The sequence below is a fragment of the Chiroxiphia lanceolata genome, chromosome 4, assembly GCF_009829145.1.
Source record: "Chiroxiphia lanceolata isolate bChiLan1 chromosome 4, bChiLan1.pri, whole genome shotgun sequence".
NCBI classification, from domain to species: domain Eukaryota; kingdom Metazoa; phylum Chordata; class Aves; order Passeriformes; family Pipridae; genus Chiroxiphia; species Chiroxiphia lanceolata.
In genome coordinates, this window is record NC_045640.1 from 28967929 (window position 1) to 29098139 (window position 130211).

The 130211-nt window shown below is 38.8% G+C and overlaps 5 protein-coding genes across 18 annotated transcripts; 2 read left to right on the forward strand and 3 right to left on the reverse strand.

Annotated features, from left to right (window-relative positions):
* The first annotated feature begins 6692 nt into the window (after window positions 1-6692).
* On the forward strand, window positions 6693-13807 carry SRD5A3 (steroid 5 alpha-reductase 3). Of its 4 annotated transcripts, none has more exons than XM_032686607.1 (5): window positions 6693-6923; window positions 9766-9917; window positions 10335-10529; window positions 11774-11896; window positions 12426-13802. In XM_032686607.1, exons 1-5 carry the CDS (start codon window positions 6736-6738, stop codon window positions 12683-12685), a joined length of 918 nt encoding a protein of 305 aa, XP_032542498.1. In that variant the 5' UTR covers window positions 6693-6735; the 3' UTR covers window positions 12686-13802. The 4 variants fall into 4 exon arrangements, with proteins under 4 accessions (XP_032542498.1, XP_032542500.1, XP_032542497.1 ...); XM_032686606.1 differs by having other exon boundaries at window positions 6718-6923; window positions 10332-10529; window positions 12426-13807; XM_032686609.1 differs by lacking the exon at window positions 11774-11896 and having other exon boundaries at window positions 6698-6923; window positions 12426-13807.
* Window positions 13808-15134: 1327 nt separating this feature from the next.
* TMEM165 (transmembrane protein 165) lies at window positions 15135-25132 on the forward strand. The gene is made up of 6 exons (XM_032684712.1): window positions 15135-15335; window positions 16771-16996; window positions 19190-19365; window positions 19978-20160; window positions 22994-23099; window positions 24192-25132. The coding sequence occupies exons 1-6, from the start codon at window positions 15168-15170 to the stop codon at window positions 24266-24268; spliced, it is 936 nt and encodes a 311-aa protein (XP_032540603.1). The 5' UTR covers window positions 15135-15167; the 3' UTR covers window positions 24269-25132.
* Window positions 25133-29560: 4428 nt separating this feature from the next.
* CLOCK (clock circadian regulator) lies at window positions 29561-95104 on the reverse strand. Of its 10 annotated transcripts, none has more exons than XM_032684705.1 (24): window positions 94889-95104; window positions 84126-84224; window positions 80613-80699; window positions 65820-65930; window positions 63421-63511; window positions 61683-61742; window positions 61123-61271; window positions 56836-56927; window positions 55394-55483; window positions 53277-53397; window positions 52033-52146; window positions 49372-49490; window positions 45627-45709; window positions 45287-45393; window positions 44533-44680; window positions 44244-44319; window positions 43191-43332; window positions 42726-42826; window positions 41723-41812; window positions 40815-40973; window positions 39260-39466; window positions 37748-37953; window positions 37186-37456; window positions 29561-35107 (listed from the first exon to the last, which is right to left on the reverse strand). In XM_032684705.1, exons 5-24 carry the CDS (start codon window positions 63465-63467, stop codon window positions 34931-34933), a joined length of 2559 nt encoding a protein of 852 aa, XP_032540596.1. In that variant the 5' UTR covers window positions 63468-63511; window positions 65820-65930; window positions 80613-80699; window positions 84126-84224; window positions 94889-95104; the 3' UTR covers window positions 29561-34930. The 10 variants fall into 10 exon arrangements, with proteins under 10 accessions (XP_032540596.1, XP_032540597.1, XP_032540601.1 ...); XM_032684706.1 differs by having other exon boundaries at window positions 80613-80696; window positions 84126-84227; XM_032684710.1 differs by having other exon boundaries at window positions 40815-40961; window positions 84126-84227.
* Window positions 95033-105193, reverse strand: PDCL2 (phosducin like 2). Its single transcript, XM_032686675.1, is given in 9 exon segments — window positions 95033-95242; window positions 95382-95742; window positions 98717-98849; window positions 98852-98916; window positions 99245-99424; window positions 100928-101065; window positions 102007-102131; window positions 102269-102322; window positions 105167-105193. Coding segments are annotated over 9 exon segments (1293 nt in total).
* A 1587-nt stretch (window positions 105194-106780) lies between these two features.
* On the reverse strand, window positions 106781-121691 carry NMU (neuromedin U). Of its 2 annotated transcripts, XM_032685993.1 has the most exons (10): window positions 121411-121691; window positions 118192-118250; window positions 115178-115225; window positions 115020-115079; window positions 113575-113604; window positions 113417-113467; window positions 111405-111479; window positions 109228-109281; window positions 107837-107876; window positions 106781-106975 (listed from the first exon to the last, which is right to left on the reverse strand). In XM_032685993.1, the coding sequence occupies exons 1-9, from the start codon at window positions 121550-121552 to the stop codon at window positions 107841-107843; spliced, it is 555 nt and encodes a 184-aa protein (XP_032541884.1). In that variant the 5' UTR covers window positions 121553-121691; the 3' UTR covers window positions 106781-106975; window positions 107837-107840. The 2 variants fall into 2 exon arrangements, with proteins under 2 accessions (XP_032541884.1, XP_032541885.1); XM_032685994.1 differs by lacking the exon at window positions 111405-111479.
* Between the last annotated feature and the right edge of the window lie 8520 nt (window positions 121692-130211).

The following is a 130211-nucleotide window of genomic DNA, read 5'->3' on the forward strand; positions in this document are numbered from 1 at the left end:
AATTCACATAGAATTCTGTCTCACAGAGATTATCAAGAAACTCACCTGTAGCTATTTTGCTCACAAAGTTTTTTGTGCTTCATTAGCGAATTAAAATATTTATTGGGAAAAAAAGTCTGAACAAAGCAACCAGCAAAAAGTATCTGAGCAACTGAATAATTTCTGTATTATTCCTTATAAATAAAAAAACCTCAACAAAATCACTACTTAAAATAAGTGGGTAAATTGTTTAAGTCTGGAGTTGCAGTGAAATCTGCTGTGGGCTGGCCAGTAAATGATGCTGATATTTGTCCCTCATGCAGACAAATTCCTTTGAATAACATGATGGTCTGAGTAGAAAATCTCCAAAGCAGATCTTTGCTCTCCCACCCCCTACAGGCATTTCATGAAGCTCTATCAGACATTATGGTCCACAGTGGCCCACACAAGTCCAGGTTTGTGAGACAAATTTGTGCTCTTGTCTGATCTCTCCAGCTTTTCCTTTTTGGTTCAGCCAAGCCTTGACCTTCCTCCTCCCCTTTTGCACAGCATCTTTCCAGGCTTTCTCTCCATTCTCCATATACTAAAAACTAACAAGTTTTGCTATAAGCAAGGTCTCACAGAAGCCTATAAACTGTTTGGGTAGGTCTCCTTTAACAGGCAGGAAACATGAACCAGTTACATTTACAGATAACTGTCTTGCATGGCCCAGGCTTTTGTGAAAAAATACTTTTTTTTATCTTAGTGAAAGACTCATTGAATGACATTCATCAAATCAGCTCTAGATCCAAGAGCATAAATAATTGATACCCATTTTTATTCTGGATCCTTTACGATTCTCTTTCCCTCATGTGGATCTTCACCAGGGACAACAATTCAGCTCAACAACTGAGACAACCCTACTTAGGGAGAAAAAAATTGGCATTCTGGAGGTTCCTGTCTTCATCAGTTACATCAGGAACCCACTCTACGAGCTTTATCTAGATACCTAACTTTACCCATCTCAAATTAGGTAATTTGAACTCCGCCTATAAAGATGGAGTGTCATAAAGCTGAGAACAAATATTTGCCACAAAAAGCCAACATGTAACAGCAAACATCTACAAATGTTGAAGTACAAAGCCTACTAACGCAAAAATCAGCTGTTATAAACAGCTAACACCAAGAGGGACTGCGAGGTGGGAGCCCCGCAGAGACTGCTGCTGGGAGGATGCTCGAAGGATGCTCGGGGCCCTCCCGGGCAGCGGGAGCCGGAGCCCAGCGCAGAGTGGGCGGGCTTCGGGGAAACCGAAGAGTGCTGGTGCCACCTAGAGGGAACTATTCGCCTAAAACGTGGGAAAACCATTGCTGCGCATGGGGTCACACAGTGTGCCACAGAGTTACAGCACTGGGGAAGAAAACCCTAGAAAGAAGGGCTCTTACTGATGTGCAAACTACATATACAACTAGGAGCAGTAGCAGCGTACAACTTACATCTTTTCCTCAGCATAACTTTCAATTATAAATACAGAAGTTATACTTAAAACAACCAACTGCCGATTCCTCTTCCCTTCAAATCATTTCCCAGCCCCACAGCTGTACTCCTCCCCTTCTTCCTGCAATTATCTGAACTCTGAGGAAACAGCCAACAAACTGACCACATCTGGAAGTCGGATCCTGCTTTCCTGTGCTTATGTAGCAGCAGCCATGGCTGGAGGCAGCTGGATGGGGGGTGCCTTAGGTGTCCAGGAAGCACTGAGCGCACAGTCAAGTCTAGGGGATGCAACTCCACAGCCTGCTGCTGACCATAAGCTTTTCCAAATTAACCACCTGGAATCTAGTGTCTTCACATGTAACAAATCTGCTCTGCACTATAGCGGCAAAAGAACCAGCATCCACAAGTGATTCAAGCATTAACATGTCATTAAATCTTCTCATCACTAAATCTGCCACCTACAACCTATGGTTCACCATGATTTCAGCTATTACAATAACTTGCAGGGAGACTATGGAGCTTGGAGGAGAGTTGCTGATAGATGGACTCTGCAACTTGTTTATAGTACGTTGAAGTAATTTCTGAGCAAGTGTTGACCAAAACATTGTGGACCTCAATGCTTTCCTTAAGCTGCTGCACATGGTTGCTGCCATAGCTTGGTCTGCAGGCATGGCATTCATATTGTGGCTCTTACTTACCCCACAGGAAACCCCATGTTGCAGCAGTGCTGGAGCAATTAATAAGATATTAAAAGAGACCTGTTCTATCAGTAACAGTTGTAGTTTTTCTCAGACACTAATTTCTCTCTTCCCACCTATAAGTCTTGATGGAGTGCAGAACAAGTCTTGGCCCATGCCTACTAAATCCGTCTTTACCTGGCTTTGCTGCTAGCAACATTACAGTCAATACATCAAGGCTGGCAACAGGGTAGCATGTAGAATTAGTGCCTTGTACACTAAAGACCCACTTATAGAGGATTCCTGGTCTCTATTCCTTAAATAAAGCTTAATTCCTGAAGAAGTATTTGATATTAAATACCTGGTTCACTGACTTCCTCTGAGCTGTACCTCCAAGGCTCTGGTTAGTTAAATTTAGAAGATTACTGAAGTACCAAAAAGTTGTGTACCTCTCACTCTAAACAGGAACACAGCAAGATGCACTGCATGTCTTTGGGTATGTAGGGCTTTCCTGCTGGAGTACTGCTGTTATTCACCAGATCTATCCCCCAGTAGTATACCTGTAGGCCCTCTGGACTCCCCTGTCTCAAGGGCACTGTAACAGCCACATTCCTTATCCTTCAGTTTACAAATATTCCCAAAGTCCAAACACTACAGAAAAATATAGCTTGAGTACAGTGGAAGCCAAGGACACAGGCAGAATGCTGCAGGGCCATGCCATACAGCAGTATGGAGTCTTCAGACCATGATTTCACAAAAATGGCATCTGCACTGATCACCAAAATTGCTGAGCAAATCTATTTTAAATTTTAAGTTTGCTGTTCAGACAAAGGAAGGACCCTCTTTATGGGTCAGACTATTACTCCCCCTTACCTTATCTGTCTTGTGGAAGACATAAAAGGACCAGACTGCAGAGTCAAGGCTGCAATGCATCTCCTTTGTGTTTCAGAGAGGAGATAAAGCTGAATAGAAAGCAGTACATCAGCCATGTTTCAGAGACACGATGCAAGAGCAGACAACCTGCAGCTGTGGGGAATGTGCAGCACAAGAGGACAGGGCGCCTCAAGTCAGGACTTGCAGAAGCACATCGCTGCTGTGACCCACAGGCTGTCACAGGCAGCTCCTGTTCCATCACTGCTTGCAGAGCAGATGTGGTTGGTCCCTGCTTACACACGGTCTCCTCTGCCCAAACCAGCCACCTCAGCAGCACTTCTGAAATGCAGCCATGTGGGATGCAGAGATAAGCATGGCAGAGCAGCTGCTGACTGAGCTCCCCAGGTGTGGGGCTGGGGAGCAGTGACGGCAACACCCCTCCCTCTCTCCAGCACAGCCTGGACATGTTTGCCATCCCCCTGACTCATCAGCTGTGGGATGACCTACATATGGCCAGCCCCTCCCTCCCACTCCCCAGAAAAGTCCACTCACCTGCTTGATACCTTAATCTCCTGCTAATTACCCAAACCACATGGCCATGACATCTCTGAACCAGATGAGGATTCAGTTATACTGAATTGAGAAGAGCATTAGACTGAGCTCCAAAACGCTGACATAAATTATATTGACTTAACATACTTACTATAACATATTTATTATAATTATTATGTATGCAGATATAACCAGAGACCTACCAACACATGTTTTAGCAGAAAATGTGAACTCCAATGATTTTTTTCCCCAAAGGAATGGTATTGATGTCATGAGTACTTCAGTTGAGCATGTGCTGCTTTGTAAGATTCACTGATAGGATGGATTAATGCTGTCACATATGTAAAAGTAATTTAGGGAACATTTATAGCCTCTACTTAGGAAAGTACATTGGTAAAATATAAAATTTGGCTTTAAATCAAGCCCGATTACACCACAAAAAAAAAAAAAAAAAGAGAAAAAAGAGAAAAAAGATACTATATGGGTTTGGTAGCTACTAGGGATACAATTAAAGCGCCTATGATGTAACTTTATCTCAGGTGGGAAAAAGTCATCAATATCTTGGGAGGTACCACCATAGAGGGCAGCCATACCAGCATTGCGGAAGCAACTGGTATCAACAGTTCTTCCTGAAGTCAAAGGAACACCATTCATGCCTTAATCTCAGTCAGCTGCAAGGTGGTGTCCAACGCCTTATTCTCTTAATCTACTGATTTCATGATGGTTTGAAGTAGTGCTAAATACTAATAAAATTGGGTTATTCTATATTTAAAGACTTGGAAATACAATCCAAATATTTTTTCTGAAAATCTTGACTTAAAAATCTTATTTTACTCAAGAGCATTAATAAGTACTAACTTAAATATGCCCAGAATAAACACCATTAATTTTCTCACACATATAATGAAAAGTTTGAAGCACCTTTCAGTATCTTCTTGGAGGCAGTGAGGCAGATAATTGACTCGGTGATATTTGGTCAGATAAAACAAAAACTGAACAGAGATGGGGACATAGAATACCACAGAATTGCTCATGGCAGCTCCCAGGTGGGCAGGGAGTGATGCAACAGCGTGGGAAAACCCATGTTTCCGCTGGTTTTCTCCCAGAAATCCTCCAAGGTGGGATTAGAGGGTGGTACCCAGATGGACATGGACCTTCATCCAATGGGGAGTAGAGTGGCAAGGTCAGAAGATGCTGAAGGGTGGTCCAGCTGCTGGGATGAGCAGTGGGGTGGGGACTGGGATGACTGGGAGGGAGGTTGGGGACCTGGGGGGGCGCTGGGGACCCCATGGTCTTCAGGACCCCAACGATGGGTCTTGGGAGGTCAACCAACCCCAGCTGGGTGTTGGGAACAGTGGGGAGGATGGGAAGAGGATGGGAGTCCTGGGGCCATGGTCAGGGTTGGAGGAGCTGCCTCATCCCCTAAATAATCAGATCATTAATTAATTACTAAGGCCTGAGCAGCTCTGGGTAAGAACAAGCCCCAGGGATGGGCCTTTCAGTTGGGCATTGGGAGTGCTGGGGAGAGTGGGAGGTACATGCAGTCATGGCATGAAGGGGAGTTCCCCATCCCATTAATTAATTAGCCCAATGAATTAGCCCCTAATTAACGAGATCATTAACTGGTGCCTGCCCAGTAACACTTGAGTTTCTCTTGCAACAGGAAGTTTGACCTGCAAGAGGGCTGTGAGCAGGACATGCTTCACTGCAGGTCAGAGGGAATCACCTCCCTTTGGTGCCAAGCTGGTTTGGCTTCCTGGTGTCTCTGGACAAAAGAAAGCCAAAGAAAGGCTTTCCTTCTGGTCATGATGAAACTGAACATCTATTAGAATAAAATTCTGAACACAGGACCTCACACACGTAACGTCAAGGCAGTGGCTGACTAAGCATGCAATTGAGATGAGGCACACACACCTGGAGCCACAGAATCAATTAGGTAGAAAAGACCTCTGAGAACATTGAGTCCAACCTATGACCGAATATGACCATGTCACCAAGATCATGGCACTAAGTGCCATGTCCAGTCTTTCCTTAAACACCTCCAGGGATGGTGACTCCACCACCTCCCTGGGCAGCCTATTCCAGTCTATAATTACCCTTTCTGTGAAGAAATTCTTCCTAATGCCCAACCTAAGCCTTCCATGGCCCAGCTTAAAACTATGTCTTCTTGTCCTGTTGCCTGGGAGAAGAGACCAACCCCTACTTTTTAGGTAGTTGTAGAGAGTGATAAGGTCACCCTCAAGACTCTTCTTCACCAGGCTAAACACCTCCAGCTCTCTCAGCCACTCCTCACAGGACTTGTGCTCCAGACCCTTCACCAGCTCCATTGCCCTTCTCTGGACACGCTCCAGCACCTCAACATCCTTTTTAAAACAAGGAGCCCAGAACTGGACACAGTACTGGAGGTGCAGGCTCACCAGTGCTGAGTACAGGGGCACCATCACTTCCCTGGTCCTGCTGGCCATACTAGTCTTGATACAGGCCAGGATGCCATTGGCCTTCTTGGCCACCCGGGCACACTGCTGGCTCATGTTCAGCAGCTATGGACCAGCACCCCCAGGTCCTCTCCAGCCACTCTTCTGGAAGCCTGTAGCGCCACAGGGGGTTGTTGTGACCCAACTGCAAGACTTGCCACTTGGCCTTGTTAAACTTCATACAAGTGGCCTTGGGCCATCGATTCAGCCTGTTCAGATCCCTCTGGAAAGCATTCCTGCCCTCTAGCAGACCAACACTCCTGCACAACGTGGTGTTGTCCTCCAGTTTACTAAGAGTAGACTCGATCCCCTCATCCAGATCATCAATAAAGATATCAAACAGGACTGTGCCCAACACTGAGCCCTGGGGAACACCACTGATGACCGGCTGCCAACAGGATGCAGCACCATTCTCTGGGCCTGGCCGTCCAGACAGTTTTTGACGCAGCAAAGAGCGCCCCTGTCCAAGTGGGCTGCCAGCTTTTCCGAGAGACGGTGTCAAAGGCTTTGCTGAAGTACAGATAGACAACATGCCCCAGCGCAGCTCTGGGCACCAGCTGCAGGGACACCCCGCACCACTGTCGCAAACCCCAGCCGGCTGAGAAAGCCCCACCTTTCCCGAAAGCGGGAAGCGGAAGAGGCTCCGCGGCGGTGGGCGGGCTGGGGGCGGAGCGGGGCCGGGGCCGGAGCGAAGCGCGGGCGAGGGATGCTGCCGGTGCTGGCCACTGCCTGGTCCTTGCTGGCCGTCGCCTTCCTGGCCGCGCTGCTGCTCCTGCGGGCCCCGGCGTGGCGGTCCGATGGCCTCGGCGGGGTCTCCGACCTCTTCCACGAGCTCATTCGCTACGGGAAGACAAGGCCCCCGGGCTGGAGTCTTAATTACCTCGTGCCCAAGAGGTGAGGGGCGGCTCTTACCGCTATTGAAGCGCCGCGGCGATTACCGTGAGTGTGTCCCGGTTAGTGAACAGCACACGCAGAGAGCACCGCGGATATTTATAGAGTTGAGCTCAGCTTTGTTGCAGAACTGCTACTCTGATTTTACAGATGTGGAACCGAGGAGCATGGAGACTGCGAGCGATCATACAGAATCTGTGTTCTAAATGGGAACAAAAGCCTAATCGCTTGATTCGCAGTCCCATGCGAGATCCGTAAAACAAACCGTCCTGCAAGACTCAGGTCAGGCACCTGGGGACGTGGAATCCTGAGTGTAACTCTGTGCAAATATGCTGCAGGTTTACTGTCTCACACTGATTGTCAGACATTGCCTTCTCCCTTAAAGGTTTCTTTTTAAAATGTGAGTTAGCTAATAACACCATGGGAACAATAGCGATCTAGACCCTGCATGAACAGTCTCTGATAAGGCAAAAGAACCACCGTGTTATCCAAACACGTCTTAATAGATGTTTGATGCAATGAAATATATGTATATGTTTAGATGTTTAATGAATAATTATGAAGGAGGGAGAAAACCCCACATTTAAAGGTTTTAAAATGTTTCTGCTGTTATATATTATGGAATTTTTTAGGTTTTGATCAGGTGAGATTCATTACTCGAACTAAGAACTAGTCTTTGACTTGAACGTAGGCAAGATAGGATCTTGCAAGGCCAGCAGGACAGGACTGGGAGGCTGCTTAAAAGATCTGATCACCAGTAATGTAGCAATCTTATAATGTCTGACACATTTTATATACGTAGCTTTCAAACCAAATGTTGAAAAAAAAGTTTTGTGACACAGCATATTATTCATGGAAAGGTTGTAATGTAATATGTGGGTTATCAGGCTTCTTGATGCAGAAAATATCCAGGGACATGTTTAAACTCTGCAGTACCCTCAGCAAAAATAAGGGCTTATAAAGGCTTTGTCTTAATTGAAGTGTACTGCAAAGTGCCACATTCTTTAGGTGGGTTTTTGTTTGAGTTGGCCTTTCTCCAACAGAAGTTTCCCAACACCCCTTCTTAGGGAGGAGGGTGACTGAAGAACATACTTTTTCAGAGAATTGGTCTTGAGCTCTCAACACCTACAAAGCAATTCTGTTACTTGATTAGTGAATCCATAACACTTCTAGCTGAAGGAATAGAGAAGATCCTGAATGCATTGAGGCATTTTCTGTTCTATTCATTTGTGTCTTGTTTCCAAACAACCATTATATTTTCACTAGCCTGGGCTTGTTTTTAATTTTGGCATTCTATCTTGATTCATTGTCATATTTGGCAAATAGTGAAAATTCCTCTCCTTAAGGTATGGCACATGTACTAACTGCAGTGCTGGTTCACTCTGTAGGTCAGATATATCCCCAGTGTAATTGGGATTGCTGAAAGCTCACAGGGCGTGTGTCTGCTAAGCTGCCAGGACTTGTTTGTGTGCTGGTAGCAAAAATCAGTGTGTGTGGAGAAAGTTCCCTGGCGAGTGACAAGATATGATTCTACCAAGTAACAGGACAGCAGGGAAAGAGCTTGAAACTTGGAGGTGTCAATGAGTTTTTATCAATATACAAATTCTGTTTGTCTTATAAACAGAAAATGAGGGAGAGGGATTGAATTTTACTTCTGCTCTTGCAGATCAGCAGAGGAAATGCTGCTGTTTCTGCTTTGTAGAAGGAACTGAGGAGAAGTGATCATGTGTAGGAGTTACCAGCTGCTAATGGGCAAGGCACTCTGGAGCATGCAGGGATGCTCCCTACCTCTGTGATCTCTGTGGTGCTGTTGAGAGATACCTGAGCTGCTCTGGGAGGGGGTCACTTTAATTGGTTTCTCTAAGCAAGGGTGTTGTACCCCTACGCTCCTCTGAGAGAAAAGTTTCCATGAGGACAGTCTTCTCTTGACTATACAGTTATATCCTAGTTTTGTACCTATAGTTGCATTGTCAAGTCAAGGCCATCAGCATCTTCCCATGGGACGTATTTTAGCTCTTTGCAGGTGTTTCCAGAGGTCCTGCTTTGTATTCATAGCCAGAAGGACTTTTAATTTTAAAAGCAAAAGGAAATACTGGATCACCTAGTTTGAGCTGGATATTATAGGCTCTTTAACTCAATGCAGTTACCTGCCTTGACTGTCATGTGTGCATTTCAGTAATACATAGTGTGCTTTTATAAGTGCATTACAGGGTTGGGAGATTCTTTGTTTTATTCTTCAAAAAAACCCATGTGGTCTTACTCTGTAATCACCCAGTGGTGTTGATGGTCACAGCTTTTTTTCTATATGATTGTTGCAGACCTTGAATTTGCAGAGGGAAAAGATACTTAGAGCAGACTAATTACTTCTGGATGCCTTTTACCATCTGCGTTTGTAATTTATGAACTTTAACATGTTGTGTAGTGCACCTACTGGAACTGAGAAAAGTGGGAGTGGTGTGGCGTGCAGCAGCTTGGAAATGCCCAGAAACTTAATTGGATGTGCTTTTAGTGGTGTAAATTATAAAGAAAACGTTGTGTACATCATGATTAGTTGTGTCTTGAGGAATACCTTTGCAATGTGCAGTTTACACTTTCTCCTCTTTAGCACAGTTATGGTTAGTAATGTGAGCTAAGTTAGAGGTTATTCCAGGCAGCATTTCACTGGGGGAAAACGTGTTAGGGTTATTACTGCTTGGTACCACTGGTTCCTGAATTCTCTACTATTCACGTGGGCACCAAAAGGGAATGCACTCACCATCAGGCAAGCACGTCCTGCAGCTACATTTCCAACTAAGGAACGATGAGAACATTAATACATTAATGAAGACCTTTTTTGTTCCCACAGCTGGTTTACTCACTTTTATGTGGTTTCTGTGGTCTGGAATGGCAGTCTGCTGTACTGGCTCTTCCGAGCTGAGTTCCTTGGAGAGTCACTCCCATCATGGATTCAGGACATGCACCGTGCTCTTGGCAGAGATTCTCAGAGCGAGGACATGGGCAAGTGTTCCAGCTGTTATGATGCATCCATATAAATATTAGAAAACTCTATTACCAAAGCTGTGCTGAATTTGCATCCAAGTGCTACTTCATCAGTTGCTTTTAAACTAGGTGCCAAGTGACTTTCCTGGAATACCAAGTGCCTTTGTCCTTTGTAATTATTCAATATAGAAATCATTCTAATTTATGGATATGATGGCTATCAGCAGTCTTTTAACAGAAAGTGCCATTAGTACATTCTGGAAGAAATCTTGCTGTGGTCAGCAGTGTCTCACCTATACAAATATTTTCCCCAGTTAATTTAAAATGAGAGTAAAATTTTGCTGTGGGGAGGGGAAGCAATAGCCTTTTTGAAGCACTGTACAGGCTAAATTGTTCCTATCTGTCTCAAAGTTGCTATTTTTTATCTGCAAGCAGACAGTGAGTACTTCTCTGCTCTCCTGGTTCTCCTGCTCCTTTGGCTGCACAGCTGTCGAAGGCTTGCAGAATGCCTCTGGACCAGTGTGTTTTCCAATGGTTTCATTCATATTGTGCAGTATTACTATGGACTTGGTTTCTACATTGCCGTTGGCTCAACTGTGCTATGTCAAGTGCCTACTAATGTCAGGACTGGTAAGTGCCTGCTGAGTTATTACCAAAGATGCAGTTTTGCTCCCATTTGTTTCCGTATAGAGGGCTGCTTGTTTGAGAAGTGTGTTAACTGATGAGACATAAAAATACTTACTGGCATAGTTCAAAGTAACTACATTTCAGTATATCATTTGATCAGCCAGCGTTATACACAAAGACACACTTTCATGTTAACCATCACAGTTATTTCCTGAAAAACATCTCACAGAGATACTTTAAGGATCATTATCAATCAGTTTTGCATTGAGATACATATGCTTTATGCAGGACAGTAATTGGTACCAGTTCTCAAATGACACTATGCAAGTTTGGTTCTTTTGTTGTAAGCTTTGCTGTGAGTCTGCAAGGCTTCTTGGCCACCTCCTTTGTTTTCCATTAAGAACTTGCCATTGCTCTGCCTTGATTCAGTCTCTTCTCTCTCTTGTACTGTTTCCATTAATACAACAGAAATTTGTATTTTATGACTTGTTTCTGCTAACACATTCCACTGGGCTGCATAGATGAACCATGAGTTGGTTGTAGCACTCCTCCCATGACTAATTTTTGTAAGGCAGTCATTACCAAGTATGTAAGTTTAGTGAAGTTTTTAACCATTTACAACCGCATCAGTTCTAGTATAATCCAGGGATTTTTTTTTAAAGAACCTTCAGATTTCCTATGTGTAGATAAAACCTTTTTTTTAGTGAATCTGTGTTCTACTTTTTACATCCTGTAGATTCTTAGAGACGGTGCATTGGCTTGTACTTTGGAAATCATCCTTCATACACTTATCACTTTTTTGAAGACCTAAATGTTTCACACTCTGTGTACGTGTGTGTAGGCATGTGTTGTGTGTGTGCATGTATATATGTATCTCACTGTTAACAAGACAAAAAACTCTGTACTTACATGTTGACCATGACAATATGTTTAATTAGGATGATAATAGTTACAAATAGTGTTGAATATTGAGGTCTTAGACTATCAATTATGTATCATTCTACATCATGCTGCACTTCAAGCTACTGGATTAATAACTATGTATTTTAGAATAGAGCAGTTAAGGGAAATGAACTGCCAGCTGGGCACTTAAATGATGCGGGATTTAAAAGCAACTTTCAAGGGATTAGAGACTAACTAGTAGAATTTTGTAAGACAGTAACATTTAAAAAATGTATATAGTATTTTCAAATGATATTTGGGAAGTTACTTCCTGGCTATATATTAATAAACCATGTTTAATTCAGGAAAAGAGCTTTCCGTGCAGATCTGCTGGTATCACATTGTAGGAATTACGATGTACATTTGGGCCTCTCTTCACCAACACAGATGTCTTGTAATTTTAGCTAAACTTAGAAAAAACAAATCAGGTAAGATGTTTCATTCCTGTCAATTGTTTACTTGGAAAATTTTTCCTGGTTGTTTCAATAGGCTTCTATAGCTTCTAATACCTTAAAAATTAATGGTTTTCAGTTCCTTCAGTGTGCTGTTCTTTATAAGACTTTTGATAGATGAAATGAGGCTGTTTGGAAAAGAGATCGGATGGCTGAACTAGGGGGAAGGGGGGTGGTGTGTCTGTCTATATAGTTCTGTAGAACTTGAAATGAAGCTCTAGCTTCTAACATTCTAAGGACAGACACATCCTAATGGTTACAACTTGTGCCATTCCTTGGGGACCTCACTTCTGTTTCCATGTGGGCTAAAAATAGGTTTCCTTACTCTTTATTTGCATAGCCAGAGGTGGCATCTTATTTCATTAAGTGCAAAGCTGCCAGATCAGATGGAGGTGAATGATGATGATGATGATGGTAACTTTTGTAAGCATATTGTTCTGTCATCGTGAGAAGAAAAGTTTGTTTAATACATGTTCTCGATTAATTTCTTTCTGTTTCCTTGCAGGAAAGGTTGTAAGGCTGGGCTACGATGTTCCTTTCGGAGACTGGTTTGAGAGCGTGTCTTGCCCTCATTATTTTGCAGAGCTGCTCATATATGTTTCTATGGCCATCATGCTTGGATTTCAGAATGGGACGTGGTGGTGTGTAGTGATGTGTGTTCTTTTTAACCAGGCACTGGCTGCTGTTTTGAGTCACGAGTTCTATGAGAAAAACTTCCGTTCCTACCCAAAGCATCGAAAAGCATTTATACCACATGTTTTTTAGAATATTTTTTCTAAAGTATCTTTACGGTGTCTTAAAGTGGGAAATGTTTTCTATAAGGGAATAAGAGATTTATGGTATATTAAAGCCCAGATAAAATCACACATTTTCTCTGATTCTACCTTAAAAGCTCATAATTTTAATGACAATCCATTCATGTCACCAATTTATTTGGGGAAATGTCTCTGTGTATCATACAAGCTAAAAAAGGTTTACCGAAGGCTTGAATTCAAAGTGAAGAGATGCTAATTGGCTCTTTTATGTCTTGTGCATAAAACACTTGCTGTTGTGCAGCAAGTCCAAATATTTGTGAAAATTAATGAAAAGAGGGTGCAAAGAATCATTTGAACTACTGTATTTCATGTCTTGACAAATTAAGCGTATTTCTTTCCTAGTCTCTTTTCTTTGAATCACTTCAGAGGGAGGCAAATTTTGTATCTTTCTGTGCTTCCCTGTTGACAATTAAAACCAGCCACTGCTTTATGACTGTAAGCACAAAAACTGTGGAGAAATCTGTGGTGGAGGAATGACTCATGCTCAGCAGTGGAAATAAACAGACCCATTCTCTGCATTACCTCTTCTGCACCAAACTATTTTCACTCATCACTAAACTGGGAAAAAAAAATTTCCCTTTATCCCTAAACTGGGAAAATCGTGGAAGGTTCTCTGTCTAGAGAAACAGTAGAAGAGAATTTGCAGAAAATTATTGTTCCTGGTTATGGTTCTGTTGTCCTTATAGTGGGTTATTGGAATCCCTCATGTGTTAGAAGAGGCAGTTGTGCAGGATGGCCATGACCATGACTACATGGCTTTTTAAACAGATATAATGAACTGCTGAGGCAGAGAGCACACAGAAACCAGTACTTGACAAGCATTGCAAAGAAATTCTTTACTGGGGAGATGATGTCACTCAGCACAGGGCTTTTTTTTGCACTTAACTATTGAATATTTTGGTCCTTCTCATGATACTGAATGATCGGTTTTATGTGATGTAGCATATGAATGCTAGTGTTTCAGCATGTTGTCTACTTACATGCATACATTATTTTGTATATAAGAAGAATTTTTATACTGTAGTATATCTTATGAATTGCCTAATTAAAAGGTTATTATACTTTCTATTTCCATTTTGTATGATTTTTCAAAATTGATCTAACATATTTGCAAAACACAAGCAATCACTTTGCACAAAATGTGCCTCTCTTGGCTGTTGCATGCCTTTCCCTCTCTCCATCAACACCACCATGGAGCATCAACAGGCTTGTCTTGGGACCGCATCTTTCCATATTATTTTTTTAAGTGGTTCTCAAGAGGCTCCTTTGGCCTGTCTCCAAGCAAGTCCTGTTAAACTGGTCTTCTTATCCTGTTCACTAAACTGCTTCTCAGGAAGCACATTCCTGTCCTTGCCCAGAGGAGGGAGCATTGGGATGCTCGGCCCTCCTGGGGTCCCTGGGGAGAGCATTATCTGGAGTACTGCGTCAAGTTCTGGGCTCCTCAGTACAAGATAGATATGGAGCTCGTGGAGTAGGTCCAGTGGAGGGCATCAAACATGATTAAGGGTTGGAACATCTCTCTTATGAGGAAAGACTGAGGGACCTGGGCCTGTTCAGCCTTGAGATGTCTGAGAGGGAACCTCATCCATACATATATAAGTATCTAAAAAGGGGATGCCAAGTGGATGAAGACAGGCTCTTCACAGTAGTGCCTAAAAATAGGACAAGAGGCAAAGAGCAGAAACTGGTGCACGGGAGGTTCCACCTGAATATGAGAAAGAACTTTACTGTGCAGGTGACTGAGCACTGGAACAGATTGCCCAGAGAGGTTGTGGAGTCTCCTGCACTGGAGATATTCCAGAACCGTCTGGACACAATCCTGTGCAAACGTGCTCTAGGATGACCCTGCTTGAGCAGGGAGGTTGGACCAGATGACCCTCTGTGGTCCGTTCCAGCCTGACCGGTGCTGTGATTCCGTGCCCTGGGCTTGTGGCCGTGCCGGGGTCACACATACCCAAAGCGCTGCTGTGCACTTGGCCGTTTACGAGACCGGGACTTGCCCGGGCCGTTTCTAGGCGAGTTTTAAACCACCTCACGCAGCCGCTTCTTTGCCTCTCGTCCCGCAGCGCCCTTTCCCTGCCCGCAGGCAGCTTCGAACGACTGAGGGACGCGCTCGGACTCGCCCGCTCCCCGGGGAACGCTGCACAGCCGCCCTTGCCCGTTCCCTCGCGACGCCGGGAGCCGGAGGACGGGGTGGAAACCCACGCCCGGGTCTGGCCCCGAGCGCTGCGAGACCGCCCCGGTGCCCTCGGGACAGGGCGGCGTGGCCGGGGGTCAGCCCCCGCCGTGGCGGCGGGGCGGGGCGGGGGGCGGGACGTCCGTCGGCGGCAGGAAGTGGGTGGGGGCGGCCGCCGGGCCGCGCGGCGCGGGCGGTGACGCGGCGCCCTTAACCGGGGCATCGCCGCGCCCCCCCCGCACCGCGCTCGGCCGACATGGGGTCCCCGCCGCCGCTCCCGCGGGCCGCCGCAATGCTGCTGGCGGCCGCACTGCTGCTCGCGGCCCCGGCGCAGCTCGGCGCCACTCCCGAGGAAGAGCCCGGCAGGAAGGAGCCGCCGCCGCCGCCACTGCCGGCGGCGAAGGGAGCGGAACCGCGGGCTGAGGTGAGGCGGGGACGGGCCGCGCTGTGCCCCCCGGGCTGAGCCCCGCGCGGGGCGGCGGGGCCCGCGCACCCCCCGCGGCAGCGCTCGGTTGGCGGTGCCCCGCGCCGTCCGGAGGCCATCGGGCTCCGAAATCCCCCGCTTTCGGCAGGAAAAGGGAGGGCTGCAGGGCCACCGCGTCCTTCCCCTTTTCTGCTAAAAGAGAGACATCTAGGTCTGACATGGAAAAGGGGTCAGTGCTCTCTTTCCCCTACAGAAGCAGCTGAAAGCAGGTTTTGTTGCTACTCCAAATCTGCCAGTTTTTCCCCTTCAACATTTAGTATCAGTTCCTTTGCGTTAAAACTTGTTTAACAGTGTTCTCGGTGAGGGGATTCTGGTGCCGGCTGATCACACAGGGGGATGGAATAATTAGTGACATACGGTTTGGCGTAGCACGTCGAGCACGGCAGGTGGCACATACCCAAACTAAAAAGTTACAGCCCTGCAAAAGGTGAAGGAGCTCTGGGAAGTCAGTGTGTCACACAGAGTATGGGAGTTTCTAAATATCAACATCGAAAAACTTGGAGCACTGCTGAAAGTGGAATGCTGGGAAGCCGCCATGTCAAAACACGTTGCAGTCTGTCTCTGCTGGTAGATGTGCTGGAACACGCTTTTTCAGCCATTCCTGGTCAGGGATGTGAACATCAACTTACAGATCTTGGGCCTCGCTTGTGATCATAGATATCTTACTTCGTGTACAAGTAAACACTTTGGTGAGTGAGTGGGAACAACCGGAGTGTGCTGGTCCGGTTTCACCACTGGAAAGTCTTCGAGTTAGTTTTCAACAAACATAGAGCAAGTGCAGAAAAAGTTGATGAAAACTTGCACAAAATTTGGCTTGAGTACAAACTGAAAGAGTGGAAACCTAACTAGATATTAGGAAGAAATTCTTTCATGTAAGGGTGGGTGGTGAGGCACTGGAAAAAGTTGCGCAGAGAAATTGTGGCTGCCCCATCCCTGGAAGTGCTTAAGGCCAGGTTGGATGGTCCTCTGAGCAACCTGATCTAGTGAAAGGTGTTCTTGCTCAGGGCAGGTTGGTTGGAAGGGACCTTAAAAATCATCTCTGAGCTAAAGCAGCTTTCCTCATGTTTTCTTATAATGGTGGTTCTCATGTTCTGGTAATAGCGTGCATGGTGAAGTAATGTTTTAATAATCAGAATGTGATCTGATCCTCTTGCTAAGTACCTAACTGGCAATTTGAGGTAGGTGGCAACCAGGAACTAGTTAACAATCATTAATGAGCATGAGAGGTGTATATACTTAAAATGTCACTCTACCCAGTATGGTATGACAGGAGAAATACAGGGCACAGTACTTCTGCGTACTGACTATTCAAGCTTAATTAACTAGTGTCTGGATTTGGTTGTTTTTTTTTTTCTCCTCCTCCTTCTTCTTACAGAAAGGGTCCTCACCAGTTGCTCCAGTTCACATTGTCAGTGAAGAGTCAGCTGACAAGACTAATCTGGGCTTTATTCATGCATTTGTGGCTGCTATATCTGTCATCATTGTGTCAGAACTGGGGGACAAGACCTTCTTCATTGCAGCCATCATGGCAATGCGGTACAACCGTCTGACAGTACTGGCTGGTGCTATGCTTGCCTTGGGACTGATGACATGCTTATCAGGTTAGCACTCTTTTGTCTTTTGTTTTATCTCTTAAAATGTGCTGGGTAACATATTACTAAAAAATCATAATTGAAATTGGAATGCAGGTAGTACGTTTATTCACTTTTCTATTTTGAAGGGAGTGTCGAGCTTTTCCTGGGGATCGTGGCTCAGATGGACTATTTAGGCTCTTGGCTCTAATGAGGTCTCTGCACTCCCTGGGCCTCAGTATGAGTTTAAGGAAGAGGAATGGGATCGAGAGCCTAAGCACTTCCTTTGGGTTTTGGGCCACTAGTTTCCTTTTTATTTTTAGCTCCTGTTAAATTTGTGTGCCTAAAGGGAATGTGGGAGTGACTTCTGGTTTTTGTCCTAAGGCAAAAGATTCTTTATATGATGACAGATTTCCCTTGTCTGACTTGTATTCCTGTATGTGTAGCTGTCTGAATTTGTGCTGGAAGCTGCATAAGTGGAAGATGGGGGGGGCGGGAAGTGAGATATCAGGTGACACTTGAGGAACCTGTAGCTGTGGGCACTTACGTAGCTTTGATTGTAAAATGGAGCAGCCTTCAGGTATGTCAGATGCAGCATAAAGTTTGTCTGTGTGCTCATTTCTAACCATGCCCATTTCAGAAACATTTGAAATACTGTTGGTTGGTTTATACACACTGGAAACAGCCAATTCACTGGCTTCAGGCTGCTTGGCAACTGTTTCTGTGAATGATTTTTGTGTGCGTAGCTATTGCTTTGTACACTGCTGCAATTATTGCAGTCTTAGAGCAGTTTCCATTTACACTGTATGTAATTTCTCCTGCCCATTATGGCTATCTCTTTTTCTCTACACTAAATTTTTCTTCAAATCTGTCTTGATGCTTTTTTCATAAAAGCTTTATTTTCTTGTTCCATTCCCCAGTGTAAAGGTTCCCAACTCTTTCTTTCTTTTCAGAAAGGAGCCTGACTTCTCCCTCCCCCACCCCCTTCCTTTTCCCCTCTCTCCAGTGCCCTTGTTTTGTACAAGCTGAGTTTGGAAACTCCTGGGGAGTTTGCACACCTTGACTTCATGAAGATATGCTCGCTTAAACTCACTAGCTCCAAGTAATCACTACTTAGAATATTTTTTCAAGGTGTGCTTGACAAAATAAGCTGGCTTATTGTTCTGATTATTTCATTGTGCTTGTGCTTATATATGTAAGTAATGCTAAAAAAATGACAGTTTTTTGTATAGTTTCTTGTATTGCTTTATGGTAGTACTTTTTCAATCTTTTAAAAAAGTTTGGTTTAACTCCTTCTGGTTTATTTAGCTGTGCAACTAATACTGCTACTCGTGTATGTATGTGCTGTGCGTCCAAGTAAGAAGCCTGATTAATTTTTTTTATATTCTTAATTTTGTTTCTTCTCATTTATATAGTCCTTTTTTTGTCAAAAACGTGGTAAATGACGTTACGTTGTGAAAAAGCAAATACTTCATCCTGGATACGTGTTTCTTCTTGTTTAAGAACTTAGTTTTGTCTTAAGTCGATCACCTTCAATACCCATAAGAGATATGCCATGGAGGTCACTTTTTGGTCTGCAAGTAGGATCAGTGTCATTGAAATAAAGAAAGAACAAAGTTGGTCACATTGGGGGTCTTTGGGGAGTGTGGGAAACGGGAATAGTAATGTGCATGTATTTGCACTTAGCAGAGGAAGAGAGGCCTGGATTTATCCAACTGGGTGATTTGTAGATTTGCCTGGTAGATTTAAGTTGTAGAAAATGGTAATTCTAACTTTATTTGATAAAAGATTGGAAAGAGATGCTATTCAACACATAAATGGAATTAACTGGTATACACTGTGACTAAACTTATGTGGTTACAGATGGTAGTTTCATGGCATGCTTGGAGAAAGGCAGGACTTCCATAGACCTTGATGGGAAAGATAATGGTTGTTTGGAGTGGCTCTTGGGAATAGCAATACCTCAACTTTGGCTAGTGTGCATTGTCTCTGTGTTAGTGGACTTCAGCCTCTGGCACGACCAGTAACAGTTAAAGTTTCTAGAGTGTTGTTACCTTGCAAAAACATTTAGAAAATTATACAAAACTAACAAAAGATACAATATTTATTTATTGGTGGATATTTGGATTGCAGACTTTGCCAGCAAGCATTTTTCAGATGTGGGAAAAACAGTTATGATCCACATGTTTATTTTTTTAAACGATGTATTTGTTTTCTTTTCAGTTTTGTTTGGCTATGCCACCACAGTTATTCCTCGTGTGTACACATACTATGTGTCAACGGCACTGTTTGCAATCTTTGGCATCCGAATGCTTCGGGAAGGCTTGAAAATGAGTCCAGATGAGGGTCAAGAAGAGCTGGAGGAAGTTCAAGCAGAAATTAAAAAAAAAGATGAAGAAGTAAGTCAGAAACTTTCTGGAAATTACAGCTGGTGGAATAGTTACAGCTGTGAAGCTGCAGAACAGCACTGTCATGTTTGGAGTGCTCAGCTGTGTCTTGATAGTCTGACACAGAAAATGTGTGGTAAATCGGGCAGAAGTGGCCTCTGGAGGCTCTTTCAGCAGGTGATTCTAGTTCTGTGGCAAACCTGACTTCTTAGGAGAGAAGGAACTTTATATACATAAAGTGGGTGGGTTTTGGGTGTTTTTAATGCATTACTAGTGGAGGGGACACCAGCAGTTTACTCTTGGTTCTACTTTTATTTCTTTTTGTGGTCAGGCTCTTTATTTGCAAGTAGTCCAAGATGCACAGTAACCAGGAGGTCAGAGCTGATTACAACTATATATATGTGTGTGTGTTTACACACACGTCTGTGCATATAAATAGCTTTTTTTTTAATGGTGACTTTATATAACTAATACACTGATAATGCAGCAGTCAGTGGCTAATAACATTCTAGAAACTAAAGGTCTAGCTTTACTGTTAAGTGTTTCATTTGGGTTGTTTAGATGATGTTTCTAGTGTTATGGTTATTTCTTTTTTTTTTTTTTTTTTCCCTGTGTCTCCTGCAGCTTCAGAGAACTAAACTATTAAATGGGCCAGGAGATGTGGAATCAGGGCCAGGCACCACTATACCTCAGAAGAAGTGGCTACATTTTATTTCTCCAATCTTTGTTCAAGCTTTTACTTTAACATTTTTAGCAGAATGGGGTGATCGTTCCCAATTAACAACCATAGTCTTGGCTGCCAGAGAGGTGAGTGTTGCCGAATGTCTGCTGGTTTTTGCCCTCTTTGGGTTACCCATACAGAGGTGAGAAAGACAAAATACTCTTGCAGGAGGTGCCAGATTTGCACCTGCTTTACTTGGTGCTACAGCTGTGCCAAGACCTGAAAATAAATGCCCTGAAGCTCTGTGTAGTATTAAAACTATTGTTACATGATTGGGACTGCACAGGCATTTCAGAAAATAGTTGCTTTATATCATGCAGCTGAAATCAATTGGGTTTTGTTACAGTGTTGAGAGATGTTACAGAACAGATGTTTCTTTGCTCTGTGGTCATATAGTTTTCACTCAATAACTTAAAAAAAGATACTTTCACTCCATCAAACTTAAAGCTGCTCGAAAGATACGTCTTGTTAAAAATCTGAATTAATATGGTACAGTGTATAGAAGGAACATAAACTCTTAAGTTGCTGTGCAGTAATACTGTAAATTAAATTTTACTCATCATGATGATTAGAGTGTATATAACTGTATTATATTCAGAGGAAAATGAAAGTTTACAGTCAGCCTTTTAATAAACGTAAGTAGCTTGCCTGTGCCCTTTCATGCATTGAGATAATTTACATTTTTTCCCTAGGACTCATGCTTCTTTCAGGTGCACCTTCAGACACTCCCTAGGGATAAATCAGGGCTGTGTAATGAAGGAGACTGTAAGCTGTAGGAACCTCTTGTCTTTGGTACAGTGAAGGGAAGGTGTTTAGAGCTAACAGCAGGTGAGGATGTCAGGCAGTTATATGCCATCTTGGAAAAAGGGAACCACTACACCTCTGCCCAATTTGCCAGGCAAGTTGCTTAAGCCCATCTTTTCACAAGGGGTCGTTGACTTCTGGTTTGCGTTTTCTGAGTGTCCAATTAGGAAGTGTCCCCTTAGGAAGTGTCTGTCAGACTCTTTGGTCTGATTTGTGAAGTGCTGAGCATTGCAGTTAAAGACTGTGGGCTGTTGTACCTGTAGAATATGACGTGTTCACAGGAGTGCTACCAAAACAAATACTGCAAAAAATGAATTGACAATATCTTGATATTGGCTTTCAAAATCAGTGAATGATTATGATCTGGATCTTTTCTGTTTTATCTGTGGGAATGTTTTATACCCATTTGTTTCATAATATATTCAGATAAGTCCTTGTCTGTGAAGTACTAAGATACATAGCAGGAGCATTACAGAAATGCTTATGAGGAAATAAATTATCTTAATATGGAGATTTGAGCAGTGTGATAAGTCAGTTGTGCCCATACGTTCTGCAGTGAAAAGAAAACAAAATACTGTGTAAGTGTTCATTGAGTGAGTAGTGTCCATCCTGTCACATCAAACAAACAGGGTTCATTTGGAAGGGGAAAAAAAGTGATAATTTGGTTTAGTGCATACACGAAGGGAATGACTTCAGTCTGCCTTCACGAACCTAGTCCTGGCAACAGTCTCTAAGAACTAGATTTCGCACCTTAATAGCTTACTGCATAAGAATTGTTCATTTGTTTAAGGAAACTGAAAAGAAAACTGTGTCCTACTAGAATGGGTTTGTTTCAGCTGCTGTGTCTGAGTCCTGTTCCTGGAGACGCTATGCTGAGGGAAGCCATTGTAACTTGTTACCTTGTAGGGAATGGAATGGCAGGTGAAATCCACCTTCTGCCAGTGAGGGCTGTATAGATAATTGCTGACTGCAGGGAAACAGAGATTTCCAGGAATTTTGGGTCCTGACCTGGAGGCAAGTGTGTTCTGCTGGCACAGCTCTCCTTCTGACCTGCATTTCTTTTTCGTTTCTTACCTGTCTGCTTGGTGCTTGCCACCTCTTCTGACTGGCTTGTTTGCCACCTCTTCTGACTGGCTTGTGGTTTTGGTTCTTTTGTGCAGTCAGTGTTATCTTTTCTTCAAACCATATAATTTCTTAGACAGTTTTGCTGTTTGTCTGTTTGAGATTCCATGCATTCCTCAGGTTATGGCAGTAGCTTTTTTTTCCTTTAGAAGTGTCACTTAGAGACGAGCAGAGGACTCAGCTCTACTTTCCTTCATTCATCATTGTATAGCAGAAAGTAATGCTCCTTTCTTGCCTTTATGGTCATTAGAAGATTGTTTCTATTTCTGAGGTGTTCAATGCATATACTGTCCTAAACTGTGTGATTTCTAAGGTGATCTGAGAAACCTCTTCATGTAGTGCAGGTGTTCACATATTGAGTTATGCAGGGAGGCAAAGTTAACACACTTGTTATGTAGGGAGGCAAAAAGCTGTTGTTGACATTAAACTTTGAAAACAGCTTTTATCCCTTGGACTTAAAATCTTTCATGCTTTGCACTTTGTAGGATGGAAGGGGGCAGAGTGTGGAGCACAAGTGTATGAAGCTTGGCAAAGGACCTGTAATGTTTTAGCTGCTGAAAGCCGTCATTTGCAGTTCAAGGATTTATTTTTCTCTTTCTTTATAGTTAGGTTGGTGTTCTTCAAGCTGATGCATATTGTGTTTCTCAACAGCTACCACCTTCCCTCTAGAGGTTGCTTGACTGTTTAACTACAGCAGAGGGATTTCTGGATCTGTATTTAATGACTTGAAGATGCTGCTTTGTTGAAATATTCTATATGCTCCTATCTTAGTCAGGTTTAGATTTAAGTCTGCCTCACTAGCTGATGTACAGTTACTGGTCTTTAAGGCAGTGCTGGATAGCAGAGCAGAGGAATCACCTGAGAATATCCTCCTTGCTTGGCAGCGTGCAACCAGGGAATCCAAGCATTGCTCCTCCATGGCAGGAGGTTGTCGTAGGACCAGTGGGTTTTCAACAGTGCTGATTTACCCCTTGGTGTTTTTTTTCCCCTCAGGACCCCTATGGTGTGGCAGTAGGAGGAACAGTGGGACATTGTCTATGCACTGGTTTAGCGGTTATTGGAGGGAGAATGATAGCACAAAAAATTTCTGTTAGGACTGGTAAGTGAAAACTCACTCCAACTGAAGAAATGTGTTAATGCTGGTAATGTTTGTGGTGTAAATAACTACATGTTTGGGAACAGAGTTTCTCAAAACTCTTGGAAAATCCATAAAAACTGGTGTGGGTTTTGGGTTGGCTTTTTGGGTCTGCCTTCCATCCCACCTTGTTTTGCTTCACTATTAGCTAGCTTGTAGGAGACCAGAGGAAGGAAATACATTATTTTAAATAGTTGGTATTTATTTTTTGACAGTGGATAATAGAAATTCTGTTGCAATTCTGAGTCCAGACCTTCAGATGAGGAAGAGAACTACATACTTACAAGTTATACCAGCCATATACAAGCCTTAAAAGCTATTGTGTGTGTGACATAAATGTTTTTTAATTGTACCTGCTAAGTGCAACAGGCAGAACCAGTACAGTTACATTGGGTTGTTTGGTTTTCCTTAGCTTAGGTTGCAGTTTGCTTCCCCTGTCAGTCCTGTGATGTGGTGAGATTTCTTGCTCCCAGGGATAATTCTGTGAATCTGCTTCATATAAATGTTCATTCAGAATAATTGTTCTGTAGTTGCACAGGTGGTAAAAAGCCAACTTCACTGCTAAAAGTGAAATGTGCGTTCTGTTGTGTTTGTTTGCCAAGGAAATTGGTGACAAAATGCTAATCTAGCAATGGTTTAATATGCTCCAAGCACAATGTGGATCTTTAGCTGCAGGAATAGCCTTAGGTTAAAACAAATATCTTTTTAGCCTGTTAGTTTGTTTAGAGAAGAGTAGGAGAACATGCACAGTGGTGCTTTCCTAGAATACTGTCCCAGCCTCTAGCAGATCGTGGCCATTGGAAGCAGTTAATGGTCTTGATACTCTTTCTTTCAGTGTAGTTACTTAAACTGTGCAAAAAATGCTAATTATGTCTCTTAAGTGATGGCTTGCTCCAGCATAAGAATATTGTATCCTACTTGGATATTTGGAAGGTTATTTGGAAAAATAATCTTATTAATTTTATTAACCTTATTTATTAAAAAAAAATCTGTAATATGTCATAGAAGTTAATTACTTTTTGGTATCTAATTTCTTGGCTTCTGTTTTCTTTTCAGTGACAATCATAGGAGGCATTGTCTTCTTAGCATTTGCATTTTCTGCACTATTTATAAGTCCAGACTCTGGTTTTTAAATTTTTTCATTGTTGTAAAAGAACAAGGATTGGAAGCATCAAGCAGTTATCCTTGTGCATTTTTGTATATAATGTAAAGAAGTCTAGTTAAACAAGAGCTGAAGATGAGACACTGAATTTTTTTATAGCGGATGATTCATGGGACTGACGCATTTACGGACAGCTTCTGCAGTGGAGATCTGCTTATTGTCTGGTTTGTTTATGCTGTGGTGCCTGCTCCCGTGGTGGGATTTGAGTGGTTTTCTCGCTTGCTGGACCTGGCTCAGCTGAGTTTGGGGATCTACTCTCCTAAGTATGAGCATTCCTCTTTTCTTCCTCTGTTACACACAACCACCTTTCCTGTTTCTTCAAGAGTTGATTCTTAAGGCCTCTCAAAGCAGACTGTCTTATTCCATGTTGCTCGGAAGGTGTTGAGGAGAAAACTGCAGGCTTCCACCTCCAAAGATACTGGTTCCACGGTGTGCCTGAGGCTGGATAATCTAAGCAACAAGAAACTTGGGAGCAGTTCCTATACCATTCAATGGCTGAGCCAACCAACACAGAATTTTATAAACTTAATTTAGAGGGAAAACTTCTTAATCAGGGATTTTTATCAGGAAATTGATGTGTGGTGATTAACAACCTACTGTGTTCAATATGCAATCTGGCTGGAGCTAGTATGATTTGACTTTTTAATTTTGAAATATTACTGTATACAGAAAGTAATAAAGTAATAAAAGTGGTCCAGCTTAACAATGTTCCATTCCCAGGATTGAACAGTAATGGAATTCTTAGGTTTAGATGTGTTCCTGGTTTTTTTCTTTTTAGGAATAGACATGTAATCTGGAAGAGTATTAATAAAACATAGTGTCTCCATTTGTGTTATTTTCAGTATTGTTTTTGATGGCTCCTGTAATTCCCACCACAAAGGTTTACCTGGTGATGATGTGCTTAAGGTGAGGAAAGTTTATTAAATTTATTTTGGATACTGACAAATGCCTGTGTTATAAAGACTTGGAAAATGTTGAGCGCTGAAAATGCGTGGGTTGCAGAAATACATGCTTATCTCTGCTCTTCAGTGATGAGTTGGATTCTGAGCCTAATGTCTTATATAACCCACTAAGATCTACCCTGTAGCAGTCTTGTTAAATAGAAGACATGGTTTCTAATGTTATGAATCTACCTTTTATCAAAGCTGAAGCATGACAGATTTAACCACGCTATTTGTAGATGACAAACAGAGCAGCCCCTAATCCTTCTCTTTGGTTTCTCTACCCAGAAAACCCCTTAATGCCACATTTCTCTAAGACTGTAGAAGTGCAATGCCAGGTATGTACAGTGGGGTGAAAGCAGGCTGCGATTCCAGGCTCTGGGTCTAAATGTTCATGTCTTAGCCTGAAGGAACTGCATTGGTTTGGTGGTGGGATTTTTTGGGTTGTTTTGGGTTTTTGTTTTTTTTATTTTTGAACCAGTCAGCCAAAACCTGTAGCCTCTTCTTTCCCACAGCCTGAGAACACACACTGTGTCCATGGTGAATTTTAGCTCCTATGTGGAGTGCATTTCTAGCTGAGGTCATGTAAAAATGGGGCAGAAATGGAAGAGCCTAAACTTTTAGCTGTTTATGGGACGTTCATACAGGTGTGTCCCAGGTACAGTAACTGTGGTGCCACCAGTCATCCTGCTGAAAATTCTTGCTCAGAATCCAAAAAGCCAAACCAGTTGGCCATACTCTAATTGTAGAAGCTCCCCAAACTTTATATGCACTTCTTTTAATGCTAGTTTGATATAAAAACAGGATCATCAGAAAAATCAAGCTCTTTAACAGGTTGGTTACAGAGGCAAGTGTGAAGTTGCAGAAGAGGCAAGTGTGAAATTGCAGAACAAACCTGTGCAACTTCCACATTTTTATTTTAAAAACTTACCGAGATGACAAGTACTGCTTTTGCCCAGTCATAGCAATGTATTTGGCTGCTCTCTAAGGCCAGCTAGGCAGGTAGGAGTTAGCTTGAATAGTGGTCTTACATTCTGGTTTGGTTATTTTTTTTTTAAAGCACAAACATTGAGTTATTGGAAATCTAGCATAAAATTAGCTCATGAAATCTTAGTAAAAGCTTTGAAAGTTGCTTTAGTAGTTGCTACTAGTTACAGTGATTTAATGTGGTCAAGTGCACGATGGAATTTTTCACAATTTAAAGAATTTAGTTGGGGTGTAATGGAAGCCTGTTGCAGGTGATCTGCTGACATGTTCTCAGTTGTGCTGTGTCTGCTGTGCAGTTTCCAGCACAGACTGGACAGTGGCCTTGTCCCTCCACAATGTCTCAAAGCACTTGCAGCCCAGCCATGTCTTGCCTGTTGGCTGCGTTGGGGGCTGGGATTTTAGCAACTTTCATCATACTTCTTGTCTTTCTAGTATATTACCATCAGGGAGGTGTGGTGATGTTCTGTCTCAAAATACCTGGGTACTTGAGAAACAGACAATATCTTATGAAGTGTGTATGTGCATATATATTTATATTTTTATATATATATATATATACACACATATATATATATACATAAAAGGCTCCTAGTCAGCTGGAAGAGCTGTTCGCAGGACTGGGCACTGTAAGATCTCAAGGTTCAAGACAGCAGGATTGATGCTGTTCTGGTGAGGTAACATGTCCCACGTGGCTTTTTCTCACTAAAAGGGTGTTAGGCATTGGAACAGGCTGCCCAGCAAAACAGGGGAATCGCCATCCCTGAAGTGGGGGAAAAAAAAACCCACGTGTGGATGTGGCAATGGAGGATATGGTTTAGTGGTGAACAGGAGAGAGTGCTGGGTTAAACATTTGGACTCAATGATCTTAGAGGTCTTTTCCAACTGTAATGATTCTGTGATTATGCATAAGCACTTCCTAAAGGGTGGTACTTTTGGAGAAGGAGCTGGTTGGTATATGACAGCAAATGCCTGGGTTTGGGGGAAGAAAATAGAGAAAAAGTTTAAATAATAGTGCTCTTTTGCTTTTAAAGGGAGGTAAGGGTTGCCTTGCATTTTTGAATACGAAAGAAACACTTAAGGTAACCAGCTGAGGTTTTGTTGCCACAGTCCTATGCAATTTCTTGTTCTTTTGTAGCTGGAGAATGTGAAATATGGTGAGAGCTCAAGTGTTGAAGGCTCTGCAAACCGTTGCACCTGCAACATGTGTTTCCCATCCATCCTGCAGCTCTCCCTGCTGGGGTGAGATGAAGCCACTTTCAGTTGCTGCCAATGGAACCTCGGAGGCAGCATCTAAAACAGGAATTTACATCTCTGTATGTTGAACACAGCAGAGATTTGCAAGTGCACACTGCCTCCAACTCCTCATTTCCAGGCAACAGGAACAAAATGGTCAGGCTTATGGGGGTGGAAAACACCTCACATCAACTGAGATGTTTAAAATGAGAAAAGCTTGTTCTTGCCATTTTCAAAGGTGCCTATACTCTGTATGGCAAAGTGCAATTAGGAAAGATGAAGGTAAACTTCTAATCTTCGATCCTGGCAGGACAAAGTTTTTCAAAGGAAACTTGTTGAACCAAAGTACAGAACCAGATCACAAGCAAGCCTGCTCTTCCCAGGGCACTGCCACCACGTGTGTGTCTGCTGAGCTGATGCTTGCTGTTTTGAGATCTGTGAGTAAGACACTAAGTCAGGAAACCTGAAGTGAGGGAGGGGCTGTACTTCCCAAGAGATAAGAGGCAGCCTGCCGCCCTACAGCCTCTCCCTCACCTCAGCTGTTTCTCCAGCTCAGGCTGGCTGCACAGTGCCTGGAACGCTGCCACCAGGTTCAGTGAGCAGTTTTACAGTGTATTTCTAGAAAGAGGTTGGTAGTTTAGTCTCTCTCTGTGTTTGTCCCAGATACCGTATGTTTAAAAAAACATCTTGAATTAAGAGGATCAGATTGTTTCATCCTAATAAAACCTGAGTTATCCTTAATTTCCAGAGACATGGAAATAATGGTGTAATGGCACTTGCTGTACTGATGTGGCATTTTTCCAGAGGTTACCTCATATGGCCGTAAATCAGCACCCTTGGCAAGTTATGGCTACAGGCTTCTCCTCACATAACCTTCTGTTACATTTAACCTGTAACATTTCCCAGAGGCATGTGGCATGTACTATAGCTGTGCATTTCTTCAGGATTACTTAAATTTACTTCCCCAGTGAAAATATAGTTGCCAGAGGGTCTGACAGTGACAGAGACTGTGTGCTAAAAAGAACAACTAGTAAGACTGTTGATATTGCTACCCTTGAATAGCTGAAATCTTCTGGAATTTCTATCACTAATGCCTGAGACTCAGAAGTGCAACTAACCTTTGGATTGCTAATCTTTACAAGTACTTAACAGCTTCATTCTCATATAAACATGAGCTTTGTTTTCAAGTTTGCACAACAGCAAAATGCCATTGAATGGCATTGCATCAGGCGTGGCAGGAGTTGTAATTATCACTCTCCTTCACGCTAAGTTTATGGAAAAATATATTGATATTTCCAAAGTTCAGTTTTAAGAAAACTGATAATGTTGCTTGCTACCACGCTCTTGGTCTTACTGCTGGTGGGCGTTGACAGTTCTTAACTACAGCTACAGCACTTCTACTGTTGACTTTGTTTCTCTCCTGGGGCACAGAGGCCCTGTGGCATATAGAAGTAATATACAACTTATGCAAGTATTTAATTGCCAAAGGCAAAAGATCAGCATCTTCATCTGGGCATCCAGTGTGATATTACAGAAAAAAAGGAACTGCAGACTGTAAAAATGGCTAATTGTTATTTATAATTTTCTCCAGGCATTCAGCTTCAATTACAGATTTCCTTCCCTCCCACCTTTCCTTGAACATTTAATTGATTTGAGATTATTAATGTTTACACTTTGATCAGTGAAAGAAGGTTAGACCACCCTGAGAGGTTACATGTTACCACACAGCATTTCCAGGCAAGAGCTCCATGCTCTCAACAAGCTCTGCTCGCACCTAAATGCAAGTCTCCGCTTCCTTGTTTGGTGGCACAGCAATCGTTTCAACCCATCTCCTTTAAAAATACTGTTCTTTAACATTTCACTCCCCTCCCTGGGTATTTCTTCTTCTGGTAAACAAAATTTAAAGAGAAGGGTGTTTTCCACGACATGAAGTGAGGGAAGGGCTATGCCCATCCAGACACTGTGCAGTGCTGCTCCATCCTTCAGCAACAACAGGGACTGTACACATGAAGGTACAAAAGTAGTTTTAAGTTGTGCACATTCAAACAAGTGCTGTGTGAGTAAATTCCAAGGCAGTAATGTAAACATACAAATCAGAGGTCTCTAGCCTTTAGAGTGGGGCATCAGTTTATAAAGAGATACAGAGAGAAGACAAGGAAAAAATACAGTATGCATTTTTACTGAAATCTCACAAGTCATTTGTCTGGGTAGGGGACAGAAGATAAAAGTGACATCAAGCAACTTCTCACAAGTCAGTTCTGTGAGTGGGGGAGAGAGAGTGCCTTTGGTACAGTCGTGGGAAGGGTATAAGAGCGCTCCACTGTGAAACTTGGATAAAACTGACATCAAGCAACTCAGGAAAAAAAAACTTCTAGAACCTTAGAAGCTACAGAAAGCAAAATTTCAAATGAGTTACATTTATTCAGTTAAAAAATTGACAGTTAGTAATGGTCACATGAACACCAGGGAACTGTATCTACATTTCCTGACGTCAATATGAACGGCACTAGGGTTTTTCTGTTTCTTTTACGTATACAAATCTAATGCCAGTTAAAAAAATACAAAACAAAACTGAAACCCAAGACACTGTGAAATCAACACTGCTTAAAAACTCAAAATTCAATCTGATATATTTGAAAATAAATATTTTTTACCTTTCTTGTTAGAAAAAGACAACTCACCAACTGCTTTCAAAGCAGTTACACCTTTAAGACCATTCCCAAAAGTGTTTCATAAATAATTACCCATGATTGATTGTCTATTAATGCAGCATCTCTCAGTCATAGCTGGGGTCTCTGTATTAGGCCATACAGTATTTTTTTCAGACACAGTGTTTTGTTTCCCCCCCTTCCTTTTTATTTAGGTATACTTTCTTTGAATATAGCATATCATGCTGGCAAAATTCATGCGGATGGCATAGCATGAAGTGTAGCAGAGCTTAAAATCACCTGCTTAGAAAAAGGAAAAAAAAAAAAAGACAAGGAATGTAGTGTTAAAAATCATCATAGTGAAAAAGCAACTATCCAGTCTCATGGACAATTTCAAATGTTCTCTCACAGCTGTCTCATCTACTATGATTTGTTCAAATATGTCCTTTTTTTAATCCAAATTAATTTAATTCTCTTTAACTTTTTCCACCAGGGATAAGTAAAAAAATAAAAGGTTAATTATTAAAACTAGTCTCTTTTCCCTTTTAATCAAAATAACCATTTTCCAGCCCTCTGACTGTATATCTAATTTTAATAATTTTTTCAAATAGAGAAGCTTATGAATCTGACATGTTTGACATCTCCCGATGCCGTGACATTTAAAACACTCATAACAATACCTGGGTTAAATCTCTGAAAATATAAATGGTTCTTGAATCGACTTTAACATCTGAAAAAGGCCACAACTTTAAACCTTCAGAACATTTTCACAAATTATAATCCTAAGGGACACTTAGAATTATTGAGCAGGCAAATGAGCCTCCAGATGATTCTCTCTCATAGGCAACTGTGCAATTTAAAAAGCCTCCTTTCAAGGAAGCTATCATCTCTAATCCCTTCCCCTGGCCATATAAAACATAAAGGCAACTGGCTTTAGAAGCCTTTGTAAATCCTGCACTTTAAGCCTCAAAGGATCACCCTATTAAAGAAACATTTTCCAGAAATGTCTCTCTTGACAGTTCTATGCATTATTCCTCAATGCCCCCCCATTTTTAACAGTTTCACTGACTAAAGAAATAAACTGGTTTTCAAATAGTCTTTTCAGTAAAGTGCTTGTTATTACTAAAAAAAAAAAAAAAAAGAGAAAGTGCAATATTTGAGTCTTAAGAGAATTTCTTTTTCCTGTGAAAAACTGCCTGATATATCTTTATTCATTTTTACATAAAGCTGAAATGAAACCTATTTCTTGTAAGGATAATGGGTTACTCATTTTGGTGTTTGGCAGTAGGCAAGATGCCCACAGAAGGTGGTGATACACTGGAACTGTAGTGCAGAAGGTAAACCTTCTAGATGAAGTGGAAGGCATATGGAGAGCTCCTACTAGAATCCTTTCATATTTATATACAAATATAATATATATTAAATATAATATAAAAATAGCTATAGTCTTTTTTCTCTGAAGTTATCCTAGATGCTTTTCTTCAAATCCTCACCCATTGCAGGTAAACCATGTCTGTCTCCTAAACTCTGTGCAACTACGCCATCTTTTTCACTCCATTATGTATCACCAGGCCATTTCTTCATAAATACAATCCTGCCCTTAACAGACTCCTTCCCTTCTGTCAGAGTTGTTCTGTAACATTTCCGCTCCAGAACCTGCTGCAGTATCACAGCATCCATTATCATGCTACTTATCAGGATGTTGAAAATAAATCTATGACTGTAGTAAATGAGCTGGGCGGAAGCAAAAGGCTGATTAAGAAAGAGGCAATAGGCTGGTCCTCTTCTTACTAAAATTCAAGGACAATTCAGCAATTGATTCAGCAACAGGGAAAGCTGCAGACCCATTAAATAAATACACACTTTTTAGTCACTACCTGTGAAACAACACATCTGCATACTTGCACACAATCTGGACCAAATTCTACATGCTTGCTTTTGTAAAATGCTTGCCTGATTAGTGTCAGGAATTTTTCAAATGTGTGCCATGTTTTTCCAGTTTCTTTGAATTTCCCCATCTTCTATCCTTTCTCTACTAGCTGGTAGTTCTGTAATTGAATGACCTCTCTCTGAGATTACAAAAAGTTTCTTGGTCAAAGCATACATTTTTATAGTTCTCTTTCAGCAGCCACACTATCATATCATCTAATTTCTCTCCTAGTTTAGCCTTTTTACCAACAGACCTATAGCAGCACACCAGAGTATTTGGGAAGGGGAAAGTGGGAAGAGAAGTTTAAACAAAGCTTTATATAAAAAGCTGCATCATTAACCGTCTGGCTGGTATCTCTTAATTTCTGTAATTCTCAGTATAATAGTTTAATACACCTATTTTACCATTATTCAGTAGTTCTAACAGTACTATTAAAGCTCTCCCACTTTTCTTTTTTAGTGCTATATTTTCATTGTAATTGGTTTAAAAAATTTGTATCTAACCTATTTTTCATTAGGCAAAGAACTGATAGCACAGACCTCTAGTCAATGCAGCTTCATACAGAAACAAGTGGAATGGAGTGGTAGGGATAGCAGAGCAAGGCAGGATTTCTTTACCTAGAACTTTACAGAAACAGGTCTCTGACAATTATCCCAGTCTGGAGAATGCCAGAAATCCCTTTAAAGTAGGGGAAGTGTTTCTTGCTGTGTTTGGTATTGGCATCTGTTCCTTGCTCCAGGTTGCAGTAGGCTTCTTGGAGCAGAGAGCAATCTGATTCTCTTTGGTACTGTGTTTCTCACACTCTCCTTTCTTGTTCACTGCTTGGCTTTTTGGTGCCAAATATTTGCTTTATGACTGGGGAATAACAAAGATCTAATGCTGGGACACGTGCAGAGGCAAAGGCTAGCCCCAAAACGTAACCAACGGCATCAAAGGCTTGGCTAAACTCCTATAACCTCCTGCGGGTTTGGTTCATCCAGTAATACAATCAAACTGTTCCACAGTACAAAATGGACCATCACCATTTGGTTACATTCATTCAACTCCTCTTCAGTATTCAAGATTAATCCAGCTTTCTCTCGCTAGTACTAATTTTAACTGCTTTTACTGTTGGGGTTTTTTTGTTTGTTTTTAATTATCAGATCTATCAGCATTTATTCCTTTTCCTCTGAAGTTCTGGTTTCCACAAACTAGTACCATAAAAGCCTACCAACATTTAGTTAAATAGCACATCATATCTGTTGGAACTTTTTATTTTCTTTATAAAGTGAAGTTGCCTTCTGAAGTCTTAGTTCAGTGGTATCTCAAATCAATAGCCTGCTAGTGTTAAATGCAATCACGATCTCCCCCAAAGCATACTTTGAATGCTTCAAAAATTACTAAAAAAAAAAATCAGCTTATTATTCCTCCTCCTGCAAAAGGAGTCCTGTACTTTTAGTTTGTTTTTTTTTTTTAATTATTTTTAAGAGTATTACCTTAAAGGTCTGAGATTTTTGAGACTCCTCTATTTCTGGCTACTATCTGAGGGGGAGTACCAGTCAAAAATATTCATGGTCTCAACTCACTCCATCGTTAAAATAAACACAATACAGAAATATCTATGAAGTAGATACACAAGTTTGGTTGACAATGTGCTAAGACTTCAAAATTGAAAATGGTTACAGATTCAAGACATTGTAATTCAAGATGTTCAACATTATCACCTGAATTAAAATCAAGGCACTATGGGTTTTGTTGTTGTTAAAATGACCCTGAATTAGTTCTGACTAATTTTTGAAGGAGAATAAAAAGATTCCAACATGTTTTAACAAGTTACAATTCTCACCACAGAGAAAGTGGTTAAAAAGTGCCCAAAAGGTTATTAAATGTAAATATATTTTTGTGCAAATTACTCCTATAACTGAAACATTCTTGAAAATTACTGTCATTTTTTTTAAACCTTTTACATAAATATTTCCAACTATGAACTATATCAAAAGATAGCTTTGGGGAATAAAATTCCAAACCATCTGCAAGAAAGCAGTGCAAATTCCTATTTTTCAAATAAAACTATGAATTCATTATGAAATTATGGATGATATTCATGAATCTGAATGTCCTGAACCCTGATGCATGATCACCAGTTCAAACAGCTTCATCAATAATTTAACTTCAAGAAGTCAACTAACCAACACACTATACCTCACCGAACAAACCCTGACATCACAGACAAAGCACAAACAAGAGACTTGTGCCCACATTAAGGGTGAAAATAACGATGCATCATGTTGTAAACAAAAGGGTAGAACAGAGGAAAACATTAGTCTGAGTATGGTGTGAGAATTTAGGGAAACATATTCAAACCTACAAATAACAGATTACATTTTCATGCATCATATAAAATATTTTGCTCTTTCTCCTTTTATGCAGACATATACACAATATTTTACAGCATCTGTACAACAGAGAACTGGATTTCACACAACATTTTCAAAATATTTACTGTCCCATAATCATCTGAAAAAAAATTAGATGGTTTTTGGACTATATTCCTGGCATTTTTTTCTGCTAATTCAAACAATTGCTCCATGTCCATTTTAATACTTTAAAAATGTATAGGATTGATAAAAATACCGATATTTTCAGCATCACTCTCATTTCAGTCACATTTGGAGATTTCACCTGGACAAATTAAAACATGGCAGCAAATCCTTTAGAACACAGAAACTGGGGCAACTCTCAAAGTTGGCCATGTCCCCATCATTATCTTGTGGCTTAAAAGATTCCAGAAGTCAGAAGTAGATCTCAATTAGGTGATAGAAAGCCTTCGAACTGCTACGTCTGTAGCTTCAGTGCAACTGTTTGGGGAGCAGCCCCTCCTGGCAGTTTGCTTCAAAAAGAGGCAGAGCTCCACACTACTGTGGCTGAACTTTAGAAGGGTCAGTCATCTTGTCAGTTCTGTGTCGTGACAGTTGCTGCTGTTGAGACTGATGCTGCTGGTGGTGGGACTGAGTGAAAGTGCTTTGTTGTAGTGGGAAAGCAGCAGAGAGGATAAGCTGAGCTGACTGATTTCCATGAAGTAACCTGGATGTCTAAAACACGGAAATAGAAAAAATTATTTTTCTTGTCACACAGAGAAATACAGGCCTAGCTGCTTTTTAACTTTTTGTAAGTGTTCGATCAAAATAAACTTCAGATTTGGTCAGTTAAGGTGAGCAAACAATGCAAAGATTAGTTCATACTGATAAATTTAATCAGAGCATCTGACCAATTAATAAAGCAGCTGTAAGCGGTCATTGTAATTTCCTGTGATGATGGGTAGGAATGTCTCCATTTCAAACCACAAGAGCATAGCAGGGCTTAAGGAATCTATTTGAATAGATATCTCCTTGCAGTCAAATGAAAAAATGGTGCATGACTAGCATAGATCACATTTATTCCCCACAGACAAAATACACAGTCAAAAAAAAATGCCACATTTGCAGACCCAAACATCCCCTTTGAAGGAGATTTATTACTACTGAAAATGGTACTTAGTTTTACTATTACTCTTCTTACAACAAAAAAATTATTTACTGAAGAAAAGCAATGAAGGAGGGGTACAAATGCACTATGACATCTCAATCCTGAAACATTCTGCAGCAGAAGCTAAACTACATCAACTGCTCCACCTACAGAATCAGACTGTAAGAAGCCGCAGCGAGCAGAAGCATTTGCTTCACTTCAAATTCTAGCACTTTAATAGTTTGTATTACAAATACTAAACTTTTGCCTAGAAAGAATTTCTAGGGTAGGAACAGACCTTTGGAGATCTTTTTTCACAAATCTGTTTCACCAGAATTAAGTCAAAGTTGTGCAAACTTTTGAAGTTAGAAATAGATACAGCAACCAACCTGCTAAACAGCACTGTTGCTAAAATATTTATCTGATTTGTCAGAGAACACATTCCAATCTGCACTCTGGTTTGATTTGGTTTGAGTCTCCCTCTACATAAATGAGTGAGTGCTGAAGCTGAAATCACTATGTATGCTTCAGATCTCTTGTTGAGAGTCAGCTTGCAGCTGAAAAGCATTTGCCTGATGCATGACTGAAATTCGTATGTTCCCATGAAAAACTTTTTTCAACAAGTCAATATTTTCTGTCAGTGACCTAGTGAAAGGAAATTGTACTCAGTCCTAATCAGAATGTATCCATTCCTTGTGCACATAAATGTAGGTTAAGCCTCCAATTACTTACTGCATTTGTATCTATTCCACCTATGCACAGGATCCCAAATTTAGTGCAAATGGGAGACCACACATAGTAAGGAATACTTGCAAAAGTAAGATTTTTTAATTATATATACTCTTAAAGAGTAAGAAAAAAACCCAAAAAAACCACAAATAATTTGACCTTTCCAGAGCAGTTAAAAGAATCTTAAGGTGTACAAGCTACATTTACATGGACTTTACCTTTCTTCGGAGAAGGCAACATCAGAAGCAAAATTAAGATTTCTGAACCCATGTCTTCTTGGAGGCACTTCTCCTCTAGTGCTTTAGCCACCACTACATCTCCCCCACCAACACCAGCTACTGGGTGAGCTATTTGCCAGCAATCAATTGGAATCAACAAATGGCAGCAGACTTCCCCATCAATTCCTTCTACCTTCTGTTTCTTTTCTTTTCAACATTTCCTATTTCTAGACTTTGGGTTTTGCCTTCCTTCTCTTTTGATCCAATCTCTCTTCTTTCTCCACTAAAACACAGTTCTCCTCTGCTCTCTTGCTGCTCAGCCTCCCCTGTAGCCTCGACAGATGTTCATGCCTCGTGTTACTGGGACATGTCTTGCTTTGGGCTGTGTGCTGCTTTCCAGACCATCATCTCTCATACCTTACTGCATCAATATGTGAATGCAAAGAAAATGCAAGTTGTTTTAAAGGGGAACACCTGTTTTTTCATCCCATGCTCAATTAAGAGCAGCAACTAAAAGGGGAAAAGATATAACACAGGACAACATATGGAGTGAAACTGCAGGAAAGACCACTTCTTTAAGTAACAAGATCTTAGAGAACAGCTACAGAATAAACTTATTTTAAGTGCTCAGTTTTTGGGTAAAGCACCTCTAGGATAACCTAGCAATGCTGAAAGTGTCAGGATTTGGAAAAATTTGTAGGGAACTCTGCATTCATTACCTGTAGGAACTGCTGGGGGTGCTGGGTCAGCTGTGACTGAGCTGGTTGTTGAACTGTGGTGAGCTGCTGCTGATGGTCTTGCTGACTTTGCTGCTGCTGCTGCTGCTGTTGTTGTGTTATTGACAAAGTCTGTGTCTGCTGCTGTTGGGCAGCAAAAGTGGGATAAGCTGTCACCACCTGTCCCATAAACATAGTACTTGGTACCATTACTGCTCCACATGCCACTGGGGCTGTGACAAGTTTTGTTACAAGTTGCTGACCTTGAGAAAATCTGTTAATAGAAAAAGACATTTGGAGTCCTTTTAGGGGAAAAAATATATGAAGCATCACATACACTTGAGAAAGGCAGATTTCTCAAAGTCATACTTTGCTGTAACAACATGGGTTTTGATAAGCTGCAAACATTATTTTGGGCAACGTTTAGTTTCAGAGTTGTATCTATATAGTTAAAATACAAATCACATTATTTTTTAATGCTACTTTAGTTCCTTTTGTATATGATACAGTTACATAAGCATATCATGATGCCAAGTCATCTTAAATATTGGTCTTGAAGATTTACCTGATTTGCCTGTCCTGTGTAAAAGTGGCTACTGCAGCAGCGTTCTGGTTGTTCTGTGGTAAGCTAGAAGGAACCTGGACCACATTTCCCGTTGTTGGCTGAGAAATCACCATAGTGTTATACAAAGGTGCTGAGACTGTGTTCTGTGACTGACTGGCAACAGAAGACTGTTGATTGTGTCCACTAAGTACATTTTGTTGACTATGCTGGAAAGAAATTTTGGGATAGTAAGTTGAAAATAGCCAGGTACTACAGCTGTCCTCCTCACTGTCATTGGCCATACTTCACAACTGCCAGTGTTTTTTTCTATTCAAATTAATTCTTAATTTAAAGTACACAGGTATCCTCTAACTGAGGATTTGGAGGTGGGACTGGACCATCTGAGTCTCTTACATTAACCTGTTCTTCTGTTCAGGGTTTTTTTTTTTTTCCTAGATTTTTCAGGCACTTGCATACTCTTTATTCACAGAATCACAGAATATGCTGAGTTGGAAGGGACCCACAAGGATCACCAAGGCCAACTCCTGGCCCTGCATAGGACCATCAAGATGATCTTGTCACTCCTTTATCATCTCTGTGCCCAACTTAAGACTAAAATGTGCACATCATGTCAATGAATTTCTTACTTCAAACGTCTGGAACTAGCTTACTGTTGAGATTGTAATACTGTCCACTGCTAGTCTGCCTCCTCACAAATCTCAAAAAGAAAGTATGGAATGTGGATAAGGGTCCAGAGGAAGGCAACCACAGAGATCAAATGTATAAGCAGCCTCCATACACATAATGGTCAAACCCATTACAAGTGTTCAGCATGAGGAACAGGCTTCTATACCTGTTCCTCAGTCAGGGATACCTCTGACTGAGAAGATGAAAAGTGATGAGCTGCTCAATATGTTTCCCAGGATATGAAATGGCTGACATGTTTAAAAAAGCAAACAATCACATTTCATAAAAAGTAAAGCTGTAGAACTTGCTACAAGATACTGTAATTTCAAAAGTTTACATGGAATTGAAAAAAACTGAATGAACTCACAGAAGAAAAAGGCTATTATAGATGTAATACACCTATCACATCTGATGGAAAGTGCTGAAAAGTAGAACATGCAACTCCAGAAGCACCAACATACACTAGTCCTGTTCCTATGCTTTTCTAGTTATTTTCTGTCACAACACTGAGTTTTAAATTCACAAATCTCATGTTATGTGTTCTGTCACAAAAAAAATCATAGACATTCAAAAAAAGGCAAGCTAAAAGTTTCCTTGATACTGGTCTTTCCAAAAAGCTACTTGTTATCAATTATTTACATGCCTAAGTCTTGAAATAAAAACAAGACCTGAAATTGCATTATCAAGAACATAAATACATTTCAACTGCAAAGCTTAGAACATGAAGAAATCAATGACTCAATGGACATTGTTCAAAAGAAATTTGAGAGGGGAATGTCAGGGTTGTGTTTCAGCTGTGGGTTGAGCATATACTCTATCCAGCAAAATCAATAATGGGAATTTTACCTGTGTTGCAGTACTCTGCAAAGGCTGCTGCTGTATCATGTGTGGAGTACTTATATGGCCTGTGTTCATCCCACTTTGAGTCTGATTAGTCTGAACAACTTGACCTTGCATGTTTATTGGCGTAAGCTGCTGAACAGTTGAAGAATTTCCAGAAGGAAGCTGCACAGAACCAAAGTTGAGTCCAGAAGCTGACTGCTGCAAGAACATCTTAAAAAATTCCACAAGTTACAGGGTCAGTATTCAGAGACTCTGCTCTAAATGATAAGACTCAGAATCCCGATTTCTAGCATTAAGGTTCAGTATTTGTTCTTCAAGAAAAAGTACTATTTAGAGACTAACTGGTAATGTATTCTACAACTATCTAAAGACAAAATATACTTGAGATTACATTTCTATTTGTAGGACCTTCAGCTATGACACTAATTCAAATAAAGAAAATCTCCAAATCAACAGATCCAGGCATAGCACCAAGAACATAATCTTCTGGACAATCAGGGAATCATAATGATTATACTGAACTTTCCAACGTAGTTGTAATAAACAGAATTCAGCACAAAAATATTTGTTTCTTTATAAAAGGTTAGGCCCAAGACTACAACAAGACAATGCACAAGACTTAAGTATTTTCTCTAGTTTCTACATTCCTGAACAAGGTCCCTCCATGCTGCATGGGAAGAGAGCTGTGAATCTCTCCTTCTGAGACATCAGTAAGGCAGTTCGCTGCTGGCACACTTATGCTAGACATCAGAGAACACTGAAAATGACACATGCCAGAAACTCCTACTCTTCCAACAGAATTTAAGCAACATATTCAGTACTTCCAGGAAGTATTTTTTTTCTACTCTTAAATCATAATCCACACTGAAATTATTTAGATTATTTCCTTAAAATGTGTCTTAGTTTGGGGTGATCATTTTTTGGTTTGGGTTTTCTTTCAACTAGAAAACCCCAATTGGGTCATTCTTTTCTTCCAAACATAGCTGCTGAAAAGAGAATGACAAAATAAGAAAAATACATACTGGTTAAAAAACAAATAAATCGGAAATCAGGCAGCCAGTTGCTAGATTAAGTAATGAATCCTCTAGACTTCTTGTTTTTCTGGCTCAGTAACTACTTTAAGTTTACCATGCAAAGTAGAACCATTCAGCCTGATAGTTAGGACAATTTAAGACACAAAAGGCATGAATTTGACACCCTCAAGCTAAAAGAGGAAACAGATGCTTATCTTGCAGATTTTTTATTAATATTCTAATGGCTTCAAAATTCTGCAAGAATTAACAACTACTGCACCCTTTTACCTTTAGGTTAAGGCATAAGCTAGCCTTGAGATGCTCAACAGTCAGAAGATATACTGGGGCACTTCCAGATATATTAGAAGTAAAACGACTGGTACCTCCGGAACAGTAGTTCAGATACCATGCATTTTAGGCATATTAGGCCCGATGGCAGCTGACAGGAGATATGGAGGATCACATTGTGGAATTAAGTGCCCAAGTCTCATTTCAGATGCCTAAATTCTCTACAGATGAAACATGTAAGCATTAGACTAACTCACCTGAAGTCCTTGACCATGAACTATTTGAAGCTGCTCTTGAATCTTACGCAACTCTTCCTGCTGCCGATGAATATTTGCCTCTATCATGCGTGTTCTTTGCTCTAGCTGGTCCTTTAGATGTTGCATAGCTCCTAATTGTGCTGAAAACTGAAACACAGGCTGTAGTGCAATGAATAAATTAAAAGCTGAGCAAAAATTACATGCTCCAGCACCTCAATGTCTTTCTTGCAGTGAGGGGCCCAGAACTGAACACAGCACTCGGGGTGCAGCCTCACCAGTGCTTAGTACAGGGGGATGATCACTGCCCTGGTCCTGCTGGCCACACTATTTCTAATACAAGCCAGGATATCATTGGCGTTCTTGTCCACTTGGGCACACTGTTGGCTCATGTTCAGCTGCTGTCAGCTGAAGGACAGGTCCTTTTCTGCTGGGCAGCTTTCCAGCCACTCTTCTGGAAGCCTGTAGCGCTGCATGGAGTTGCTGTGACCCAAGTGCAGGGCCCAGAACTTGGCCTTGTTGAACCTCGTACAACTGGCCTATCGATCCAGCCTGTCCAGATCCCTCTGCAGAGCCTTTCTGCCCTCAGGCACTCTGCAGCCTTCCTGCACTGCTGCACAACTTGGTGTCATCTGCAAACTCACTCATGGTGCCCTCGATCCCCTCATCCAGATCATCAGTAAAGATGTTAAACAGGACAGGCCCCAGTGCTGAGCACTGCTGACCGGCCTCCAGATGGATTTAACTCCATTCATCACCACTCTCTGGGCCTGGCCACCCAGCCCATTTTTTATCCACTGAACAGTGCATGCATTCAAGCCACAGGCAGCCAGTTTCTCCAGGAGAATACTGTTCTTTAGGAAAACAAGACTATTTAAAATTAATAAACAATAAATCAAGTTAATCCATACCTGGGTCATGCCAGACTGGAGCTGTAAAGTTGCAGGCTGAGATATCACTGGTTGTGCTACTGGTTGTCCAAGAGACTGTGAGCTTAAAGACTAGGATTAAAAAAATTATTCCATAATCATAAGAGAATGAACTTCATACTTGACGCGAAGTATTTCTTTATATGAAGTGTCAAATCCAAAACAGCACCATATGAACATCTCATAAAAACTAGTAATTTTTTTCCCAAAATATCTAACCTTAATTATTAGAGAATTAAGAAAACAAGAGCAACTGATTATCTAAATTTTATATATATACATATATATATATATATATAATGTTTCCACTGCTAGAAGTATATAAAAGCCATAGGCATAAAACAGAAATTACAATTACAAATGTTTTCAAAGTCTTAATTGCAGTAAGGGAGAAATTTCTTCAACATGTTTGGAAGTTGACATCTTTGACTTATTCTTACATTAACAAATACATGTTTTAACAAGCATTCTATTTTTGAAGTGAATGTATTAGTTCAATGTGAAAACAAGCACCAAGTACATTAAGTATGACATTTTTTCACACTACCAAGATTTCAGAAAGTATATGAAAGTACTAATATTCTTAAGAGTCATAAATTTGTATGAGTTCTCTATAGGGACACACACAGCACTATGTTGGAAATTTTATATATATATATATATGTGTGTGTGTGTATGTATATTAAAAACACAGAATTATAGAAACCGGTTATGTGTGAGTGAAAGCAAAGATTCATACACAATCTTGCAAACACAAATGCCAAAAACTACATACGTTTATGCTTAATTATTGTACTCCCTTAAATCTAGTATACCAAAGTTGCATATTGATAATGCAATCCAGAGAGTCACATATTCCAAGTGAAACTCTTACAGTTTAAAATACATGCTTTCAGAAAAAATAAAATAAAGGTTATATGGATTTAATAATAGCTTTTAAAGGTGAACTCCACTGTTTAAGTACAAAATTTTCCTCTGAAGTTACCTGACTGCTCAGAGATGATCTTCTTTGTGCAGTCTTTTCATGACCAGATAAGCTTTGCCTTGGAGGAGTGCTAGTGTCCACTGTCATTTTAGTTGGTGTTGCTGACAATGTTGAGAGTTAGAATAGAAAGAGACATGTTTATAGTAATCTCAATTCTGTAATACAATAATCAAATTACATATTTCATGAATAATTAAAAAAAAAAACAACCTTAAGGCTTGGTCTCTTTTTTTTACCCTGCGATCTGAAGGACTAGAATAGGGTGTTCTAGTGTCTGATATGGTACTTCTAGATGTAGAAGTCTTTTTCACAGTAGTCTGCAGATCTCTGAACCATCAAAAAGGACATTTTCACTTGCACACTTCTCATAAAATGATTATTAACTGCTAGTTATTTATTTAACTACATTGAGTAGAGAAAGCCTTCACTAGGAAGGCAATTCTATTTTCAACAGTTGGTGCTTACATGAATGATCCGATACTGCAGTATGTGAAGATTTTCTTGAACTCCTGGAGGAAGCAGAAGGTGTGGGGCTGGTGTCAAACCTTTCCAATGCTTCTTTGAGACTCACTGTGTTTATGTGATTGTCAGACCCAGAGTCCTGACTCTGAAGAGACACACACAAACAACAATTATTTATCTGATTTGGCACACAATACATATTTTGCTGGAAAATATCTAAGACCATGCTGTTTGAGTCAACCCCCTTACACAGGTGACTGTGCAGAAGTAGTGGCCTGTTTGATGGCTGTAAGCTTTCTTTCCATTTGTGGCTTTTATCCTTAGAAACTAAAGCCATATAAGCCTAGAAACCTAAATGCATGCAGACATAGGCCACAAACTAACTGCTGAGCTGTCCTCCTCCTCTAGCAACTCAGTTCACTCTGAACAACAGTGTTATGAGTGAACTGTTTATTCTTTTGAGAAAGGATGAGTTTGTTCCACTGGAAGGAGCACCAACATATGAAACTTGCTAAACTGCCAAGGGAAAACATTTCTGAACTGTCAGAGTAAAACATGACAGAGCATCTGCACAAGATGGTTTATCTAAGGTTCACTGAGCTTCCAAGGACATTAATCCAAAATGAATTTTGTATACTTCTAAGAATTGGGACAGAGACACACAATGGAACAGTTCCTGCTTTCCTCTTGTGAATTCCTTTAAGCCATCTTTGTATGTTGACCTCAGTTTTTCAGATTATGGGTACTTCCAGTGAGGGAGAACATATACTTACTAATCTAACTCTACAGAAATCAGATCTTAATAAGAACCTATGGGTGCTGCCATGTTATAACTACATGCACATTAACTCCTGAAAAGAGGAAGGTGTTACAGACAGAGTAAACAAACACTCTTTCTAGAATTCTTTAATCATTTTAAATAGTCATATTATTTAGAGATCAAATAATTACTATATTTGGGGGCAAATCGGACAGAACACTTTTTGCTGCTGTATATTTGTTTAGTTACTATTTTTTGTATGAATGAAGTAAAATAAAATTATATAAAACACTCACTTTATCAGCTGTTATCTCTGGAAGAGACTCTTCAATACCAAGTTCTCGTCGTCTTTCTGCTCTAACTTCTGCGTAACTAGAAGAACAAACCAAGTATGACTACTATGTTGTTGGATGGTTTAAAAAATATACCTCAAAAAACAAACTCCACAAATCCACCTTGCTTGCTCAGGAAATTTTCCAATGTTTCTTTAAACTGCTATGATTTCTCTACCTCCAAAAATACCAGCAATACGGCTCGCATGCCAGTAGAATTTCTCTAATGTAGACTTTTTAAAAAATAACCTACCTTACAACAGTGTGCGTACAGACAATAAACTCTGGCCTGGAATTCCACTGGTGATACGTGATATAGTAATGTGTTTGCAGCCAAATCCACTGTTGTCCCTTTGTAAGGAATCTGTAGTAACATGACTTCCCTTTCCCATATTGCATCACTATAAAAATGAAGAATAAAGGTCACTGTCTTTCCAGGCTGTAAATATTCCAACTACATAAAAAGAACACATTACTTCTCAGGTTCATCTGGCCCAAAACCGTGTCTAAATTCATTATAATCACAATGACTAAGAACTAGTTTAAAATTTTCTACCAAAAAAAAAGTAAGCTGAATTTTTCAAAGAACTGCAGAATTCAAACTTCCATTTTTGTGGGGCTTTTTATATATTGTGAAAAATTAATGTGCAAAGAATTTAAATACAGCTTTATGAAGAAAAACATAGCTGAACAAAAAGCTTATGCTATTACATGTTTAAACAATTTTTGCACTTATTAAACATTATAGAGCCTTTTAAATATTACTGGTAGAACTGAAGAAGTATTAGTCATAGAGCTGTGCACTCCAATTTACCACAATGAAACCCTGGAATGACAAGATAAAGTTTTATAGTTCTGTATCAAAAGACAAAATATTGATAAACATCAACTGTACAATAACATCAACTGAATGGGAGAAAAGACCACTCAAATATATCACAGATTTTCACCAGAACAGTTGTACAATTTAACAAACTTGCTCGTTTTAGTGATTTAGTTGTACTTACAATGCTCGTGACATTTTGCCAGATTATCTAGATCATCCACATGATAATAATCATAGCCTGATGTTCCCAAAACTTCAAATGGAAGATAACCTATTATGGGAGGTGCCCTAATTAATAAAAAAAATTGTCATTTTATTTTCACGCACACACAAAAAACCCAACCCAAACCAAAATTATTTAATTATATAAGCTTTCTTGTTTATAGTATGTGCTCTGAAAAAAATTAAAAATTAAACCCAACACAAGCTATGAGTAGTTAATGCTGATTAGTGAACTCTAAATATTACAGCCATCACTGTGATTCAGCTACTATTGCTGCTAAATATAGAAGGAATTGCACCTGTGATCCAAGAATAGGAACTTCCATTCTAAGCTATGTCTAGATGTGAACTCTTCGTTGGGTTCTTCAACAGTGCACATTTCCTAAAAAGTAAAAAAATAAAAATCTCTCTCAAAACTGCTCTGTTCTAATTCATAAGCTCTTTGAAAATTCAGACGTACCTAAAGTTAGTAGATAACATTAGTTATATTATTTTAAACAGCTTCATTGTTTTTGCTTGTTTAGATGCACAGTACTGAGACAGAATCTAATCTCAGTTGTGCCAGGCTGACACTTGGTTGATTTAAATGGACTAACCATGGCATGAGATTAAACTCAAGCGCAGTATCTACATAGTAGTACAAGCAGAATCAACAGTTCCTGCAGTTACAGTTTCAAATTGTAACAGGCTAAAGAAGAGATGAAACACTGATTACAGTCTATGTTTAAAATGGATGAAAACATTAGTAAAATGCTCACATTATTCTGAGTTTAGGAACAGGATTCTTCCCTTTTTAGTGAATACAGAGTACTCTAAATCTCTGAGGACACAGACACATACTATAAGTAACACGCTATTCTTATGTTTAGAACTCAAAACAAGTAAGAGAATGATTGTACTGCCACTGTTACAACAAAACCTCAAGGTATTCTGCACGTTGATCTAAATGTATTCCACTCAAACATACAAATGCATGTCACTCTATTTCTACTGTCCTCTTCTAGGAGGTAAAGATGCCCCACCAAGTACTGTGCCTCATGCAGAGACAGTAACAAGACCATATATCCCAAGCCAGTCAATTCTTTTGCAAACTCCTCTGGTACTACCTTCCGAAAAGGAAGATGGATGATGGAATACATGCATACATAAAAATACACCCCGCAAAGAAGTTACAATAAAATCAAAGATCAGTACATCTTTTTTTTTTTGGATACATGCACACATTCGTCATTTGTAGGAGCTTGAAATGGTATTCCCAGTTCCAGGAACACATTAGAATCTACTGATGATCAGATACTACAAGACTCTTCCAAAAAGTGCAATAAGGAAGCTGCTGCTGAACTGACATAATATTCACGACAGGTGTGAGCAGACGAGCACACTGCTGCTCTGCAAACATCTATGACTAAAGCACTCCTGAGGAAAAATACAGTAGAAGACTAACTGTTGTTTCTGAGAAGAGACCACCTTGCTCTTCATCTTTCAGGTTATAATGCAAAGAGTTTAAGGGGATATTCTGCAGTTTTAAAATAGCTATTTCTAAGTTTTCTTTCTGTGAAAGGAAAAAGTGAATGTATCCAGGCAATGTTTTTCTTCACCTTCATCACTGTAAAATCTTAAACACAGTGACTTAGTGATGGAGTGATGGATGAATTAGATGGAGGTAATGAACAAAACCACTCTGGGCACAAATTTATGACTCTTGATGTGAATTCCAGTTAGCAAGACTTAACTTTCAAACCTGAAACTACCTCTAAAACCCAAAGCTCACCTACCTTCCTAAAATTACAGCATTTAATAAAGCACCACTCACAGTAAAGCAAGAGAAATGACAGAACAAGAGTATATCCTTGAGATATAATTTTGATTTGTTGTTTCTTTTAATGTAATAATTTTGGCACAAGTCAAAAGAAAACTAAAAATCACTGAAGTGCAAGCAGTAAAATCACAGTAAAAACATCATTGTTAGGGAGGAACTGGCAGCAGGTTAGTATCCAATTACTCTGCATTTATATTCATGATTTGCACTGTAAAATACCCCTGGGCAGAAGCCAGTTTGTTCAACAAGACATCTTGTTGAAGTTGTCAACAAGGCATCTAGTGAAGAAAGGACTTTCATTTGTAACAAAAAAAATTCTAGTAGAAAGAATCCTTTTGCCTGGATTAATCCTGCCTTATTGATAGGCAGGATTACTGATCCTGCCTCAATGTTTTAAAGAATGTATAGAACCAAATGCCTTCACTAGGGAGCAAAATTTGTGGCATAATTTGTTACAAAAGTGATGAGGTCATATGCGTAACCTAAAAATGTGAACTTTAAAGGTGAAAAAAGCACTGTATATCCTTGAGAAATTATATTCTAGGGAAAAAAAAAATCCAGAACCATATACCATCCAAAATAAAGAGAATAACTGACAGATGACCAGGAAGGGTCTACCTTAAATAAGGTCAACAACTACTAAAATACACATCTCATTACCGGCTGCATCATGCATGAAGTTACCGGGATGTTAAAGTTCCTGACATACACTTATTTGCTAGAGTCTAGTCAACGCTAGAGTTGACTAGTTTATTGAGTCTAGTCTCAATAAAAACAGAAGGTATCAGAAGAGTATAAACAGGTATTGTCAGATTAAGGCTTCACTCTAACATTAGTCTTCTTCACAAGAAGATTTCCCAGATGAACAGCGTTGAAAACTTCCTTGGGCACTAAGGGCTCAGAGGTTCAGGCACAGGAATGAAATTTTGGCCAGAGTATAATCTGTAAGGCTTCAGCCCACAGGAGACTGAGAGATCTGAAGATCATAAATGGATGTTCCTCAACTTTCCAAAGTAGGCAACGTAGAAGTTTTACTATAAACCATCAGACTTTAAAAGATAAAAGTATTTGCAAATGTCAGTTGGTCTTTTTCCCTCCCGAGTATTTCGTGAAGCAAAAATCCCACATTTAACATCTCTACCAACTGTAACGGAAGAACACTATTTAGACCTGCATGGAAAGGAAAGTGTTAGATGAAAGATTTCCACAGCTTCAGGAAAAATAAACAACAAACTTTCTCTGGCATAGTATTTGGAGAAACACAATTCCTATTCAGCCTGACAGACCTGAAGAAGTTTATATGATTTCTCCATAGGCTCCTACTATACTTTTGAAGTGCAAAGTATGTCTTCAGAAGCTACCACAAACAGTCTTCAGCTTAAGACATCAGTGCTCTAAACTTAGAGGCAGAATCTTTAAGTGTTCAGAGTTCCTGTATTACAGAAAACAGCTGGGCCCAACAATGGGTCACATAAATTTCATGGCATTACTTTACTACTGAATTCCAAGAACAAATGTTAGATAGTCGACTATTCTGTGGCTTGAATCATATATTTGTATAAAACATGTAATCTGAATCACAATCATAGGCTATACTGTACCGTATCAGGAGTATTTATTTTTACTGATTTTGTTAAGGAAGAAGATAATAATTAGTGATCTACAAATTTCATATACAACCAATTCTAAACTCGGAAAGATACCTTCACATTGTACATTAGCAGTTAAACAACATGTTCTAACAAAGTTACTGAATAACTGCATTGAAACAAAACAAAGGACTTCTAATACCTCATACCCAACTCTTCTTTACTGACAAGTAATGCAAGCTTTCATTAAGCTCTCCCAGATTTACTGTGTCAAAGACCATCAGCAACACAAAATTCATGTCCAAGTTTCAACTAAAATTAATAATTTCTCCAGTGAAAGTGGGATCTCGATGTAATCTTTCATTTTAAGTTTATCTTAAACAATTCCTGTGGACTTCTTCCAAATTTATTTCCTGCATATTACTATTTGATATGACTAATTAGAATTAGCATTCACCATAACTTTTTTTGATACTCTGCATAACAGCCTGTTTGAAGAAACAGACTCTCAGTTTCATATAATAAAATTCCTTATGATTTTCATTAATATTTTAAATGTCATGTGCATTCTCTCTGAAGTTTTTCCATCTAAAGTCCATTAAAAAATTATATAAAGGTGATTTCATTTGTACATACCTTGATAAACTGAGGTGTAGCTAGTCTCACTGTGGCTACAAAGCAAACTTTCTCTTCATATGAAGGCCGGTGTGATCTCTGAATAGTTCCTTCAAAACCATTGTGCGCTGAGTTGGAAACTGCGGGAAGACAGAGGAGAAGAGGGCAACACAGAAGACAAAATAAGCATAGAGGAAAATGGCAGTAATATCACAAGACAAATGGCCCAATATTTACCTAATGTGGTTTGCTTGTAACTTAACATGCATTAAGAAAAATGCTACATATCTATACCTATGTGCAGAGGAATAGCAGTTATAGAGTAGTAGTGGGAATACAACCATCAAGTAACTTTCCTGAAGAACTAAAATTACAGTCAATATGGTATTATCTGACAGCATTTTTAAGAAACTAATAACAGTTCTAATCCTTGGTAACTACTAAAAATGACTGGATTACATTTTCTTCAAAAATGTTTTTAAAATTTATCTTTTGTATCAGGTTTTGCTAACTTTTCCTTTTGAACTCTGAGGTATTTATTTTCTAGACTTCTATTACATTTACGCAACACATGCTGAAGACATACTGAACAACTGAAGGCACAATTATGTATGTGAAAGAATAAGGATCTTAAGACACTGAGCTCAGCACAAATTCCACTTACTGAATCACTGAGATGGAATCATAAGGAGGCAAAGGATGGTCTAGACCACAAAACAGGTTAACCTTATCTTTAACTTCCAGCAATTATTAATTTTGTTCATCTTCACTAAGCTCTAATAATGGTGACTTCAAAACACTATCAGGCTTTTCAAAGCCTGACTGGTTTTAATTCAGCTCTAGATTAGAACCCCTACTGAACTTTCTTCATGCAATGTAAGCTTACATATCCTTGCTCTTTCCATCAGAAAGGAGGTAATTTCCTTCCTCTTTATCTTAGCCCTTGTCCTTTATTTTTCAGAGTTTATCTTGCCTCATAAGTTAGATTTTTAAACTTCTGCTTGTTTTCATTGCTGTACTCTGAACTCTCCTTGCCTACTGTATTCTGACAAATAAGTGTCAAAAACTGGATGAGGACATATGAGTGCTAAGAAGTGCAGTGGGATTATTTCATGTAGTTTAAACTATATTTTAGAAAGGCTTTTACAATTTCACAATTTGATGATTGGTCATGGTGATTTAGTCATGTTCAGTTTGCATTCCACAGTAACTCCTTTTCCTAAAGGACTGCTATCTAGCTATGTAACCATCCCCATTCATATAGATTGATATTCCTAAATGAAGTAACTTGCATATGTTCTTAGGCAATTTTTCTGGTTTTTTAGCCCAAAATTTTATAAATTTGGGGCTGAATCTTATCTTGGTTTTACCATTCTTGAATCATTTCATGATTGCAAGCTACATTCCACTATACTGATCAAATCCAGAAGTCGTGCATTAAAACTCCATTTTGACGGTGAACATCGGTTACCTTTCCAACAAGTTTCTGCAGCTGCTCTCCGGCAATTTCAATTAATATCTGCTTTCATGTTTGTGAGAACAGAGTACGATAACTGATATAAACATATTTAAAAATCACTTATTTGTGTTTTATTCTCTTAACCACACAGAGCGTTACTCTTTGGTACAAGAAGCTGAATTGATTTGGTGCTATTTCTACCTGAAAAATCCACCCTGAAAATGTTTGCCATTCCTTGCTAGCTTCCTGAAATGCATATATAGTTTAATTATTTGTTCTGGAATATTTCCCAATATTGAATTGCAACTGATAGGTCTGCACTCTCTCAATTCTTCATTCCAAGACTAGCACTGTATTTGGCTTTTTCGGGACTGTTTCATGTCTTTCCTATAATATTATGTAACTGCATTTGGCACTAAGACTCAATCTCTTCCCATTTTGTGAGAAAAATACCAGTATCGCATAAAACCCCCACAAATTTATTTACAAAATACTGGTTTTAATAATGTTTTTGGTGGTGATCTTTATCAAGATCTACTAGTGACTACACTGCCCAATCCATTTGTCTGGGAAAATAAACATGCCTCTCAAGTAAACAGTCAGCACAGCCTGGCCAAACAGATTACAAATACAGTATAAAGGAAATATATTAGTATATAACTAATAAAAATCACTTCAATGTAAGGGAATAGGAACTCAGAGCAGAAAACTGTCCTGGGCCATCCACTCATCTGAGTGGTAACTTCTACCAAGTGAAAGCACAGAAATGAAATGGTGGGGAAACCTACATTTCGCTTCCCAGTTGCCTGCATAATGAGAACTGCAGGTACTCAATACCACTCACCTTCAAGTTAGCCACCTGCTTGAATAAAGATTATGTCTAACTAAATTCAGACTCTATTTTAAAGCATTTGCTTAAATTTCTCTTACATTCTTTTAAAGAAAGTTTTATGAGATACTAGTTTTCTTTAACTGAAAGCATTAAGCAGAATTACTACATTTTGCATCCAAACACACAGACCTGTAATACCCGATAGATAAAAATGCTAATACCAGTTTTTCTTCTTTTTCATTAAATCAATACAGAAGTCATATAACTCAGCTTTAAGCTCTTCTTTTGAAAGACCGATTTTAGTTCATCATTATGTTCTGCACAATGGTCCTAACGTGGTTTAGCTGTGGAGCTGCCTAAGTATTCCACTATCATTGCTGAAATTACTTACCATGATTCAAACATTTGAAATTTCCTATAAATTTTACATATTCATATGTAGGTTGCTCTTTTGGATCTATTGTTCCTCGCAGCATATGGCAACAGAATTCTAGTTGATTTTTTGCTGAGAAAAAAAATAAACAAGTTATTAGGCTACATGTTTGATGAAGCACATGGCCAACATGCAGTGGAAAGCAGGAATAATTAAGCAGCATACATACTGCGATACTGTAAGTGTTGTGATTACAACTGGCTACAGCCTCTGCCTTTAACCAGCATGACATTAACTAACCAAAATAAAAGGAGAACTCCTTTAGAATTTGTGCATGTAGGGCCTGAATGTTCATGACATAAAAAACCTCTCAGAACTAGAGCTATATTAAAGATGAAGATGCCCTAAACTTAAGTTCACTTAAGCATGTGCTTCCAAACCCCATTAGGCTGCTATGTTTTTATTCTTGCCAACTGCTACAATTGTCTTTATAGAAGCTCTATAAACAAGATGAACATTTCTAATACACAGGAAAGCCACAGAGTGAACTGCAATGCCGAAAATTCTAGTCTTAGGGAGGGGACACAAAATAGCGTTTCTGTTCTTCAGGGCTCTGAAGCATATACTTCTGCTTATTTAACACTGGAAAAACTGATCACATATGATACAAAGTAGATAATTTTTAACACAACTACTATGCTGGTTTCAACGGGATAGGGTTTTCTGCATAGCAGTTTACATGGTTCTGTGTTTTGGATTTGTGACTAAAATAGTATTGATAACATAGGGATGTTTCAGTTATTGCTGAGCAGCACTTAGTGCAAAGGCCTTCTCTTTGTCACACCGCCCTGCTAGTGAGGAGGCCGGGGGTGCACAAGAAGCTGGGAAGGGACACAGCCAGGAGAGCTGACCTAAAGGATATCCCATACTATAAGACACAATGCTCAGCAATAAAAGCTGGGGAAAGGAAGAAGAGGGAGGCATTTGTACTTATGGTATTTGTCTTCCAAATTACCCATTACACATGATAGAGCCCTGCTTTCCTGAAGATGGCTGAACTGCCTAATGACATGAAGTAGCAAATCAATTCCTTATTTTGCTTTGCTTGTGCACACAGTTTTGCCTTAACCTGTTAATCTGTCTTTATGTCAACCCACAAGTTTGCTCACTTTTACCCTTTGCACACCCCACTGGGAGGAGTGAGCAAACGGCTGTGTGTGGCTGAGCTGCCTACAGGGGGTTAACCTGAAATAACTACTTACATTTTAAGTATTCCGGTGTCAATGAATCACTTTCCAGCAGATGAGAAGACAATATTTTATAGATTTCTGAATGTTCCCCCTCTGGGATAAAATTAAATACACTCTGATCCACAAGATCAGACTAAAAGAAAAAGATTTAATAAGCATTAAACTAATGTAAGACATACAATGTCACAAAGCCTACTATTTTAATGCAGAACAATTCCACAGTTTATTACTGACTCAATAAAGCCACCTGCTGGAATACACATGAATATTTTGCAAGAAAAAAAATCTCACTCTGTTTTGCCTTAAATTTCACACTGCAAACCATTTGTTGAAAACTACCGTGAACACAGCAGATATACATCCTTGTTAAAGGGCAATGGAGCTTGTATTAACCTCCCTGGGATGCAACAAGTTCAAGTAAAGGAGCATTTAAAGTAGAAATTATAGGCTGTTGTTCCAGGGCACTCTAACATATTGGTGGTATCCAGTATACTGAAATGATACCTTGAAACAAAAGACAATCCTCCATAGTTTACACATATTATTATTATGTAACCAGTAACTATATCCAATTGCAATTGATTTTATGAATACATTTGTACTAGTTTTGGCTGGAATAGAGTTAATTTTCTGCATAGCAGCTGGTATGGGGCTATGTTTTGGACCTGAGCTGGAAGCAGTACTGATAATTCAGGGGTGTTTTAGTTATTTCTGAGCAGCACTTACAGAGAGCCAAGGTCTTCTGCTCTTAACCTCACCCAAAAGGAGGCTGGGGGAGCACAAGGAGCTGGGAGGCTATACAGCCAGGACAGGTGACACAAACTAACCAAAGGGATATTCCATACCGTATGGTATCATGCCCAGCATGTAAAGCTGGTGAAAGAAGAAGGAAGGGGGAGAACATTCAGAATGACAGTGTTTGTCGTCCCAAGTCACCATTATGCATGATGGATCCTACTCTTCTGGGGATGGCTGAACATCTGCCTGCTCCCTGGGGAGTGGTGACTTAATTCCTTGTTTTGTTTTGCTTGCATGTATGGCTTTTGCTTTACCTATAAAACTGTCTTTATCTCAATCCACAAGTTTTCTCACTTTTACCCTCCAACTGCCTCCCCCTGTTCTACTGAAGGATGATGAATCAGCTACTGCGCAGGGATGAGTTGCCAGTTACCACATTTTCTAATCAGTTCCACAACTATGTACTCAAAACTGGGAACAACAGAGATGAATGCAGCAAAACTGGACAGCTGATTATATGCATAAGAGCATTGGGTAAGTATCCAAAAAAGAGGGATCATAAAATGTATGTTTAGAGTACATAAATCACACCTAAAAGCAAAGAACAAATGTGCCTCTAAGAACTTGGCAAATTCTACCAGAAAAGCCAAAACACAATTACCTCCACATTTTTAAACATTGTCAGACTGTTATCATACATACCTTAGGGGAAATTATTTAATCTCTTATCACAGTACGACAACTATCCTTTAACAATATATTGTATTTCTTATCTCGAAAAGAACTCAGTTTCACTCGTCAATTCTTTGCACTTCTAAGAACTGATTTGTCTCACTTCAGAATAACATTATTCAAAGGTAAGTTTCTAGAATGTTAAATTTACCAGTGAGCAATGCCCCTGAGACTAAAATGAGTGAATGGGATAAACCCCAAAGTATATACCTAACTTAAAAAACAGAACCAGCAGCAATGTATTTCTTATCAGAGTGCTTTGTCAAGAAAAAAGTAAAAAAGTAGTTTTAAAAAATTCCAATTATACAGATCTTTAGTAATATTCTTCTGATTCATGTAGAGGCTGTGTTAGGTATGAACTCTAAAGGGTCTCCTGCAGTCAACTGTGTTACTTCAGTTACACTGAACATATACTGATGCTAGTCTAGCATCGTAATCATGCCTAACAGAGAGCCGACTGCATTCCACATTTCCAAAGAAAATGTTTAACACAGGAGACAGACCAGTAAGAAGGAGTTGTGCTGAAGTAAAAGCAGAAACATTAAAACAAAGCATACATCTATACTATAATGCCAAACCGGCCAATGATTAATTAGTACTCACCACAGAACACCAATCATAGACAAACTGATAAGTTACTGAAAGCAATTTGTACTTACTGGTAAATGTTCAAGTAAGGGAGTTATACTTTCAGACACATATATTATATTTCCATCTGTCATAATTGCTAAAAAAAAACCATCAAGAGCCTGAAATTAAACATAACGGACAGTTAAATAAAAAGAAAAAGAACATACTAAATACATTAAGCTATATTCAACACAGAAAATCATGTAGATCAATTGTAGTTTAGTTTATTATAGAAATGGCAATATCTTTCCCTTCTAAAAATTCTTAGACTTGCTTTTACACTATGAGCATTACAATTCCAATACTGTTCTGTCGTTAAATATTCTGTAATTTTAGAAGCAAGTACATCCATAGTTAGCCACTGTTTTCCCCCACTCCCACTCTGCCTGCTTGTTATTTTTAATTCCATCATCATTTTAAACCTCAGAAAACTCATAAAAATGAGCTAGAGACAAAAGCAAGAAGATATGGATAAACTAAGAGAAGAACAAGTAAAAGAGCTGGCAAAATTACTGAGATTTTTAAATACCAAAATTCATTATCTCTCAATCTCAATGAAAGAAGCTTGTAGTAAGATTTTACTGAGACTTGAAACCTGTGAGATACAGTTCTGACTACCTTATCTTCTACTAAACTCAAACTTCTTTCCTCTGAACACAACACGTTTTAGTTGAACACTACCAAAAAAAGCCTGACAGAACTGTATTTCTAGACAGGAAATTTTAAAGCTCACATCTTCAAAAAAACTTCTTATATCAGAGGATTTTTTTTTAAATTTAAGTACAGAAAATCAGAACCTTTAACTTTTTATATCTGTGCATCAAAGAAAAGGTTTAACTATGGAATGATAATAAAGAAGTGTTTGTTCACTTATAATATTTTTTATTTAACTATTATTAATAATGGCTTCACTAACAAGATATAAATGACTTAGGTTCATTTCCAAGGAAATGACAGCTTATACTGAAAGTTTATTTCTAGTATTTTTGCAACTATTCATGTAATCTTCTTCAGTAAAGTAATGCTTTCACACCAGTTTTGGAAAGCGTAACAAGTAAAGAAATTAAACATTTATTGCTCACAAGTTACATGGATGTGTTGAGTCTTTTTCATAATTAGGATTTTAATTTATGCATAATAGTTCTTTATTTATCTAGTACCTTCCTTATGTTGATAACTTAAAATATTCACTTAGACAGTAAACATGTTCATTTATGGACTTGCTCTGGTTTTATGTTTTATGTAATTGAACATGCAGTTAAAAGAAAATCTGATTTGACTTTCTGAAACACTGCGATTTTTTGAAACACTGCATACATAGGAATTTTGACTGTTTACATTCATGAAAACAGATTGTTACAATTATGAAAATATGAAAATAAAAAGATTTGTCAACTAACTGAAAAATTCCATAATGGAATGACTCCTAGAGAGGAACTATTCTACTCCCAGAAAAACAGAAAAAATATACCTCTAACATTAACTGTGTGAACTCTTCATTACTAAGGAATGTCGGCTTCCAGTCCTGTCGAATTTCACTGGCATCTGATTGTGCAGTAATTTCTAAAATCAAATATATATATAGTATAAGGATTCATACTTCCAAAAGCCATTTTTTCCCACTAAGCTACATATACACAGTTAAGAAATAGTAGAAAGTTCTCCAGTTTCCTCTGTTGTTCATTCCTTACATATAGATGTTTTTCCTTAAGAAGAAAATAAATGTTGTCTCCACCATGTCGTAATTACATTTGTCTTCTCTTTCCTTCAACCAGTTTCTGCTACAGTCTTGCCAGACTTCAAGGTAATACTGATGTTAATTACAGTAAGTAATGGGTTTTTGATAATGGAAAAATACTCTTTCCTCTGAGACTACAATAAAATGTTTTATTAAGAATGTTGTTTACAAAGATTTAGAAAGCCAAAATTCCTGAACAGTTTAGGCCATTAAAATGGCTAAACCTCAAATATCTTGGCCAGTCCTTGTCATTCTAACCCTTGCACTAAGAACTGTCATTGTCCTTTCACTTCTTCCTACTCTTTTCTGGTTACATTTAGGAAAGAGTAGGTTTTCAACAAAGATTGTTTAGAGCTGTATGACAGACTCCACTCTAGAATTCCGTCTGTTACGCAGACATAGATGGATTTTGACATAGGTGACTTTTGAGCAGACATTCCTGTAGGAGTTGAGAAATATATAATTAACTTCCCATACACAGGCAAGAGAAACAACGGCTGCTAAGCAAAACCAGACATCAGGTTCTGAAACTGATGCTTCTTTATAGACTGATAACTGAAACCAGAAGCAGCAAGACCACACAGTGCTTCAGTCTGGATGAGTAACAAGGGCATCACAGAAGGGCTGGTTGCAAGCACAACCTTGAACAAGCAATCAAGTATTCAAACAAATTGAAAGAACCAAACTATGTCTTTAAGGCTTTTGGTTTCTAAAGGACAAGTACAAAGACCATAAGCTAGAGTGTTAGTTCAGATGGCTCGAAGAGCCAGAAAACCTAGAACTGAGATAAATATGCAAAGGGCTGGAACAGTTCAAAATTTTGTTTCCCACACCGAAGGGAGAAAACTTCACAAAAGAGCTTGAGACTTAACTAAAAGAACAGTAAACAACAGCAACATCATAACAAGAAATTGGCTAAAAGAGGAAAGCTGCAAGAAGAGGTTAAAAAAGTATCAACAGATAAGACTTGGCAATTATCAGATCTCACAAAAGTTATAAATTGATCAGGCTTTTGCTATCTGTTTTGAAATGGTATCACAAAGCAGGAAGAGTGGGCTGAAAAATAAAAAAAACCTAAGTATAATCCCAAACCTAATTTGTCAGTCAGAACAAAGATACTAAATACCAAGGGGCAAGTCAAAGGACATGGAAATGAAAAGCTCTGCCACCAAAGTACAGGCAAAATTCAAGGAACTTAATGCATTCAGTCGACAGGACATAGATAATCTTCACTTTAGAACTGGAAAAGTCTGATTCATTGGTTCATTCTGGCCCTTATAACTATCCTATTTCAGAATCAAAAGAAATGGAAAAAAGAAGAAAAAAGTCATTCGGTCTTCTACAGTAGAACAGATCTATGCTAAATAAAAGTTGAAGTTCGTGCCTTTAACAAACCATTCTGAAATATCCTATCACAAGTACAGGTGTTCTTTTACATTTTCCATAATTAGAACAAGTATGATACTGGAAAACAGAGCCAAAGTAACACAGAAAGAACTTGTTTCACTTGGTAACTTCACAGAAATGCTTAAAAATTCTGGCAGAACGTTGCACTCAAAGATAAATGGCAGTAAGATCCTGAGCTAGATATCAGACAGAGAAGTATAACCAAACTTGCACATTGAACTCCAGTCTTCCAAGTCCTGTATCTGAAGTAACTTTGCATCAGCACTGCAAACTCTCAAAACACATTTCCAGCTGGGCCTAGATGTGTACCATTTATCAATGGGTTGTAGGAATATCAGTCTACCACTTGCAATTAGAAGCAGTTAAATTCTTTGGTATTTACCAATTTTCAAAAATTTGTTGTTTACAAATTCAGAGAAAGATCACTGGCAGCATTCACCAAGAAGAAGCTCCCAGTAATGTAATTTCAGTGTGCTTAGCCTGCTGTATTTTCCCAGTGAGAAACAGAATCCACACTGGCCAATAACCAGCTCAGATAGTTCATGTGGAACTATGGCCAGAGTACTAAGCTTGGTTGATGTGGAAATGGTCCAGAAAGAACCAGAAGCAATGCAGTTAATCAAAACCTGGTGGCTAAACACAGTAGGATTTCAACAGTAAAGCAGCTACTCAGTGCTGAACAATTCATTTATTGCTAGGTCACTCTACTTTATTGTAACATATCCAAGCACCTCAGGAGGCAAAATATTATTCTGAACTTTGCCAGCATTTTGTCCAAAACATTTTAATGTAAACCAGTGCAGAGCAATGCCAGTAAGCACTGGCAGGTAGAGCTTTAGTGACCTTAATGTGGTATGTGGTATGTGCTATCACACAGAGCTGCACTCTGTCACATCAAGTGAAGGACAAAAGTGCCATGTCCTAAAAGGCATCCATCTCCAGAGCTGCTTTTTGCCTCTTTATCCAATAAAATGAAAAATAATAATGAAAAAAATAATCTCAGAAAGCACTTTGAAGAAAAAAGTATGACTGGTGCTCCTGGCTGCCTGACACATGTAAGTGATTTTGAAATAACGAATTGTCACAAAGGCCTCAGAATCTAAAGAACTGACTTTTACAGAAAAGGAGCCTTCATGCTGCTTTTCTTTTTGTTACAAGACAAATTTGTCTCAGAAAATTAAAACAATATAATCAATATTTAATTGGCAAAAAATCCCCAAACCTATAGTTCTCACAAAAATTATACTCCCCTCCCTTTTTATTTAAATGGTTATGTTTACACTTTTAATGGCAATATTCAGTACACATCTGGTGCTAGTGGAACCATAACACTAATGGAAGAGACATGCTAGAGCATGCAAAAACATTTTTCATACCTTAAATTGACACATATACTGTAGATAAATACATAACTATTCATCCACTTAATAGCTTTACTTATTTTATTTTATAATGTTATAGTTACTTCTTTTGACCCTACTGCTTTCTAGTTAGCATGCATGCTCAGGAATTACCCAAGGAAATTGGTTAACTAGCAAAAGAGTTTATTTTCTTCAATTTTTAATCTTGTTTTTGGCAGTGTGAACCACAAGGTGCCATATTAAGAACAAGTGTAGGAGCAGGAACAGGACTTTTTTTATACACATAATATCTAACAGCCATAAATAAGTGTATGCTTGATGAAAGAATTTTTTTTGTGACAAAAATAATGACCTGCAACAAACTTCAGTACAATATATCTGGGTATATCCGACCATCAACTGATGCAAACCACCAGAGGAACAAAACATAGCAAGGATGTTCAAAAATATTGATCATTTTGACATTTCACAAGACTTTTAAAGAATAACACACGTACACTCACTAGCTTATGCATCAGTGGGTATGTCTTGAAATTTACAGTTTTAAATAAAAAGCTGTAAGTACATATAGATTTTCTGGGGTTTTTTTCCTAGATAAAAGGAAAAAAAGAAAATGCTCCTGGTCTGTACACCCACCACATTTCACTTTCTCTCATCAAACAACCTACTCAAGAACACTTGCTGGAGACCACAATGCCCTATTGCCTTACCATCTTTGTTTAAGCAGCCAGTTTGTGCAGGCACCTGACATGAAGAGGGGGAGCATTAATTTCTCTTACACTAGCTTTTTCAGTGATTTATCTTCTTTATGTAGAATTTAGAGAGACAAACCAACCGTTCAAACCAAGCTTATCTAAATATCAAAATAAGTATTTCCAACAGGTACTTCCAGAGAAATGGATGAGCAGTTTTCCTGTGAAGCAAAATTCTGACACTGGCACCAGTGTCTGTCCAGAACAAAAAACTCTGAGGTAATTTCAAAAATAAATGCTTCTCTTTATGAAATGATTTCTTTGACAATTATCGGGGGAAAAAAACCCAGTAGTGGTTTTTGCAAAGTATTAGCAAAAACACAGTTACATCTCTGCTACCTAAATTGTGATCTTAAGAATATCTTTCTTCAGGAACTCTCCACATTTTTTTGACAAATTTCTTAAAGGAGCTGCAAAATTATTAATATTTTATGTACTAATTGAATATCATTTAAAAATTTAAGAATTTACAAATAGTTTTTATTGTTACAAATAATTACCTTTGTGCTTCCGTAGAAAGTCAATGCTCTTCTGCAGCACAGTGGACTTATCCATTTTCCGAGCATTACCTGGAAGCATGGAACCCAGCTCTTTGATAAGTACATTAAACTGATCTCGACGTTTCTTTTCAGACTTGTTTCTAGACACTCTGAAAAACAAAACAGAAAATGTTTTATAACAACTACGAAACTTTCTTATATAAGAGCTGCATACTATTGCCAGGTTCCTGATGCAAACAGCCACTTAAGGATATCTGCTGTGAGAACTGTCACAAAAACACCTACTCTTGTATCTCAGACACCATTGTTGAAGAATGGCTTTCTGCTCATGGAGGGGTGCAGCAAAGCTTTTGGAATAAAGCACCCTTTCACAAAACAGAAATAATTGAACCAGGGTTAGAAATACACAATGTATCTGAAAAATAACAGTAAAAGAAATGCTGTTGAGTAATATGGTTATCTATAAAAGAATCACAATTTTATTATTTAGAAATCACACTGGTAGGTTAAAGCGTACAAGTATAGGACATTTCTTAGCTTTAAATAACTTAAAAACTTACCTTTTTGCTTTATCTTTGTCATCTTCTTCCACCAGCCCATCAAAAATGCTTCCATCATTTCTGAAAGAAGCAAAAAGAAACAAATGTTGGAGTGAAAATTCCCCTCCTTTGAAGTCTAATCACAATGAAGGCGAGAAGGGGAAGAGCTCATTATTCATTATCTCCACTATTTCAAGAAACCAAGGCACTGTTTTACTGTGATGTCTCACAACAATCATCATCAATAACCTGAAGCTAAATCTGCTATGTCCTGCTTGCAGGACCTTGAATTTCTGACACAACCCAAAGGATTTTCAGACTAATTCTAATGAGAACTTACAGCCCCATGCAACTACTTAATTGAACATAGCTTAATTTTATTTTTTTTATCTTCTTGGTTATTTGCATTACCTTACTCTTTTGAAAACATGGGTGAGGACATATATAATTTATTTTTACTTATTGGCAACTTCTATTCTAATTATTGAAAATATTTATAGCAAGATAGTATATTTTTCTTAAATTCTGAAGTATTATTAGTGGAAGAGAGCTAAGGAATGTGCTATACTTCATCCACATATGTAATTTCATAAATATACGATTGATACCAATGTTAAAGAGTAGTTATTAATTATATTTGCTTCCTCAAACCAAGCACCACATAACTTTTCCTCATCCTGATAACTGTCCACCTACTGCTAAAGAGGTGTTAAAATATCAAGCTAAGGTGTTTTGCCTTGAAGATGCCTCAGTAGCCTTCATCCAACACCTTTGCTTCATTTCCTTTTGCTTTGAAAGTCAAGCAAAAGTTTGAAAACTGTCTGTTTTCCAAAACTGCTGTACAATGGACTTTCACAGTTTGCTTCTCTAACTTCCTCTGCTTGCTTTCAGTCTATTTAGTGCTGTCCACACTGACCTCTGTGTGTCCATCCTTAAATTTCTCATCCTAATGTTTCCTTCCCTTAAGGCAAGTAAACTTCTTTCTAGAAAGCTTACCTCATCTCTCCAATTGATAAATCATTAGGCAATTGTACTGTACATTATGACAAGCAGTGATGTTAGGAAGTAGTTAGTTATTTTGTATGCTACTACATAAACATCAAGCTTTTAAAAGCAATTCATATTTTCAAAACACTGAAGTTTCAGTGAGATGGCACAAAACTTCACTAAAAAAAGCATTTTAAAACTTTTACCCTTTGCTTTTATTTTTCTTCATTTTAATCATGTTTAACCTGCCATAAATTTGATGCAAGTTTCATTTCCTGAAGTCTCAAAAATGGTAACGTTAAGAGAATACTAAGGACAGTTGTTCACCTGAGCTGCTAAGAAAGTCCAGCTCAAGGAATCAAGTAGAAAACATGCCTCAGCTATTACTTTTCCCTTGAAATAGGTTAGCAGGTCATTTTACTATCATCTACAGCAACGCTAATCATTTAAATGTATTTGCTTTCCTTAATCAAATTCTGAAGTACTAAAAAAAATTAAAAATTCAAGTAAACATTAAAAATCAGCTCAATTTGCTGAGATGTTGTTCCATGGCTGAAAATAAGTAAAGCATTTTAAGATTAACCTCAAACAATTGAAATCACTATTTCCAATTCTAACAACTACCAAACTAACTTTGTCAAAAACAGCCAAAACCTCACTCTTTCATTTTTTTCATAAATTAGCATTTTAATATATTAACCACAAGAAAAAGACTATTAAAGAAAGCATTGAACAGTAATTCTCCCAAAACTCTCTGCCTCTATTAACATACCTGTCTGCAATGGAGCTCATTTTATGGGTGCTTATGGTAAAAAACATAACACATCACACTTTAGTCTTGTGGTAGACATTTGTACGTCTGCCTATAATAAGAGAAGAAAAAATATCAAAATGTGACTGGGGGAACCAATATGTTCTTCATTACAGCATACCAAAGCTTTCATTTGCTCTATAAGCTACTCTTAGTCTTCCCTTCTTCCAGCCTTCTGCTCTGCCCTCCTACCTTCTCTAATGCAGTCTCCATTACCATCATAACCATCATCTTACATGACAATGTTCAAGAGAACATTATTAAATGTCACAATAAATATGTTTGGACTAAACCAATGCAAAACTTTTTATACTCTGAATTCAGATATACCTTTTCATTTTTATTTTAACCTTTACCTAAAAGACCCTCATAATTTTGAAGGCTGAACTGATGCAAACTGTGCAAACAGAAAAGTATTTGGGACACAGTATTTTAGAGCTATAATTTCTCTCTCACTGTATTTTTTTCTTGAGCACATTGTTATAATAGACATGTGAAATTACAACAATAAGATACTGATTAGAATGTGATCACCATACTGTGAGACCATTTCTTAAAGCATCTTATTCATTACAGAGTTTCAAGCAGGAAGTTTTTGGTTTTCCAGATGCGTATATGATTTTGAATAAAATTGCGAATGAAATATTAATATTAAGAGAAGGGATATCAAATTAAAATAAGTATTTAATTCAACAAGTTCCTACTTTTAGGAACCCAAAATTTACAAAATTGCGTGAGTTATGAAAAGGCTGAAGCCAAACACAAATCAATACAATTAAACCTTTTTCTTTCATATGGAAAAGTCAGTTGTCAGAGGCTGCTCAAATAGAGCAGAAAGATTATAACATTAGCAATGATTAGGGAACAACTGTGTGCAGCAAGTTTTATATGAGCTGAACTTGTGGATTTTCAGGAATTTTTAGTACGCTACAAACTTACTAGTAAAAAGGCACTGCATTTATTTCAAAGGAGATGATTTTAGTCCTTAAGTGACCCACAGTTTCTGAGAAGAAAGAATATGTTTGTTTCTGAGAGTACCAAACCCAGTGGAACTTGCAGTGCTAATATCACAAGAAATATGGCAGCAACTGCATGATAGGGAAACTGAGGAAGAAAGCCTATGATTCAACCAAACTGTCTCCATGTCTACAACAGCCACATACTGTGCAGATATGTTTCACAAGACTAGTATTTTTCCCCACAAAGTTTCAAAACTAAGTGCACCAGAAAAGTAAATGGGAGAGCTGAGCTGCAGCACAATCCCTTTCAAGGTACATTGCATGGTGTGCTGGCATTTTTGCTCAAATACCCCACTTCTACAATTAGTACGCCCAACTTTGTCTTGCCTTTACTCTCCAAAATCCAGTGCTGTGAAGACACACTGATAGCAAAGCATTTCTTCACTCCAATTCTTCAAATAACAACTGCATCAGCCATACTGACTAATCTAATTCCCCAATTAGTTGACCAAGTAATGGAGTTGCACCATTTGAAAACCAGACAGAAATGGCACTAGGAAAGTAAATTATGAAGTGTTTGTTTGAATTTTCATCAGAAGCATACAATGACAGGTCGCTCAGCAGTAAAAACCAACTACCATGACTGGTAGAAAATTAAGTTTAAAATCAAGATAAAAACTATGAACTTATTTTCTTTTAGCTTATATAGTAAACACTATTACAGTTATGCACTAATTACACTTTTAGCCCTGTGTTAATTTTTATACAAAACTGGTACCTAAAATTATAGAAATCAAGAGTAATATGAAATTCTGTAGGACAAATTATACACTTTCCTTAATCTGCCTAAGAAAAATACCAGTACAGCTAAATACAGAAAACTTTCATCTATGACATGACATTTTCATTATGCAGAGTTAGAATTTAAAAGACAGCATTTTCCGTTTAACAGAGCACTCAATTTCTAGAATTTGACAAAATCAATCATTTGTTACAGTAGAAGGGGCAACTTAGATCAGGTATCTTATGTCAGAAGGGGCAACTTAGATCAGGTATCCAAGACAAAGAGTTAAAAGTACTGACAGATTACAGGAAATGCACCTGTAGCACATTTGTTTCTCATTTTTCTAGGTCTGACCTTCTGTCTTTGCATTGAAATTTGCAAGAGCCTGAACAGTCTCAGTGCTTATACATGCCAATGTATAAGTATGCAGAGATAATTCCAAAAAAACCAGTCAAGCTGAAAGTAAACACTAGATAAAAGGCCATATCTACTTCTAAAGTTCAAATTAAGTTGAGTTCTGGAGAACAAAAGACACTACTTAACATTGCTACTCAGCCCTTCAGTGTTGATAACTGAAAGCCACAGGAACCTTACTAATTATAAACCCACAATTTTACCTTTTACACTTTGGGACTTGTTAAAGTGTGAGGTTTAGGGATGAAACCTGGTTCCTATGAAGAACAACGCGGAGTTCAATGTATCCTCTTCTGCAGAAATTAAATTCTGAACTGCTGAAAAATAACAAAGGAGAGCTTCAAAATCAATGTTTTAAAATTATCACTTTTTCATTTTTAAAAAAGACAAGTAATTGTTTTAATACGATCAATCTATAAATGTGATATTCTGTTTATTAAAAAGTATCTCAAGTATTTCACCATCTGAATTGACCTTGCTTTAAAGTTCTTCCTGATAAGCAGGATATTCTGACACAGTTTCATCTCAGCTTTAAGCTATCACTTTATGCCTAATTTTAGTCTTGATGTCCTTTTCACTTCTGAACCTGGTATCACCCATACCATCTACATCTTCACTTCCACTTGCTACTTTCAAAGTATATCTTTATACCATGATTTAAACACCTTTTTGCTGAAGCTCTTATTAGGGCCTCTTCTGGCTTTCTCAGCTACATCTTCTCTCCACGTCTCCAAAACTGCCACTCTCAGGACTCCAGAATCTGTAGAATGCTGCTGACAACTAGCAAAGTTGCTCAGCTGCATTATTGCTACTCCCTCAAACACAGACATTAACTCTTTTCTTTCAAAACCCATTCCAAAATCAATTCCAAGAATGTATCCCAAACTTACTTCACAAATACACTTCTTCCACACAAAAACTCAGCACCAACATAAACCATCACCTACTTCCAGTCTCCTTATACCACTACATTTCATTTATAGTTACTTCCCTCAAATCATGCTACTTCTCACATTTTTAAGCTACATGAAATCAGGGTTTTTTTCCTCTCATCTTTGTCCTGTTTCTATCTGCCTTGCTTACTCGTCTTAAAATAAATTCACTATACAATGTACTTGTTCCACTTCTGAAAAATTTTATTTTAAAGCATATTTAATTCTAAATTCTGCTAAATTCCTAAAAAGGAAGCTAGGATCTAAAAACCAAGGTTATGTTACTCTTAAATTCATTGATGACTTTCATGGAAAACAGAATTACCACTTATTTGATTTGAAAAGTTAAATTTCTTCTTCTCCTGCACCTAACAGAGGCTTTTAAGTAGTTAAAATACAGATGGAAATATTAACATAGGAAGTCAAAAGCACAGCAGAACAATCTGCCAACAGGAGAAAAACAATTACAGCATGATTCAATGAAGCCACCCGTTCTTGTCTGGCCAAATAACCTGCTGGCCCATTGACCTACTTTTTTAGGTGCTTACAGCCTCCTCTCCTATTCTGTTTTGCTCCGTTTGACAAGTGCAAACATTAATATGACAAAGAGTCCCATGGGAGTCTGCAATATGAAACCCGTGTTTTTAAACTGCTTGGAGTAGAACAACTCTGACAACTCTCACCCAGCTCCTAAGAGAGTTTTAATACGGAAAATTTTAGATCTTGTCTCTGCAGTATGTAGAAGGGTATTTTTTTAAAATCAAAATTAAACATTTAATATAAATACCACAGAACTTAAGCATAGATCCATATTTGATAATGTCTAAAAAAGGAAGCTTTTACAGATATTTCAAAAAGGGATTTTAAGATGAGGAGGAAAGGAATATGTTTATGTCATAAATGAACAAAAGCAAGCTTAAACCAGACCAAAAGAGAAGCTAATCACAGTGGAAAAGCTTCTGTAGCCAAAACCAGACAGATCTCTAACTCAGTAGAAATGGCATGTGTGTGAAAGCCAGCAGAAAGGTTAAGACACACCAGCATTGGCAGTCACAAGTGTTCAAAGGTCACAGTTCTGTCTCCACAACCCATAAGGTTTTTTTAAAAAAATTAATTATGTGTATTTGTCTCTTGATACTGTGTCTTTTGTACACATTCAGTGCATGTTTTCAAACTTTTCTGAAACCAAGAAGGCTAGAAACTTACTATCTTAAAGGAAGCTGAGGTCCTCGGTCAAAAATCTTAGCTGCCATGGATATTCAAACTATTACTACACAACACTGCTTAATCTCTAGCAAAACCACAAAAAATAGCAATAGTGCAACTTCTGCACTATGCTGACCTATCACTCACAGAGAAGCAATAAGTTACTGGGTGCCAAGCCATTGCCTGGCCAAAGAAAAAAGGTTCTGAGTAAGTTATAGGGTAAAAAGTCATAATCCAACCTAAGGTAACAGTGAAAAGTTCGCAGCATCCAATAAAAAATTCCAGTATCTTCTGTCTAATTTTATTGTCAATACTGACGTGCGCGTTGGTGAAATTTAATCTTGGAAAGAAATTAAAAGATTGAACAAACCATGAAATTACAGTACAGTCTTGCTCATGGACAGATGTTCTGTTAGGACTGGACTGAAAAATGGATGGGACAATGATCAACGCATTTCCTATACTTAATTTTGTATACAGCCAGCAACTGAAACCCTTATGTCACCAGCACTTCACCTCAATAGTAACACTGCTAAATATTTTTGAGGAAGAATCAGTATTGTCCTTATACTGTAAAAAATATTTGTATACAAAAGTCTTGATTTATACGAAGATTTATATCAAGACTTATATAAGTAATACTTACATGACTTTGCAGATTACAGCCCTCAGAATTATTAAGACAAATAATTTCACATAGCGAATATCACAGAAAAAAAATATGAAACAACAGTTTTCTGACACTACAGTTTCTTCAAACAGAAACAGATCAACTTCTTTAATATAATCTGATCTCTGTGCCATAATCCTATTTTGTCAGGGGAACAAATTAGTTATTATAATCATTGAGGATTAGCTTTAGAGAAGATCTTGTTTAAAGAACCAAAATCACAGCATACCAGTCTATGCTTCCGCAGCACCTGATGCCCCGCAGAGCTCTAACAGTAGTAACACACCAGGATAAGAAAGACCAAAAGCAGAAACATCACACTGATCAAACAGCTGAGCCAAAGCCTGACTCACGATGTAAACACAGCACCAAAAGTCCTGCTCATTATAGAGATTCTGAAGATAATTATAAACCTTCTTAATACTCCTTTCCACGAGCTTCTGATAATTTGGATTATGAACTTCTGGGGTTTTACTCTACTAGGACATTACACCATAATTAGGGCAAGCACAGATGCAGCTGTTATCTCATACCCAGAATAGTACATCACTATCCCTCATATTTTCCATTTTGCTCTTTCCTTCATTGGTTTATCTCCAGCCCAGATATTTTTCCCTTCAGTTTTTTCTTTCTTGGAGGTGGGATAGAGGGGAGGAGAAGGGGAAGAATCTGCTCTGGTTTAGTTCCTTTCCAGTTACCACAGACTTCTGTAGAGAGCAAGAGATCTTTAGATAGGTAAACCATAACCTGCTCTCTAATCATATATAGTTTGGTCTAATAGAACAATCTAGAAGGTTTCAGGATACTTGCTCCTTTGCTTGCAATGGTATATACACCAACAGAAAGCAAATTAGGGTAATGACTGATTAATCCTTTCTTGCTAATCAAAGCCTATCTGTGAAAATACTATGTTTTTACAATTGACATGTCTCCTTTTTTACCTAAAAAAAAAAAAAAAAAAAAGGCAAACAAAAGAAAGATATCAGAAGATAGGGCTGAAAGGAATTTCAGGAATTTCTTCAAACTTTGCAGCTGAACAGGTTATTCCAGCAGCTGGGAATAGTCATATATTGCAATCTCTTTTCTACCACGTCAACAAATGAGTTTTTGGTCAGTACTTGTGCTGCAGATGACAAATCCCAGAAACATCATTTTCTATAGATGAACACACTATAACAGCAGGTGTACATCTGCTGCTGCTTCACAGGAAAATAGGGGAGAGAGCTGCTTCCACCACAGATGGATCCCAGATGGTTTTTAATAGGAAAATTTGTGAGTGGCCATGAGTAGTTCACTCTGGCATAACAGCTTGCTTAGGTTCATCACCTTTGTAGGGAGCAGACAAGGACACACTTGTGTGCAATACAATGAAGAAAGGTCAGTAAGACAAAAGACTGGTGGTGTAGGTTACCATTACCAGAATAACTGATCCAGTCTCAAGTCTGTTCCTGACAAGAATGAAAAGCCTGTTAAGAGGTTGTTGCAGTAGTGGTCAGAGATATCACAGATTTACTTGAGTAAATGACATTGGAAAAGAGTGCATACTATTTGCCCACAGACCTATTTGTACACAGTCCAAACAGCAGCTAGAAAAGCCTACAGATCACCATGAGTGGCAGAAAATGTAGAAATCACAGAGGTAAAAAGATGTTAAGTTCTTAGAAATGGTCACACAAATGTATCCTTGTCTGGTCAAAAGTCACTGCAAATAATATCTTCATAGAAACATGGATTATGAGGATTATAGGAAAAAGCAATTCTGTCCTGTATGCTTCATGTATTAGACTGTCTTACCATCAGGAGAAAGCTTTACTCTGTGACTTGGGACCGAACACAGCTTGCAACTTTCATCTATCTCCCAGTTAAAGAAAACATCCCTGCCTACCATGCCTCTGTTCCACATCATTTGGGCTGATCTCTGCTTGACCAGTTGTTCTGCTGCCACTCTTCCACCCTTCTCTGGAGTGCCCATCTCCTTCCCCTTGCTCACCACAGAGATAGGCCCAAAGCTCCCCTGATACAGTGCAGCTCTCTCATCTTGGTTCAGACTGCAGTGAAGATTCATGCAAGAAAGCTGTGAGAAGCCTCAGACTCTTCACCGGGGCTACGGTGATGAGTCAGTGGTAGAGTTTGCAGTCCTGAGGCATATGAGTCAGGCGAGGAGTAAAGTTAGGCCTCTTAACTTTAGGAAAGCAAACTTCAAGCTCTTCAAGAAGCGAGTCAATACGACCCCCTTGGAAACTGCCTTCATGAACAAGGGAGTGGAACAGAGCTGGCAGATCTGTACAGGTCTCAACAGAGCACAAGAGATAGCGGTCCCTAGGCACAAGAAATCAGACAAGGAAGGCAAGAGACCAGCATGGCTGAGTAAGGAACTGCTCGTCAAACTAAAGGGCAAGACACACATGCACAGGCAGAGGAAACAAAGATGTATTCTGAGAGGAGTATAGGGACGCAGTCCAGTTATGTAGGGATGGGGCGAGGAAGGTCACGGAAAAGTTGGAGCACTTGGCAAGTGATGCAAAGAATAACAACAACAACATCTACAGGTGTATTAACCAGAAAAGGAAGGTCAAAGAAGGTGTACCCCTCCCAGTAAACAAGACCCCATCAGCTCTGGCTACATACTGAAGCAGATTTCTGAAACAATGTGTTTAAAAGAGTCCACATATCACACAGTTTTAATAAGAACAAAATAATAAAGATTGTATTTAAAAAGTGTGACTCCATGTACCTTTGAAAATTGGCACAGTTAAGGAAGGAACAGTACCCTTGTACAAAGAGGAGTGAGAACCTCTTAACTACATCTGCCACTGCTGGATCAGTAACAGGGAACCATGGCTTAGATTTAAGAATAAGCACTGTGTTTGCACATCTAAAATACAGTAAGTGGCTCATAATCAAGTCTGGTCAGTTCTCAATCCACCTCACTGTCCACTCATCCAGTCCACACTTCCTGAGAGACAGTGCCGAAAGCCTTGCTGAAGTCGAGGGAGACAATATCCACTGCTCTCCCCTTATCCATATCAGTAGCTGTTTGAATTTAAAAGGCAATCAGGTTGGTCAAACATGATTTACCTTTAGCACCCACACTCATCATCACCTTCTTGTCATCCATGTGAATAGAGATGGCCTCCAGAATGAGATCCTCCAGTACCTTTCCAGGGATTGTGGTGAGGCTCAACTGGCCAGTAGTTCCCCAGCTCCTCCTTCTTGTCCTTTCTGAAGACCAAGGTGACATTTGCTTTCTTCCAGTCCTCAGGCACCCCTCCTGATCACTCTGACCTCTCAAAGATGATCATAAACAGCCTCAGCTACGGTGTCCTCCAGCTCTCTCAGCACTCGTGGATGCATCCCATCAGGACCCTTGGACTTGTGGATGTCAGGTTTACCTAGGTGTTCTCTAACTCAATTCTCCTTGACCAAGGGAAAGTATTCCTTCCAACATTCCTATATCCTGGTCTCCTGAATCAGAGATTTTAGCCGGTTGGTCTTGTCAGCAAAGACCAATGCAAAGAAGGCATTCATAGTCTCCACCTTCTCTGCATCCTCTGTTACCAGGGTCCCCTTTACATTTAATAATGGACATTCATTATCCTACGTTCTTCTTTTGCTACTGATGTATTTAAAGAAGCCCTTCTTGTTGTCCTTGATATCCTTGATCAGATTTAATTCCAGTTGAGCCTTGGCCTTCTTTGTCTCATTTCTACTTCGACAACCCCTCTAGATTGACTCCAAGTGGCCTGACCCTGCTTCCATCTCCTGTGTATTTCCAGTTTATACTTGAATAATGACAGGAGTTCTTTTTTCATTCATGCAGGTCTCTTGCCCCCTTTGCCCAATATCTTGCTCATTGGGATGCATCATTCTTGAGCCTTGAGGAAGTCATGCTGGAACATCAACAAGCTCTCTTGGACCCCTGTTCTCATAGGATTCTTTCAAGAAGATCCCTGAAGAGGCAAAAGTTAGCTTTCCTGAAGTCCACGGTTGTAATCCTGCTTGCTGCCTTACTTTGTCATCGCCCTTTATAGCCTATATAGGATACAGTTTATGAGATTTAAATCAATTTTTCTTGATTTGTAATTCACCTTACCTTTCAAGGAACAACCAATTATTTTATATCATCAACTTATTCCTTTAAGATACCATTATCTAGCACATCCAGAAACATCTTACCACTTCTCAGTTATGCCCTCAGGGTGGAGGGGTCAAAGGGAAAATGTAAGAGGGATCAGAGGGAAAGTGGCACACCATGACAGACAACTCAATGAAATGAACTCAAGGTGGGGGTGGGGTTTGTTTGGTTGGTTTGTAATAGGAGACAAAGACTTATTCCTAACTCACCTAGAATATGGGAGAAATAGACTAAGTTCTTCCTCTGAATTAGTCCGCAGATGAAGAATTACCACATGAAAGATAGCAAGAGCAGTACATACAAAGACCACACAGGAACTACATGGCTACAAGATACCAGGCACTTCATGTCCTAACAGTTACTTATATTTGTAAGCACTTTTAACAAACTCCTTGGTCAAGCTGAAAGTTTTTGTAATGTTAGCCTTTGATCATTACTCTGACCACTCATTTCCACATCCATATTAAATTCCCCCTCTTCTTCTAGCATTAGTATCTGTGACCAGCCAACACAGCCTAAAACTGATCCAGCCCAAAACTAACTCAAATGTTGTTTCATTCAACTAAATCAACTACATTTGTTTCACTATATGGCTGCTCAAAAACTGTTTTGCACAGGGGAAGGGGAAGCAGTGAATCACCAGGTTAGATGTCTTTTGGCAACAGTGCCATTTCATGCTGACCTATACTATGTGTCAAATTACCACCAGTAAACAAAATTAGGAAAAATGAGATTAAAATTTGTTCTCAAAGAAATGAGCATTGTAGCTACTACTTGAGAAGTCTGCTTCATACTTAAATGAAACATCTTTACTCTCCCATGCACTGCTGCATCTCATGTGGCAATCCATGACAAATTAAAATTCTGGACATAACGGGGCTTATTTTTAGACACCGATCCAGACTCACGGATCAGCCTCTGGAAATGAAAACAAATCCAGAACTCAGTCTTAGAGTCAATAGGAATCTCAAGCAAAATGTAAAGCATAGGAGTATACGTAACTGATGTGTTGCTCAGTTATCAACTTATCTACCAAACAGCTTGTTAATTAGCAGGAACTGGGACTGTTTTAGGATGATACTCAGTACAGATACTAGGTAATTTAGGTATTCACTTAAATTAATAACATGAAAATAAGAAAATTGGATGAATGATTTATACCAGCAGCAGCTATTTGTAACACTTAGAATTGTACAGGTGTACCAAATGGACATATTTTTTAAAAAATTAGGATACCTGCTAACAGCAACACCCAAAAACAAGTGACAGGTGTTTCAAAAAGCTAATATTTGATCTGAAAATTATCTCTCATGTAGAAATGCATATATGTAAATAAAAACACTTTTAAAATACTAAATGCTAGTCATCTTTTTATTTTCTCCAAGTTGATTGCACAATTCTTGATTTGTGCAGCTGTGGAAGTGCTTCTGATGCCTCAATTTCCCAGCATGGGTGACTCATGCACAACTAACTTATTCTGTAAGGCTTTTATGAAGAGTGGACTGTTTGTGTGTCTGAAGAATGGAGTAGGCAGTGCACTTCACTGAAAGTGTCTTCAAAAAGAAAGAACTGAGACTTCTTCACATTTCCATAAAATGAGAGAGTAGGAAAATTGTAAGCTACAACACTGAAGTGCAGTCCAAGTAAAAAAATTACCAAACAAGCAGCTCTTCCTCCCTACCTCCACTCATCACTTCTGCCAGAAATCCTGCACATACTTTTTGGAAGCCACAAAGTAATAACAAAAGAAAAAAAGAATGAGGTAGCTGAAAAAAGAACAAAACAAAACAAGGGAAACACTAGGGAATGGTAATTTCAGTGTATTCCCATTCTAAAAGAGTAGGTTCAGGAACACTTGATGAAACTGAATAGCCACAAGTCTGTGGGATGTGATGAGATGCATTCCAGGGTCCTGAGGGGACTGGTTGATGTTGTTGCCCTGTCACTCTCCATCATATCTGAAAAGTCATGGTGGTCAGGTGAAAACCTGGTGGACTGGGAAAACAGAAGCACAGCTCCTATTTTTAAAAAAAAAAGGAGAAGGGAAGATCCAGGGAACCACAGGCCAGTGAGCCTCACCTCTGTGCCCGGGGAAGATCATGAAAGTAGTTTTAAGGCATATACAACACAAGCAGGTGATCAGAGACAGCCAGCACAGCCATACTAAGGGCATATCGTGCCTGACCAATCTGGTGGCGTTCTATGATGGACTGACAGCAACAGCTGACAAGGTAAGATCGACCAATGTCATTATCTTTTTACATGGTCCCACACAACATCCTTTTCTCCAAATTGGAGACACAGGTCTGAATGGTGAACTATTAATTAGATGGATAAGGAAATGGCTGGATGGATGCAGCCGGAGAGTTATGGTCCATGGCTCTATGTCCAGGTGGAGGCCAGTGACGAGTGGTGATCCTCAGGGCTCTGTCTTGGGACCAGTGCTCTTTATCAATGACACAGAAGTGAGATCCAGTGCACCCTCAGCAAGTTTGCAGGCAACGTGAAGTAAGCGGTGCAGGTGACACAACAGAAGGAAAGGATGCCATTCAGGGGGACCTGGACAAACTTGTGAAGTGCACCCATGTGAACCTCGTGAAGTTCAACAAGGACAAGTGCAAGGTGCTGCACCTGGGTCAAGGCAAACACCAGCATCAGTACAGGTTGAGGAATGAGCAGATCGAGAGCAGTCCTGCCAAAAAAGTCTCGGGGTGCTAGTGGACAAAAAGTTGCACGTGAGCCTACAGTATGTGCCTGCAGCCCAGTAAGCCAATTTTATCCTGGGCTGCATCAAAAGAGGAGTGACCAGCAGGTTGAGGGAGGTGATTCCCCTCTACTCTGCTCTGGTGAAACCCCACCTAGAGTGCTGCATCCAAGTCTGGGGTCCTCAGCACAAGTAGGTGTGGACCTGTCAGAGGGGGTCCAGAGGAGGCCACGAAGACGATCAGACAGATGGAGCACCTCTCCTGCAAAGACAGGCTGAGACAACTGGGGCTGTTCAGCCTGGAGAAGGCTTCAAGATCTCACTGAGGCCTTACAGTACTTGAAGGGAGCTTACAAAGAAAAGAGAGTGCAACTTTTTTTTTACATGGGCAGATAATTATAGAACAAAGGGGAATGGTTTAAAACTGAAAGAGCAGAGATTTAGATTAGATGTTAGGAACAAATTCTTTTACTCACAGGGTGGTGAGGCACTGGAACAGGTTTCCCAGGGAAGTTGTGGATGACCCATTCCTGGAAGTGTTCAAGGCCAGGTTGGATGTGACCCTGAGCAACCTGATCTAGTGAATGGCATTCCCTTCTCATGGTGGGGGGTTGGAACTGGGTGATATTTAAAGTTTCTTCCAACCCAAGCCTTTCTATGACTCTATTCAAAAAAGTGACAAAATAGGTTTTGTATTAGCATGCTTACTGTTACGTTTGTAAGATTAACAAGATTTAACAGAAGACTTAATTTTCTAGAATTCTACTGTCTGCCAGATCCTTCAGTTTTTCTCTCAATACAACTACCTTTTACTGAAAAAACAATACCATAGTTACAGAATTCCAAACCCCTACACCGCACTACTCCTTAATTTCATTTAACAAAACACTAGAGTTATTCTTTTGTCAGAACTTTCAACATAACAGTCCAGGCTCAACTGGAATTACAGTGACTGCAAAACCTGTAGTACAGGACAAATACTTCATATTACAAAGGTAAGAAGTGCCTTAACAGGAAAAGTTAAAAAGAAAAAAAAAAAAAAAAAGTTTTGCAATTGGAACAGAGAGGAAATGTCTCAACTGCTGTCTTGGTTAAAGAATGGACAAAACCAAGACAGAAAAAGTTCACTTTTATTGTCCCTTTGTGGCTTGCTACTAACATGAGCAGAAACTTTCAGAGCTTGTGCTAAATGTGTCCAGAAAACCTACTGAAATCACCTTCCGAGGGTCACCAGAGAAGCAGCAAAAGACAAAAAACAAATTCTTTGTTCCCATAAAACACTATCATCTTCAATATGTTGAGTCCAGTCAATTTAATTGTAATTTAAGTTGATTAATTCTGATGACAATAATAACCTTCAGATATTGGGGCTTTTTATAATGAAGGCTTCCAGAGCCTTGAAGGTCAATTCAATGCTCCTAGCAAAAACTCTGTCAACTATCTCCCGTTGTTTCAAAAATATTTTAAGATCATGATATTAACTGAAAGACAAAACATAACTGAGGAAATTCTACGCCAAACTTTTTTTAAGCTTTGCTGCTACAATATGTAAGATAAGAATTTTCAAGATTAGATTATGGGGGGGAAAAAGGTCACAAATTTAGTTCCTTTCTGCATTTTTGGAAATTCAGATTCTGTCCTGATACCCCCTGTAAACCTTACAAAGTTTCAAATGAGTCCTCAAAGTTAATTGCATGAGTTAGTCCTTTTTATCCCCCGTGACATTCATCCATCAGTCCTTTTTACCATCCATAATACTCAACACAAATCATATCAGCTACTTGGGACCATACTCACTGCATCTGCATGACTTTAAACTCTCTTCCTCAGCTGCTTCTGTTTCTCTTTTACCATTTCTCAAGTTCTCTTTCACAGAATGATCAGACCACATATCTACAAAAACGCATGTCTCAGAATGCTTCCTTTTGCCCCTCACAGTTTTTTCTGCGCTCTCCAGTTCTCAAGGTTAAGGAACCTTTCCTGTCTGACAATCCAGGAGCCACTCCGGCAGTCAGGGTCACAGTCAGAGACTTTCACTGCTGAGGCCAATGTTCGTTTGCAGCAGGCGGCTCCACCTCTTACAGACTGTTTTCCCACTTTATTAACAGAACCTGACTTAGATCATCCAGCACTTAAGTCCCAAAAAGTAACATTAAGAAATATTTATAACGGCATTATAGCTATTTCAATTTAAAATTAATATATCAGTTACCAAAACCCAAAACTACAATCAGATTTTATTTAACTCTCTTCTGCTCAGCACATTGTGAGTATGGTTTCAAAGACCTAGGATCTTGTTAGTGGCCTATTTAACACTGGTATTGAGAAAGAGGATATCAAAAGCTATCAATATTCACAGGAAATCCTGAAACTAACATGAAATACATGTTCAGGTCACATGCTAACAGTCTAATGAAAAGAGCCATATTGTATTTAAGCCCACATTAATGCTTCAAACAGTTTATTTATGACAAACACATTAAAAAATATGCAGATAGAGCACATCAATATAACAGTGCAATATTCATAAGACAAGATTACTTAAAATAATGAGGACTCTTTGTAACTTACTGGCTTACAGCTCTCATGTTTTGACTCTCAATATTTTACTTCATGTTAAACTGAGGCTTGTACCTGCCTCAATGAGGTCTACTCTCTAAGCTGCCATATGAAGCAGCTGAGTACTAAACTCTGATTTTTACTTAATGCATTGCTTTTCCAGAATAGAATTAAATTGTTCAGGTTTGAAAACACCTTTAAAATCATTGAGTCCAACCATTAACCGAGCAGTGCCAAGCCCACCACTAAAGCATGTTCCTTCAAGGTCACATCTACACAAATTTTAAAGACCTCCATGGATGGGGACTCCACCACTTCCCTGGGCTCAAGTGCCAAATGCAATTGTGGCTGTAATAATCACTATTTCAGGAATGATTACACAAATTGAAGGGAGAGATGCTTAAGCTAAGAGAATGAAATATGCTAACTTTTACAGTATGTTTATACTAACTACAACATGAGGGAATCGATTGAACAAATTAAATAAGACTGCAAATAACTTTAATTTTTGTATTCAAGCCAGTGATTTTTTTCAAACAAAGTTTTCCCAAATACTGCTGATACTTGTACTACTACAACCTTATCAGGCTGTAGGGGGTTTTTTTAATGATTATATTAAAAGGCTGTTTGTTTAAATGTCCCTATTGACAGAAATCTTACTTGAACCTTGGAAATTTTCTAGGAAAAAAATGCTGAAAGACAAGGCCTAAAATCTGCAAGGATGTAATAAACAAGAAATATAACTTAGTTTAGTCCTAATAATTGGCTTAGACATGTGGGATATTACACTAATGTTAAGCATGCAAAATTCTTGGGAACCTCTGAACTTAAAATTACACAGGGTAGATGGAGAGAACTCTTTCAACTGTAACTTCAAGATAAAATGAATTAACACTGGCAACTAAATATTACTTAGATTTTCAAAATCTTACCAATTGCCATCTACAACCTAGAATGGTATCCATTCTAGCAAAAAAAAAAAAAAAAAAGTCATGACTTATGAGAGCTCAAGGCACAAAAAATGGTAATAACGGCAAACACCTGTGAAGACCATCTCCTTTTTTGTCTTGCTCCTACTTTATAAGTGCAATAAAGCACTGGTCTCATTGTGTTGTTTTTTTCAAGGCAAATGAGTAGCTTGAGCAAAACATGTGGAGTGGGAAGCATACAAATTTTAGAATTCTATACAAAAATTCGGAAAGAAATCAGAATACTTCTGTTTTTAACAATATTAAAATATAAGCATGGAAGAAAAGGTAAATTATCAGAATTTCAAAAGACAGTTATGATTTAGTCATTTGATTCACTGTAACTTGTAATATTTATTTGTTTCACTGACAGTTTGTATTCACAAAATTGCAAAAAAAAAAAAATCCTGTCAATATTAATTTCGAAACTTATACTTGGATTTGTAGCATAAATACATATCATAGGTGTTCACTGCCCTCATCTACTGACCTAAAACCAAAATGAACAATTTTGGCTATGTCTCCATTACAAAGTAATCTGAAACAGTAGAAATGGATCAGCAGATCTAAGCAGTTGGTGCTGACACTCTACGCTAGCTGTTCAAGAGGGTTTATTTGGATTAGATTTCATCTGGTCTCCAGAAGGAAATATAACCATCACATGGACCATTCACCTTTTTCCAGGAATTTCATGATTGATGCAAACTTGTATTTACCCAGTACAGACAGATGAGCACTTTGCACTTGCAGCAGAACTTACAGACTATTTTTCTGAGAACGGAGTGTAGTTCCAACACCCTGAGCAACTAAGTGGTAAGGGGAGAGAGATTTTGTCCAAAGCAGTTTTAATGTTCCAAATCACAATGGCAATGCATACAGTTATATCCTACCTTTTCAAGCCACATAACAAACACAGGTGGCAGCTCAGAATACCTGAGGGCACTGAAGGATCATCATAAAAGACAATCTACTGGCTTCCACAAGAATAATTCATTTCCCCTAACCCAGAATTCAGCAGAAGACATGAATCTGGATATCCCTATTGCTTAGGCTTCATTTCTCTTTTCTTTGTTTATTTACTTCATCTTTTATATCCTGGTTTTTTTCTTTTAAAATATTTTACTTCTTGTTTCTCCCATATTTTTTTCAGACTTTTCTCATTTATTTCCTCCTATTCCATGTGCTATTAAATACAGTAAGAGAAAATATTTTCACATATCTGAACTTTCAGACAGAGGTGTTGACATTGGTTTTTTATCTGGAAATTTAGAAAGTGTAGACTGACAGGCATGTAAGCACTAACACTGCGATTTAACATGCCCTAACTCAAACAAAATTTAAAAAGAATAAAGATGATCATGTATTTACTGCGATCATTCAAACTGACCTCTAAATCCAGTGCTAAGCAACTATGTGTATTGAGAAAAATAAGATTAATGACACAGGAATATTAGTCTATTGTAAGACTGAAATTAGCCTGGTTCTAAACCTCATCTCAGAGAACAGCCACAGGAACACAGAAATACTAAGGGAAGCTAATTAAGCAACTTATGGAATGGAAGAACTTCATAACAGAAACACTAGATAAAATATATTTGGTGTATACACAGGATTTTACCTTCGGAGTAAAGCCAGGAATATATTGCTTAAGAGTTTGGCTGCTCTTTTTTCCTGAGCTTTGTCATTTGTTTATCTAATAATTTAATCTTCTAGATTTAGGTTAAATGACAAAGTCGCTCTTAGCAATCCAAGTGACAAACAGGATTTCGTCACATACAATTAACTCAGTTGCTTAAAATAACCAAAATATTCAGAGACTCACCTACTTTCAGTGACATTCAGTACACAACATCCAAATAAATTTCCAGAAGATTTTGCAAATGAACGAATGGGCTTCCCTTTACATCTGCTAAATTTAGATGGAAAAAAAAAAAATCAGATCTCTTTAAAGGAATTCCTAAAGAAAAACTGTCTTTTAAGAAAAAACACCACAAAACAACACTATACATGTGTTCATACAAACATAAATTGAAAATTTTAAGTATACTGACAGTCCATTTCAGAAGCCTCCTTCTGTGTGGACCTGGGCTCCAAAGCAAAACCCAGAGCTTATAAGTAATTCTGGTTTTAATAACAAAAAATCAGTTAAAATCAGAAATATTCATCATTAAACACGATTATTCCATTGGGTTTTTTAAACCCTATGAAGTAATCACAGAATTTTATAAATGTAGTATTGAATTCATATTAATACATAAAAATTTAAGATGCAATAAATCATTCCATGTACTCCTACACCAAACGCAGATTCCGTGTTCCTGTACTCACGAACAACAGATGTTCCTGCATCACTTCAATACAAAAACCACAAAAGATTAAAAAAGGAAGTTCAGTACCATCCTGCAATAAGCAAAAGGAAGGGGTGGAAACATTGAAATCATCTTCTACACTACAAATTCTAGTTTCAGCAAAAGAAAGTAGAACTAGAAGTCTCCAGCCTGTTCTTGTAAGACAGTTCTCCTCTGTTTCATAATTCAAATCTTTACACAAAGGATGATGATTTCTACCACATAGCACCTCTCTCATCTCTCTGCCTGGCCGAGGGCATACTTTTGCTTTGGCCAGCAACTCCACTACTGTATTTTATTAATTTAAGTCAACTCCCCTGATTCAAATGTAAAACCTCAGATAATCTCTTAGCTTGCTCAGAAACAATCTCATTTTTCCTTTAAATCTCAGTTAGGAACCAAGAGACCATTTTCAGATCATTAGCTCCCCATACCCTAGGAGACAAATTTTGATTTTATGAGTTGCAATTTTTCTTACTGTGAAAGGTAGAGCAGCCCCAATGATTACAACCAAGATAACCAATTGCCCTACAATGCTACTTCTTCCATTCTTTGTGGATGGGCTCAGATTGTGCTGCTGCCACCTCTTATTCACTGCACTTCTATAACAGCTGTGTAAGAACAAATCTGAATAAGAAGGTGATTTGATTTCACCGTTCCCCTGTAGTGACAGAGGCAAATTTCCAGAGAAGCACAGAGGCACTTTTGAAAGCACTTACACGTGCACGAGTGACTACAACTTTCAAATCTTTCTTATTTCTACAAATCAGTGTCTAAAGTATTTTCTCTCTATTTAGTTATTTGCTTTTCATGTTTCTATGAAAAACCATTAAGAAAAAATGTATAAAAATATGTCTTTATATAAGTAAGTACAAAAGTTCTGTAATGTAAGGACAGTTTTAAACTGAGGATTTTCAGCACAAGTTAAAAAAATGTTCTGAGGAAGAAACACAATTAAAAGGACTACTGAAAATGTAAAGATGGAGGTAAACAGCCCAAGGAGACACAAACAGTAAATAAAGCTAAAATATGCCCCGGAAAACACAAATTCTTAATAAAACCAAGCAGGTCCTCACAGTCTAAAAATGTTACTTGAAAAGCAAAACCAAATATGCACATCATGCAGAAGTTTTCCGGATACTCAAAAAGAAGTATTTAACAACTTTTAACCACACATGTTGTTCAAAACTATAAATTCTATTACGATCTGTTCTGAATACAAGAGTAGTAATTAAAAAAAAATAAAAATCAAAGAATATAGAAAAGGTGAATGAAAAAATTGCATGACAGTTATGTAAACATACTGCTGAAACAGCATTTAAAGGACAAAATCACCAGTAGATGGGCGATGGGGTTAAGGAAAAGCACAAGGAGTACAGAAGAAAATCTTCTTACTCAGGGTTTGTACCTGACATTACAATGGAGTTGAGGAGATTAGTCCTGTTTACTTCTCACAGTCCAGCTAGAACATGCTCAGTAGATCTGTCTGGTTATGACTAAAAGGATTTGGAACATATCTACCTCATCTGATTTGAACAGATGAAACGGATTTAGGCAAATCATTGAACTGGTACAAAACATTTTCAGAAATCTATCGTGCAGTCTAACGTAAGAGTTTGGGATGGCACAAAAACCAGTCTGATACTGCAGCATAATGGTTTGTTTTCTCCTAAAACCTTGACTGCTCTCTTTAACATATGCAGGTGCTTTATTTTTCCAGTGGCAAGGTTTTCATTGCATTTTGAACCAAGAAAACAGTTTTTCTTCTCCCTCAACTCGTTCTCGGACACAAACTGATGTCAGGTAAAATTTTAGCTGAAGCAGATATTTAACTCAAAGCATTACTGCTCAATGACTCAAGTGTTACCAAATTATAAGCAACTTAAACCAGGGCCTTAGAATAGAAAGTGTTAAGCATCATTAACTGCAAGCACTGCTACCTGTAATTCCATTCATGACCAAACTTCATGCATGACCAAACACCTCCAGTACATTACAAGCCATGAAGAATATAGAAAAGCTTTCTGCCAGCAAGACAAAATACTCCTGTTTCAGCAAGATTGGCCTAATGTCTGATCTGCATATATTGATCAGTTTCTTAGGGGTTTTTTGACCCTGTCAAAAAAGCCAACAGAACATCTAAAAACCAATACCTACTTAGAAAGAAAAAGCATATAAATACATAGGTGAGGGTTACAGAGGGCTACGCCCATGATCCTCATGATACATTGAATCAAAACCCCTCTGTTGCTCCTAAGATGAAACATAAACAAACTGCCCCATCTGTTCTGCGTTTCTCTTCATGTGATGTACAAAGCAATAAGTAACCTTACTGCGAGTAAGACATTGACAAATCTTGCAAAGATGAAAATCTGCACCTCCTGGCCCATTCTGAGTTGGGCAGTACATAGTGTCCGGTCAAGTAAGCGGGGAGACACAACCCCTTTCACAAATAAGATGACATGTGAACTGAGATATTGCTACCTGAATCTATTAAGATGCATTCTTTTGCTTTCTATACACATGAATGGGGTATTAAGCCCGTCTCAAATTTAACAAGACCATCTAAAAAAAAAAAAAAAAAAAAACAAACCAAAACCCAGTCAGAAAAGCAGTGAGTGTGGCAGTACACCTGCTCATTCACTGCAACACATCCCTGGAAGGGAGATTAATTTAGTTTCCAGAAATCACAGGGCCATATTAGCTCACTTCATTGCTGGGGACAGTGCCATTATAAGGTTTGGTGGTTGTTTTTTTTTTCTTCTACTTTCCAAGGCAGCTCAGGTACAGTTTAGTTGTTTCATTCCATGCTCCAGTGTAAAGGATAAAAGCTTATTAAAAGCTTATTTGAAGTTTATTCTTGCCCACACGCCCCATTAATTTGAATCTGAAATTGAAGTGGAATGTCTACCTTGCCTGAGGTTTAAAAACAGATGTTTCTGCTTAAAGCATTACTGTTCTAGTAGCAATAAAATCTACATACTTACTTAAATTACCCAGAAATGCATTGTGCCTTGTAGAGTGGGTGGGTAGCATTAGCAGTCCAAATGTGATGTCATCTGAGTGAAAGCCTTCTTTGGCACAGTCTTCTGAAAAACAACAAGAAAAACCCCACAGTTCTATAAAAATTAATCCATTCAAAACAACTTTCAGAGGTGAGGCCTTGATTATTTCTTTCTGTTTTCTCTCCTGCCATTTTTGTTGCTTTATTTGTATCCCTTAACTGTCCACAATTTCACTTTCCAATTCCTCTAGTCAATATAATGAAGTAAATACCCATGAAGGAGAACTTCAGCATTCCATATCACCTTTTATGTAGCTTTGGCACTGTCCGAAATCCAAATCTGTAAGACAAATGCAATAGTCCAGTGGTAACATGAAATTTACAATTCTAATGCTGCCTAGAAAACATTAATATTACAACTAGTGCTCTGCAATTGCTTTGGGTTATATTGTGACCTTGCAGAACATCAGTAAAACACCATGCAAATTTCTGGAAAGAAAATGCATCAATACAATTTTAACTGTGTGTACTATGGTTCAAACAGGACACATGAACCACCTCAGAACACAGCTTGAAACTCTCAAAGAACATGGAACACAACAGCACAAGAAAGACTCTAACTCCCCTCACTGATGAAAAACTAATTTCAGTAAGTTGTGCTGAGCAAAAGCTAACTATACAGTAGAGGTTTCTACACACAAACACTACTTATTCAAAGAAATAGTTCCCCGCCTATTACAGATCACAAATTCTGTATTCCTGTATACAGTGCTTTGTTTTAAACACACATGCACCACCTTGGTAATATCTTACTGCTGGTTACCACTATTGATACTTTCTATTCAGCATTCCCATGTGGCAAAGTATATCCTTTAAGGCATATATAAATCTATTCCCTTCCACTGTATGCAAGGACAGGCAGGTTTCCTTTGACATAAAATAACCAAACCAAAGTAACTTCAAAATTACCACTGTGTCTCCCAATACATATAACACAGAAAGAAGAAGCTGTCAAGGTGGGGAAGAAGAATGCCAGTGTTTGAGGAAGATCTGCTGCCAAGTCTAATGGGATATGAAAGGCAGATCATTATCAACAACATATCTATTTTTCTATGCAGTAAAATGAAATATTCTAATGTTAGAAATCAATGGTTTGAATCCAATACCAGTATATAGATAAGAAATGTCAAACTATATTCCATAGGGCAGGAAAAGCATTTAGGTGCATTTAAAAAAATCTGCACCAGTTTATGAAACACTATTTTTCATTTCTTATGCCGGCAACAAAGTTTAACATAACTCAATATAAATCACCCATAAATTTAATTGTCCATATAAAGGTAGTAACAATTTAACTAAAATACTTTTGAAAAGCAATTTCAGTTATTTTAATGAAAAAAGGTTGTGATCCTTTTGACTTAGAGAAAGTGGTAATACCTCAATTACCTTTGATGTTAAAAACTATAGTTTCACCTCAATTGTCCTGAAGTTCATACAAAGGCCTCCAGTTTACAGAAGAACTGGGTGTAAAAAGAAGCAGCAACAGATCTCGAGATCAAGTTTTCAAGCACAGTTACCTGTTGTTTTGCCACTCACTTTAAAAGCCAAGTTCGATTGACAGCTACATTTCTTAAAGGGTTAAAAAATTAAATCTTAGTACTATAATTTGTGGTCTGACTTCCCTGCCAAACTGATTAAACCAGTACATTCTCAAATCCTTTTCCTCTCTCATTTTTTTCATCATTAGAGCCAAATCCATCAACATAATTTGTAAGTTTCTACATATCTTTTTCCTGCCCCATTTCCTAAAACCTTCTAGTTATTCTTCCTCGTGATTCAGACTACCTTTCTGATTTCATTACACTTTCCAGAACCTACAAAATAAAGCATTTTGCTTCTTTTCCTTCAAATCCTTATACTAGTTGGACTTGCTTTATGCTGTCTTTTTCTTCTACATTTTCCTCTTCCTCATTGCTGATGTACCTTATTGTGTTCTTAGAAATGACAACTTGTTTATTCACTCACTATGACTCAATTATTAATTTGAATCCTTGTCCCCCTTTCTGAGGTCATTCTCCTCATTTTCTATGTCAGTGAAATTCAGATCACAAGCTCTTCAAGGCCGGAACTGATCTTATTATCTATGAAACATCATGCAAAGCTTTAGCACAGCAGAAAATGTCTAACTAAAGCTTCTGAAATGGAAAAAAACTATATGATAAAAATGAAGTAAAACATTTTAACAACAAAAACACCTCTGGAAAAATATCTTGCATGTAAAATTGCTGAGATGTTAGAGAGTTATCACTGGAATTACCATACTAGTTACAAACTGTAGCTCCATTCTCAAACACTCAACTGCTAGTAGTAGCTTGATTACATATAATGAGTGTTGCTGTTGTGGATGGCAAGAAAAACTTTATTAAATCACATTACTGCATTAAAACTGACAGAGAGGAAAGTGCGTGTGTGTGTGTGTGAGAGAGAGAATCTGCATTCGTATTCCAGCAGTACTTGGAAGCTGTGATTCATTCTCCTACTTGCTTTTCTACTCACAGTCAGAGGAAAACCCAGTTTCCTTTCGAATATTTGTTGTTACTGTGAAAACTACTTTAAAATAAGCACAAGTCAGAATCACCTAACTATTTTGCAGTCCTTTATGATATTTTAAAAATGAACTATTTTAATACTTAAAATTAATGAATTATTTGTGAATACCATGAAATTTGTGAAGATTATGTTGGTTACTGAAGGCCTGAAAAGTATATATGATATTACAGAGCAAGAATTTTCTAGAAACAAAAGTAGCACAAGCTAATGAAGTTTTCTTCACTTTCACCATGAGAAGTTTCTCTAAACCTATCATCAGGACACACTACAATTCTCCACTGAGACTTGATAAAAATCTTCAAGTTGAACATAATGAGGTAGATTTCAATCTGCTGTTTATCATGATAAATAGATATTGCAAATATAGGCCACGCAGAAAAGAATCAGAGAAATGTCATTCTAGACAGAAGCTGAGCTTCTGCTTTTTAACTAGTAACTCCATGTTACAGACAGAGAAGTGAGCTTACTGGAAATCCAATTTGGGAGGTAATGTCTTTTGTTCTAATGCTGAGAGAAAAATATTATTATTTTGCTATAATGAATATATTTCATTCAGTAACTGATATAAACAAAAATCTTTAGACAGAACCCTTTCCAGTTTCATCTCTCCACTATTAAAAGAACTTATTCACTGTGGCCTTTACATGGAAAAATCCTATTTTTTTAGGCTCAAGTTGCACTTTCTTTCCTTTTTTAGTACCAAAGGCAATATCTAAGTTCTGGTCTTTTCAAAGATATACATCAAAACCATTTTTTCCCCCAAAACAATGGCAAAATATTCACTTAATCACAGCTTAATGCTATTCTTCTAATTACAAAAATATTTATTTTACATATTAAACCAAACTAAGAGTCAGGTAGCCCTGTAGTCAGTGAAACAGTATCATCTAATTCTGATCAGGACAATAATTCCCTGGTTGACAGCCAAAATAACTTTTACCAGCATATCATTAAGGAAGTTTTTCAGTGGGGAATAAAGCACCGTTCTGGTGGCCCCACTCTCCTCTCCCCCAACACGAGAAGCCAGTTTCCCCTCCAGTCGCCCTTCTGACACATCACAGTATTGTCAGTCCCCACCCCTTTCCAAAACAGCCCAATGTTCTGCCTGAATCCCCAAGCCCCACTGGTATATACAACCATCTCCTGTTCTCCTATCCAACACAGACCCAGTGCATGCTGAAAAAAAAAAACAGGCCAGTACCAAAATTGCATTGCTTTGTCTCTCCCTCAGGAGAGCGTAGTGACATATTTCCCTCTATCCAGCTTGCCCAAAACCTGTAGGAACATTAGTTTGTAATTTCTATTCCTCCTACAAACATGGCCTCAACTGGTCAACAATTTCAAAAGCTACTGGCAAATATCTAAGGAAAGAATAAGAGAAAACAAGGAAAAAAGCACAAATCACGTTTTCTTAGGATATCGGGCTTAAAAAAAAGCAACTCCCTACAGCTTTTAATGGAGAAAATTTCCTGGTTGTTTACTGAGCCAAGAGAAATAAGATTTTGGCAAAATATTTTCTGATTTCTCTTTTTATAATATCACAGGTTTCAAATAAAGCTTTAGGGAACTCAGGACTGGGAAAGTTACTCTGTGTAACAAGACAGTTTTTTTCCCCTAATATATCTTGAGGCTTTTGGATAACGGATGAAAATCCAAATCTTTGGCATTTCTCTAGCAAGAGTAACTTGAAAAATTACAAACCCTCTACCTTTCAACACCAGCAGGAGTTTACCCTCTCTCTATTCAAAACCACCTTCTCACCAGCAACCACCCAAAATCACGGAATATTATTCTGTCAGGGTACGTGTCAGTAACAGCCACAACTCAAAAGGCAGTCTCTGACATTGCATCAAACATGCAATGAAATAGCCACCTAACACTTCAAATATCTTTAAATGCCAGAGACTATTATCTGCTATATCATTAAAAACTTGATACAAACGTAAAAATGGAGACTTCTTTTATTTATAACAGCAACACTCAGAATTTGAAATACTAAATTAGTTATAATAATATATTTTGAAGTATCTTTTATTATCCACCTTAGTATCTCATACTCTCGTTCTTTTAAAATTATAATTTAAATTGTAAAAATATATATTTCCTCAAGATTGCCAATGTACATTAGGAAGTTCACATATTAACTTCTCTCACTCCTAGAAGAGCCACTTGGTACTTAAGGCCAGCCTGTCTCCTCTATGTTCCCAAATACTTGCTAGATGAAGAAAGTGCTGGAACCTTCTGGATATCTACCAGTTGTGCAGATAATGACATGTTTATGGGAGCTGGGATCAATTCTTCTTTAAGCAATTGAGATATACTCACAAATCTCTGGATCTGCAAGCTAAAAACTCTTGCAGATGATGTTGTTAATACTACTATTCCCTACAATAAAGCACTTAAAATTCTGACCTTATGCTGGATCATCAGCCCATTCCCAAGTATTCCTTCTCTTCTAAGCGTCCCACAGCAACACCACTACCACACAACGAGTTAGTAATTAAGTTCTGCTTCCTGCTCTGGCTGTAACAGGCAATACAACCCTACACTATAGTCTTTACTAAAAAAGGGCACAAGGGGATTCCATACAACAGTACCCACAATCCTAAGGTACCAAAGCCAGGGAGAAATGTATCGCTCGGTAAGGCTTTTGAAAAAGATAATAGAGGTGCAAACTATAAAAGTAACCAGTGGCCACAGTATTATGCTTTCACGTTCACCTATTTCTGAAGACCTAGGACATAGGTAAGGTTAGTGCACACAATCCTGGTCCCTGCCCTTGACAGACACATAGCTAAGCTTTTCCCATCAAAACAGGAGTAATATATTCTTTTAACGTGTCAGTACGGGCAAAAAGATGTGCTCTCATTTTGTCCAGCAGCACAGGGTTACAGCACAGTAACCTGGAACACAGAAATCTGAAAGCCTATCTCTACTCTGTCAGAAGGGGTTCAAACCATAATCACTCAGCAAGCTCCACATGAGACTGGGAAGATGGATCAATCCTAACTTACCATTTCAGTGGCAATCTTCAGAATATGAAAGCAAAAAGTAATGCTTTGCTAGACAGAGCAGAATCAGCAGTGTGCGTGCCTCTCTAGGGAGAAGGGCACCCAAATGAGAGACCTAAGCCCTAGTTTCCAGTCCCCAAAGGCATTTAAAATTTTAAATGGAAGAAAAGACAAAATAGTTTTCAGAACGCAGGCCAGAACATAGGTACTCACCTCCTTTTTCTCCAAGAAAGTAACTGGCCTAGTATCTCTCTTTGGCCCAATTAGACTTTAACCATCTTGTATGCAACGAAAAGTGGTTTTTTAGGGGTTGGAGTTTCTTTGATTTGTTGGTTTTTGAGGGTTTATTTGTTTGTTTTAAGGAGACATCAACAAAACCACTTCTTCCTCACCTCTTTGTGCTTCTGAACAAAAGGGAGAGTCACCACAGGGTTTTGGTCCAAGTCCAATCCCATAGGTGTGCCTCAGGTGTAGTTTGAACATGCCTTTGAACAAGTGAAGGCCTAATTTACAGATTGCCTAATTTATGAATAATAAACAAATTTAGATGCCAAGATGCTCAGTTGTGACAAGATTCTAGAAGACCTGAGTGAGAACAAAACTTCAACGCATTTGCAAAACTTTACTAGGGAAAACCTAGAAACCTGTAAAATTCAGGCAGCATATGGCTACAATTTTATTTGAGGCTAGAGATCCAAAATCCACCTAAATCACAGTTTTGACTCCTCTGTATTATTTTATGGATCTGGCCATATACCAAAATAATATACATCAAAATCTTTCTCAGAGATACCTGTTAACAACCTTTTTAACAGAACTGTGAATTCCATTTACAGTTTACAAGGCCACATATTTATTTTAAAATTCCACTTCAATTAGATCTGTCTTACTCCAAGTGTTTTCCTCTGTTTTAACGTAAGCCTTATAGTCTAGCACCATTTATCTTGTGGTACCAGGCTGTCACTATGGGTAAAATTACATTAGCTTCAAAACTGAAGTTTTCTCACATACTCTAAAATAATTAAACAGTTTTAAAGACAAAGCATTTAAGTAGCCACATTTATGGTTTGAATACATTTTTATCATGAAGATGAGAAATGCCCATAGTATTTACTGAGCTTCAAAAGCATCACACTCTAAATATAAGTATTTACCAGTCTTGAATCTCATGTGCATGACTATTTAAGGATCTATATTTAATAAAATATTAATACTACTAATGATGATTTTATAATATACTCAGCAATGCTTCTCAGAACATCAGTACAGAATAAGAAAACTAATTCACTGATTTTAATGACAAAATGTAACAGTTGGATAGAGTCCAAAGTGTACAATGCTAAACTCCTGAAAGAATCTGAGAAGCCTTGTTGCTTCCACAGAATACTGGATATATGACAACCACAGAGCACCAAAACTTTTTATGTATATGATTATATATTCCAAAAGCAGCTATAATTAAGAATTTATATTATACACAAAAAGTATGGTAAGAGAATATTAAGACTATAAAATTAAACACTCAGGCATGAGGTATGCCAAAATTGAAGTGGCTTTTACATTACAAAAGGAATTTTGTGGCAGGAGTAGGGATTGAGAATTCAATCCTTCAGGGCAGCACACAGCTGCATTAACCATGAGTTTCTTCCTCTTCTGTGATTTTGCATTTCACATCTTTAACTCCTACAGCAAATAAACAGGGTAATGTCTGACAAACAGTTTCAAATTATTATAGCCTTACATTAACTGAGTTAAGAAAATAACTATCTACACTAGTAAGTTGCTTTCCCCAGGTGGACCACCCACAGAAGGCAATGAGGTACCTTCCCAATGGATATAGCCATATTTGCTTGTGCCACAGTTACATAGAGACACTGGAATCTTTCATTTCAGGTTCTGCTACGGAACTGAAGGTGTGCTTCCTACGCCTCTTTTTTTTCTGAAAGACCACTAAATCCAAAATAATAATACCACTACTAACAATAATAATAATAATGCGGTATTGGTTGAAGATGAGAGAAACAGTGGAATGCTTTGGCCACTACTTCTCTGTAGTCTCACAGATACTTCTTTTCCTCTCCAGAGATAAAGCTACCGCAAAACAGCTACTGTTCTCCCAGAGCCTGGAGACTCCTGTTCTTGTGCCACCCCTTCAGTGGTGTCTTTATAGCCTTCTACAGGGCAAACCAGCTCATTGACACAGAAAGGTTAGAAATACTTTGCAAAGTAAATAAACAGAAGGTAAGAACAGCAGGAACAACCACTACTGTCTTTGCTATGCAACCATCTACTAATACCACCTATCCTCAGAAACATTTCTACATCTGATTTATTATTTGGCCTTTACAGTTTCCAGCATTCATATGGAAACGTGCTTTAAAAGGGTAACACACTAAAATGCCCTTTTTTTTACATCAAAGATGTAAAGTCTTTGCCTCAAGAAAAACTATCTCATTACAATGTGATGAAAAGAAAGGTACCTTAGGCGTAACTTCACTTCTGAATTATATTTTGTGTTTTGTATTAAAAACTATTAGGGTACTAATTTTCTATTCTAAGAGGAGAACTATCCACAGTCTTCATTTACAAAATTAGGCTGAAGCCATGAGGCTTTGACAGCAAATTATACATTTCTCCTGAAGGAGAACATAGCTAAAAGAAGAGCTGTTTTGAAAATGGTGAACTGACCTACAGAAGAAAATTGCATTTTTGATTCTCAACTGTTTTCAACACAAATTTATCATTTTTAATAAAAATTTCACAACTTTACGAGTTGATAAAAACATTTCACATAAAGAACATGTGAAGATGGTGGGGGGCAATCTCTCTGCTACTGGTTTATATCTTCAGCTTCTTGCAGAAATTTAGAATAGGGAAAAAAAAGCGCAAAAGCTCAAAGCTTTTGAAAGCAGCAGTTTGCTCAGCAAGACCAATCCAGCCATGAAGATTCATGACTTCTGTGAAATTCTATACTAATAAGATAATTAACCAACACTACAAATTAAATTTAAAGTAATTACCACTCAGTTTTTAAATTGCATAGTACAAAGAGAGTAAAATTAGCTATAGCAGAGTTTAGGGGGTCCTTAGAGCACTAGTAAAGAAAACATCGCTTTCCTCGCATTCTTTTCTTTTACCTACATGCGTTAAAACTCTTCCATGTAAGAACATGCAGCGAAAGAAATAAAAAACAAGGCATGGCTGAATGGCACCGTAAACTATTAAATATCAACCCGGAAGTTTGGGGGTTTTTTCTCCTGTTTCAATTGTTTCTCAAGAAGCAGTAACTCCCACATTACCAACAAAATTCTCAGAGAAGTACCCATATTCTAACAAAAAAGACCTAACCCAAACTTATGTTTGATAATCTGAAAGTAGTGTCTGTAACATGTCTGAAGAACTATGTTAGATATATATGAAAATTAATAGTTAATTTAAAAAATAGAAAAGTAGAGTTACTTCTCAAGTAGAATTCCCTCTATTACAACAACCAAATGCTGTCCAATTTCAAATAACAGGCCCAAACCCCACTGATATTTACAAACAAAGTCAACTTTATTCCTATTAGAGAGAACAGTGTGAAACAACTGCAACTGCTCACACTGAACTTTGCCAGGACTTCCACAGTTGAGATCTATTTCTCAAGTACTTCTTTCACTAGAGCATTTGCTTAAACAATCCTCTTGCCTCCTGGCACACTTGTTACCCAAGGAAATTATATAAGTTAAATATAACCACATTAAAAAGAAAAAAGAAAAACAGCCCAGGTAGTTAATTTTAACCTGGATCATTTCCCCAAACCAGTTACAGGACACAATTCCACGAACCCTTGTTCTGGTGCAGCTGAGGGGGGGCAGCAAAGAGGAGAGTGGGGAGCAAGGAAGAGGCAGGCCTGGTCAAGTCCACACTGCCACCAAAAGCTCTGCTTGTCAAACTATGTCATTTAAAAAAAAAGACTTACTTTAAGGATTCAGAGGGTCTGGATCTATGACCAGTCACTCCATCGCTACATGCCACTTCATATCCTAGCTAAAACCTTATCTGACTTTCCCTGTGCCTCTTGGTAGGTCAGCCCTTAACAGGTACATGAAAACAACAGCCTTACAGAAATCTCATGACAAGTCTGTTTGATTAGTTCACAAGCACTCCTCCTCACGGAAAAAAAAAAAAATTTATATCGAGGCCTAAAGTAGCAGGAATTTGAAAGTGAAACCAACCAGAAATGGGATCCACCTTAACACAAACACAAAATTTAGGTACCACGGATTTCCTCGCTGGTCCTATTTCACACCTGCACACACTGGAGTATTTGACACACTGACTTTAAGGCCGCCATAAGTCAGTCGGGCGAGGACCGGGGGCTACCGAGAAGCCCTCAGGTTTCGGAGCCCGAACACGCTGCAGGCACCGCAATAAAGTTACCCGAAAATTAAGAAAAAAAAAAAAAAAAAGCCTACAAAGTGCGTACGCGCCCGCAGCTCCAGCCCACCTGCCGCAGGGCGAGCGCGGGGCTCGCTCCTGCCGCCGCCCGAAGCCCGCGGCCCCGCAGCGCTGTCCCGCCCGGGGAGGGCCCGGGGCCAGGCGGGTACCGACCGCAGCCCGACGGCCGTGCAAAAACCCGCACCGCGTTCCGGAGGGCCAACCCCGCAAACCTTCCCGGGGCGTGGGGCGGCGGGGCGGGCGGCTCCCCCCGGCCCCCGCGGGACGAGTCGCCCCGCGGAGCGGAGCGGCGGCGGACGGGCCGCGAGGGGAGGCGGCGCCCACGGCTCCGCTCGGCCTGGCCCGGCCCGGGGATGCCGGGGAGCCCCGCGCCCGCCCTTCCCGGTCCGCGGGCGCGGGGCCAGGCGGGCAGCGCTCCCGCCGCGCCCGGAGTTGTGACAGGAGCAAAGTGGGTCACCGGGCCTAGCGGGTGCCCCGCGAGCGCCCTCCGCCCCCGGCTGCGGCCGTGCCCGCCCAAGGGCAGCCGCTGCCCTCCCGCCCCACCGGAGCGCGGCGGGGAACCCGCCGGTGCTGTCAAACTTCCATCGCTCCCCTCCGAGCCGTCCCCCCCCGCCTTCCCCTCGCCGCCGCACGCCGGGGCCCGGCGCCGCCGCCCGCACCGCCCAGAGACGCGCTAGCTGCTCACCTGTCCCCGCGCTGCCGCTGCCCGCCCAAGCTGTCCCGGCAAGCGCCGCTCCCCGCGCACAGCCCCGCGCCCGCCAGCACTGCCTGACTGAGCCGCCGTCGCCGCCGCTGCCTCCTCCTACTCCTACTCCTTCTCCTTCTCCTGCTACTGCTGCTGCTGCTGCTCCGGCGGCGGCACCAGCAGCACCCGGGCCCGGGAGTCCCCACGCCGCCACTGCGCCTGCGCCGCCGAGCACCCACCGCCGCCGGCCGCCGCGGCACCTCGCGCCACCGCGCGTGCGCCGAGGCGCACTGCAACCCGCGGCACCCCGGGCCTCGCGCGGGGCCGTCGTCGCCGCTGCTGCCGCCGCCGCGCCTGCGCACAAGCGGGTCACCAGGGAGGTGAACCCCGCTCTGCGCGCGCCGCGCCACGCGTTCGCGACGGGGGAGTTGGCTCTGCGCAGGCGCGGTGGGCGCGCGCCTCCCTGACCTGGGCTCACCTCGCCTCAGCTCACCCCGCGCGCCGGGAAATGGCGTCCGCCGACACCGCCCGGCGCGGACAGAGCCGGCAGCTCTGACCCGCCGGCTCCGAGCGCCAGGGCTCGCCGGGCTGCGACCAGGAGAGCGGCGACGCTGCTGCGAGGGTTGGTCTTCAGGCGGGCGTAGAGCCCGTAGCCGAGTCTCCGCAGGCGCTTTCCCAGCGACACGATGAACCCGGCGCGGAACGCGGGCACACGCGCCTTCCCATAGGGAAACACCCGGCGTCCCGGATGCTCTCTGGGAACAGACGTGCTTCCCGAGTTATTTAGGGGTTCAAGGAACCCCTCCCGGCGGTAGTCCGTGATTTCTTTTATGGGTGTGCATAAAGTGGTGTAACTAAACGGAGAGGCAGAGAACAGACATAACCGTCTCAGTCCTTTTGTCAGTGTGCAAGGCTTCTAATGCCAATCAGTAAATGTGCCGCGGTTATGTTAACATAAAACTGTCTTGCGTGCAGCGGAACATTGCAGGGAATTGTATGTATTCTGCAAAATAAAACGTCACTCAGCGGTAATATTATTTAAATAATCCCAGCTTTCTCTCTTCAGTTACAAGGATTTTATTTGTAAGTTGATCACCTGAATAGCAACATATCTAAAAGTGTAATTACAAATGTGAATCTCTAGAAGCTTAATTCGTGTTTGTGTCTGGAATGAAATAAGGAACTTGGCTGCAAAATCTCATGGATTTTCCTTTCTGGGTTACTTTCCAGGTAGATCAGTTTCCCCATTTGGTTCACCTAATAATCAGTCTTGAGCAAAGGTATTTGCAGGGCAGGAGACTCTTTAGCAGTAATGCTGCCAAAGAGCTAACCATGAGCTCAGCTTTTCTGCTGGAAGAGTTCTAAAAAGCATTAGTAACAACACTCATTTTTGTTAGTGATTCATAATACTCCATTTCTAGCTTTCAATTAAGGAAAATGTGATATAAACAAAACTAATAATACCATTACTCATTAAAAGGATAATGCTTCTATGATGAAATGTAGCAGAGATAATAGGGTGTAGCAGGAATGGAACATCTAGGAGAAAATGCAGGAATATTTCCAACAAAAATGCATAATTAGCAGAACTAGAATATGGCAAAGAAACCAAGAAGCTAAAAATAGCATCAAGCTGTATCTATCAAATTTGCCAAAAGATCTTTAGTAACCAGTAGTAATTCTTCAGAAAAACAAAGTAGAGGTTCTATCCTGTCTTGCTTCACATCTTGCATGTATGGGAGCATAACACTTTCCTACTGCAGTGTTGCAGTAGCAAATTACTCTGTGACAAGATTAAAACAGACAGCACAGCTGTGGAGATGACAGACATTTGCATTTACTGCCAAAAATTATGACTTATGCAAGGTAATTTTCTTAATGCTACTTCTCTTTTGAAAATATGTTAGAGGTTGCTGAAGGTACAGGACTGGTTAGAGATGCTGTAGTGGTTTTATGAAACTATTCTCGTTGAAATACTATTACTCTGCTCTTTTCATCAATGTAAGTTTGCTCTGGCGTGTAATTATAGTTTTGTTTCGCTCACAAGGGTTATGAGAGAGCCAATGTAGCTTTTAAACAGTGCCAAATTAAGAGCAGCAGATATTTTGTAAATTATTGAGTGATGGAACTGGATTGGGCCAGAAGTGCACTTCCATTAACTATAGCCATGTTTCCTACAGAAGTGCCACTGCCACCTTGTGTGTGATGTACCTCAGAACTGCAGAGCAAACACCTGCTCAGAGCATTTGTTTTTGATCCTCACTGGCCTATTCAAAAGAGGATCTATTTGAGGAGGCTGATTTTGAAACTAAATTTCACATCGCACCAGAATACTGAAGTCAGTGGATGTTGGCTTGAAAGCCTGTCACAGTCCACATAATCCTTGTAAAGCGAGGTTGACACGTTCATTCCTAGAGCCTTTACTTCCAAATGGTATAACGGACCCAGCACCAGAAACATCTGGGTTTAACCTGCAGATTCTCTTGGGTTTTTCTGTCACACCTGATGGCCGTAACCACATGGTCACTACTTGGATGAAGTTACAAAGTCAGGGTCACCAAAGGGGAGGTTTGGTGCTTTCCTACCATATCTTGCTTCCAGTGTGACAGCACTGGCACTTGTGAATTGCTGTGAGTTGTACCTCACAGCAGCCACAGTAGTGGCTGGAAGGTCACTGATAAGATGAGGTAGTACTCCTTTTGCAGCAGCCAACATTGGTACTTGAAATGACTGTGGAATCACATCTAGAGCCCCTGGTGACCTATTTACATTTAAAACTGCTAACTAGCTCTGTAGTTTAAAGGGCAGATAACGGCAGATAAGCCATTGTCTCCGAAATTTATCTACTAGTTGCCTCTTTGAATCTGCAAAATAAAAGTTCCCAGAAGTGGTATCTGCCACTAGATATCTACAACAGTAGAGCTATATCTCACTGCATGGAAAAAAAACAGTCATCAATTCACTTTGTTGTTCTTCTTTTGTATCTGTGTGCCATGTGTTAAGGGAACTATTCTTTTTCATTTTTCTTTCTGCATTTCAATGCTATAAACCATGTCAGTTGCATATAACTAAATCTTCATAAGCACACTGGGATTTTTTTTTGTATGATGAGTTACTGGAAAAATAACATTAATACTATACAATTTAATTCACTACTCATAAGAAATAAAAATGCTGAATAAGGAGGAAGGTCTCTTCATTCGCTCACGTAGTTTGCTTCTCTACAGTGGTACTGTAAACTACTTTGTAAAAGATACAGTTATGTTTGTAAGGAAAGAAAAACTGATTCAATTGTCAGTGTTCTAAAATAGTGGGACAATTATCTACAACCCTAGAGAAAATTCTTGAACTCTTATCAGACAAATGGAAGTGTTAGTCAATGGATTCACAGACAAATCCTGATTATATATGTCTATAAACATCATTGTCTTTGGGTCACACTTTTCAGTGGGGGAACTGAGAAGGTACTTTGCAGAGCAGAGTTCTACTACAGTAATGTCACTGAAAATTAAAGGAATATCTTGCACCCACGCTGGATAAAAGGAAGAGGAAAGTATGGATTAGAGCCCACCAGCTAATGCCCTCCCTTTTCCGTTTAAGCAGAGTTTTTATGAAATGGAGAATCCAGACTCTCCATGTCAATGACAGCCATCTGTAGGAATTTAAAGGTAAGTGTGGCTTTAATTTACTACAGTTTTCTTCCACAAATCAAAACCAAAAAATACACAATCGAACCAGAAGTTTTTTCTTTTTCCCCTCCCCTGTTTTTAATAGTTTCAGGCTTACCACAGGAATAAAAAACTGTATGTGAACTAATTTATGCCAAACAGATGATAAAGCATTAAAAGGCTCTCAAGCAGTTTCATCACGTCACTGGTTTTTGTATTGGTGTCTTCATGAGCAGAAGTGCTTCACACTGGCAGTATCATATTCATAATGTCCTTTTGGGGATTTTGTTCTTAGTTTTTGTTGCTCCAACTTCTGCTAATTTTCAATTGAACTCTCGTAAAAACAAGTTACAGTTTATTCTGATAGTTGCAGGTAATTCTCACTTAAGAGAAAAAGAAATTGGCTTTAAATAAAGAGCAAGACACATCTCAACAACAACAAAAAATAGAGCCAAGCCAACCTTATCTCGGTAAAACATCTGACTGTGACATTGCAGAATACCCATGCTTAGGCAATACTCTTACCACAGAATTACATAAATTAGTTCTTTGCTTTTTGTAGACTTTTTTCCCCCTACAAAAACAATCAAAAACCTGTTCACTCTTTAAGCAGTGGCCTTTAGATCTAATGATCCCAAACATCATAAAATTTTCCATATTGTGAGTTATTTAAAAGTACTTCTCTTACCTCCTACATTCAGCTACTCCAATGAACCTGCCTTTTATTTCACTAGTTTATATACAAGTACTGTATATATCATGGTAATTCTGAATGCAGAAATTTACAATGGCTTTGAGAAACCTGACTTCTGGAAACTTCCAGGCTAGCAGGTTGAGGTGTTCATTAACCAGTAAACACATTGGGATGCTAGAAAAGAAGAAAGTATGATGACACTTCTGGTATAAATGATTTGTAAAGTAACTGAAGTTATTAACGCCTTTAAAGAATACTATAGTCTCTTTCTATTTTAATTTGTTATAAGAATTGCACCACAAATTTTATTTAGCTTCTTCTAAGATCAGTGTGATTCAAAGAGCTATCCAAGTAAAATTACATGGGAGGCACAGCCTGTGAAAGCTACCAGACATTTCAAGCGCTGTGCCTCAGTTTTGTTCTCCACTGAGATTTTAAAGCTCATTCTGTTCATTTATTGTAGAGTTTAAATGAGATTTTTGAACCTGTAACATACATTTTACTTTAACTTATTTAGACTAGCTTTCAGTTTAACATTTCATTAATTCTTTATTCTAGTAAAATCTAAGTAACATCAAGGAAACCTTTGTATAGTCATATTATCACCAAAAACCTGTTCATTACTTCCATAGCTACCATTTGCAATACAATCACTATATAAACCTCAGTTTAAAAAAAAAAAAAGAAACCAATCAAAAAAACAAAACCAAAGAAACTCCACCACAAACCCAGACACAGAAACCCCCTTTTTCTTGTTCCCCTTTTCCCCTTCAGCCCATTAACCTTTTAGCAATTAGGATCTTTGTTGTACCTGACAGAAGTCAAAGCAGCCAATGTGGCCTATGGACCCTGGGGGCCAAAGGTGGTTTTGTTACAAGCCATGAGAGACTTTGGGGATACTCATATTCATTCCCAAGGCATTACCAGTTTCCTCACAGACTCGTATTTATGCAATGGTAAATTGCAGAATTGGTTTTCCATTATACAAATCCAATGAAAATCAAGAAAGGCTGCTATTTTCTTTCTTCAGATCTGTAAATTTAAATTGCTGTAATTTTAATGAAATTTGGTCTGAGCCTAAAAAATGATTAAATATTCCATACTAATTCACAGTGCTTTTCAAAAACATCTAATAGAGTTGCTAACATATATGGAACTGATCATGGAAGTCCTTTGACGTTTCTGCTGGATCCTATCACAACTTCTGCTGCCTCTACAGAATTCACTGGGAAGATGATAAACTAACAAGTCCTCTAGCTTTCCTCAGTTTTCATAACTGAAACTTTTCCTGAAGGGTTTTCGATTTGTTGGAGTCAAAAGGGAAATAAAGGGGAAAGAAAAGTCCTGTAAAATTACTCCTGCTAGGAAAAGAATCTACAAACAAAGAGTGGACACCACTTTCTCAGTGAAATTCAGAGATTCAGTGAGGTTACATACATGGTGATAAGTGTACACAGCAAAATATTTTTTTCGTATAATTGAACAAAAGGGAAGTGATTAATTCACACTAAGTGAATTAGCAAATCAAGGAGGTCAGATGCTCTCTAATTCCATTGCCTCCAACCAAATGCTATTTCATAAGACTCTCGTATTTAATTTTTCCTGGTATTGCTTTTTAATTACCAGTTCGATTCTTTGTATTGAAGTATTCAACATTTTATGCAAGAATAAATTGACCAATAAAGATGAATTATAACCCAAACATCCTCTGGAGCATTTGTAACTTCATTTATATACTGCTTTCTGCAGCTTTCTCTTAGTTCCCCATACTTTTGCCTCCTCTGAAGACATTTCCATTCTTGCAAGTCTTGTTGCCTAATTAAAAACTAAAACTAAAAATAAGCATATTTGGAACATTTAAAATGCATTTTAAAATAATATCCAGTGCATCTCAATTACTTTAAAAATTGAACAACCCTTTAGCTTAAGGTCTTCTAACACAATTTCACACCTTAGAAAGTTTTCTATGCCAATCTTTATTCAATAATATGACATTAAAATACATTTTCTTAATTATTCAGTATCAGATTTGGGAAACTTGAGTAATAAGTTGCACAAGCATTTATCATTTGAGAAAAAGCCAGAAAATATTAAAGCAGGTACTAATTGTTTGTATGATCCTGAAAATGAGATTAGTTTAGGGAGGAATTACAGTATATATACTAATATTTACCAATTTTAAATAATTCATGAAAACTGAAATGTAAAAACAGTAGATGGCAGTCTTCATCTATAAAAATACTTGCAAGGTAGAAAAGGAACATACCGTACTGAAATCTGTTGAACTAAAAGCAGCTCTTAATTTTACTAACTGAAAACCACTACAAAGTGGCTTTTTAAAAAAAAAAAAAAGTTAAATAATACATGCACAATGTTATTATACTCTAGCAACAATACAAGATAGTTTAAGTTTACAACTTCCACATAACTGTGAATTATTATCTTCCTGTGAGAATACAGCACTAGATACAGAGTGTTAGCACTAGAACTGTTTTGGTCATTTCAAAAACTCAAAAGCAGTAAGTACAGGTAGAATCTAAATAGAGGAAATGTTTTGATGGAGTTAGCTTTTTTATTCTGTGTAAACTGTCACTAACTGTGTTGTATGTTTAATTCAGAATCCTTTAAAAAAAAAGTGAAAATAATAAAAATTAAAACATAATTATTGTACAATATTCAAGTTATAAAAAGTATTATTGAAAATATTCCCACTTTTCAAAATTTGTTATACTACTGGCATGTATATTTAATTTTACTTGCCCTGTGCTTCTTTCTGCGAGTGTAAAACCATTTCTTCAATTTCATCTTTCAGTTTTTCTTTTGGAGGAAGAATTCCAAAATCTTTCAATATGTCATTCCATTAATTATCTTTATTTGGATCCTGTTTTAATAGTACAAAGCAAAGTTAAATCAACAAATGATTCTTGTGTGCCTTTTTAAAAATTAAAACCAGTCATTTTTGCCTTGGATATACTGAAGGTGGAAGAAAAGGGATCCATTATTTTAAGGCTGTATCACCTTCATGGACCATTCTCTATCATGAATTTTTATTTGTCATTTTTCACTTAAGAACTGAAAACATCAAGAACTACTAAGAATAAGGTATTGACACTGTGAATAAATGTGTAAAAGCATACCTAGAATCAGAAGACCGTTTTGTTTTAAATCAATTATTAATATTAATGTGTTAACATAATACACCATGTTTATAACACTGGACCTCTGTGGTAATTTTAATTCAACAGTTAAGATAAAGGAACTGCATGCTTTTCATAAGACTGCATTTCTACTGAAATTATCACATTAAAAGACTTTATTTTAACAGGGCTGCTGTTGGAATGGTAGAATAGCAACACTTGGGAGGCCTCAAATATGGATTGGAAGTAGTAAAGCAGATTTTAAAACAGATTGCTAATCAAAAAGTATGGTATTTTTGGCCCTGAAATAATGACTTGTTTGAAAAGCCTCCATAAATAAATAACTATATAAATTTAAATAACATAAATATTTGGTGATATACATAATTCCATAATAATGCAGCATAAAACGAACAAAAAGTACATTACAAAAATTTTACCTGAGGAAACATCCAGGATTTTCATTGGATTATTACCACACCCATGAGTACTGCACTGGCCTTTTCAACTGACAGCTGCTTCATTTTTATTCAACAAGGCTCTTGTACAGAATTTAGCATGAGTATAATGCAACCAATTCTAATGAAGATCAAATACTACACATGCCTCAAGGATTTTCACAAAGGTAAAAAAATTGCTTTGCAATTTAGATGAAAAAATACTTGTGGAATTCACAAAGAGAGTAAATAGAATCATGCTATCGCTCACAAGGAAGTTAAAAACAGTGGGTTTGCAAGAAGACTTTGATCTCTGCCAGTTTCTCTGGCATGAGGAAGGAAGCAAGGCTTGGCAGGATTTGAACTGGAAAGGAAGTGGCAGCAGCTCACGACAGTTCCTCCAACACTCCTATTGCATTGGCTTAGCAGACTGCAGGCAAGGGTACTGCTACCAACATGCACTACTAATGCAGCACTCTGGCCTTGCAAACTTCTAGAGACTTATTGCTAAGATAAAGAAGAGATTTCACATCTGAATAATTTATTCCTTCTGCAAATCTCCGATATCCAGATGTTGGACTGCTCCACTGTAAATAGTTACAATAGGTAGAAAATTATTTTCTGTAACTTTCTACCTCTAAGAAGGTGGTTATTTCATCTACAAATGATATTTCAAATATACTCACAAACTGACTTTATCCACATATAAAAATATAAGAATTAAGAATAATGTTTTCTCTTTCTTTGATTGAAAAGTAGTTGATACAATCCACTGGGAAAAAATTAAAGGAGAAGCTCCATAAATGAGTTAGATGGTCACTAATGGGTCTGTAGTAGGAAAAACCCAAATGAAGATTTTGCTATAGTGTTGTTCCTCAGGGTTTACTTACACAAAAGCGTCTTACACTCAGTCTTACTGCAAGTTTTCAATCCTTCACCAAAGCAGAATTTTGACTTAGGAACAGCCAGGCTATCAAAAAAATCCACATAGCTAGGAATACTCCTCCAAGGTAACTACAGAAGAAACGCAAGTGATGGACAGGCACTTTGGCCTCCAAATTAGTGTTTAGTGTATGATTGCCTGATTTAAGCCAGAATCAGATTTGCCCACTTCATAGAATGCAAATCCTTTCCCATAGCAGGATTATGAAGAACAAGGCATTAAAAAACATAATAAAAATCATCATCATAACTGGACAAATAACTTCAAAACCACACAGCAAAAAGTACTAATGAAATGGAATTGGAATGTAGGTAACCTAGAAGATAAGCTCTGACCATTTTTTTGCCAGGAAATATTTTTAATATTTTGACATCTTTTGTTTTTCTGTGTATCTAGGTCCAACATAAAATCTTTCCATAGTATTTTACTTCAGTGGTGCATTTTATACTATACCTATTTAATGCTTGCAACACTGAATACGTTTGTGCAACCAGTTCTATATTGGACATTTTCTAGATGCTGTTCCATCTACAAAATAGAAAAAAAAAATTGATCAAGAATCCTAGATCACAGTAAATGTAACAGAAACCGGTATCTGATAAATCTGAACTCCTGCCTAAAGGAAGAGAAGGTCAGAAACTAGCAAACCTTTACAATTTTTTTAACAATTTGAATCAAATCAATATTTAAAACGTTGATGAAATAAATGAAAATGTGTCAAAAGCTTCTCAAGATATTTGATGGCAAGAGTGTAAAGGAGCCAAGCAGTAGCAAAAATGATCCAACATAAATTGGTTTCAGAGTATGAAGCTACATCACTGAAACAGCATTACTTTACCAGCAGGGCACAAGCCCAAGAGAAAACCCTTTTCATAACATGTCTGACTGCTGCCAGTGATGATGTTAATCACCACCAGCTGGTGAACCACACCCTGGATAACATCAATCCTTACATGTAAATAACACTTCTAATAAATTTAATTTGCAGTTCTTTCTTTCTGGCTAATGACATGAAACAAATTCTCAATGATGTTTTTAAAATATGAACACCTACAACTGTGTTCAGCTAACAAATTGTAGCATTTTATTAGTCTTACAGGGGAGCAATGATAGTTAATTCTTAATGGTTAGAAACTTAGAGTTTCTAAGGCACAAGGAAACCCACAGAAGCTTCTCTCCCACCTGTCATTTCTCAGGACCCCACAGGGGCTGGGAAGGTTATGCAGGACCAGAGCAGCGGCCCCAGCTCTCCCTGCCCTGCAGGGCTTTGCAGAGCCTTGTGGCAGGCTTGGCCATACTGAGGGAGCCTTCCCTTCCCAGCAGTTGCCAGACCGCTCTCTGGTTGCCCCAGCAGCACAATGTGGTGCTTCAGGGCCCAGTAACGCCCCCTACCACCCACCTGAAATCTACCCCGTTTCCTTGGCATCGCTGACCCAACTCCCTCATTGCCCTCAGCCTCAGCTGCTGCCTCCCCTGGCCAGCTCGGTGCTGGGGTGATGCTCTGTGCCCACCTGCATGGCTAGCCCCGGCACTGCTGCCCCTCACAGAGGCTGCTGGCCTGACCCTGTGGTGGCAGGACAGTGGCAGTAGGGCAGCCCTGTCCACTTGGCCCATCCTTCATGGATTGCTGCTGAGAAAACACATCCCATTTGAAACAATTCCAGAAGAAAGGAATAAAATGTCAAAGGGTGGCACTCTCAAGTGGTTTGGTGAGACCAAAGGTGGCCACCACACTCCCTGCCCTGCCCTCAGCTGTGGGCTGCTCATGCCCTGCCTGTTGGAGTGGGAGCTGTCAGCTGTGTGGTGTAAGGCACTTGCGGGAAAAACTTCAAATAAATAGCCTAATCTAGTACAATACATTATAAAATACAATTTTGTGGCAGGCCTCACATTAGTTCTGAGCAGGGGTCAGGTAACTAGATTCTCAGTTCACAAATAATGGTGCCAGTTCAACTGGAGGCACAGCAAACAGCAGTGCAAAAATGAGTGACCAAGAAGAGGAAAAGGTCTTCTCAACTTGGCTTACACCTCTGAGGCCATCATTTTCCCAGCTACCTTCTGAAGTTTTGCTGCTCATCCAAAATCGCAGAAGCAAGAGTTACAATGGTGAGGTCAATTCAAGCCATGACCAGTCAATACAATATTAAAAACTTTAGTCTGCTTCTACATTGAATCACAGAATGGTTTGAGTTGGAAGGGACCATGAAGATCATCCCATTCTGAATGATTAGTTACTTTCAACATAATTACAACCTCAACATCATGTTTTAACACAACTGTGGTGTGAAAATAAACTCAGAGAGAGAAGCTGGGAAGATTGAGAGGCTGACTTGTGTTTCTTAGTAGAGTTTCTTTAAGTCTACATTGAAAGCAGTTGAATTTTCAAGTGAATCCTAATCCCAGTTGCAATTAAATCTTCTTCTGAATGAGAACCAGAGTGCATCTGTGTTCTTAATAGCTAAAAAAATGATGCCATTATATTTCAGTTGAATTAAAGTCAAGATATTTCTTCAAAACATACAATTTATTCATGTTTCTTTTTATTAAGGGATAGAGAATCTCACCTTTTTTTCCAGCCAGTGAAACACTATTAACCTTAAAGCTTATTGGGGATTGTAAAACTCCTTTATCATCAATATAATTCCATAGATCACTTGCAGAGTACTGAACTTGACCCCACAGACTGCCACAAGTCCACAGACTACAGCAAAGGAAGTTTAGGGGGAGAAAACATCATCTTGAATATCAAACTACACTTTCTTTGGCCTGTCTCGATAAGCTCTGATTTTAAAGACTGCACAAATCACATATTTGGGAAAAAAAAAAATCAATTTTTTGTATTTGTGTTGCAAACATTATTATTCAAACAACTCTCTAGCTGAGTGTTTTTATTTAGAAAGGAAAAATTATTTACTTAAGAGTGTTGGTAGAGGCAATGTCTGTTGCATGCACACACTGACTTTTTACAGCTGAATTACATGTGGTTGTAAACATCATAACACTAGGAGACAAATAATTTTAATATGCTTTTAATAAAATCAAGAAAGTAAAGAAACTTTTGAATCCTAAACAGAATCTAGTTTAAGAACATTTACATTCATTTGATTTTTAATCGTACATTAGTAACAAATAATTTTTGTAAGGAAAAGAGTATGTCCATGTACTCAGCGTTCCTGCAGTATTAGCTCTAGGTGAGGAATCTAAAATCCTGAAAAATAAGAAAAAGCATTAGCTGTTGATTTAACACTAAGTATTTAAAATATGATAGAGATATAAAATATATTAGAAAACAGAGCATTATAATATTGGTCACTGATCTGTAAACACTGATCAGTTTTTACAGAACCACTGTGCTGTCTACTCTCTTGTATGCATCCGAATCATGGGTCATCTACCGCCACCACCTGCGACTCCTAGAACGCTTCCATCAGCGCTGCCTCCGTACAATCCTAAAAATCCACTGGTCAGATTATGTGACCAATACATCTGTTCTAGAACAAGCATCAAGGCCATGTTGCTGAGAACACAGCTGCGTTGGGCAGGGCACGTCTCCAGGATGAAGGACCACCGCCTCCCTAAGATCTTGCTTTATGGTGAACTTGCCACCAGCTGCCACATGAGAAGAGCCCCAAAGAGAAGATACAAGGACTCAGTGAAACAACATCTCAGCCTTGGCCATATTGATCAACAGAACTGGTCTACTCTGGCCTCCAATCGGGAGGCCTGGAGACACACTATCTATATACTATGTATGTGACAGGTAGTTGGATCAGTTCTTTCTTACATATACTTATCATCATCATTAACTTTCCAAACTGTTTACAGTTCTTGCTGCCTGAAACACCTCTGTGTTTTCTGTTCTAGGAACTGAGTACCTACAGTTTCTATTCACGTCTTCTGAAAATCAGTGTATTTAACACATCCTAGAGAAGTTTGTGGGTGGAAATCTAAGTTGACCCCACAGTTAAAAGCTTTCTGAGACTACTTCTCAACATAAATGTGCTGGTTTATATATATAAAAATAAACTAATTTACATGTAAATCATGATTAAAAGTATTAAATAAATACCTCCTTAGCGAAAATCCACTGATCTCCTTCCATTACGTGGCTGAAAGAGAAATATTCAATAAGCGCTTTATAAAACTGACAGGATTTAGTAACAAAGCCCAGACAACTTAGTGTGTATAGAAATTGGCAAACTTCTCAGCTCTGTCAATGTGATCATTATCAAAGATACACTTGAGATAAGTTATTGTTTAAACTATATCTATCTCCGGAGGAGAATTATACAGTAAAATTTACTGCATATAGATTGAAGAATGAATTATACCTATTTTGTATGATTTTATAACTGGGAGAAAGCCATAAGAAGTCATTCTAGGAGATCATTATCCCTTATTCTTTTTTGCATTTTCTTAAAATGTGCTGATTGTTGTTATTATAAAGTGTATGTTTCTATTAACAAATAACCGTATGTCACTTTTTGGTTTTAGACTGTGTTCTTTAGCATAGGCAAAGACTTCCTCCATTTTCACTATGGACATTTTCGGAAATATTTTGCACTACTGAGGGACTCGATACAATTTCTACTGAAGCTGATAAAAAATTTCTTACTGAGCTTCATAAGGATTTGCCTTTTACATTGGAAGCTTGAATGCACCAATGTTAGTATTACTCAAAACTTTGGCCTGTTTTAACAACTATAAAGATTCAGGCCTGATACATAAGAGATACAAATTTGTGCTCTTTTCCTTAGAATCATAGAATCACTTAGGTTGCAAAAAAGACCTTTAATATCATTAAGTCCAACCCTAGCTCCATTCTTTTTAAAGCCATTAGTGACTTTCTCATTTTAAGTAGAAAGAAATAGTAATCAAAATCAAGGGAACTATTATTATTATTAAGTCTGACTTGCCATCTTCTCAATTTTGTCAAAATGAAGTAAAAAGGCAACATGGCATAAAAAATGAACACAATAGATTCAGTCTCATGAGAATTTCTGTATTTAGTGTCTCACCTTACTGGTCAATATATAAGGAAAATGGCAAGGTCAGGCCTAATAGCTGTTTTAATAGAGTGTGTAAGTGTGGCACTGTATTTATATCATATGCAAATGCACCACATTGAACAACACTTTATAAAGACTGTCCAAGATGCCATATTTTCTAGAACTTTCTCTGAAAATTAAATACATAATAACCAATAACTTCTTAAGGTATAGCATGGTATCATGTATACACAAACCTAAAATTATTTTTAAAAATTCCTATTATGCCTTTATTTTAATCCAAGAAAAAGTCTGAAGCAGATCTTAAGTAGTCCTATATAGCGTAATGCTTTTCCTGAAAAAGGTTTCCTCAGTCACAGCAATTTTTCTGTAATTCAGTGGTTTCTCTACCTTTTTTTTTTTTTTGATAGCTCATCACAAAATGAAAAGAAAAAAGTCAAACAAACCATACCCTGTAGAAGAAGTAGCCTCTGCTTTGAATCCCTCCAGGTCCTTGAAGTTCCTCCTGAAAAAAAAAGTATTTCAAATTATATCTACTGCTGTAAATTAATACATATAGACAGGTAGTTTATGTGCATTTTAAAAGTATTTCTTCAGTACTACGATACAGTCTTGCCCCTTAAGGAATGCTTTATGTGCATTTTTCCATGTCAGTAACAGGAAGTTCACATTGTCATGCAGAAACAGCAGAAAACATATGAATGGGGGCCAAATTCCACCTGAAGTTTTAGCTCAGCTCAGATAGCTTTAGAATGGTACTAGAAATGATGAGCAGCTTTTGCCTTTGACTTTCCAGGTTTCATTACCCAGACACAGCCACAGGCTCTTCATGGTGGTGGAGTCTCTATAGATAGAGTTGGCTTTTGCATCTTGCAAAAGGACAAGAGTGTGAAGTTTAAATATCAGAAATACTTGAGATCCTCCCAAGAATGAGACCCCAGACTGTTCCCAGAGGTGTACCATTTTACACATCAACTCCTTCACACATTAACTCCCAAAGACCAGTGCTTATGATATTGTATCCTGTCTGTGCTGCACACATGGAGGAACAACTCTCTAGTGATCCATACAGCAAGGAGGGTAACAAATGATGGAAGAAAATAGAAATTCCATTTATATGTAACAAGTACAAGGAATGAAGTATCCAGTTGCTTTAATGAGACCTTCACAATTAGAGAACACCTAAGCTTAATCACAGTATTTTATTTGCTTCTGGCATCAGATACAAATGATGTGCCTGTCCTGCAGGTGGGGAGACAGGCCAATTGAGAAACAAAATAGTTCAAACCTTATGCTTACCAGAACACAAAATTTAGATGGCATTTATTCAGCAATGGTGGTATTTCTCAATTAAAAACTGGAGTCATATGTTCTCTCATATGATACCCAAATATCATAACTTGAGAGGTCATAGAAAGAAATTACTTTTATTATAATTCTGTGAGAAATGTGTAAAACAGGATGACTCCCATAGTTTTCAAACAAAGGAGTAGATTCAGTCCAGGAAAGCTTTCAAAGGAAGTAGGGTTTAACTATACGTAATTTTTGAGTCTTGATTTTAATTCTGACTTCAGTTCACCAGCTATAGCATTATACTCAGTTCCTTACTGTATGTAAAAATCTGTATGATTTTTATTTATATTGTCCGTCTCATTCCAGCATTTACAGGGTTTGAAATACCCATCTTGGATTTATAATCTGTTCACTACTTCACTACTATTGTTTTTTTATATTCCGAAATATAAAAATTTTTCTGTCAATGGAGCCTTGTCCATTGCCATTGGAGTGTCCTACAGTATTTATATGTCATTCTTTTTCTACTTTTTCTATTCAAAATTGAAAATGGAAACAAAATAGACAGCTGTTGCAAGTTTAGGAAATGATCTAGAACATAAAAAGAATGAAGAGTACAATCAGTCATGAGGAATTGTGATTTACGTTAATATATCATTCTCTACTTACAGCCAGACACCTCTTAAACAAGATTACATAGTGTTCCTGTTTGATTTCATGTCAGAAGTTTAGTATCAGAAAACAACTGAAGCTAAAAATCGGTCATTGTTGTAACACCTTCCTTTTAAACTTCCAAAGGTTTGGAAATGTTAAAAAATAAATACATGCTGTAGCATATATGTACACAGAAATATATGTATCCATGAAGATGTGGGTTTTATCTTAAAGCCTGCCCTCTAGAAGGTATCTTGCTCAGTCTCATAGATTGACTTGCCAGCAAAATTCTTGCGTCTTCTTTTTAGATCATATTCTATCAGGCAAGATGTATGTCAAGAGAAATCAAATCTGTGACAAAATCTTGTGTTGGTCCAAACTGGGAAGAATGAATTCAATAAGCAGGTTTCCTCCTTCACCCATCCACCTTTATAATTCCTCATCTAGTCAGGGAGAGAGGTGTAGTATGTTTATGTACATACAGCAGGTTCTGGTTTTCTTCCCGATATGAGGGGACAAAATGTCAGCAGCAAGATAACCCTTCCTGAAACACATTCCATGACACCAGTTAGGTAGTCCAATCAAAATATATGAGCAGAAAGGTCTACAACAACATTTTTAGAAGAGCTAATGAATAACAAAGTGTGAGAGCACAAGCAGGCAGAATTTAAGTTTACATACGTCCACTTTGTATCTCTTCAGTCTTCTCTCATTAAGCTGAGGAACGAGTTGCAGTAAAGGATGCAGGACAGACGACTGAGAGGACATGAACACAGATACATGAACAACAATGAAATTGGGACTTGATGCAAAAAAAGTCTCTTCCCACAGTATTGGCTTATGGACCAAACATGCACCAAAAAAGGACCGAAGACGTTAATTGAGAAACTTTTTTTAACATTTTGACTTGACAACAAACAGGTACAAACATTTATACTATGGATGTGACTCACAGAGTGATGGAGGGAAAAGCCATGCATCCTCACCTTTACTAATTGAAAGTTCAGAACCATTTTCATACTACTGCAATTATTCAGACTTTGATCAGTCTCTAGGAGTGGTACAGAGAGTATCTCCATACAGTATTTCTATTAACACTTCTATGATTATCTACTATGGAAGTTAGCAGCTTCAACTTAAATGGCAGCAAGAAAAATTATTTGTTTTTTGCTAGAGAACAGTGTACAGGAGGGATCCCTTCTCAAGTGACATTCGTAACCATGGAACTGGTCACTATATCTAAGCTCCAATCATGAAATTCCTTGTGTTCATGAGACTTTAAGCCTGGAGACAGCCTGGTTAAGCACAGTGGCATTGTGTGCAGCCTAAGTGCCCACCCTGGCAAAACACAACCATGTGGGCTTGTGGAGAGGTCCACAGTGAGAAATAAAGTAGAAAAACCCATGTTCCTTTAACTAATTTAGACCTTCAACTCATATAAACATAATTTTTAAAAAAATGCATTTTTTTATACAATACTTCTTAGAAAGTAATGCAATGAAAAGAATTGTAATATATGGAGTAACCGGTCACCAAAGTGTTGCTGTACTTAATAGATATAATAAGCTTGCCTATTTGGAGCCAATTTTGCATTGGTCTGCCTAAGGTAGGCAATATGGCATCATAGCATCTAAAAAAAGTAGAAGTCTGATGTGAATGAAGGAATTTAAGGATATCCCATCCGGTCACTTCAGCTCTGTCTTGTAGCCAGTGGATAGAGGTTATAAAGCTAAGGAATGACGGATCCCACCTAAGTTAGTATCTCTGAGAACTGGACTAGAAAATAGTCAACTGAATAGCTAAACCAAAAGTGAGAAAGCAGTAATCTCTGGGAGCAGCAGCAAAGGTATTCAGGATAGTGAAGAAGTGGGAGGCAGTAACCCTTTAAGCAGGAGCAGCAGCAGAACTAGCTCATTTCACTGTGCCTTGATTACCATTAAAGCCTCCAAAGCATCTCTATCATGAAAACATTGACCACAATATCAGCAATATCACTTTCTAGGAAATACACTACATATTTCTGAAGAAATGTAATGAACAAAGCAGAAAAGGACACTAAGATGTAAGAATGATTGCTGAGAAACAAGAAAATATGAATATGTTTAACTTTCTCAAAATCCTGTGATGCATAGATGCAGAGTAAGTTTGCACTTTAACAGCAAGAATGGATCACACATAGTTGAATTGGTGGTTTATGACAATACTTTTATAGCAACAATACTTGACTATGTTTTAAATCATATTTTTCATTCAAAATACAATCCAAAGTTTGAGTGAGGCAAATACTATTTTGCCTGCTACATATTTATAACATGTGCAAATGAATTCATGCAGTTTAATTAATAATTAATAAAAATGTATTAAGAGTTCTTAATAGTTATGGTCATATTCTCAGCTCCTGTAAGTCCACATTGTTTCACTGCATATGCTATGTTCAATAGCAGAAAAAGCATTTCATCTCATTCTTAAAATTTAAAACTACAAGACTAAGATTCAGTTGGGATTCCACAAATGTTTGATCAGGTTTGTTAGGGTTTGGGGTTTTTTCCACACTTGTACATAAAACACCTTCTGTATCTTAAACATGCAACTCCCAGACCCGAGCTTTCTATATAGTTGGAGACACTACTGCAAAAAGGAACACTGCTTTGGTTTTATATACAAGCACACGTGTACTCACAAGGAGTACTTACCACGATGTCTGAGTTGCCCGAGTCATGAGTCTTAGAATAATGAAATAAGAACTGTTCAAAAAAATTAAAAAATGGAAGTTTACTACAAAACAGGGCAAGGGTGTCATGAACTTCTTGCCAATTTTAGTGTGACCGTAGAACATACATAGACATCTTACCCTTTTGGTGTTGTCTTTTTCATCTAAACCCTGTGGGAATAATTGGTAGAGAGGCTTTTATTTGTTAAAATAAAAACAGCAATGGACAATTTTAATTACATTATAAACTTTTCAGTACTGGATTGTGTCATAGGTTTACTTGTTCTAAAAATCCAAGAGGAAATTTTCCTTTCCCCTGTCCCGCTGTAAAAGAAGGTGTTGAACAAGGGAGGGGGAAGGGGTGATTGACTATACAAAAGAACTAGCTGGCTGACCTGCATTCCAGGCTGATAGCTTTCTCTAAGGGTGGGGTGTGTGGGAGGGGGAGCAGCTTTTCTCCCCTCCTCTCTTTGGAAAGAGACACTTCACTTTCTGCCTTAACAGAGGCAAGCGGGGTGTGGGTGTGTGTGTGTGTTGGACAAGCTCAGAGGCTGTTTTGCTCTCAACCTGGTCATCTGGCTGCTCCCCAGCCTCGGCTTGCCTGCGCGCTGCCCTGCCCCAGCCCAAATCTGCTCAGAATTCATTGGAGAGTTTGTGCTCATCGACGAAAAAAGGGGAGCCCCGACCACAGCCAGCCGCAGACAGCGTGAGTTTAGTGCGAAGGAAACCGCCCTTCTTTCCCCTGTTCCCCTTTCCCTCCTCGGTGTGTGTGGGGGGGAAAATCTCCTTTTTTCGGCTTCTGTGCCGGAGCCCAACAGCGCCCCTGCCGACCAATACTGAGCACTGCAGGTTCTCCTCCTCCAGAGATCCAACAGCGCTCCTGCCAACCGTGATTAGAATCGCACCAGAGGACAGAAAAGTATCAAACTGTTTCCTTTCTGGAGGGGACTTTTAGGTACAGGATTATTGTTTAGTTGTTTTTGTGTTCTTTTGTTGGTTTTGCCTGTATACATATATCCTTTAGTAAAGGGTTGTTATTTATTCCTTTTTCTGTATTTCCTTGATTGGAGCCTCTTAATTTTGGATTTACAATTGCTGAGAGAGGGGAGTTTGGTCTACCTCATAACTCATCCTCCTTAGCAAAACACTTCAGTCTCCTTAAACTGAGACAGATTGGAACATCATTTTTCCTTGACGTATTATATGTCCTTGTTTATTAATGAAACTAATCTTTTCAAACTCTGTAGACAGCATTGATCACTCTGCCCTAGAAGAGGTAGATGTACATCCCTAGACCCTAAGCAAATTTCTTCCTCCCCTGAGAGCTCATAATTTTTCTTATCTAGAGCAATAAAAACACCGAAAACCTTGTATCCAACCTGGAGATTATTTTCTAAACATTGATGTCTCCCTCTTATCTTTAATAGGTGTTGGATTCTGACACATAGCATTCCAGAGTAAAACCTGATAGTATTACTTCCAGTGCTGAGTGACATTTCAGATACTGGGTCCTCAGAATTCATTCTAGACAATGGCACAGTGAGATCAGACTTCAGAAACGCTGAGTAATCTTTTGTGTGTTTTACCTGTGGTTTTGGGAGAAATCCCATGACCAAAAAACAAAGTTCTTCCAGTGTGCTGGACACCTTATGCAAAGAAAACATGAAATTAGGTATCACACTTTCAATTCTACTATGTATAACAAATAGTAAGACAAGTATAAAGTAACCTTTGTCTGACTCACCTGAGGCCCAGAATTTGTGGACAGGTAGGCAGAACATGCATCATCTATCTGTAAAAGTTCACACAGTCTTTTTTTAAGAAGTCAGATTAATAAAAAGAAGTGAAATACATATATTTTCATAAACAGTTCAGTACAGCTAAAGGCATGGCAAGCTTGTTTACTGTCAGACATCCTTATAGGTCCAACCATTAAATACTTTGCATTCAAAGGGGGTAAAAGGCCTTAACCACATAACTAAACCTCAACTTATACTTGTTTGATTGAACAAACATAAATATCTGTGTCCTTTATTCTCTTGACTGTAAGCTTCTCAGACTAAATCATATTTTAAATTATGATTGTTAATATATGGACTATGAACTAAAATCTCTTCTGCAATATCTTTGGATTATACAAAACTGTGAAGACAATGACGAAGCTAAAGTAAGTGATTCAATGATCAGTTCTCAAACACAACTCTTTCAATTGGATTCCAGCATCCCTGCAGCTGTATGATGCAAGCACCCCTTTAGTGATTATGATATGTGCCAGCACATCTTATGCATGCCAATCAATTTGTGTGAGTCAACAAGCAGCCAATATCTGGGGTTTGCACTGATTCCTATGGCAAATGAGGAGCACTTCTATCCCTGGAAGTGTTCAAGTCTAGCCTGGATGGGGCTTTGAGCAACCTGGTCCGATGAAAGGTGTCCCTGCCCATTGTAGAGGGGTTGGAACTAGATGATTTTTAAGTCCCTTCCAACCCAAACCATCGTGTGTTTCGTTCAGTTCAAAACAAATGTCCATTTAGCTCTACAACTTATCTCCAAAAATGGCCAAATGTCAACACCTGGGAAAAGCCTAAGACAAGATCAGTGGTAAAGAAAAGCTCATGCTCTCCAACCACCAGCAATTTGTAATGCAAGCACTTTGAGTTGGAAGCGGGTCTTTGCAATAAAGCTCCATGAACCTCTGTGCCATGAATTTGACCAATGTCTCTCTGATCTACATTATACTTTCAACATCCACAGTGTCCCATGCCAACAGTTTCCTAAACACTGTGTGAAATATTACTATTGTTTGTCTTCATCAGTCTTTTCAAAGCTATCTTCATTCAGTGCTGCCATGATCTTGTCTTGGAAAAAGTACTGCGTAAGTGATTCCTAGCCACCCTCTCCCTACTGTTCATAACCTTGTATTAATTACATCTTCCTTCTTATTGTCTCTTTTCCGAGATGAAAGAATCCCATAATACTAAATAATTTTTAGTGGAGTTATTATTAGAGAAGGGATAAGAAATGGAATAAAGGGTATTTGAATTCACGGAGGTAATTTTGCCAGTGCTGAAGGCTCAAAATATTCTGTAAGGAAAAGAGAGGATCTCTGGCACTCATTATTAAACAGTTGCACAGTTTAATAATGATGGAAAAAAGCAGGTTAAATTTTTATTATATAACCTTAAAGTTGTATGAATAGTAACCTCCTTCAGTATGTGCTATTTTTTTTCCATTTAATATTTGATAATGTTAGATGCCAAAAATCTTGGCCAATTATCTTGTTCAAAGACTGCACAAAAAACATAAGTTTTTCTGGTTTATTTTAAATAGAGTAGACAATGCAAATGTTCTTACAATTTTATTATAGCTAAAAAGCCCTAAACGGCACTCTTTAGCAATGAGAGCGTTAAAAGAAAAAAGCAATAAAAAAAATATAATGCATATCTGAGTACTTCAAGATGAGATGATTCATTTCTCTAGAGACAATCTACGAGAAAGCATTAGCAGACATAGTGGGAAAACTAATAGCTCACAGAATTCCCTTTTCAAATAGGCTTTGTTGGTAACACATCCTCTCCATTCTCTTTTCCCTTCAACTTGCCTATGTTTGTCTCTGGGTGTGTTAGTTCAGCTTCACTACTTTCAGAGTAAGAAAACATAGAGGGAGAAACCAGTCAATGAGATAAAACTAAGCTGAAGTCATCCTGTGTTACAGCTAGCAAATCTTATCAAGAAATGCAGAAATGTACAAAACAGCATTTTTAATCCAGAATGTAAATAATTGATTTTCAAAAACTCCTTATAGTTATCAGGATCTTACTTCCCAAGAGACCATTTTTCCCCAGGAGATATCACCAGGGCTCATTCAAGTGCCAATCTGGAAATATGTTGGATTTTGAGTCAGTACTTCCAATATGAACTATGGGGAGATGACAGTAAGGGTAATGCCTCCTGTAATGGTCTCAATAGGAAGAAATTTACTCTCTGCATCAGCAGCCCTGATGAGTCACTTGCTTTCTAATGTTATCAAAAGCTACTAAATTAAATGTCAACACAATAATTGAAGGTTACAGCAACACCAGGGCATGCAAGTTGCAGGCTAAATCCTCTCCACATGTTATGCCCTGCCACTCCATCTGTTCCAAAAGGGCACAGAAGAGCCTGTATTAACATATATGTCACATCTCAGAGTCAAAACAAATGTTCATTTCAGAGATTAGAGTGGAAGTTATGATGCCAACCGTTAGCAAAATGTTAGAGCGGCTAATTGGCACAGTATATTATCTTTTACCTTTACCTAGTAAATTGAGAGGCTAGGATGGGATTAAATAGTGTCCCAGCTCTGTGTGCAGAACAGAAGATTAAAGAGGTAAGACCAGGTGAGTTGAAACAATTCCTGCATATAACATACAAAATATAAAACTACCAGGCAGGACCATGTGTTTCTTCCAGGAACAGTGGCTGCCTGGTCATTGACAGTTAAGTGACAACTGTTATTAAACATAGCTCTCCATGGAGACAAGACAGTCTTTTCTCAGAATGATATCTCAACACTCAGACCCAACATCCTCTTGAAGCAACTGTTAAGAATCTCTGGAAAATTAGGTATTTCACCTCTTGGCTGATGCCGAGATAGGAGACACACAGGACTAGAAGAAAATGCACCTGAACTCCACGCAAGAGAAATAGTGAGGTGTGACTGTAGCAAAGATGGGCACAGAAGAAACAGGAGTATACCACATGGCAGATGATGCTTACCTCTTTCCAAAGCTGCAAATCCTCATCTGACTCAAATGCTTGAGATGGCATCGGTGCACCTGGAAGCATAAACTGTGCTTAGCAATGCTGTACACTAAAGGTCATTTGTATAAGTATCCCATGTCAGAGATTTAAATAAAAACTCTGAACATGCTAGGATACCTAACACACTTACTAACTGCAAAGTCTGAGAGCTGCACAATCCAAGAAAGTCTGCTACCCTGAGTGTTTTGAGATTTGTCCAGTAGTTTCTGCCTGCTGTATGTTAGCAACACAGCAGGACGCTTCTTCACAAGTTCACAGCAGAGACAGATGTATCTCAGTGTGGAAGTTGTTCAGGACTCACTGAGGGTCAGGCTAGCATTAGTCCATTCTCAGTGATAAGCAGAAGGCAAGAAAATTTGCATGGCAGCCCTTGCATGTTAAGACCTGCTCAGGAAAGCATGTTCCAGTGCCTACAACTTTGCGCTTTCCAAAAACTCTGCTCACCTCCAGCACATGCAATGCAAGTTGAGAATCTGGATTCTACCTCTTACCTTCTTCTATGCTACAACTAAATAATTAAACATGTGCTATGTAACATACACTTGCATATGAAGAATACTCATGACATGAACAAGGTGTTTTTGAAAAGGTGATAGACAGTACATGTGTAACTGGTATTGTTTCCTCTATTTGACATATGGATGTGAAAAAGTTTGGTCCCTTAGAAGATTAAATGTGTTATCAATTGCACAATGCTGCAGTGATGCTGTGCTTGGCTTGGGGCAGCTTTCTCCATGTCTGTCCCCCCAGGCTGCAGAACTGGAAGTCATTGTACCAGGGTTCCTTCCAACTCAGTGCCCACAATATCTCCTCTTACACTGCCAGATAAAATAACAATGTTGTATTTTTAACAGCAACGTATTATTACAGCCTCTGTAAAAAATAGAAATAAGCATCACCAAATTGTGAGTATACTAGACACCACACAAGTATATCAGCGAGGTGTTGTAACTCCCCTGGGAGGGAGACTGGTGCTGGAGAGGGTCATGCTTTATCTGTACACGCCTAGCAACACAGGAAACACTACAAAGTTATCTAATTTATCCCCGTGCTCAAAAGTGCTGACCATGAGCCATGCTTAAACCGTTTATACACTGTTCTTAAAAGACCTCAGATTAACAGAGATTTTATAACCTCCTAGGAAGTCTAAAACTATGTGTGGTCACATTTTTTTCAAGGTATTGAACTGAATTAAACAAAAAAAGAGGTGAAGGTAGACTTATCTAGAAAGGCCAGGCAAAGAGAGTGTGAATGCCCATCATGTTCATTTGTTTTGTATGTACTCCTAATAACAATAATCACAACAGTAGTTAGTTTCAGGCATTAACAGATGGATCTCAAAACCACATGTTGGTACTGGCACAGACTTAAGGTGACTAATTATTCTGGATGTTTGCTTTCCCCTAAAAATAAGAATTAGACAGGCTCTTAATTTCACGCTATACAGAAGTGGAATGTTTTTTTAAAATCTCCAAGATGTTCACATAACAAGAAAACTGCTTTCCAGTTGTTTGTTTCATTTCAAGTAAAAATGCCAAATAAAGACACTACAGTTGTCTTACTTCGTTTTCTACTCTTAAATTAGTGTATTCAATTTGAGGTATTGCCTGGGACTGGTATCCTGATTGCAAAGAGTGGAACTGGGTAACACTTCAAATTAGCACACCTTCCCCATCAAACCATTGCCTGCCTGTCTCTGAACACTGTTTCTGCCATTGCCTGGTTCCCAAGGCTTTTCAGGAGTAGAAGAAATCCATTCACCTGTAAGTCTTAGGGTAGCAAGAAAGAAAGCCTGAATATTACAGCTTGCTTTCCGCCCCCACCGCCCCCCCAACTCCTGCAGCAGAAACTTTTGGGTCAGAGGAGGGAAATTATTTCACCAGCTCTCAAGTTTTCTTAATCCTTCTCCACTTATTCAAAAACTCTTATTTCATGTATAGTCCCATCTGTTTTGTGCTTACACATAGGATTGTGTTCCTCCAAGGGCTAAGCAGTGTCCCTTCATCACCCTGTCCAGAACAGTGCTGCAGTCCCTACAGGACTTCATTCATTTACACACATACACAAAAACACACACAGTGAAACATTAGGTTATTTTGTAATATACTCAAAATAACTGGGGGGGGGGGAACAAGATAGAAGAGAGTGCTATTGAGAAAAGCAATCCTATTCAAAAGGAATATGGAAGAGGAAATCCTCCTACAAAATCAACATTGTCCACAATACATTTGCTCTTTCATCCTTCAATTCTGCCAACTTTTAAAATCTCAACTTCTTTCAAGGCAGTAGAATGCCAGATGCACAACCTAGACTCACATCTTACATCTTCTGATCCCTCCACTGCTCTCCCTAAACCAGCTCCTGGCAATCATTTGTGTAAGAAAAATAATGAAATACTATGCACCATTGCCCTTTGCTGCCCTCCTTTTCCTTTCCTCCCCTCTTCCACTTCTTCAGAATTTATTTTTAACATAATATTAAGTATACTGTACTTAGATTTCTTTAATGTTGGTATTAAAAAACGCAACAAATCAGAACAAAAACTCACAATTAAAACAACCCACACACGTATAATACAAACGAAATGGAAATAATCCTTGCAAAGCATTTTGTGATGTTACTTCACTAGGTGTTAGTAGTTAATCTGTCTGGGGTGGGAAAATACAATGAGAAAGAGAGTATAGTTTGTTAAGCAGCCCATCAGTCCTTTCACAAGCACTCCCCGATACAGAAGTAGCACCTTTTAGGATTTCTATTCCAATAAATATTGCTACAGGTTGGACTAAGTGACTGCCAGAGGGTCCTAAATTTTCCTGCAATTCTGTGATACATCTTTTTTCTTTTCTCACCTTTCAAATCAGAGTAAATGACATTTAAAATTAAACCGCTTTTAACAAAAGTCAATTCTCCAAGTTGCTGGAGTGCAGTTTTGCCAGGACAGAGTAATCCTACCGGAATATGCGAAGAAGCCTCCCAGACCAATCCCCGAAACTGCTCCCAGCAGCTCCGACCCTCCTGCGCATCCTTACACACACACGCCCCCCCTGGGCACCCAGGCAGCGGCTCGCTCCGCAACCCCCGCAAGGCTGGCAGGCTGTGGGGGCACCCCTCGCTCCCCAGATAATGTGCAGAGCTGGCAGAGCAGGAAGGGCTTGCGAGGGGGATGCTCCTCACCTCTGCAATAAGACATCGAGGAGGCGAGGAGGAGGAAGAGGAGGAGAAGCGGGGATCCGGGCAGAGCCGCGCCGTCCCCTGCCTTCCTCAGGCTGCGCTGGGGGGTGGCCGCGGGGGGCTGATGGTGGCAGAGGTGTCCCATGCCCGCGGAGTGCCCGGCGCCGCCGCTCTGCCAGCAGCTCTTCTGGGCATGTCCTTGCTCCCTGCCCCAACTTTTTAAATCTCCCCGACACGTGGACGAGTCCCAGCCTGGCTCGGGGAGGGCTGCCCCACGCCCTCCGGGATCGGCCTCACTGCCGGGGCGTGACTCACCTCGCTCCGCTCCGCTCCGCCCCGGGGGTAGGTCCGCTGGGACCTCGGCTGGGGCGGTGGATGTCCCTGATTAGCACGGAGGGGAGGGGCTGGCCAGGCTCCAGGACTGTATTAAACCCCCTCCTTAAGAAAAATCCATGTTTTAGCCCCCTTTCCCACCCCCCCCCCCCCCCCGCGGTGACCGGCGTGAAAGGTGCTGCTTCTTCCCTGCCATGCCCGGGCGTTCGGAGTGATGAAATGAGTGTGGCAAAAGGGAGAGTTCAGGCACTGTCCCGGCCTGGTGTGGGAGAGAGAAGGGAGTGATGTAAAGTGGGGAAATAGGACACAGATTTGCCCACAACTAGCTGAACTTGGAGTAAAAACTCATGGATATTGCACGTGGGAGAAGCGGTTGGTGCCTGGGACGTGGGGCTCTGAGGATGTTGCACCCCTCTGCCTTGGGACCCACCAACTGGTCGCCGAGTTTTCTGAAGATTCCCCAGCTGTAGGGGTGTGACTGACTTCTGATTTTCCCTATGCTTTAAGTATACACACAATGCCACACCACGAAACAGAACTCAGTGATGTGGTAATATTTAGCGATTAAAACCTAATACTGTGCTTAGCAAGGTATTTTACACTAAATGCGGCTGCAGACCTTGGTCCCAGGTGTTTTTTATCCCTGTAGACAACAAAATCAACTATATTATAAGATATTCAAAAGTACACAGATCCCAAATCTGTTAAGAACTTGAGCAGCGTAGTCCAGACATCCCTGAAGCACAGCAAGTCCTGACTTACCAAAGTGGCTACCTCAGTCTGCCAGTGACTCTTGCTACCAGATCCAACAAATGATGCCCACTCCCAGCAGGATGTTCTGGCTAGTGCTGACCTGCTCCTTACACCCAGCCCAGCAGCAGGGTCTGACTTTGAGGAGTGGTGCATGTCTGACTGTCTTTTCTTCCTCACCATTTGCTACCCAGCAAGATCCTGTCCAGCTGAGGTGCTGCTCCGATGCTGTGGAGAGCATTTCAGGACAGCAACTCCCAATTTACAGTCTATTATTTGTTTCTCCCCTTTTTTTCCATTCGCTCCTATTTTTTGCTTGGTTGCTTTTTTTCTGACTGTCAAAGGAAATGGTACATCACAGTCCAGCAACGAGATAATGATGGAATATTAGAGATTGTAATTTTCCAAAACAAATTGCAGTTCTTTTTTACCTTTTCAGTGGGATTTGACTGGGGACTGAATAGTGTGTGGTGAAATAAATCTGCCTGACAAAAGCAGTGGCTGTTACTGTGAAACAAAAGAAAATTTTGATTTATAGATGATTTCTCTTTGCTTTTATCCTTATCAGGTGCACATACTACAGACTGGGCTCTGCCCCCCTGAACACTTTAACAGGTTATCAAAATTGTGGAAGCTTTGCCAAGCAGTGTGCTAAGATGCTATAAAATTATCTTAGTAATAGAAGCAACTTCTTTATAAGATTCAGTAGCAAAGCTTTCCTTAATACAACTAAACACAGAGCTAATCCTTATGTCAACGGAAAGCTACTTATTAGACTAGTACATTAATTAAAGAAGCCTATATTTTGTATCTATAATCGTATTATATCTACCTAATTAAAAGAGTGTTTTAAAATGATCTAAAGTGAGGAATTGCATTTAGTTCTGGGTTTTGTTACTAAAAACAGAACACATTTATTTTAAAAAATTATCATAAATGTGAAGTCATCAGTGCTGAAAGATATCTGCCTAATCTACTTTGATTTAAATACACGGATCAGTGTCCCGAGCTTTGGCCTAAGAAAGGATTTAATTTGTTATGCATTTTACTTATTACATTCTTGTTGAATATTTAAAAATTGTGAAATAAAATAAATAGTCTTTTACAGTTTGAGAGTGGGATACCTGTAAATATTCTGCACCTGTTGAATGGTGCAGAGTGTTTCAAGAATAGTGAGAAAAAGATATAACTTTAGTTTCAGGTGAAAGAGTTCTGATTAGCTCAGAAGTTACATTTTTGCAGTGTGTTTTAATACTGAAAAGCCTGCTTGCCCAAAAAACATATTAGGAGATTTTGAAGATGATGAGAAAAAATTTCCAGGTAGAAAAATTCTGGTCTTCTATTTATCTAATACTTCTCTCTTGCTTGGATTTGTATTGTTCTATAATCTTTCATCTGAAACTGAATTTTGTTTTCAGCAGATTCCTGTTAATGGGCAAAATCGGTAGACATTAAACACGCAACCTTATTTGTGCCATGAGTTACTTTGTCTGAATCCTTGCAAGCTACAGTCCTCCAGTACTTCCAATCCAGCATGGACTCCATTTCATTTTCAACTATGCCTTTCTTAGCAAGTGTAGTTTTGCATTTCCTGACACATGGGTAAGGTAAACTGATTTGGGCATAACTGTAATCTTCTTTCTCATATACTAGAAAAAACAATATAACTTGTAACAAAAATGTACGTTTGTACTAAGCCCAAACTCTATCTTATACCAGGATAATATTTCTACTGAAATCTGTGCAAATTTTGACAGAGCAAGTTCTCCAAGCTTGAATCTTACTGTAGAGGAGGCTTGCGTAGCTTAAGAACTCTCTGAAGTTCAAGTAAACGTTCTTGTAAACAGGAGACAAAATGCATCTTTCTCTATTGTATCTGGTTTAGTTTTGTTTAATTGCTTGATGAAATTAATGTTACACTATTGCAGGAACAAAACACATCCTCATTAAACGAATAGCTTGGAGGATGTTTTGGATGCTGTAATTAGCTTCTTTGAAATATTTATGTTCTTCCTAATGTTGCTTGAATAAATGTTAATTATGGCTAGTAGAAAGGAAATCAAAGAGCTGAGTATGTGAAAACATCATCATCTCTGCCTTCTGCGAAGGCAAGGTCAGGAGGTACGTCACTGAATCCACTCGCTGCATACACGCACACACAGCCTGTGAAGAGGTCAATGCATGCTGGTTTTTCTATGACTTTAATTTAATAAAAATTATGACAAATCATTCGTCCTACATCTGAACCTAAGCATTAGGAGAACTTTTATCCATACTGCACTTTCTTCACCATAATATTCCAGACTTACCGGACAGTGCTTGAAATGGCCCACTTTGTGTGGGCAAACATGTTGATGTTTCTCACAGCTTCATATGGCTCAATAAATAATTTATCAATCCTTCTCTGCAATGGACCCGTTGTACACATTGATTTTCTTCTTACCTGTTTATGCTCTAGGGAATTAAAATTTTGTGTAGCAAAATTAATGCCTGCTTAGATAATGCATTTCTTCAAGGTATTCTCTCCATTTATTACTAATAATGCATAGAAAGTTGGTATCAGAACAGAAAAAGAGCCACAAAGAAAAGTCAATGGAAAGTCAATTCAAGAATCAGCATCTCTGAACGGGCTTTTATTACAGTTTTGATTTAACACAAAGAGATATTTCCTCAGTAGAAGTCTTTAGGAATATCTCCCTACAAATAGAAAGCAAACAACAAAACCCAAGCCATATAGGGCATGATAGGCCCTATGTTTTCTTAGAATATTTCTTTTTTATTTTATCCAAGATAATGCTTCAGCTCTTCCTTTGTGAATAAGTAAAATATAAATGACCCTCTTATGAATTAGATCTTGCCTGAACTATGGGAAATGAGGACAGAAAACCCAGCCCCTGTGCTAAGACTCCACTAGGGAACAGTGATAGGACTGATTGCAGCAAGTGTCAAGGGCTCTGCAGAAGTTCCAGAATGTTTTGCATAAAAAATTCCTTGTGTAAAAGAGAGACAGTTGAACCCTTTAATGACTAAAGAAACTTTGCTCAGCAGGTGACAATGACTAAATTCAGCGAAAACATGATAATCTTTCCAAAATGGAGGCTACCTGTGGGTACCCAGTAGCAATGTGTAATTTTTATGGACTTGCGTTTGTTTTAGAAGTGGAACTGGTCACAGATGATAAATCTTTCTCACCACATTCACACCATTTTCCAAATTTTCCATCAACATTCATCATTAATTCCACAAAAAATATGGGACTAGAAACAGAACAGTTTATTTGTTTTATGAAGTCTTGATGATTGTATAAAAAAATATAAATTTCTGTTCAAAGGAAAGCAATAGTTCGTACTGGTCATTACTATGTAAGAAGTATGGTTGCATAAATGTTTGAAAAAGGCTAATCATCAAGATGCTTCCATCTCGCTTTTTCTAATACATAGCAAAACAGATCAATGGCTGTGATGATTACATTTACCTGGGGGAAGAAAATTTTGAGTACCCTGTGAATTATTTACACATCATTAATAAAACAATAAAAACCTCAATATTGCTTTCAGGATCTACAGGTTTTATAACTGAAAGCACTTTAAGCAAGTCAGTAAAGGAGTGAAGGTGAGTGAGAACGACATTTAGAAAATGTCGTTTTTGTCTTCCACGTGGTTGTGAGATGAGTTGGTTTTACAATGGGGTTATTTCTCTTTTAAAGAGAGACGAACTCATGTTGTAACTTCACAATGATTTAGTATAATTTTTTCACAACATGCACATAAATCCAGCAAGAAGGAAGAATCCCAAAAATTATGTTTATAAAGCTTATATTTTGCCAAAAGTTTAACTCCCATTGGCTTCAGAAAAAGTTATATAATCCAGGCTGAGTTGGATACATTGTCTAAACTCTAACATTTAATCATAAGTTTCCTATATAAGTTTTATCATAGCTTTCCATAACTAATGCTAACTGCAGGAAATTTCTTTGCACACATGCAACGTGTAAGCACTTGCTTGAAAGTCTGAAGGAAAAGACCATAAGGAAATAATTTGGAAAAATGGACTAAAAACCCCTGTCTTCCAGCCTGAGTCATTTGGAGATTCTCTGCCTAAAGTGTTAAGCGATGGGATGCCAGTGCTCTGCTGCTTGGCCTGTTTATCTGTTAACCCTCTTCCTAAGACCAAGGCACTTGGCTCATGTCAATCCTCACTTAGAAACCATATTTATTAACTAGAGCAGAAAACAGAAGTGTAATTCATAGATTGTTTTTTTTTTTAATGTCAAAATAAGTGGTAAACAAAAACACAATTGTAGCAATCCCTTCATTTTCCTCTGAGCACCCACCAAGCTGCTCTTACTGGATTTATTTTGGTTAACCAGCGAGACCAGCTTATCTGACAGAATATTATTTCTGGACAGAGCCCTGCAACTGTTTTTTGTTCTACCAAGCACTGAATGCAGAAGAATGCCAAAACTCATCAGTAGAGTCTTTGCCCTCCAAACCTCAGAGCTCGAGAAATTTCTCTTTGCTTTGTTTTAGGATTTTTTGAGTCTGTGATCTTGGTAGGTCTAACTCTGAAGTATATTAACTAATAGTTTTCTGTGCAAAATTAGATTCTGGAAGGCAAATTCTTCTCTTGAGGTCAACTGCACTGCAATCATAAGTCTACATGGCAATGTCTTGAAAACCATCACAAGGAGTGTTTTGTAATGTGTCTTAACTGTCTAATTCCAGACAGCATGATCAACCACGTGAACTTTTCAATGACTTTACGATAATTAACTAACTGCAAATTAGAAATTACTAAAACCTTTTATACATACCATATTCTTTATTATCTTAAAAACTGAGTACTTTTCTATGCAGAATGAACAAATATATCACTGTTGATCAGCTCAGCATCGCTTCTCCACCTCTTCCAGATTTTGTTGAAAATCCTCTCATTATAAATCTGTCTACTCATAATATATGGTGGGTCACATGGGTTCCTCCTGGAAAAACAGAAGGTGACTTCCTTATGAAAAATGCTACTTTAGAGGAAGAAACATTTACAAATGAGTGGCAGCTCTCCCCACAACAGCATCTGCACCACTCTTGCACTCTCCATCTCAAGTGACAGCCCTGGAGTGAGCAAGATCATTATTTGTTATTCTTATCATGGAAGTGAGCCCATAAGGACTATAAAAGAATAGTAACTTAATATTTTAACATATTTGAATAGTTTAAAAATTGCAAACATGACAGGAGAAAGGCCTATTTTCCTTTGGGTTTTTTTTGTTTGTTTTAGTTTGGTTTGGTTTTTTATTTGTTCATTTGTTTTTTTAAATGCACTTAGCAATTTAGAACAAACTCATTTTACTTGTCAGGAGGACTATGACACCGTCATATCCTTCAGGGAAAATCAATCCCATCTATACTAATGAGATTTTCCTTTCTAATTCTTTTAATTCTGATTTCTATTGCTGTCTTCCCAAACAAATAACTCCTCAAATACATACATCATCTATGTACAAAAAAACCAGTTTTACAGGCAACATGAGGTTTTTAAAAAGTTATTATTGTTTCTGTTGTCGAATATCAGCAATGAATACTGCAGAAATCAAGGATGACAGAACAATTCCAATCAAACCATGAAACTGAGAGCTCAAAAAAAAAATTAACTAATTAATTCAAGCAGTGCATGCTTAAAATAGAGATTTTTTTTTTTTTCCAATGGGCTGCAAGCTGACAACAACTTATCAAAAGAAAAATTATCAGCTCAAAGCATGGCAGCTGAAAAAGAAGCAGGCTACAATGCATAATACTATATAACAGGCTATATAATAGGCAATAATATATACTAGACTGAATTACGTCTTTTCTTGAGGAGATACAATGAAATTCTCAGCACGGATTATTCAACAATATTACTAGGAAGGAGGTTGCATAGGGTTTAAAAGGACTAGAGCACACTTCTCTCTCCATAAGATAGTTTGCTATTTCTGCATACACTGGCACAAAGGGGACATGCGAAGGTCATTTTCAGACTTGCCCTGGGCCTGAGCATGGTTTTTACATAATAATGTGATATAGTCTTTCCCAGGTGAGAAGTCAATACAAGGCACTGCTAAATCAAAATTAAAACAGTATGCAACTTTTCTGCAATAAGCAAATTGGGACAGAAAGCAATCAAGGCCCAAATCTACTTTTGAATAAGGCCAAATCTACTTTTGAATTGCATTCTGGAGATGCCAGCATTAAAAGGACCCTCCTTTGAGATGAAAGTCTTAGTGTTGCTCTCCTGAGTAACAACCACCCATAAAAAGGCCTAAAATTTCAGTCAGGAAATTTCAAACTAACATCCGCAGTCCGAAATCTATTTGTAATTGTTAAGAAACTGAAACTTGCTTTACAACAATTTTTGACGTTTAAGGTTAGCATTGTTTAAGGTTTAAATAAAGCAAAGTTTATCTGAGCTTGAAACACTGTGTAACTTATAGGATTCTTGAAAACAGAGGTTCAAAGAATAATTGCCCTCAGTACATATAATCCTGTTTCTTTTGTCCTTTCTGGACATCTTATAATAACCCAAAGAACACAGGCAGCCATCAGCTCCATCGGGAGTGACCACATGTTGATGCTTCTGAGCTTTGCTTTTGCTGGGCTTGTTTTCACTTGTAGCAGATTTTTACTGACAGATCAGCTGAATCTCATTACTTTGAGAAGTCATGCTTCAGGAAGTGAACACCTTGAAATGTCATGACCTTTCCCTGACAAGAAAAAATGTCACCAAAGAAAACGCAATAGGAGTGAAAGACACAGACTGGGTATCACAATTAACAAAAGACATTTACTGTACTATAACAAAGTAATAGACTCCTAAATGGAATACAATTTCCACTTGAATGGCAGGTATAGAATACATGTAGTGTCAGTTGGTCAGTCCCTTATGAAAGAGCATCTACTGCTCTGTTACTCTGGTTTCACACAGGTGAAGCAGTGAACTGATGGAGCTACACTAACTTTAAACTGAGACCAAATCAGTTATTACCATATTCTGTTCTGGAAATTTTCGTTTTAAAGCAACTGCTGCAGTGTATGTCATGGTTGGAGACTTAACATTTCACTAAACATTTCACTAGACATACATGACACGACAACACCTGACATTAGTATCTTGTGATGAATGCTCATAATCTAGAGACACCTTCCATATTTATATATATATATATATATATACAGTATTTTATGCTGCATATAGAGTTTTTTAACCTTTTTTTTTGTATAATAGATATTTTGTAGAATTTTGTACATAGAATATTGCATATATAATATTCTATGCTACATATAGAGTTTTTCTCCATCTTCCTCCCAAATAGCAGTAAAAATTTTGAAGCTGATGTAGAAAGGCAATGACACACCAGCATTGACTTTCCTTAGTGGTCAGCACCATCTCTGACATGTTAGGCCTGGAATTTGCAGCAGGTCTCTCAAAGCTGACCAAGGGCAGACAGCTGAAGGCCTAAGCACAGCTACAGAGTGAACTGCACTGTTTTCTGAAACCAGCCTTTTGTTATGCAGTTATCACCGTGTGTAGAACTGATATAGCCTGATAACAACTCAAACTTATGAAGCTGAAATGAAAAGTATTACTGACAAAAGTAACAGTGAAATTCCAATAGAAGCTGCATGGAAATTTCCTTAGTCTAATTGTCCAGACAACTTCTGTTGTCATTAACGTTTTTGTTCATT

Excerpts from the sequence above, each read along its gene's own strand:
- SRD5A3 (XM_032686606.1), top strand. The coding sequence starts at position 6,736 with ATGCTGCCGGTGCTGGCCACTGCCTGGTCCTTGCTGGCCGTCGCCTTC. Across the intron at positions 6,924-9,765 it reads AATTACCTCGTGCCCAAGAG|CTGGTTTACTCACTTTTATG; the intron begins GTGAGGGGCGGC and ends TTGTTCCCACAG. Across the intron at positions 10,530-11,773 it reads GCCTACTAATGTCAGGACTG|GAAAAGAGCTTTCCGTGCAG; the intron begins GTAAGTGCCTGC and ends TGTTTAATTCAG.
- TMEM165 (XM_032684712.1), top strand. The coding sequence starts at position 15,168 with ATGGGGTCCCCGCCGCCGCTCCCGCGGGCCGCCGCAATGCTGCTGGCG. Across the intron at positions 15,336-16,770 it reads GAGCGGAACCGCGGGCTGAG|AAAGGGTCCTCACCAGTTGC; the intron begins GTGAGGCGGGGA and ends TTCTTCTTACAG. Across the intron at positions 16,997-19,189 it reads ACTGATGACATGCTTATCAG|TTTTGTTTGGCTATGCCACC; the intron begins GTTAGCACTCTT and ends TTTTCTTTTCAG.
- CLOCK (XM_032684705.1), bottom strand. The coding sequence starts at position 63,467 with ATGTTTTTTACCATAAGCACCCATAAAATGAGCTCCATTGCAGACAG. Across the intron at positions 44,320-44,532 it reads TGTACGCACACTGTTGTAAG|TTACGCAGAAGTTAGAGCAG; the intron begins GTAGGTTATTTT and ends TTGTTCTTCTAG. Across the intron at positions 41,813-42,725 it reads GATCATCTCTGAGCAGTCAG|TCTTTAAGCTCACAGTCTCT; the intron begins GTAACTTCAGAG and ends TTTTAATCCTAG.
- NMU (XM_032685993.1), bottom strand. The coding sequence starts at position 121,552 with ATGGGACACCTCTGCCACCATCAGCCCCCCGCGGCCACCCCCCAGCGC. Across the intron at positions 118,251-121,410 it reads CTCGATGTCTTATTGCAGAG|GTGCACCGATGCCATCTCAA; the intron begins GTGAGGAGCATC and ends TTATGCTTCCAG. Across the intron at positions 109,282-111,404 it reads TGAAGAGATACAAAGTGGAC|GAGGAACTTCAAGGACCTGG; the intron begins GTATGTAAACTT and ends TTTTTTTTTCAG.